The sequence below is a fragment of the Aulonocara sp. 'chitande type north' Nkhata Bay genome, linkage group LG20 (genome assembly GCF_057382095.1).
Source record: "Aulonocara sp. 'chitande type north' Nkhata Bay isolate Kocher_YH1m ecotype deep benthic linkage group LG20, A_spYH_male_GT1.1, whole genome shotgun sequence".
Taxonomy (NCBI): Eukaryota; Metazoa; Chordata; class Actinopteri; order Cichliformes; family Cichlidae; genus Aulonocara; species Aulonocara sp. 'chitande type north' Nkhata Bay.
The window spans coordinates 13000632-13105640 of record NC_141363.1 but is presented as its reverse complement, the minus strand read 5'-3'; the positions used below and the strand labels follow the sequence as shown (position 1 = coordinate 13105640).

The 105009-nt window shown below is 40.1% G+C and overlaps 2 protein-coding genes across 3 annotated transcripts; both read right to left on the bottom strand.

Moving 5' to 3' along the window:
- Positions 1–22187: 22187 nt before the first annotated feature.
- LOC147305286 (MICOS complex subunit mic25a-like) lies at positions 22188–98275 on the bottom strand. Of its 2 annotated transcripts, XM_086276472.1 has the most exons (9): positions 98079–98275; positions 96358–96451; positions 95196–95310; positions 93804–93948; positions 74805–74828; positions 71056–71139; positions 57672–57742; positions 43829–43964; positions 22188–23058 (listed from the first exon to the last, which is right to left on the bottom strand). In XM_086276472.1, exons 1-9 carry the CDS (start codon positions 98160–98162, stop codon positions 23035–23037), a joined length of 777 nt encoding a protein of 258 aa, XP_086132598.1. In that variant the 5' UTR covers positions 98163–98275; the 3' UTR covers positions 22188–23034. The 2 variants fall into 2 exon arrangements, with proteins under 2 accessions (XP_086132598.1, XP_086132599.1); XM_086276473.1 differs by lacking the exon at positions 74805–74828.
- Positions 98276–98658: 383 nt separating this feature from the next.
- On the bottom strand, positions 98659–104361 carry LOC147305285 (E3 ubiquitin/ISG15 ligase TRIM25). The gene is made up of 4 exons (XM_086278139.1): positions 103733–104361; positions 102784–102923; positions 99879–100046; positions 98659–99697 (listed from the first exon to the last, which is right to left on the bottom strand). The coding sequence occupies exons 1-4, from the start codon at positions 104357–104359 to the stop codon at positions 98989–98991; spliced, it is 1644 nt and encodes a 547-aa protein (XP_086134265.1). The 5' UTR covers positions 104360–104361; the 3' UTR covers positions 98659–98988.
- Between the last annotated feature and the right edge of the window lie 648 nt (positions 104362–105009).

The window sequence follows — 105009 nt, the reverse complement described above, 5'->3', positions numbered from 1 at the left end:
CTGCGACAAAATGAAACAGGAAAGTACCGCAGTGTAATCCATTTATTTCAACAAAGTAACTGTATTCTGAATACCACCTTTTTAAACGGTAACTGTAACGGAATACAGTTACTCATATTTTGTATTTTAAATACGTAACGGCGGTACATGTATTCCGTTACTCCCCAACACTGCTCAGCAGGTCACTCGCTCACAAAGACTTGTGTGTTTTAGCAGAGCAGACCTGAAAAACATCTGGATTTCTAGCTGTTTTTGCTTGCAGAATCTGTGAAGAGCTATAGATTTTTGTTTATCCTTAGTCACCGTCTTATTAAGCTGTGTGTTGTTTTTCTTCCCCCAGTGGTTGGCTTTTAACAGTAGATCACAAGCAATTACAAAATTTCTTATCTCTTTGCTGACCTTGAGGGGTGTTCATGAAAGTGTTATCTTATTAAAATAAATGAACACCAGACAAGGCTTCCAGGAGAGCTCATTTCAGGACTCATCTGGTTCTTATTTGCGTAGACTGAGGAGACTTTCATTTTTCACCAAGGCTATCCATGCTACTACAGCTTTAATGAAGCACAGAAAAATCACAAGTTCTCAACAAGTAGCAGAAAAAAGTGAGTTCTTTCAGAATCAAAGACTATTGCCTGCAACATTTGCAATAAAATAATTCAATTCAAATAAACTATGCTCCACAGTCAAATGTGGGTGGTGAATTCATGTAGAATCAGAAGAGAAATAAAACAAATTGAAAATCAGATCATGCCCTTTACCGATACAGGGACATGTTCATGTTTAATTCATCATCAATCTTCATCTAAAGGGGACATTTGTTGAATATGTTGTCACGACCTGTCCTAAAGGCGTCTTTCAAATGACCTGATCACAGTCTGTCCACCTGACTTGTTTTCTGCGTAAAACTGATATATACCCACAACTGCATATATAAAATACACACAGCTGGGGCAGTGCAGTTATGCCAAAATAGTAAACATCTTTTCTTAAACATCTTAATAAACATCTTTTGTTGCACTGTCATGTCGACAGAACATCGCTTTCACATCTTCACTAACTTCAGGACACTTTTTGGAAGAAAAATAGAAAATATTAAAAAGAAAGGGGAAAAAATCTGCACAAAACTCAACAAACTGTCCTGATTATTTGCTTCTTCGTGAAAGCTCCTTGTCCTAAATCCAGAGTATTTGCTTTGAGGAACAACTTCACCTTTTCCTGCGCCACACATTTAAACCAGTCAAACCTCAGACATCTGTGCATGGAGGTTTTTTAAATGGTGTCTTTTTCTTTCCCTGATGACGTTTAAGGTTCTTGAGAGGGAAATTTGTTTCTTGATTTTTTTTTCTTTTTTTCCAGTTGGATGCATCAATTTCCCAAAACTTTTATTATCCTATAAGCCTTGATTAATTTGTACTTGTGGACATTATATCAAATTTTCACACAGCGTTTTATTCTTTACTTGCTCTCAGACTGGTAAACACCACCTGGGCTGCAACTGAAAGGGCAAAGCTTAAACTGTCTTATACACATCTCAACTGTGTCTTACTGATAGAGCTGTGTTACTGATAAGTCTATTAAGTTACACAGTTAGCATCTTTGCTGGGTTAAAGTAGCTATTTTCCAGTCATACTGACCAAAGTGCTTTCATACTAGAGTACAGTGCACTGGTGGTGAAGAGAGTGGCTGTTCTGCTAGGGACCCAGCTATAATAATGGTATTTATGAGTCATTTCCTTACTAGTTGGATTTAGTTTTTGATTTGGATCTTTAAGTTGGATATTATCAGGGTTTTTACTTTGTTTTTTTATTGTTTGATCCATTTCCTTCCTTAACTTTTTCTTCCGTTTTGGCCAAAATAAACCCAGCTATGCTGCAAATATGCCAACACTGTAAAGGAAAAGGGGGAATAACAAAAATCTTGGCCTGCTGAACACTTTAAAGGACCTCAGTTTCTGCCTTCACTATACAGCCATCACTCACACACTTGTGTCAAACGAGGGTCATCCCTCTAACTGAGGAACACAGCTTACTCATAGGCTTGCAAGACCATAATTTGTAAAATGAACATCATGCTTGAAACTTGAAATGAGTTTTTGAGCCTGAAATCTCATCGGCAAAGTCTTTACTGAGGTCACAGTGCAAAGGATAGAAAGCAATCTAGTTCATCTTTTACATACAGATTTCATTAAGGGGAAAATTAAGGGAAAGAAACCTACCTGATCCTATATAAAAAAAAAAAGCAATTGCTTGTTGTTTGTTAAATCACAAATTAACTGTGATTAATCACATTTTTTGGAAAGCTGAGTTCAACTTCACTAGTCACACTTGCTTTGCCATGACCTAAAACAGGCTGTCAAAGGGTAACATTATAAAATGAACTACCTTTAAAAGCTGAAACAAAGGTGCTGTTTGCTTAACTGTGTAAGCATTAAACCTTCTTTCGTCTTTTTTGTCTTTTTGTGTTTTGCTGCTGAAGGTGGTGATTTCCTAAAGAGCTTTAGCCATCCCTCTGTCAACAGGAGCACTGAATGGGCCACTTCTTATCTCATGTTGGACTGATGGCAGAGCGGATGCTACAGTGACGTGTTGTTTCTTAAGGTATAAAACGGTTTCACAAGCTAGCCAGCTAACCTATAACAGGACAAGCTAGCTGGTTAGCTGATTAATTCAGTGTCTGCAACACAACATAGTGTAATGTCTCGGACACAAGACCTAAAATTTCATTTTTGCTGATATTCTTAGCCATGTTTTTAAATGTAAGTGGTTCCTTTAAATCTGTGTATATTCATGCCAAGCACATCTGACTGTAGTGTGGACACAACTCCCCCCATCCGTCAAGTGATGTTCTCATCTTTTCTTTTCTGTACCTGCAGCAACTGACTCCATTAGGCTAAGGGTCTCTCTCTCTCTCTCTCTCTCTCACACACACACACACACACACGCTTTGACAGAGTGAGTCACAGGGATGGCCTCTGTGTGTCAATCAAACCTCCATTAGTGGCTACTTGGCTGGGTGGCTTAGGGTCCACTCCTGTGGATGTGGATGGGAGATGACAGCACTGTCTTTCTTCCTCAATACAGACATCCATCGCTTTGTATGTGTGTATGTGTTTGTGCGAGCGTCTTATAAACCTTGCCATGGCCACACATACTATACTGAACACACCAAGCACAAAGCCAAAGTCACACGTGTGACGCACCTGTAACAGTTTGTCTCATTTTTCTCACTTCTGTTCGTCCATGATGGTGAACACATGATGCCCCCTCAGAGTCAAGCAGAATTTAAATTTCATGTAAAACTCTGATCTTGTTTTGTGAACTCTCTTGCAAGCACTGGGAGTGCATGTGCGCGCCTCGTACCCCCCGCCCTGAAGGCAGGTCGTTATGAATCACATCAGAGCAAATCTGCTGTTAAAAGGAAACCTCAACACTGAATGGAAAGTTCACACAAACACACACAGACGCACACACACAGAGTGACTGGTTTGCAGCCAGCAGTAGTGAATCACAGCGGTCATCACTTGGTGTTTCATATGCGGAGCATGACAGACACAGATTAGTGGAGCATTACTTTATAGCTGGCATCTGCTCTGCTCTCCTACGCTCCCCTTTCTCTTTCTACCTCCACTGTTTCAGTCTCTCCCTCCTGCATCCAGCCTTTTCACGGCGACGCCTTTCTCGACACTCTTTTCTATTCTGCACGTACGTCATCTATTCTCTGCTCTTTCTTATTCTCAGAAGGGAAAATCCCCACAATTATTTTTTGGGTTTTGCACCTCCTTGCGTCACTTCCCATCTCCCTTGTTACCCTACATTTCTTACACACATTAAACAGACTACTCTTTACGTTCCTTGTGCTACACATGCTCTGCTGCACCTTTTCATCGTACAGCACTTTTAAGGTTTCGCTTCTTCTCTTTTTGGTCATGCCAGGAATTGATCAGATACCAAGTAAATACGGTATCACTGATACCGAGTACCGATACTTAAAAGGGCAGTTTATGTAAGGAACTTTATAAAGTTAAAGCATCATCAATATGCTTAATCTGTTCATTTTTTGGACACCTGGAATGGAAACGCTCGTGCCTGAAAAGCGCTTGGAATCAACTTCTGTTGTTTTAAATCTGTCAAATAATAAAGAATGATTTGAGGGGTTTTACAGTCAGACATTTTTATGTGTATTTTTCAGTTCTGTTAAAATAATTATTTTTGACACAACTCAGTGAGCTGAATATATTATTTGAATATATGAATGTAGTCTACAAATAATTGCTTTGCTCCAGTAACAACTGTGATGATCAATAACACTATCACTTTTATTGCTGTAGAAGCTGCCTGTATATTCTGTGCCTCTCTAACAGGACTCTGCCAGTGCGCTCTGCCTCTGTGTGCCTGTCTGAGGGATTTCCCTCCTCCTCACTTAGTTACTTTTACTGCTCGTTCCAGGAAAAGAATCGTCCTCTTTTCCCACTTCTTCAGGTGGTTCTATGAATTGGCGGTGTTGCTATAATCTAGAATTTCCTTCCACTGTTTGCAATGTTTTCCATCTACAGCTGTAAAGTATCTCCACACGATGCTCCTCTCTCTCACTCACTGTAGCCTACATGTCTGCTCAGTGCAGCTGAGCCATGTGACCACAGAGCAACCAAACACAACGGAGGAGATGCAAAATGCGGCTGTGTTAGAAGAGCAGTGTTTCATCAGAGACGTCTACCTTCTCATTAAACAGGGTCACTGTACTGAACTTTAAAAAGAGAAGCAAGTTATCCCGATACCAGTACCAACACTGGTATCGGCCTCATCGATATCTGGATCGGTTCACTCGTGCTTAATTTATGGTACTGTGATTATGTCTCTGTACAGAGAGGGGATTTTAACCCATGCAAACACACTTCTTCTAAGTGAGCCAGTCCTCCAACTACATCTTGCTTAACATGGATGATGCTGTGCATCGATCAATGCTGAATGATTGACCAGTGGTCCAGAACAGGGAAGGGGTTCGCGGGAATGGGAGAAGCATGAAAACGACAGCATGAAAAGCACAGACAGTCTCTGCAGCGGACACCTCGTTGTTTTTAATACTTGGTTTCACTTCCGCTCTTTGTATATTAACTTCACACTTCTCGGTCCACAGATGTGACCAGATGTGCCACATATTTGTGACACCGCCCCCATCTGGCTACCGATGCTCTCTGCAGGTAGATGGGCTGACTGCCAGCGGACCACCACTGATGAACCGTTTCCCTTTTACATACTCACCTGAATTTTTAGCCTTCTTCGTTTCTGCCGTTTCTTTTACCCATTTTTCCAACTACCTTACACCTCCCCTGCTGCTTCTCCTTCTTTTCATACCATTTCCCCCTCCTCCTCTTTCTACCTCACTCCGTGTCTCCCTGCTGTCATCTCCTTTCCTGTCTTCCTCGATCTCCTTCATTACCTCCTTCTCTCTCCTCGTCTCCTTCGGTAGCCCTAGGCACTCTTGCAGTGGACTCTAAGTCAATATGAATAATGTGTAGGGGGGGACAGCAGAGTGTGAATCAGATCCCACTTTACGGAAAGGTTGCAGTGTTAAAAGCAGCGTGACCAAATATAGTCAATTTGAGTTAAAAGCTAAATTCCGGAAGAAAATACCATTGAATGCTTTATTAAAATGCTTTATTCATTTCTACATGGAACTTAACCTTGTGCGATTACTCATCCTCCTGCTGCCGACAGGTTGCCTCGTAGATGCTGCAAACGCATGCCTCGCTAGTTTCAGGGTGAATCATAACTTCTGTTAACAAGCTTTGGATGAATCCTGATTCTTCTTCTTATCGTATTATTATTATTAATATTTTCTTAAGCTTAAATTATTTTAATCATTTTCAAATATTCTCTTTTGTCTCTTCGCCCCGTTTTTTTCTTCCTGCTGCTGATTTGAAGCATGAATGTTTAATGCACAAAATCAATAGAGGCTCGGCGAGCATTATACTGTCAGGCTCAGCATCGCGTGATGTGTGTGTGTGTGTGTGTGTGTGTGTGTGTGTGTGTGTGTGTGTGTGTGTGTGTGTGTGTGTGTGTGTGAGAGAGAGAGAGAGAGAGAGAGAGAGAGAGAGTACTGTAAAGTGAAGCCAAGGCTGCCATCTATCGTTCCCATACGATCACACTCGATGCATCAAACTGGCTTCCACACACACCGAGCTTCACAACATTTTCTTTTTCAATATTTACGCTTGTGCTGTACGATACTGCAAAATATTCAAACAATCCGATGCCAATACAGACACAGATACTTTTTTATCTATAAAGGCAGCTTATGTAGGGGAGAGCAATTTCTAAATTATCAAGTTGCACATTCTGAACACATCTTAATTATTTTTACTTTCATTAATAATTAGTTAACATGACAAAACACACCTTCCAGTATTTCATGTATTTTGATACTGGGTTTAATGGAGACCCCTGAACGTAAATGTGCCTGTTTCTGAAGCACTTTGGGTCAGCATCTGCTGTTGTAATGCGCTATAAATAACATAGATGTGACAGTCAAGACAAAAAGGTTCAGGTAGTGTTCATAGTGCATGTTTCAGGTATATTTTTCATTTCCAAAAAATGTATTTAAATATTATTGAACGCAACAGTGGGCTACATACAGTATCAGTTCTATTGCGCTATAGTATCGATACCAATATCCCAAACTAATATCATCGTTGGTGCTGGATCACACGGTTATACGAGAAGTTAGAAAGTGTTTCACTGATTATTGTTAAAGTAGCATTCCAATGGTGCCTCTGTTTTTGATCCCGACTGACATTATAATGCTGAAAAGAAAAGCAATGCGCTTTAAATTATTAAGTAATGACAGCAAATTCTTATCGATATGTATTTAGACAGTTTCCCCCTCCTCCACACATGTTACAAGTCTCTTTGTAATGTGCGCTGCTGTTTCCCTGACAGCACGCCTGAAAGCGGCCGTGATCACGACAAGAAGAATATGCCCGAACCGTGTTCAATATTTCAACACCGGACTGAAGCGAGGACTTTTATTCGAGTGATGATTAAAAGTTGCGTGTTACCTTGGGGATAATGTGCTATGCGCGAATACAAAAAGCAAAAAAACCCAACAACTTTCTACCGTTATTGCTCAGATTTCTTTAACACTCTGCAGTATAGCTGTTTGCCTACAGATCCATTATGTGCTGCAAGATCTAACCACAGAATGCAATGCGATGTTTGGCAAGTCTGAGCCTCTGAGTCAAAAACCAATATATTTCTTTACTTCTGACTCAATAAAGTTCTCCTGGAGAAAATTGCATTCCTCCGACGTGTGTTGCAGTCAGAAATTATCTGTTGGGTTTTGCTTGAATGTTGCTGGATTATGTAATGGGCTTAGTTGTAAGAAGTTGCAGCAGACTAATGGAAGAGTTCTCTCCAAATGTGTGTTTGCAGCTTTGAGCAGATAACGGCAACAAGTAAAGAGGCAGTTGCTCGGTTCCTATCTAAATTCTGGATTTCATTGCACTGACGCTGGTTGATATTGTTCTGTGCTTGCACAATGGTGTCGATGCCTAAACAAGACGTTCCAATGCAAACATTACTCACATTTGTCTGCAAAGCAACTTGTAGAAGAAATGGGAGATTTCTTACGACAGGAGAGAGTAAGAGACAAACTTGTTTTAAAGCGTTCCTACACTTTTTTCTTTTCTTTCTTTTTTTCTTACAGACGTCGTGCCTTACAGTTCAGAAATATGTTAACAAACAAGAAAGAAATTGGATGCTCATTAGCCGATTTTAGAAGTAGGTCTCGGATCTCGAGCTTGAAAGACATTTTCTTATTTCTCCAATTGTGCTTGAGACCTCTGTTACCTACTGGCACGTTGCCATAGCAACCTCTAGTTAGGCTCGAAAAATACTACAAGGTTTTGATAAGACTTAGCCCCAATTAAGTCGGCCCACACAAATTTAGAAGGCCAGAGTGGAAATCGCAGAGCCATTCTTCCCAGAGGGGGTTTTTGTATGCCAGAAATCTAATTTTGCATATTTGCCTGAAATGGGACTTTAACAAAGTAAAGCCTAACATGATTAACTATTAGACCAGATCAAGGCAAAATCTGAAATATGTATCCTTACCTAGAGCGCTCTGTGTGTGTGTGTGTGTGTGTGTGTGTGTGTGTGTGTGTGTGTGTGTGTGTGTGCGCGCGCATGCGTGTGTGCTATTTTAGCCTCTCCTCAGTACACATACATATAGTAGGACAGGACATATGAAACCCAAACACACACATACATGCCTTAGATGTGTTGGACATAGGGGGAGGCGCAGCAGACACTGTCATACATCATTAAAAAGGGTTTGGTTCGAAAGCTGGATATGGCAAGATGAAAAATGCAGTCTTGTTATAATTGGGTAAATAATGACATGTCCAGAGGGCAGTTTGGGGGAGCACTAGACTGGCTGGTAGCAAATAAAAAGATGTTTTGGCTCCTGGCTTCTTGTTAATAATTGATTTTTTTTTTTTTTTTTTTGTGTGTGTGTGTGTGCAGGTAAGCAGAATCTATACTCTATCATCCTCTTGTTAAATTTGACCCAGCAAACCAATTTATCATATGGACTAAAATATTTTTTTCTCCTGTCCTAAAAATAAAAACAGCTTTCAGAGGTTAAAAAAGCCACGTGGAGCTGTTAAACAGAAATACATTTATAAAACTGTAACCATAAAAAAAAAATGCGTAGTTTGTCTGCTATGTTTTAAAACTATCAAGTTTTACTGAGGAAAAAAAAGCCTGTCCTGGATTTACGTGGTTTAAAGTTGAGTTTAAACATTATTTCCAACGGCCACTTTATTAGGTGCACCCTTTCAGTTACTCGTTAACACAAATAACTAATAATCAGCCAATCACGTGGAAGCATCCAGCGCATTTCGGCATGCAGTCATGCTGAAGTTCAAACTGTGTATCAGAACGGTGAAGAAAGGGGATTTAAGTGACTTTGAACGCAGCGTGGCTTTTGGTGCCAGACAAGCTGGTCTGAGGTTTTCAGGAGCTGCTGGGATTTTCACGCACGGACATCTTTATAGCTTACAGAGGATGGTCTGAAAAAGAGACGATGCTTTGTTGATGCCGTCAGACTCCTTTAAGCTGATGCTGTAGGAAGGCAATAGTAACTCGAATAACCACTCATTACAACAAAGTATTCAGAAGAGCATCTCTGAATAGACAACAGGTTAAAGCTTGAAGCAGACTGGCTACATCAGCAGAAGACCACTCTGGGAACCACTACTATCATCTAAGAACAGGAAAGTGGGGCTCCAGTCCACACAGGCTCAGCAAAGCTGGCAAATGGAGGAATGGAAAAATGTTGCCTGTCTCATGAGTCTTGATTTCTGCTGCAGCATTCAGATGGTACAGTCAGAATTTTGCTTTACAGAATTTTGCTTTTGCTTTTACCAAGCATCACATATATGTCACTGCCTCATTAAGTATCATTACTTATCATGCCCATCCCTTTATGGTCACGGTGTACCTTATTCTGTTGGCTGCTACCATCTTGTTAACTCAGCGTACACAAAACTCAGATCTAACTGGTTTCTTGAACATGAACATGAGTTTACCGTACTTGAATGGCTTCCACAGAGTATCATAAATATAATATCAAATTTCTTTCTAAATCTCCCGTCACCTCAATGAAACTTTTGGTTTCTACAACTCTGATTTGGTTTTACTCCTCTAATCAACCCTATCGGCAGGCCAGATGTTTGAAGTACAAAATAAGAAAACAAAAAGCAACAACAACAAGAAAAAGCTCCCTAATGAACACCAACCAGGAAACAAAGATAGCAGCTAGCATTTAATAGTTAATGGTGGAGTTATTTTTATTCCTTAGCAGGGCTGAAAAGAACAGTGACAGATTGACTAAAACATCACGGCTCTAAATAAATCCCCATCTGCCACAAATTTAAATATTCAACTGCTGAATGAAGTTTCTGTTATGTCTCATTTAGAAGTTCTTTCATCTGTCTTTCTGGGAAAAAGAAACAAATCTTAATCGTTAAATTACCACATTTTAAGACAAATTAGGAGCCATTACAGATAGTTATATTTCAGCTTCTATTACCACTAACATTTTTGAGCATCAAAATTGACAAATCTACACTGCAGCTGCAGTGATGAATGAATACACTGTATATTAATAATGTTTACACTCTCCTGTTGTCCTCTTCCAATTTAGTAATTGTGATTTCAGTTATGTTAATACGTCTGTCAGGTGTTATTACTGAAAAATCTAAAGACGTCACTTTTCCTTCAAGCTGATAATCTTTTAAATATTCTGTGTCAGATTTGTCATTCGTATGACAGCAGCACAGCCCACAGACACATGCTCTGTAATGCATCAACTAGGTTTCTACACGACTACAACTCTGGATCATACCTGGATCCAAATATGACGATATTTAAGCTCATGTCATTAAAATAAACAGACATCCTTATGTAAAATTAAAAAAATCTGTTCAGATCTGTTGAGTAGATGAAATCTACTACGACACAGAAAATACTTCATCTCCGCCTACCCGCAGCATTGACTTCACCGCTTTCTTAAAAAGACATTAAGGACTAAAGATGTCAAGGTTCTTGGTTGACACTTATTTAATATAGCTGTGTGGTTGCCATTAGCAACAGGTGTGACATCAGGGAATTATTTTTTTCTACCACCTTCAACTGCCTGAAAAACACCGGGAATCATATAAAACTAGTCATTAGTGACTCCGGTTGAATAGTAAGTGACATGCAGTCGGGCGTGAGTTAGCTCTCTGGCTTCTACACATGAACGTGTTTAACAGAGTTCTCATTAAAAGGAAGGGAAAGAGGAGCTAAAGACAGATTTCAAGATCAAAGGTAACATCATTAAAACTGCGGACATCAAACCTTAGAGCCTTGTCTTCATAATGAAAGCCGTCCTGTAATGGAGATTTTTAGTCCAGAGTCTTCCTTATTAATGCCCTTTCTTCTTCATGATACACCTGCTTCTTATTTCCTACCTATCCTCACTGTTTCACCTTATGTTCATAGAGCCACCTCACAGGCTGCCCCCTTGTTTCTCATTCAAGACTGCAGTTAGGGAATGAATGAATTACTATAAAGTGTCATCCAACATCGCTGAAGCCATCAAGGTTTATTTTTTTCTCTTCAACCCATTCCACTTTGGACAGTCCAAACACCGCTGGAGAGTCATTGCTGACTTATTGGACCGTGTCTGAACAGCTTTAGAAAAGCGCAGCCAAGAACCAAGAGTCGTGATTAGGTGTTCCCAGTAGACGCAGGAGCGCAGATTCAGTGTGAGCCTCTCTGACACAAACATTGCGTAAGTCGATGTTTTGTTTTTTTTCCCTCTGCCTAGCGGGGCGAGACACGATGATGAAAACTTCCACTGTTTTGTTTTACATCAAACATTTGTTTGTCTGCACACTGTGGACAAAACATATGGACTGTGTTGTCTGTCTTCCCTTGAAAAATATGTCTGCGAGCATCATAAAGCAGAAGAACAAATAACAGGAATTCCTTAGGCGTATCTGGAGGGCAGAAAAACACTGGCACTAAATCTTTGGACCAATCTGATAAAGCGTCTTTAGAGAGGATGTGAGTGGTTTAATACCTTCATTTATGTCGAGAGCCATCTTCTTATTGATCTGGTAGCAATCCATGTGTCACAGAGTGTGAGTAAAGGTGTGTTGAATCTTTCTGTTATTGCATCTGAGGTAAAGTCCCTCTCAGCTGGGCACAGGATGCTTTACTGAAGGCAGGTCATTGTACATTTAGAATCATTGTTGACATAATGTTTTCTTTACTTCGGTTTTTAGTTCTTTTTGCACTTGTTGTGTGCAACAAGTTGCTAAGGTTGTCTCAACTCTCTTCTTTTTTTGTCACCTCACAGCAAATGCCTGTCCATAATGGTTGCACCAGTTGGTGCATACAAAAGAGTTCTTCCTCCCCACTGTCCCCAAATGCTCAATCAGCAATCATTTCTGTCCAATGATCCAACCAAACCAGGCAATACACATACAATTCACAGCACATTGAAAGAAAGTTTCAGGGGCATTTTTGCCTTTATTTGATAGTGCTGTATCCTGTCTTCCTTCTCTTGCCCCAACCGGTCGCAGCAGCTGACCGCCCCTCCCTGAGACTGGTTTTGCTGGAGGTTTCTTCCTGTTAAAAGGCAGTTTTTCCTTCCCACTGTCGCCAAAGTGCTGCTCATAGGGGGTCATATGATTGTTGGGTTTTTTTCTCTGTATGCATTAATGTAGGGTCTACCTTACAATACAAAGCGCCTTGAGGCGACTGTTGTTGTGATTTGTATGAATAAAATTGAATTGAATTGAATTGCTGTAGTGAAGAGTACACAGGAAAAAGAGAGAATAGGAGAAAGCACATATTAAAGGAACTGTGTCCTCAGGTCAACCTTGAGAAAGATATTGCATAGTGGAAGTGATTCCTTTGATCAGATGAGAAAAAGCTCAGCTCTTTGACCACAGAGAAGCTGCGCATGTTTTAAAGCAGAAGGGAAGGGTGTACAACCCAAAGAACACCGTCCCCACTGTGAAGCACCGCGGTGGGAGTATTATGCTGTGGGGATGCTTCAGTGTGTCTCAACTGTGACTCTCACCAAAGTGGAAAGAATCATGAAGGAAGAAAGCTATGTGAAGATTTTACAGGTACACTGGGTGTGGGTTATCACTTTGTCTTCCAGTTCAACAAATATCCAAAACATGCGTCGGCTCCAGTGAGGAACTACCCTGAGAAGACCAACATGATAGTTACCGACTGGGCTGCAGAAAGCCCTGACTTGTATTACACTGAAAATCTGTGGGGTGAACTGAAGACCAATGTCAATATCAGAAAACCTGTCAAACCTGAAAATTCTGGAGAAGTAAAATAATGTAAGCATCGAAAATAAAACTAGGATATTTGGAAAAGCTGTGTTAAAAATCGGACCACACCAATGACTGAATTAGAAATCGTAACCATTTCTTCAAAACAAACAACAAACAAAAATCTGGTGGACAGCGCCAAAGTTAAAGAATCAAAGAGCAGCAGGCTTGGTCACGTCCTCTACAGCTGCCACTGTTTTAGGTTAAATGAAAGGTCATGCAAGTCAGCTCCCAACGTACCAAAGTTAAAATACTTCCTGACATTTGGACCATAGCTTGGCTTGAAGTTGGGACACAGATGAAGAGAGGCTCGAGATGTAGTCAGGCACAATAAGTGAAAAACACCTCCCATGTGTTTTTAATCAGAGGTTTTCTTTGACAATAGGCCGCTCTGGGCTCATCAAACATTGTTAATTCAACACCACGCATCGTTCTGCATCCAAAAGCTCTAGCCAAACACGCCAACTCATCAGACACTGTTACTTCATTGCCATCTGGCTCATGCAGCTCCCCTGGTATTTGATAAGCTAATTATATGTTTCTTTTTTCTTTTTCTTTTTTTATCTCTCTAAAAACTTTTGTAGTTGGTTGCTTTGGTGTCTGACTGTTCATGTTTCTACTATCATTAAAAAGGTGAAGAACTGAATACAAAAAGCAACAAAAGCAACAAAAGGTTAATTAACAGTCTTTCCCCAATGAGTGTTTAAATATTCCGAGGTGATCTTACGAAACTTTGCATTTCTTTAACAAACATCAAGACTTTTGTATAAAATTTACACTGAATTATCTTCATTTAAAACATTTGCTAATGTTCAGGTAGAGTGGGCAATAGTTACAACATGACCTGTTTTTCTTCTTGGGTTACAAGGCGTTGGATTTCTCTTTCACACATGTACACTCCAACACACGTTTAATGACAAAGTGAGAGTTGGCTCTATAATGAGGTGTACATGGGTCACCATGGTAGTCACAATCATTATCACACTTTGTCAGGTCTCGCGTTTGATTATCTCTGTGAAATCTGTACCATAGGTATAATGTTTGCTATGCGCTCCATCCTGGTTTAGCTACTTAGATAACAATTTGTAAGTAGCACTAAAAACCTAAGGCTCATTGCGATGTCATTATGTTTGCCAGCATTTGGCTATGGCTCAGGTACTGCAGGTTTTATTCTAATTGGAAGGTCAGTGGTTTGCTCCCAGTCTCCACCAGTCTGCATCTTAGAGTGTTTTTGGAATAGTTACAGAACCCATTGGAGCCACTGGTGTTTCATTGTGGGCGTTACTGGTAAAATAAAAGCGCTCGGTCAAACTGATCGCAAACATGTACATAGTGCTGCATCAAAAACCTCGTGATCGCCTTGAAAATAAAAACTGCGCCTTTTCACATGTGCTGGCTTTGCTGTTTTAAAAAAAAAAAAAAAAAAAAAAAAAAAAGTTCCACTAAAGTTTAGCGGGGGCATGTAGAAGAAAGCCAGTTTAATGTTGATTTTTTTTTTTTTTTGCATTAATAGAATAACAATCAATATTTTTTTTCTATACTACAAAAGGAGAGATAAGAATTATTAAATTAACAGTATTTATTGGTGACAAACATTGCAATGGGTGCTCTTCACTTAATATTCTCTGCTTATAATGTATAGATTTTGAAATCCTGTTATTTCTGTTGTAGAGCTTAGTTAGCTGCTGTTTGCAGACAAGTCAAAGTCTTCTATGCAAACTGCCACCAACTGTGGAAATCTGGTTGGGACTAAAGCAATCACAATCCTTTTGACACCAATTTCACCTCCTGTTCCTGGTTTTAGTGACAGGAGGTTTGTGTGACCGAGCCCAAAAAACAGTAAGTTTACTTTGATAGGCAAAATACCGATAAATGATGATGATGTTTCTCCGCAACCAGTGGATGTACAAATAGTCTTGGACTATTTGGAAGGTCATTATAACGACTTCTTCTTTCATACAATAACCTGTGGCACATTTTAAATAACTACGAAAAATAGATATAAATACAGACAGCACAAGACCTTTTTCCTTAGCAGACTGTGCTATTATCTTGAGCAACAATTACATTCCATTAGAAAGGTACAAAACAAGCAAAAGAAATTTCAGGTTGTGGATTAAATCTGCAAAACTACCATTAAATGATCTCCCCTGCTCCGGTGTCTGCTCGATGACCTGCGATATAGTCACAGGCCTGACACACTGCTTTGCTACAGGATGCAACATACATTTGCTGATGCACGTGTTACTTAAATGTGTAAATGGCAGCGTAATGTAGCTATTAAATTCAGGCTGGACAGCTAACAGCCATCCAGCGTCTCCTCATTATCTTCATTATCTTGTGCTTCACTTTTCATTGCTGCTATTGAGTAAACAAGCAGGATGGGATAAGCACTGCTTTTAGTCTATTGTTCACACTAGAAATTATTAAAATTCCCTCAACAATTTTACAACAGCAGTCTTCACGGTGACACTATAAAATCTGTGCTGCTCTTAAGGAATTTAATGGAAAGTGTCGGTTGAAACGCTTACAGTGAAATGAGGGGCCTGTTATGCTACAGCTGTCTATTCCTATACCCAGGAATGCCCAACAGGAAGGGATTTGTCCGGGTTTAACAAGGTTGGAGGATGGTATGTGTCATTTGGCCCATTCTCTTTTCTACATAAAAATTACATTTAATAAGGAGGCAGCAGGTCCAAACTGCCTAACAAGGAGGATGCCATTTACTGGAAACCACCTGACAGCAGCTGTGCGGTAGGCAGTTTGGTAAAATTTAACAAGAATGGTAGAGTGATGATCAGTATCCACTCATTCCTCTGTCTGTCTGTCTGTCTGTCACACGCACCGTCTGGGATGCCCCCTGATCACGTTCGGACAGTCTTGGGGGAATGCAGCATGTCAGCGGTGTTCCGGGATTTCCAAAAATTGCTCTGCTCAGGAACAACAATTACAGGTCAGACTGAACTGTCACGTCTGTCCCTGATGCGCCTGTGGGTCTACAGGAGTCCTGCATAATTCACCTTCATTGTCAGGCTCAACATTTAAATGCCCATTTGTGCACCTGTGTTATGTGTATTTACACATTTGGAGACCCATTATATTACAAATATTAGCTTACTTATTAAATATTTAAATATTCTTTCTTGAAAGACATTCAAAGCTCTTCTTTGGATGTTGTTTGCCTTTCGTTCCGTTCTCTGTCAAAATGATCCCACACTGCCATAGTGAAACATGAAGCCTCGGTCTGTCAGAAGCTTTTCAGATGGTACTGCATGGTTGATCAAAATCTGACAGTACTTTTATGCCTGGTTTCAGATGCCTTTTTTATGATTACACTGACATGAGTCATTCAAAGTAGCCAGGTAAAAGAATTGGAGTGAAAGTGAATGAAAAAGCAGCCAAAGAAAACTTGTATGTCAGCATTTCAGGATCACTTTTGCATATCACATTAAGCCTACACAACACTGACAGACAGAATAATTTTGTATTTCTTTATTTATTGGAAGAGGGAGATGTGGTCCACCAATGTCTTATGTTCACTGAAAACACAACCGTTTTTCAGCTCTCAGGGTTCGGTTACACAATAGCTTTGGGAAAGCATGACAACGAGTTAAACTGAGATTATAGGCATAGAGAAAATACCTGCTAATCAGTATGCTAGCATACAGAGTGCAACATGTTGGTTTAAGCATTCAGCACCAAGCAGCACGCTGCCTACTTTCAGCCTCACAGTGAGCAGCCCTGAACAGTCCACAATACACACAAACTGATGTCAGTACCATTTTAAACCACTGGAAGCCTCACTATAGCAACCCTTTGTCCCTAAGAGAGAATAATGACAATGGGCAGATAAAGGGAAGTCACCACATTAAACGGCATTAAGCCAATCAGAACCAGACGCATTACAGAGGAAGAAAGAGGGGATGAAGAAACGGTTGAGAGGGGAGAGAAAATGACAGCGAGGCCCAGAGAAAAGAGCGAGGCAGTGATAAATCAGAGGATTAATCCGGGCTACTACAGGGGGATTAAATCATTCTCTCACTAAACGTTTGCTTGCTCTGTCGGACGGCGGAGGTTAAGCAGACCGTTCTCCCCCTGTCCCGTTCTGCTGCTTCTCTCTCATCCCCTCATCCACCTTTTCTCATCCTTTTAATGGCATTAGAGGAGTGGAAGTATTTAATCGGAGGAGCAATGTAGTGAGGGAAGGCCTCTGCAGAGGAAACACACACACGCACACACACTGCTGAACAGATGGAGTGTTGGGCTAATAGATGTCAGTGTTTCTGTTAATCTGATGGAGAGGAGAGATAGCAGAAAGACTCATTGATTTCCCTTGTGGCAGGTGTGGCATCAATGTGCGTTTCTGTGTGTGTGTGTGTGTGTGTGTATGTGGGTAAACATATGTGGTGGGGGGTTGTGAGTGGGGGTCGGTTGCATGGAGTTTGGTGGAGGTGGCAGTCTTGAATCTAAAACGTTAAATGTGTTTGAATAAGGGATCTTTCTCAAATGATCCACTACTTTATATCACAGTATTTGATATGAGTTAGCAACACTAACAAACAGTCCTTTAAAACCAGGCAATATAATCCTTAATCTTCGGTTATATTGAAATTCCACGGAAAATCATAATGATCAATTACTCATCAGCTTCGCTGCTGGGAGAGAAACGGGGCTTTTGTGTCTTGTGCAAGAACAGTTCAGGAGAACTGTGGTGAAGAGGGGCGTTAGATCAGGCCTGCTCTGCCTGCTGAGTGCTCATTTAATACATGACACCACTTAAGTGCATCATAAACTCAAACCCTAAAGGCTTTAGGACAGTGTTATTACCACACGGTCATCATGCATCATGACAGCAATAATACAGCAACGGCAAAAAGCTGACTGACCTCTCAGGATGTGGTTCTAACTCTCGACCACAGACAGCGGCTCACAAACCAGCGTGTGATGTCACTTCCAAGCCTCGAGTTTGACATTTTGGGGATTGCTATCTCTTTTTTTTGCTTGTAATTGGATGTAGTCATACATATGGATTAGAAGCTACAGCCAAATCTACCACTGGCTAGCTAATGAGCTTAGCTAGGTGTGTCTGTGATATTAAATGGGTTTCTAGTTTTAAGACAATGAAAACTAGGTTAGAGTGTACCCACCTGTCCCTCAGAGTGGTCTCATCTTTAATTTGCATAGCTCTAATACAAGTTAAACAGGTCAGCTGTGTAAAAAAGAGAGAGAACCCCATCCATCTGTCATAAAGGGAGACATTAGCTCTGGAGAACAAAACACGCTGTGCATTTTAAATATGCAACTCTGTGTGATGATTTAATGCCGAGTGGCCGTTTGGGGAACTGCAGTTTCTTTCAGAGGTCGCGAACTGTAGCCAAGGCTGTGTTTCAGTGACTGTGTGCAATTATTTTTTTTTATTACTTTTGATACTTCTGACATTTGTACAACGCCTTGCACTTCTTGGTCTTGTGTCAAAAAGTGTTTCCGCTAAAGGTTTTGTGTGTGTGGCCTTGTGCTGGGATCACTGGATTCAGTGAGATTTCGAAGCTACACCTAAAGTCAAAGCACATTTTGCACACTGTAATCAGGATAACTTCCCAACCTGATACCTGTTACATCCACAGATATTGAACAGAGGGGCCTGGGACTGAATCAAATTCCCAGGTTGAGTTATTGTTCTAGTCCATCCTTGGTTATTATCTAAGGGGCCAGAGTTTACAGTGTATTTACATTTAAATAAGTGAGGCCTGGCTACATCAAAGGACCCACACTTCAGGTGTGATATTTCCCCCCTGCAGCGAAATTTTGATGATCCCAGGTTTCACTGATGACTTCTAGGAGGACAAAAAAAACCCCCACACAGCCAGAACTCAACAAATTAGAAATGGGAGGTCTGTATTTCATGGCGGATTGCCAGCAGAAAAGAAAGCCTGTATGTAGTGTATGCAGAGATGCGCTGGCAGTCTACATGCTTCTATTTTCATGAACACACTGTTTCCCCCCCACAACCTTGCAAACGTGTAACAACAGGCGTGGGTGTTTACCTCTGCACGAGCACGTGCGCCATCTCTTAAAATTTGTGAAAGGTTCAAGCAGACCCCTGAACGCTCCGCTTTCTCCTCCCGTATTCTCTGTACATCCCCCACTCTCCCCCCCTTCCCCTCGCTGCAGTGGTAATTGGGTATGACACGGGATCAACGGGGAGAGAGCGAGGACGCATTTGAATGCGCCGACTGTCGTCTCCCTCACTTCTCCATTCTAACTTGCTGCCTTGCAGCTTCCCAGCCCTTGCTCACCACTGTTACCGTAGCAACATCTGCGAGACCGCATCTTCTACCCTCCCTCCTCCACCGTGTCATTTCTTTTATTAAGATTGGCCGCTAGTGCCCAAATGTGTGTGTGTGTGTGTGTGTGTGCGCGCGCAACACCTCGACTGTGAGGTGCATAGCAGCAGAGCCGTTGTCAGCCTAACTCCTGCTCCAAGCCAATTACCGCAGCCTCAATACAGATTTTAAAGCTACAACTCAGGAGGAATTACCCCGAGGAGGGAAAATGTAGCCACTTGAGTCAAACTTGTTACATTAAGTCAATCAAGTGCATTACTGCACACCTCAGAGGACAAAGGGAACATCCCCAGCTGTACAAGTTGCACCACTGTCCGTACAGCTCTCTTTCCTCTTATTTCATTTTTTTTTTTAACTGAATTTTTGTTAAATAAAACAGGTGTCAAATTCTATTTTGCTACCCTGAAATATAAAAATCCCATCATGCTTCAACTTATTCAAAAATGCATCTCTTCACATACAGTGAGGTTTCCATAAAGCCCTCAAGCAATCAAAAAGATTTATTTTTTTCCTTCATAAAGATTCAGTAAAGACGAGCAATGCATTCAGATTACAGTGCTACAGGTGCTATCGTGCAGTCAAGCAGTCTGACAGCTACAGGGAGGATGGGCGTTTGGTAGAAAAGAAAAAAGTAAAAGCAAAGCAGTCCCTCCTAAAAATGCTCCTGACGTGCGCCTACAAGCCTTACCTAAACAGCCTGAAACATGACGACATGCAGGAGGTTTCATTATTTATTAAATGCCCAAACATCTGCATAATTGTGTCTTCTTTTTGTCATCTGTTGTCTCATGTTAATCACACAACTGTAACCAAACCACTACCAACACTGGCTGACGTATTGGCTGATATTTTTTTCTTTCAGACACAGGAAACATGCAGAGTTTCTAAACATTTATTATGTGCAATTATTTATAAGTGCTTTCTAAGATAATATAAGAATGCAGTTGAAAAATGAACTTTACCAGATTAGTTGTTTAGATTTTCTGCTCGGATCAGCTGGTTTGTTGCGTTCTGAACACGTTGCAGTGGATAAATTGTAGAGTCCACTCTGGTGGTGATTACTTAGTTTTAATATGAACTAATTTTAATATTAGACAATATATTAGCCAGTGCCGATATAGTTTGTATATAGCCAATATCGGCTCTAGTTTTAACAACATACATTTATCTGCTACTTTTATGAGAGGAAACATTCCCTATACTGGGATGAAGACTGGAAAAGTGGCAGGCTGTGCGCTGCTATTTCACAACTTCACAGTCAGGACGTGGTACTGGAGGTCACACAGTCTGAAAATCTTCTCTGGGCTCAAGCAAAGTAATGCAGAGCATTTTAGGGACATTTGAAAGCTTCTATTTGTTATTTTGCAGCTCAGTCAGCAATAACACAAAGTGGGGTTTGATAGCACAGGTAGTACAGATAATACTGAGCGTGCCCCGTCACAGCAGAAGAGTAAGTGGTGTGTCTGTATGGCAAAAATAAATTCATTCAGTTTAAATCAAAGAGTCACTCAATAATCAGCTTTTGTTGTGTGATCTGATTTCATACTGCACACATCAGTAGCTTTACAGTACAAGTCAGCTCCCTTAATGAGCAGGTGCAGTGTGCTCTCTATGGCAGCTCCTTTTTGCTTTACTGCCTGAAATATATAAAACTGGCTTTCTGTCAAAAAACGAGCACGAGCTGCTACATAGAGGAACTGTGCACTGCTGACCGAGTCAGTACAAATTAAAAATGCATTGCCCTTAACAGTAAAAGCTAGCATAATCATTTTATGTGTGGATCTGATTCTACTTTAAGACAGGTAAGAGGACACAGTGGGGTAATATCAATGAGATAAAAAAATAAAACAGTAACTCTGCAAGTATGTGAAGTCTGTATAATGCGAGAGAGGCTGGCCCCACCAACAACAATGAAACCAGGAATTACAATATTTCTATTCCATTCATGTAGCAGCAGGAAAAAATCTTCACAGTGGTTTCTTATTTCTTACGTGACTTGGGTGAAAACGTTTGGAAGTATCCACTTGTTTCTGTATTTTCTTTAGAAACCTCTGTTTGCATGCCAGCTGATTGGCATTTGGCACGTAAAAACAGCACAGATTAAAAAGCCTTTAGGCTCCTCTTACACAGGCCTAGAGAATCGTTGGCAACCACTTACTGGTAGGGAAGAATTTGTATTCACTGGCAAAAAGTTTCTGGAGGTTGCTAGCTGTTGCTGTAAAATCAACTGCTATAAGCGCATTCATGCAGGCCTGGAGACTGGTCAGCGACAAGTTAGCATGTTTCACACAAACTGTGTGAGGGTTTTGGTGCTACATCCGTTCTGTGAGAACCCAGCGACCACTCGAGACCAGACATTGGTGGGGGATTGCCAACTGGTCTCTAGGCTTGAGAGGCCTTAAAAATCACAATTTGAAAAAAGAAAGACAAATTAGCTGGTAGACTCTTAATTTAAAACAAAGCACATTGATCTACTTTTGCCAATATTTCTCACTGATCTTTGACAATAAATATTAACATGACTCTCTTCATCTCCACTGTTTTGAGTTATGTTTGAGAGGAAACCTGCTTTTGACATTATTTTTTAACCCGTAATGGGGGTTAATGGGTTTTATTTTTCAGCTCACAGTCTCTTAAACTGATTTCAAACAGATTTATTAGAAAAAAAAGTCACTAAAAGTCACAGAACGGTTTGCTCAATGGCAGCATTTCATTTTCAAACTGAGCCTGAGTTGAACCGTACCTTCAAAACGACTTAGAAAGGTTTTAATAGATTATCATGGATGGTGCTTCATCTATATAGAATATCCCAAGGTTCCTTTTTTTGCATTTCTTTAGAGAAATGAATAAACCACTGCAGTGAAATTAAATTCACTCAGCTATTAAAAGTGGAAGCAAGGCAGAATTAGGCACACAAACACACAACTAAAGACACAAAACCGTGAGAGGATATGAATGGTTTAATAAACTCATATAATACATCACGGGTCTGATGAATTAAAGTCATGGCCAGGATTACCTGAGCATATTCCTGTGTCATTAAAAAAATACAAATCTATAAAGCTCAAAAGAAAAACAAGTGAGTCAGTTCTTCTTTCAATCTGAGATCAAAACAAGGACGGTCCCTGTGCACCTGATTCAGCTCACTTCTTAAATGACTTCCAGTCTTTTTAACCCTTCAAAATTTAGCACGGGTTTGGACGTAACCTGATCTCCACATTCAGCTGATGGAGGAGTGCCCCTGAATGCATCTTTACAAGTCAGATTTTAAGAAACATTTTCCACTGATCTCATTCAAGTGCTGTCAAAAATCATCTGCCCCCTTCTTGATTTCTTATTTTGTAGCACAGTTACATGCTTCACATCATCAGGCAAATTTTGATATTAGTCAGAGTTTAAATGATGTCATTTATTAAGAGTAAACAGTCATCTATGCCTGATGATCTAAAACATGTAAATGTGAGAAATGCACCAACAAAAAAAAAAGGGGGAATCATGAAGAGTGCAGATACTTTATCACAGCGCTCATAAATGACTGAATTGAAAGTGCACCGCCTCAACCCGTGAGCCTAATATACACACTCATTTCTTGTTTACTTCTCTGTAGTATGTAGCAGTGCAGAATAATAGTGTAACGGATCACACCACAGATAAATAGCACAAAAAAAAGGCATGCTAACTGCAAACTATCTCTTTCATAAAGCAAAACAAGGATGCGACCACAGTGCTGCCATTAGTGCTTAAGTAAAAGCTTGTCGTCATGTAACGGTTTTACCCTTTTCCTCCCACTCTTCATCCGTGGTTGACCAGCAGGTTCTGAGAGAGAAGAAAGAACAGAGAATTAGTCCATCTGCACAGCAGCCACGCCTGCTGACCTTTGAAGGAGTTCTTAGGTGGAAGGGTTGTCCCCGTTTTGTTTATTCTCTGCCACCTTTAACTGACCACAGCAGAAAGGTCAGGCGGGTAAGACTAGGGATTACTCTGGTAATGGAAATAAGCAAACCCAAAAAATAAAAAGAAACTTCAAGAGGTTTATGAGAAATTCTGTCATCATTTTGTCAGATTTTTTTTTTTTTTTTAAATTGACGCTACAACATTTAAACAACTGACGAGTGGAGTGACTATCACTGACCACCTTGAATGCTACTTTGAGACTTACAAACTGCAACTAAATGTTGTTGTAGGCCAAGAACACACACACTGTACACACTGTGGACACACATCCAGCCCCATGGAGAAAAACTCCACCTATCAAATTGCTCAGGTAATGCTTTACAAAGAGCCCTGGGCACTGACCCAGCCTCCAACCACCACAGATCTGAATTCGATTAAGTATCCCACCGGGCCCAAAGGATGCGTTGCCAATGTCCCAATGCCAGATACTACAGAATCTCCCAAGAGCTGCTGGGTCTATGCCCTGATGGAGTCTTTGTGTGGCATTAAAGGGACGATTTCAGGCAGGTGGTTTAAATGTTGTGGCTGATCAGTACACTGTGTATTTAGTATTTGTATGAGCAGCACAAAACCAAACAGGGATGACGGTGTCAGTGTCCTGGCCTTCAAACATTTGTCCATCTAAATCAATATGAAGGGGGGGAAAAAAAAAAAAAAAAAAAGTTTTGGTCACTAGATTCACAATTGTGAAAAAAAAAAAAACCTTCAAGAAAAAGTCTCTGTCGTACGAGCATTTTTCTGCTGCAGTTGTTGCAGCTTTCAAACAAAATGACCTCCAAGCTCCAGCATGCGCAGCCTATCAGGCGTACCTTCCTGCTATTTAAAAACAGCTGCATGCAATTGATCCACGGAGTGCAACCTTCATCCTTCAACCGAAGATCAATGCGGTCCTTGAAACCCTAGCAACAAATCGTCCTGGAAAGAAGACGCGTCTGACACCATCATTCCAGCGACCTTGTCTTATGTACCATGAGAGGGGTTCGCTCAGATTGTGAGCCCTCACGTGAAATGGCAACGATCAATTAACACCTTGAATTGCTGGCGCAGTGATTCTAAGAGCGATACCAACAAACTAAACTAATCTCACGCTAATTTGACTTGAGCCCTGACATCATACAGAGCTGTTTCTACAACCTTTTGGAAGGGAGCTTTTTGAAATGCTAAGGTAATACATTTTAAAAAATATATACAGCTATATTGTATAAAACTAATGGACAGATAATTGGTCTCATATGTGAAGGTCTTTCAGAACTTTTCCTTTGAAAACAGAGACATTACCTAATGAGATGACTCCTAGCTATTATATAAGCTCATTTCCACAGGAAAGTTCAACACTCGCTGTAAATGGAGGATCAGATATACTATGATTATTTTTCAAGTGCAAATGTGAAGCAATCAAGTACAAGGAAGCACATGTAACGCAGAAACAGGTGTTTACCTTTGTTTATTTATTTATTTTTTAGCTAAAGGCCCCAAACAGACTTTACATGTCTCTCGCTACATGGATGTTCCCTTAAAAATGAACAGCAATAACTTGTCCTGATCCTCTCATATATTTCAACTCAAACTGCCCATTAAGCTTAGTTCTATGATCAGAAATCATCTATAAGAAAAAAAATCTGTTTTTAACCCAAGGTTCTTTATCGTAAAATGGATCTCTTGCAAATTTGCTTTGGATTCCAAGTCAAAAAAAAAATTGATCCAACTCTGCCCCACTTGGCCTCAAAGACTAGACAGCAGCAGGGAGGAGGGTTAGCCCAAGTGGAACGATGCAACGAGCTCAATTGACTGAGAGCTGGGGGTGCATTGACCTGAAGCCGCCTGCTAGACACACTGCGTATATGGATGTGCTATATGTGCATGTGTGTGCTGAGAGCACGTGGTATCTGTTCTAAGCACTGCAGAGTTAACTCCAGCTGTGAAACTCAAACCATTATAACCACAGAGAGACTTACAGAGCAGTGTGATCAATATGACTCCCCTCTTTTGTCCTCTCATCTGATGCCTCTGGTTTAGTCTCCTCATCTCCCATTCACTTTCAATTCTTCTGTCACTTTCCTCGACTCTTCTATTTCACCGATTTTTTTTTTTTGTCCTTCCAGTGTCTCTTCATTCTCCTCTATACACTTTTGCTCACACGAGTAGTTTGTGTTCATTTATAATAATGTAAGCCATGAAGGCGTATCTCCTCTCCTGTTGTTTACCTTAGTGAAGAAGAAATCTAATACTGGCTCGCTCGCTGAAAAGTAACAGACATGAAAAGAGTCTTGACCATGAAAGAAAACAAGAGTGAGTTGGATACGCAAAACAGAAAAATGATAGGACACAATTACAATCTGTACATCGAAAATGACAAAGAAAATGAAAAACCCTTATAAGAGAGACAAGAACTCTAGTTAGAAATGTACAGCATGCTGAACGGCACCTTTGCAAACCAGCTAACAAATGAACCTGTATTATGGCTTTAAAACATTGACATGGGATCTTTTACATTCCAGGATCAAGTTCACCTGATCATTTTTCTTTTGTACGATTTAAATTCTCAAAGCAGATGGACTCTGTCGTCAGAGTCTTGTGAGTGTTTAAAGCAGGGAGCCAAAATCCGCCTGGATTTCGATCCAGCTCACTTGACAGCTTTGGAAAATGTGAAGGGGGGCAAACATTTGGACGTTTACCAGTGTTTCATAACTGTTAAAACATTTCTTCCCGATTACCATTCATTCGTTATTGTTTTTTTTATTGTTTTCCACAGTTAAATATTTTCTGTGAATTAATAAAAACGTTGTTTTATGATTACGAGACGGTCTGGGCCGGGAACTACAGGGACTTTCTCTAGAATTTGACACAATTATTACAGAGAAAGAAAGAGTCACGCTGACAAACTCCTTTCATTTACAGAATTTTTACACAATGCAGAAAAACTAAGATGTGATGTTGAAATGACCCCCCCTTCTTCACTTTAAGAATCTCGGGGATTAGATATGTAGCTAAACTTCAGAGAGGAGATGTCACCGGTCAGGCTCACTCAAGCTGAAAGCAGGCTGCATGTGGCCTGTGTAGTATGACAAAGTTTACACACAACAAATTATTAAACAGATTAATTAGCCCTCTGAGCAGTTCTGAAAACTGTATTTTTCCACATCTACTGTACTAACGAGCAAAAAGTAACTAATGGATTTCCCACCTGTTGCTCTAATCTAGGGGGGCTCAAACTCGCCACTTGTGGCCCATGTCACCCCTGCTTGTGGCCTGTATATTGACGTAAAGAAATCTAATGAAATTTGACCCTTGAACCTTTTTTTGTTAGCGAGGATTTGTTTGTTGTTAAGAACAATGTTAAATTAGTTCTTTTAAAAAGCAAAAAATGATTTAATATGAAAACAATATGAGCAGAGAGCACTTACATGTTGAGGGATTGGCTGTGTTAGTTCAGTGAGAGAGTTATTTGTAAACAAAACACTTATAACTTATTTTTATTCTGTTAAATATGAATAAACTTATAACAAGTGCTGCCACATGTCTGGCCAATAGGAGAGTTCCAGTGTTTTTATGTGGTAGTTCAGTGAAAGGCTTCAGTTAGTTAAGAGTGAGAAGAAACAAAGATTGTGTTCATGTTTGCAGTTTTGTCTTGTTATACAATATTTGAAATTTATAAAAACAAAACAACATTTTTGGAAATATTTGAGGGTGTTTTCTTGTTTGTTTTGTCCTACTTGAACACTAAAGTGGCCTTTGAATGAGATGACAGTGCCAGCAGTGGCTCACAGCTCATTTACGTTTGAGACCCCTGCTCTAATTGAAGACACCTTCTAAATTAAAGTAGTCACCGACTATGAAGACTTGCTGAGGTTCTTTCAGACTTTTGACCAGCTAGTGCCTTGGTTATGGTTACGGGCTGTTACAGTGAGCCTATTTTCAGTTCATGTGGCTCCGGCTAGAAGATTAAAGAGGCAGAGTGAAGGGACTGAAGAGAGGAGAAGAGAGACCGGGGCTGACCACTGTAGGAGATAGAAATAAATAACAACAAAAAGTCAGGAGAGGTAGGAGAGCAGAGTCAGGCTGTTCCCCACTCCGCACCCAGCCTGGGAGCCTTGACTCAATTGGAAATCCATTTTATCTGATGACTGGCAGGCAATTGGGGCTCCCAGGTGAGGCTCTGCGGTTGATAGGCCTGACCACTCCACTGCTGAGGGACAGAGGGATGAAGATGGAGGGGAATGTGGAGGAGAACACGTACTAGATTGGCTCCACTAACAAAGTTCATTTTAGGCAACCTAGATCATCACTTAGCCTCCACTTCTATCAAAAACAAGAAGTGGGAGGGGAGCTACTAAGTATTTTCACTTAGTGGGAAAAAAAAAAAAGACTCCAAAGATATAAGGCCGAGGAAAGCAGCAAGCCGTCTGAAAAACAAGACAAAGATTCCAGTGTTTTCTTGATAAATGACGAAAAAAGGAGAAAGCAACTGCTAAAAAAGTGAATTCAAATTTTATGTTGACAAACCTCATCTGTAATTATATGCCCCGCAAGAGAGGGAAGGATGTTTTGTAATGAGTTGGGAGACACTAAATTAAGTTAGGAAATAAAATAAGTCTCTTTAGAAGAGAGGGTCACTGCAAATCAATGTGTTGTTGTGAGTTATTCTGATTGATCCAAGATTTCTATCCTAATATGACTACTGAACTGAAAATCAGCAGGAAGAGATATTATGTGGGGAAGGCCTTACTCTAACAACATCGTGTCAGAGAACGGAACAAAAGGCAGAAACATCCAAAGAAGAGCTTTAAACGTCCTTCAAGAAGCTGGGGAACTATTCCTGAGAACTACTTAAAGGAATGACAAGGAAGCTGCCCTGAAAGTTCAGGCTGGGATGAAGAAACCAGTGGGTCGTACCAAAAGTGATGTTGAAGCATGTAAAACTACAAACTCTGTTGTTGCCCCATGCAACGTATTTCTACAGATATTTGCCCATTTCAGTAAACATCTGCATCTACTTCCCATTTTCCTCACAAAATCTAAAGAAATGAGACTTTTATAAATCCAATAAATGAAGTTCAGATGTCATTGTTTAGTACAATAAATATAACGTGCTGCTTTTTGTGGATTTGTGGGACAAAAGAACGTCAAATGCCTGCAGTATATTTACATGAAAACAGGTTTCACATGAAAACCCAACAGCTCTGCAAGCGGGTAATAAAACATTGGTATTTTTTTATTTACAATAGGGCTAGAGAAGAGACGGAGAGAAGGAAATCGATATTTTTAGAAATACAGGGTGTGAATGAAGAGCAATCACAAAGGAAAGGCAGGCTTCAAATCATAAAGGAAAAAAAAAAAAGAAGTGGAGAGACAGACGGATTGAGTCACAATGGGACACAAAGGAGAGGCTGGTAGAAAGTGGACTGTTCCGATAATGTTGTGGCTGTTTCGGGGTGACAAAAGCCAGTGAAAGACCCACCTAAAAGCCCCGCTGTTGTCCTCTCTTATCCCAGCTGGTGGTCTTGGTTCCACAAAACCTCTTCCTAAGCACACACAAGAGGGGCCGATAAAATGCCGACCAGAATGGCGGTCTGGTGTGTGCCCAGAAAACAAAACAAAACAACAACAACCAAAAAAAAACAACTAAGTGTGTCAATTGCTTATGCAGCCTAGGTGGCTTTCAATAGTACACAATACGGCACCGTGCTGAATTATTATCGGGACCCCTGTTGGAGCAAACAGAAAGAGGGAGACAGAGTAGGGGGTCTGGTGGCGCGAGCCGACGGGAGTGGTGGCGTTCAGAAAGGTCAGGATACAGCGAGGAAAGAGCACAAAAGATGGTGAAAATGCTCCTCAGGAGGCAGCTGAGAATACCCTCAACTCTACCCCCACCCCCACAACTCTGCCCTTGTTTGAAAGCTTTGTGGTGTCTGAGGGCCACCGGATGAAAGAAGAAGCAGAGGCTCTGGATATGGTTTGATGGGATGTTCGATCGCTCCTCGCACCGCGACAAAAGACAGAGAAAGGGAAATACAGAGACAGAGGGAGAGAGGGGACGTGCAGGAGGAGAAAGACGTGTGCTACAGCTCTTAGAAAAAGTTCAACGTGCAACAAAACAGCTGGTATAAGTAGTTGTACGTACTTGCACTGTGATTATTGAAGAGATTTGCAAACCAGAAAGCAGAACTTTTTGACTGAAATACATAACATAAGTCTTTTAATTGCAGTACTCTTTTTCATTAACACCAGTTACATGAGGACTGGCCAAATCCCGATGCTCTCATACTTTTGTTGGAACCCTACTTAAAAAAAAGTACCTGGTTCCAGGTAATGAAAACCCCCCAAAATTGAGTCAAGCTTAGGCAAGCAGGTACTAGTGGAAGAGAAACACGTGTTACGCCAAACAACCTGTCCTAAAGTCCCGACTTCTGAAGGTAGAAAAGCCTGCTGCTTAGTTTTGTTTCTCATAATATTCAAGAATATAAGGCGGGGGGAGACAAAACTTCACTACCCAAATAACTAAATGTACAGAACTCCACAGCACCGAATAGCTAGATTGAAAAATACAACCCACAAAGCACAGAATACAAGACAGAGGAGACAACAAAAGAGGAAGAGCGAGAGCAGATAATGATGCTCAGTGGAGATTGGTTGTGATCGGCTGTACAATGATCAATGCCGGCTTGAAAGGAGGCAACGCTGATGGTTTATGAAGGAGGGAACAACTGCCAACAGTATGAAAATGAAATCAATAAGTCAGCTGCGGTGCGGGGGAGAGAAAAATGAAGGAAGCGGGTGAGAGAAAGCAAGAAAAAAAAATGGAAACAGGAGACAAGACTGAATAAAACAAGAGAGACAAAGAGAGCGGGAAAGACGCGGAGAAAGAAAAGAGAAAGAGTTGCAGACAGACTAAGAAGTGAGATGAAAGGTGCTGGTTTAAAATGAAGCAAAGGCAGAGAAACTAAACTGACAGATGAAGGAAAATCTTTAAAGAAAGATAAAAAAACAAAAACAAACAGAGTACAGCAAAAACAAACCGATGACCATTTACACTCACGAACTGACAAACTTTTGAACAAAACCCAGATCCTGATGTAAATATACTGTAAATGTAAATGTCTACTGTGTATGTGTCTATATTTGATTGTGTCTATAAAAAGGTAAGTCTACACATGAAAGGTGAGATGATTGATGGACATTTTTTCTCTCCCCCTTCACTGTGGGCATTTTGTCAGGCAGAACAACAAAGCATAGATGTTCCAAAGAACAGAGGCGTATTTTTTTTATTTTATTTAAAAACACACATTAGAGTGTCCTGAAGTCCATCCCTCTGTTCTTTATAAAAAATAAAAAAAAAAAGCTGTTCTTCACTGACTCAGATATCCATGACAACAGCATTAAACTCTCTCTCTGGACCCGACAATAAACACACAGATACACAAAAACACTCTGAGTCACACGGACGACATGCAATGAGGCACAAACAAGTTATGTTTTATATGTTTTTCTGATTTTGTGTCAGCAAAAGTCTTTAAACATGCAGCAATGAATACAAAACATGACAATGTAACGGCCAAAAACAATCTACAGACTGCAAACAAACTGCAAGGATGTGAACTTTTACAAATGTGTTGTTCTCAGTGAGCATTTTGACCTTTGCATCCACAGGGAGAGTGACTTACTCACTGCACTAATGGAAAAAAAGTTTTTATACACCTACATCACAGGTGGAAAAACAGAGTTTTAGGTTCTGTATATTTTTCAGTTTAATAGGCACACAGCAGCATAAATGTTATAATGTTAATATATTTATATGTTTGCTGCAGTAATTTGATCAAGAATCTGGAAAATTAGAAAATGCTGTGCAAAAGGTAAAGTTGAATTTTCAGCAATAACTTTTCAGAAGTTGCTTGTGAGAAAGCGTTTCTTACAGATTTTGATGGGCTAAATCCAAACATGACAGTTAAAAATATCTGATTAGCCTTGGTCTCTCAAATATATTTATACTTATTTTATATTTTACCAATGTACATTTAGATATTTGACTTTTAATCATGAACTGTAAGCTTATATCTTCTCATATTTATAGTTGTTTCATGATAATAATAATAAACTTTCACCTTTCTTCATTATGTAACAGTAGAAATGGTAGATAAAAAACCCGATATGTAACTTTAACATTAATGACAGCCATAGTACGTTTAGCTTATTGTGAAAAAAGATGAAAAACCTTCAAGATATTTTAATATGCTTTAAAATCCTGTAACGTTGTTCTGCAGCATTACAGATTTCCTGGAACAAGCAATGAATCTTCTATCAGATAAGACGTCAGAAGTTTAAAAACAGATACGTCAGGAGATTTCAAATTTGACAATTGCATTTCATACTTGATACAATCCTAAATCACAGGAGCCAAATTTTATGAAAATATTGACAAGTTTAGCATCTGCCATCATTTGGTCTTTCTTTTTATGTTCAGGAGTCAAAATATGTTTTTATTATTTCTGTTTTTAAATGAGAACATTGGGTTTTAGAACTAAACTAGTAACATAGAAAAATAGAGCCAGCCGACAGCTCTAAGGCTTTAAAATTGGTAAAATTTGATTAGAATTATTTGGGGTATATTTCATTGATTCATCAAGTCAATGTCACTGTACAGTAAATGTTACCCTACACCAAAGGTGGGTAGAGTAGCCAAAAATTGTACTCAAGTAATAGCGACACTACCTCAACATAGTTTTACTCAAGTAAAAGTAAAAAGTAGCCGTCCACAAAATTACTGAAGAGTAAAAAAGTAGTGAGTAACTGATCATAACATCTGACTTAATCTTTAACAATGAGATAATCAGACAGACAAAAATATAACATTTAGTGCAAATTTTGGTATTTTAAAGTCTGAAAAGGAAAAGAAAATGCTTCATATAAATAACGATTACAAAATAATAAATATCGGCAGGAGAAACACTTTTCCAAATCAATATTAAACTATTATTTAGAGTAGGTATATTACCTATCCCTATAGGTCTATATTTGTTAGGTTATATATGATACTTCTCCAAATTGCACAACAGGCTCAGCAGATAGAAAATAAAACAACAAATCTTACTTTGACATAAACTAAGTTTGTGTCAAAGTAAGATTCATTTTTGTTTTCACTAAAGTTATTCACACCGAGTAGAGTAGCCAGAATATTTTCTCAAGTAAGAGTAGCGATACATCATAATAGTATTACTCAGAAAAAGTACAGTGTAGTTAAACTACTCCTAAAAGTACATTTTTTTTCTAAAAGGTTACTCAAGTAAATGTAACTGAGCAAACTGAATTAGTTACTACCCACCTCTGCCCTACGCTGAACATTACATGAAACACGTGACAGCTAGCATCTAAACTCTATATCAGTTTCCATTCAGAATGATAGTTCTGTAACTTCCTCAGGATGTAAACGTAAAACAAAATCATGTGATGTGCGTTTTGCTGGCTATCTAGTCATAACATTAGACTTTGTGGGGCAAAACATGCAGGAGTCCAGCAGGGAAAATAGTGCTAAAAAAGCATGGTGGCAATTGCTTTATCACATGCCAAACTCATAGTACCACATTAATAATAATAATAACCTGTTTCGGTCAACAGACCATCATTACACAACATGTTATACCATCGTGTTTTGTTGAGTCTTTGTCAACTTTTGCTCAAAACTGTGAGCTGAGAGGGAGAAAAAGTTCAACAGTTCTTTTAAGACTTTTTTCTTCAGTGTCTGTAGGCAGTCACCATTAATGAGGCACAACAGACCTACAAGTGAGAGCAGAACAGAAACACGAAGCTGACATAAATGGGCTCCAAATGAATGTCACTTTTTAAAAATCAATTCAACACCTTTCATAAAAAACCCACTGAACACTGCTTCCTTACAATTTGTTATAATTTAACATCTTTTCTTTGTAGGTTTTATTCCTGTTCTCTCTAGTGGGCAGGAAGTCACAGAGTCACAAATAGAGAGCTAAGAGATGAAAAGTACTATCTGCTCTATGGTACATCAACTTTGCAGAAAAGTTCTGCCTTAGGAAAGCGGATATAAAAGCCCTGCGTAGACTTCAGCCCCAATTAAAGCAACTCACACTAATTTAGAAGGTTGGTCTGAAACGCCTATGCCCAAGTGTTTAATCTCAGACGGTTTATCTCTGAACAAATACAAAAAAATGAGAGAAACTCTGGTCGTTAATTAGGCCTAGTTTTAAGAAAGCTACGAGACACTTTGTAATATTTATTCATGCATAGCAATGAGGTGAAAGGAGTCCAACTGTTTGTTCGCTTCATAAATTTTGTGTCAAAACTTGAGGAGTGCATACTTAAGTGAGAACGTGCGTGTGGTCAGCAGCAGGTCCAGCAGGAAGCTGAAGCTCCTCATTCTTCTTCATTAAGTTTTGACTGCTGAGGGGCCAACGTCTATGCCCCTTTCTCTCTGTGTGTCTGTGTACATCTCTTCATCCCCTGCCCATCTCCAACCCTTCCTCCATAAACACTTATCTCCTCATGGTATCCACTCATCTTCCCCTTCTCGCTTTTTACCTCCTGACAGTCACCTATTTCTCTCCCCATCATCTCCCCAACTTGCCTCATGTCGCCTCCCCGTCCCTCCTCCTTTCTCTCCTTCCCCTCGTCTGTCCAGCTTTACCCCCTTCCCCACCTGCCTCCTTACCTCTATTCTTTAACTGTCCACCTCCTCCTCTTCATCATTTTCTCCTTCTCCCATTTTCTCCCTTCACTTCTTCAATTGCTCACTGTTTGCTATCATGTTTTTTACTTTCCCTCGACTCTACTCATTCTTCTCTACTCTGCTTCCTGTTTATCTGCCCGTCTCTCGCCTCAGTCCTGAACACAAATTCATCTCAGTTTTTTTCTCCCTGAACATTTCTTAGTTTCTTTAGCTGTTTGTTCCACTTAAACCAACTTCCAGCGCCTACATGTCACCATTTAATCTCAGGTTTAACTTCAAACCTTAATGTGTCTTTTCATTTCTCTCTCCTTCTACTCCATCTCTTTCTGTGTCCGATACTTCTCAAGGCCTTTCTGTTTATTTCTCATTGGCCTTTCACATCTAGCCGGCTACAGATCTCTCTGTATCCACAACGTGTATTTTCTCCTTCTTCAGTCCAATTCGCTGTCCTGAGCCTCTTCTTTGTATTTTTCTCCACTTTGTTTGTCTATTTTGTTATCTACCAGCAGAGTGACTGAGCTGCTGTGATCTCTGTACCGGCATGACTCCTGTTCAATCAACAATAAAACTGAAGGTAAAAGAAAAAAGAAATCAATATGAGGTTTTACACTGCTGTGATTCACTGGCTTTGAGAAAGTTGCTGTGCATTCAGATCGGCTACAGATACACATTTATTATCAGCATATCAACATTGTCAGTGTGGACTTTCTTTGAGAATAGACTTATCAAAAGAAGATGAAGCAATTTTCTCTTTCCCCTTATCTTCTGGTGGGCTATCCACCGAGAATCATACCAGCACACAAAGCCGCAGAAACTGCACAGAGTTTCCAGCTCGACAGGCCACGCTGTTGTGAATCACAACAGTGTTCCTTGCTACAAAAATGCTACACCATTTCTCTTTATGTCCACAGGATGCTCCTATTCACTGACTACAACGCAGCCCTGAAATGAAGCCACCCAGATCCCTTTTCATATAAATGAGGGAGGCTGAGTATTGCAAACAATTCTCTGGAACAGTGTCAATTTAAAAAGAAAAATTACATTTTACAATTCACAAATGGTTCATTTACCATCTCATCCATTTTTTTTATAGATGGTCGTGTTATATCACACGTCTTACTGAGAGCAAAGATTAACTGGGCACATTAGAAAAGTGAGTGATGCTGCCGATCCAAGGAAAGCTCCACTTCACACAGACAGGTGTCCCGGCTCTTACCTGCCCACAGTCTCGATTGCTACGACTGTCAGTGATTGCTTAATGGTCTAAGGACCTACTATGGCGTTTTAGATTGAACGATTATAAAACAAACAACAGAAAACAAACAGAAACAAAATAGCATAGAAGGGAATTTAAGGTATTAATTATGGCTCCTTCCTCAAAACAAGGATAATCGGTCTCAGTACGCTGGGTTATTTGGGTGACTCTCCTATGCCGTGATAGCTGATAACTCTGACATCTCATCACCAAGCCCGCCAACTCCCTACTGCACCTCTCCATGGCTGTCAGGGGCAGATGAGTCGTCAACGTGGACAGCTAACAGGCTACACGGGAAAGGCAAGATTCTAAGATGCGACTCTAAAGCACTGGAGAAGAAATGAAATAAAAACTGTGCATTTGTGTATCATTTACCATAACCGCAGCTTTGTGCAAATATCTTGTTGTTATAGCTGTTAAGCTATAAAGGCTGGCTTTACCTTTAACGCAGTTTCTATCTAAGGTACTCAAAGATAAATTCAAATATAACTAAGTTTGGGATACAACGAGCCAGGCCTGTGGATGGTCACACATAGCGCCATATCCTTCATTATATCTGCATCTATATTTTCCCATATTAAGAGCACACTTCCTGGTCCACAAGCCAAACGACTTCAAACACGATGTTGCCTGATATTAGACTGAATCATGAATTCATTGCACTCAATTTGCATGTTCAGAAACTGCTTGTTTAACCAATTTTGATGTGGGAGAGGCTTCAATTCTCCGTAACTACAGAGACCACATGAGCTGTTTAAATCTAACATCTGAACATTTGAAGTTGACAGTGATGGACAAACAGCTTGTTTGTGACCTTTTTCCCAAGATTTTGATTTCACTATTGGTTAACTTCATACACACAGTATCTTAGGGCTGTGCAATATGACCAAAATCTCATATCCCGATATAAGACATCTATCGTCCAGACTAGGGCTGGGCCATATCATATCGTTCACGGTAATACCGGTATAATGTTGGGCAACGATAAGAAAATGAAATATCGCGATAGAATATGGGTAAAACGCACATGCGCACATGGCGGAAAAAGCATGGCGGCGACGGAGAATGAGAAGGGCGAAAGCGGATCGTTGAATGAAACGTATGAACCAGAATTGGTTTGTAAAAATGCTGCAACTTCAGTGATGTGGAACTGGTTTGGCTTTCGTCCGTCAGACACACAACAAAGCACTATTTTTGGTAGACCATGCTAGCGGGCCGTCGTTATTATCGTGTTTTTTGGAAAATATGGCACACTTAAAATCAATCCTTTGATTTGTCTGAAAATCGACAGTGCCCCTTATAATCCCGTGTGCCTTATGTTTGAATTCTGGTTGTGTTTACTGACCTCGAAACGATTTTATGTGGTACACGGCGCTCGAAATCTGTCAAATGTTTTAGTACGGCTTTGCTAAGCTACGAAGTCGCACCACTTGATGGATTGTCGGAGCATTACGGCTACCGTAAGCCGGAGCCTCGCGGAGTGATACGTACTGTGCTTCAACATAATATTACCGTATTGTGTGTGTATAACCTCTTTTTAAGTTTTGTGGATATTAAACATGGTTATGCTGAGGATATGTCGGCCAATTTCCACTGGAAATGCCTTTTGGTTAAACTGTCAGCGAGGAATTTGCATTTGAACTGTTAAATGTTTATATAACTTTAATGCACATAAAAAAAACAGCTGCTTGTTTAAGTGAAAATACATTGATGGGTGTTTTTGCACTAATAAAGTTGTGTATTGTAAAGTATTTTGTCTAGTGTCAATTATATCGTCAGTTATATCGTTATCGCAAATTTTCAAATGTATATCGTGATAAAATATTTTTGGTGATATCGCCCTGCTCTAGTACAGACAATGATATATATCACAAATATTTTACATTTTCTGTAAATTCTGTGAGGCTTGGGCAACTCGACTTGTGTGCAGTGTTTTCAGCTGGGCGTCGTGTACCTGGAGTCGAGTGTGACATAAGTTGAAACGGCCGCAATTTTCTTTGTGAGTATTTATTACACGGCGTGCTGCGGGGAAAAGCCTGTTTCTAAGGTTCATTATTTTAGCCCCCGACGGCTCTTTTTAGCTTCTCGTCAGTAAACACTTTGCATACTATGTCACATGATTCAGTTTATTTTGAAAAATCTGCACAGAATCTTCATCTTTATTTTGAAAAGTTTATGTGGAAAATAAAGAAGCGGACGGCGGAGCCATGTGATGGTTTTATCGTCATTGTTGCTAACGACAATGCATAAAAGCCGTCGCTTGTCCAGCCGTAGTGTGGTTATATTAAATATAAGAGAAAGAGAGAACTTTAAGAAATTATACAGTGACCATCAAAACGATGAAAAAATATTGCTGTAAACAGTTTATTTTGTGACAAAACGAAACAAACGATAGCGTGATATGAAATGATAGATGTTTTCATATCGTCATCTGATATATATCGTTATATTGAACAGCCCTACAGTATCTAGTATAATACTTATGCTTCTGTGAAATATGTTTCGTATGACACAAACTTAGCAAAGATCTAAAGTGGCACATTATTTAGATGGTTCAGATTAAAGGACTCTTTCATGTGTATTTTCCATCTTTTGGTACATTTTCAGTCTGTTCTGTTTCTCTGCTCAGATATTCCAAATGACTTTTACAAATCTCTTTAGTAGCACTCTCTCATGTCTGTCTCGTTTCTTGCCTTTCACTCCTCTCTCCACGGTGAGCGTGAGCGTCTGACATTGATCAAAAGCAGGCTGTCTCTTAGATTGAGGCTAAATGACTTGAGAATCCCACCAGCCACACAGACAGCATGTGTGTGTGTGTGTTGTGTATGTATTCACATCTGAGAGTGCTGATAAATGACTAGAGAATCCCACAGAGTGTCTGGACAGTGTGTAAGCGTTACATGTAGTAGTGCCCACATCAGGCACAGCCTCCCAGAGGATAATGACTAGAGGTTGTCTGCACCGTCTCTGTGGGATCCTCCGCTCATTTGTCATCAAACACACAAACACGTGCACACGGGTACACATAAAGATGGAAGCATAACCCAGCAGGAAGACGTCTGCGATATGCATGTCTGTCTACTGACCTGCTGTGGCACTGATCAAAACACATCACAGTCACCTCTGCTGAGAGACAAAAAAGGAACAGGACCAATTTTGTCCCAATTAAGTCCTCTTTCACTCACTTAAAAGCTCAGGAATGAAAAGTCACCATGTGTTTCTCTCCCCTCTGGAGACGTCCTTATTTCCTATCATTATTAAATAACTAACCAGCTGTAGTGTAATCTCTCTTGCATGGTCCAGTCCACTGCAAAATTTTGAAAGGATTAAAACTTTGATTCACAAAACAGAAGACATTACTCATCAGCTCTGCTTATAAGCAAGATGAAATACATTTATGAATTTTCCCCAGGTTCTCTGCCTACAAGCCTTCTTAAGATGCAGTCATTTTAAAATACATTAGAAGAGTAATGTTTAGTTTATATCTGTACAAAAGCTTTACATAAGCATATTTTGTACTCTTTTACGCAGTCATAAAAACCCTCATTTGTCACACTATCACAGTAGCTGTTAGCCAAGTGGAAAGTGTTAGCCAAACAGTGTCATTAGCAGCTGACAGATTTTTCGTATTAGCAATGCTTGGTTTTCTAGCACAACTAGAAAACCAAAGTAGGCCTAGCTGATAATTATGCTGCTCAAAGAAATGAAGTGAATGACACAAAGTCAGTTATGCTACAGCCTGAGGCACAAACTAAATGATGGTGACTGTGGGCAACGAACTTGTGATTGAAATGATTTTGATAACAGGAAGCAGGTGTGCGACCAATCGCACTGAGTTGCTGTTTTAAAAGCGTCTTTGGTGCATGAAGACGCAGATAAAACATCAGTGAGATAATCGGTAGGCTATCAGTTTGGGATTGAATGGGACCAGTTTGGAAATTATGTGCAGTCTGTTTGTGATAACACAGTGATTAACTCTATTAGTTCAGCCAGAACCTCATAGATTTGAAACAGAAATTCTAAAAAGGTCATACTTGCTGCAGGACAGCACTTGAACTGCTAAATGACAGAGGCGCTCGGCAATACCGCTTTTATCTAGAATACAACCATATGGCAAAGAGTTTAGCCGAGTCCCAAAGAAACCTGCTGAAAATGGGTTGCACTCATCGGTGGTTACGTACTCAGAGGGACTGCAACATGTTGGTAATCTGTCTGCATTTTTATATTAGAATGCAATTACTAACAAACCTTCATATGGAGTTTATAACCAAACTCCACGAACAAGAAACAAATGGCTGTCAAACTTTAGCAGGTAAAATGGTTTCACAATGGTCTTAACAACAGGACAGACTGATACTCTGTAAGTTAAAAGCTCTTCTAAGCAATCAACTTTGAAAACTATCCATGTGGTTCTGCTAATTGTTGTCTCACTAGCACTTGGCGAGTTTACTGTGTCACTGCTACTGCACTGGGAAAAAGTTATCAGCGATAACCAAACTAACTGTGACAGCTTTTAAAGACACAAAACGGAGGAAGAACTTTATAAACTTCCAAATTGACAGGGTGAAAGTCAGGGAGATGCCTCGGGGGCCAATATATTATTATGCTCTGCTGTAGTCTTTAAAGACTGTCTTCAAAGAGTCTTCCTTCACTCCTTGTTATCTCACACCAGCTAATATATGGAGGAAAGTCTCCCACTCTCTGTCTCACACACACACACACACACACACACACACACACACACACACACACACACACCCTAGTAAGCAACGAATATAAGAACATAAACATTGCTGCATATTTAAAAATGTGAATTTATGACTGCATGCTGTCATACACAACATAAACAGAAGTTCAGACGCTGCTGAACGAGCACACGAGTGCATGTATCCATGCACACAATACAGCAGTACAACAGCAGAGGTATCAATGTTCAGCAAGCTGATTATCACACGTTGTATTACTGTGTTCCAGGGTAAGCCTCACTGCCCCTGAGCAATACAGAGGAGATGTGAGCAGAGACCAGCATGAGATAGTAATACGCTGCTCGAGTGCATAATGAGCAGCTGTACCTTCAAATGCTTCTACCGTACAAACTTTGCGAGTAGCCCGTCCTGCAGCTTCCTCCTCACATTTTCTCTCTAGCGTTCTGTCAACTTGTAGCTGCTGCAGAAATGTACACAGGACTTTTCGATGCTGTTAAATAAAACAGCAGTAGGTTGAACTCAATATTAGGCGGTGCCAAAAAGTGAAGTATAAAGGTTCAATTTTTCTAAGTGAATGTATATCTGAGTTTTCCATTGTGGATAAAAATATAAGGGAATGAGAGAGATAAAAAGAGTGAAGATTCAGTAACTAGTAGATAACCCAAGCCAAATCATCAGAGACAGACTGATGATTCATCTCAGGAGCCTACAGAAGTAAAAGGGAAAAAATGGTATAAGGAATCCAGCCTGTAAAAAAATCCTTTATTAGCACCAAAACAAAGAAAAACTAAGAGCTCAGAAAATGAGCCAGGCAGAAATGAAACTGACTTACTGGAGGTAAAGTAACTCCAACTAACTGGAAGTTAGATCAAATTTAAAAAGCTTTATATGCCTCTCTTATTTCTTTCCAATTGCAAATGTATTCTGTGATATTTAATCATCAATTAACTTTGTTAGTAACCTTTAAACTGCCTTTTGATGCTCCAGCATCTTTTTATATTTATCTTCAAAAACCTGCACAGCTCAGTGTAACGTAATTCAGTCAAATCACTGCTTTTCTATGTGTGAGGCTGAACGGCAGTGAAACACGAGGAATTTTAAAAGTTACTTTAAAAATGATTTGACACTAAAGATGAAGGACAAATCTGGCTGCAATGCCTGATCACATAAACTACATCCTCTGGTGGAAAAAAGAGAGCTTAAAAACATGATAAATAAAATAATCATTAAAAAAGCCTATAAAATCTATCCTCACTACTATATAATCTTATTTACACAGTCAGACAGTGTCTACAGAGTGGGTGGTTTGGTTTCATACCCTCCTAAAATTCTGCAGACGTTATTGCTGCATCAACTGGGTGATGCTCTCTTGTTGACTTAAAATCAGACCAGCTACTTCATTAAGTCTTCTTCAGTTCCAAAGAACATATAAGAATGTTAATATGCATGCTTTCAATAAAAATATCAGATTTAAAAGATCCCCAAATACACTAAAAGGTCAGTTTATTAAGTACACCAGTTCAATTGCTTGTTTACACAGATATCTGCTCAGCCAATTGCATGGTAGCAACTCACTGCATGCTTTAGGCATGTCAAGATAACCTGGTGAAGTTCAGACCAAGTGTCAGAAAAGGGAAGAAAGGTGATTTAAGTAACTTTGAATGTGGCATGATTGTTGGTGCCAGACAAGCTGGTCTAAGTATTTCAGAAACTGCTGATCTGCTGGGATGTTCAACCACCTCTCGGGTTTACAGAGAATGGACTGAAAAATAGAAAATATCCATCAATATGCCTCGTTGATGTCAGAGGTCAGAGGACAATGGCCAGACTTCTTCAAGCTCATAGGAAGTCAACAGCAACTCATAAATTGGGCAATAGAAAAATGCTGTTTGGTCTGATGAGTCTCCTACTTCTGTTACAGCATTTGGATGGCAGGGTCAGAACAACAATAAAGCATGGCTCCATCCTCTCTTGTGGTCAAAGGAGCTTGCAAAGAAAAGCGTCTGGACTTCTTTAAGTTGCTTGAAGACGTTTCACCTCTCATCCGAGAAGCTTCTTCAGTTCTAAGGTCCTTTTGTCCCTCTGTGGGGGGGAAACTCTCACTAGGTTTAAATCTGGGACTCCCCACCATTTGACCTTAGAACTGAAGAATCTTCTCGGATGAGAAGTGAAACGTCTTCAAGCAACTTAAAGAAGTCCAGACGCTTTTCTTTGCAAGCTCCTTTGACTACGATGACCTGGATGACTGAGAACCTTCACAGACATCCTCTCTTGTGCCAAAGATTCAAGCTCTTGCTGGGGATAATAGTGTGGGCAATATATTCTAGGCAAAATCAAGCCCCTTGACTGAGTAATTAACTGACTAATAGACTGAGTATCTTTTAATCACCTCAGCCTACCTGAGTATTATCGTTGACCATGTTCATGAATTTATGACCAGAGTGTATCCGTCTTCCGGTACTAGTAAATTGCACCTAATAAAGTGACCTGTTAATGTATATCCCTTTTTAACAAGTTACTATACCTCTCAACTGTCCCCAAACTGCATCTCAAAACACTGCACAGATCATTTTGTCTACAAAGTGTTCACCGCACTTTCAGGTGAAGGTCTGAGAGTGTCAGAGAGAAGTAGCGTCAGTGGGGTTTCTGCTGTTAATTTAGTTAATGGCAAGGCAGCTAATCAGACGTGAAGAAGGCACTCTGCTGTTTCGAACCTTTGTATGAGCAATTATGTTACATGGAAATATGGCTTAAAAACCCCCCAAAACAAACAAAAACAAACACACGCCTCAGTGACAATGCTTGAAATTTAGCACTAAGCGCCACTGTCTGACAAAAAAAATTGCTATTAAGGCAACGTATAGTTAAGGGGCTGTGTTTGTGTCACTCTTTTATACATTGTTTTTTGACAGAACACATCAGAGCATCTTTATTAGCGGTGCAATTTTGTCACAGTTCTGGCCTCTGCACAGAAAAATCAAAGTTAACGATAAAATCAGCCACATAAACCAGGCAAACTCTAAGGGTCCTTCTATTGTTGCAGGGACACCATCATCAAGTATTCCCCTGCACTTCCTTTGATGACAGGAGTGCATTAAAGTGTTAGGTTGGATTATTTGAAGGCTATACAGACAGTCCTTTTATACTGGGAACTGAAGCCTGAAGTCTCATTAAAGCCACCAGACTCTGTTGACAAAAACAGTAATTTTCCCCTCGCAGAAAACGGGACATGCTCAATCTGTTCGTTTGTTTGTGGTATTGTGTGACTTTGGTGTTTTTGATTAAACGTGTTAAACTACCTAAGTCACTCAGCGGTACTCCTGCAAGTTCAAATTGCTGTTTTGGAAACTGGCTTCAGCTTCCTGTCCTCAAAGGCTGTCTAACAGCAAAAGAATGGAAATATTTTAAATATCACATATGCTTAAATCAAGGTGGCTTTCAGTGATGTCCCAGTCCTAAAGTATGCACTGCTCAGCTTCCATGCATTACCCCAGGCTGCTTCTCCAAACCAGGTTGTGCCGATCCCATCTACTGCAGGTAATAAATCAACTATTGAAAAGTAGCTCGTATAGCCCAACTTAAAAAAATAAATAAATAAAAATCTTAGAAAAACCTGAAGCGACTATTAAAGAAGAACTTAGCAGTGAGGGGGCGGGATTACACATTTTTTTAAGGTGAATGACTATTAGTTATTGTAATCTCTCCTACTCTCCTACTACTTCATAAAAATGAATAAATCCTTATAAACAATCTAAATGCATTTTCAAAATAAAAGCACTTTTACTTTAGATTATTTTGCATCTGTAGAGGAACCAAAGTGCAAAAACGATAGGTGAAGGCTATAGGTGGAGTCCTCATAACATGTAAAAATAAATCTCAAATCTTTCTGTTTTCAGCGTTACATTTATGACACATTAACACTTTGCACCATCCCTGACACTTTTTTATTATATCTTTGCAGATTGAAAAAGCTCTCACCTTTTTTGCAGCATTGATACACTGCATGTATTCTTTGGCCAGGTCAGAACACTTTAAGGTCTGGTCTTTGTTGTCCCTGTAACAGGATAAAATCTGAGCCTGCAGGCCAGCACACACTGCCTCTGTGTTGCGAGGCCTGCAAAAGACAAGAAACAAGAGAGACGGAGTGAAAAAACTGTCATTTTTGTACCTCTGTTTCTTACTGCTAGTGTAAATTAGGCTTTCAAATAAAAAAAAAGAAAAAAGAAGAAGAAGTAAACTCATCACACTATTCATTCAGATTCTTACATCTTCTGTAAATCAACGTTTCATTCATCAGTTTAGCTTTGATTAGTTGATGACATAGTATCAGTGTAACATGAATTCAAGTAGGTCTCTCCCCAAGACAAGAACTAACAGACTTAAAAACTCCTTTGTCCCACACGCCATCAAACTGTTTAACTCCTCTCTGGAGGGGAGAGGGAGGGGAAACAGGAGGACAAAGGAGGGGGGAACAACTAAGCTGTAGTGCCTCTTCACCTCACTGTACAATACCTTGTGCAATACTTTTTGTAAATAGTCAACAGTGCAATAGACTCAATACTTGAAATGTGCAATTCACTTGTATTTTTATTTTTTATTCCTATTTATTCTATTTATCCCCTTTGTATATTTTATTTATATTTGTCTCTGTATATATATATATATATATATATGTATATGTGTGTGTGTGTGTGTGTGTGTGTGTGTGTGTGTGTGTGTGTGTGTGTGTGTGTGTGTGTGTGTGTGTGTGTGTGTGTGTGTGTGTGTGTGTGTGTATATATATATATAACAATTCTGTAACTGTAACTTCGGTCGTTGCTGTGCTTTTTGGAAGTCGAATTTCCCAGAGGAACCCACCCGAGGGATTAATAAAGTTCTATCTTATCTTATCTTATCTTAGGTCAGCTGCTCAGAAAAAGAGAAAAATGCTGGATCACAATTGAAACAAAAAACAACTTTAAAAAAAAAATCAATACTCTAGCTGTCAGTCTCACATTCATGACTGACTTAGAGGGAAGAAAAGCTGCAAGAAAAAGCATCTAAAATGCATTTACAATCTATGAAAGTTTACAAGTATCCAAGAGAGCTGTCTATTGCTGTTTTGGTGGCAGCACGGCTATTTTCAGCAGAAAAGCTCCAAAAACCTGTTATTCACCAACTCTCCAGCAGCACACTCACAGACAGACACTAGCCTGTAAACAAAGGAAGGCAAAAAGCAGAAGCTTGCACAGACAGACAAGACAGAGTCAACTAGAGTGACTAAACAAAACAACTTCATCAGCTCACTTTGTTCATGGAATTCATTCATTGAAACATTTCAGAAATGTGGTTTTTTGATTACAGTTTTAAATACTGACACAAAGAGCCTTTTTGGAGAACATTACATTCAAAATGTGGTATGCACATCATAGTCTGGCATCAAAACATATGCTGTGTGAAATTTTGTCATAATTGCTTAATGAGAATTTCCTAGTTATGGTCAAAACTGTGTTTCGGGAGGTCGCAGTGATTTTGTGCTTAGATCACAAAATTATAATCAGGAGTCAAAGGAAACATTTGTACCAGACAAATAAAAAAGGGCCTCCAAGTACTCTTGGGGACCTTATTTAAAAAGCTTTTATTAGCAAAGTGCATTTCTAAATGCTGAAATTATTCTTTTAAACAACAGCAAGCTGTCCGAAGAACTTTGTCTGAACTTTTCCATTAGACAAATCCCTGTAAAGATAAAGGTCATCTACAAAGCATCCTGGCATCCTTAAAGAGATCATTGATGATGAATAACTGTTAATAGAGGGGAAGAGGATCTTTAAGACTGCTACCAGTTTCTGAAGCAGCAGAGAACGAGCAGGAAAACTAAGTGACAGTAAACGAATGAAACACTGCAGGTTAGATCACTCAGGCTTTGTGATCAGTCTCATTAGAGATGTGCTCACTTCCTGATGTAGCAGCAGAAACAAGAAGCCCTCCGAGTATTTACTTTAAAGGCAACGGTGTTGTACTTTGTATATAAACGTTATGTAAGAGTAGGTCATGGATAATAGGCACTGAATTGTAAATAACTGGACATGAAGCTAATAAGTTAATACTTTCTTTAAAGATATAATATATTTGGGGGACAACTTTAAAGAAAGGTATCCTTAAATGTAAAAGCGAGGTCAGAGGTCAAGTGTGACATGTTATTTTAAATATTTATATTATACTTTCTGTATGTTGAAAATAAAGTTTCCAAGTTACGCATCTTTTCGTCAAATTTAGGCCGATAAATCATTAAGATGACATTGAAGCCGTTAGTGAAGGTGAGCCAAATTTTAATGAATTGTTAACATGAGCCCACTCTACACCCTCGCAAAGCTATTGTGTTTACAGACAGAATGACAACACGCACATATGCAAACACTACCAAAAACATAACCTTCTTGGTAGCAGTAACAAAAATGATCACATCACTGACATATTTGGTGAAAAGTGGGGAAATGCACCAGTGCAGCAGCGAGGACTCTGGTCTATCACAAACTTCCATCTGCAGAAGGATCCCACAAGCAATTAGAAGCTTTCATATTCTCTTCTTATTTCCTCTGAATGTGGAGGAGAGAACAGGACTGAGCAGTCTTAACAACATTAGCTGCACTGAAAGCTGGCTGGACACGCCAAAAAGATTTTTTTTTCCCGTGAAGGGTGATTAAATCAAGTTCAAGTTCAAATTTGCCACATGCAGTGGCAGGTTGCCCTGCAGTGGAATGAACCCGCCCCCCGACCTTACACACACAACAATCAGGGAAGCTTTATCATTTTTTAGGGACTCATCTCGTAAAGCTGATCAACTATGGTTACACCATTAACAATTAAGACCGCATGAAGTTAGCAGTGTGTCCAACTTTAATCTCAGTTGTGTTATAGGAGGTTTAAAAAATAAACTCACTCTTTAAATTGGGACGTTTACATCTTACCCACTTCATAAACTGATGTGAATCAAACAGCTTTGCAGCAGCTGTTTTGTTGTACTGGACCTTTTGCATGACAGACACTGAAAGGATGGAGGATGAGAAATAACTGTACTATGCAAATCACAAATATGCCATTTCCTCACTTAGAGGGGGGGAAAGCAGTTGATGGTGCTTTCAGTGCTCCGGCACAACTACACTTTCCACGGCTTTCTCGTTGCTTTAGAAGTTCTTAAGTCTTCTTAAAAGTACTTCTCCCGACTCTCCACAGTTTTTCACCTTAGGCCTAAAATACTTTATAAACATCTTTACCAATTTCAATTGTGTCACCTGTCTATACCTGTAACAATACCAAACAACAAACTGTGTTGTTTAATTTTGAACACTTGTTTTACAGCTGTGTTCAAGTTCAAGTTCTGGGTTAAAGCTGTCTTTTTAATTTTATTTTGTCTCAGATCAGAACAAAAGAAACTCTTTTAAGAAAAAGTAGAAAAAAATGGGAGTGAAGATAAAAAACAATTCACACCTAGACGTGCCAACCTGTTTGAACAACCTATGGGGTGTATAGTACGTGCTTCACTGTGAATCGTACAATTAGCGCTAAATCGTACTTAATTGAGTGGGCAGGATCATTCTGATCAAATACAGCAGAAAAGTGTGCTTTGAGAGATTGAATTAGCCGTGTTTAATTTGATATGTGGGCTGTATTATAATTTGTCTTTACCTGTCTATCTGTGTGATTGTTAACTACGACAGGCTTGCTGCCTGGGCGCCTCGCGGTAATGGATTCTGACTGATTGAAGCAGAGACAAGAGAGTTATGTACACCCACGCAGGTATAGACTGGCACGTGCGCACACGTCTGCTGTAAACATCAAAGGGCGCCGTGCATGCACGCGCTTCGCTACATGCCAACACGTCGATCTCCGCACTGTGTCCCTGCTCGCTTTCTCCACGAGGAGCGTTTAACACCGGATTTAATTGAAAGCCAAATTAAAGACTCTTTTAGACTTTGACTCATGAAGAGAAGCTGACCCCATCGTTTCAATTACAGCATATCCATATCCACGCAAACACTTTATCATCAGGAAAAATATCATGGATGCGGCAACGGAGTTTATCTGAGCGCAGGTGATCGAGGTTAAAGAGGAAAACGAACAGAGATGAAGAGGAAAAAACAGAAAGTGAGATAGAATGATGGATGGAATGAAGCATCAATTGGCTCTCTTTTAGAAGCCCATTTGAAGAAGATGACAGCCTATCAGATTACTCGGTTCCCCCCAAACAACCTCCAATGGTTTATATCTCCTGATTAATCGCTCTTCTTCCACTTTTCGCCTTCCCTCCAACTCTGTCTTCTTTCTTACTTTTTTCTCTCCCTCGCCCGCCCTCCTCCTCTTTTTTTTTCTTTTTGGTCCCACCATTAACAACACAGAGAGTACAACACCAAAGTGTGCCATCTTTATCTCCCCCTCCGTTTGAGGCCGCCAAAGATAAGGAACTCTCCTTTAATTTGAAATAAATGGCCTTCATCAGGGAAGCCAAAGCCTCCTGATAGCGCTACGTGGTTTATTAAAGGCGCTTGAAGCAGAAAATTGGTTCAGCTGCAGCAAAAGCTAAAGCTCTGTCCACATGCTACACCAAATTGAAGGTGAGGTCTTAAATCAACAATATTAACTGAGCCGCTTACGAAAATAAATAAATAAGAGGAGGAGAGTGAGCGGGGTGGGGAGTGGTGGGACTTCTTTCTTCTTCTTCTTCTTTTTTTTTTTAGCTGGAATGAGGTAAAGTGGCATCTCTGACAGCCCGCTGAGCCATGTATGGGGTTGTTGTTGTTCATTTTCGTGTGTGCGTGCTGCAGAAGCACTCTAAATGCGAGTGGAAATAGCAATTTTTACATTTTTTTGGAGGTGGTGGTGTGGTGGGGTACTCCACGCATCTGTGAGCAGTAAATATAACAAAACATAAACAGTAAGATTAGTCGCTTAATTAATGGTGCTGCCCATTATTTTTAATCTCCGGCAGCGAAGGCGGAGGCGGGCAGAACACAGAGGCCTCAGACTTCTGGACCACGCAGCTTACCAAGACAAAGAGAGGGAGAGAAATGAAAGGGTGAGAAATTGGAAAACGGAAGAGACACGAAAACACACCAGTGACTACAAAAGCCTCCGGGAAAGCTACGAGACTGATAAGGAAGATGCTTTTATCACCTCGAAACCGCGCTTCTCTCAGAGTTAAGAGTGATGTTTTTGTGTTTTTCCTTAATGGCTTTGGCTATACATATGAGGCACTGTTTGTCCTATACACCATTTTATTTCTATCCTGTCAACTACAAAGGGCTGGTATCTCTAATGTGTTTCAGGCAAGTAATTAGAAAATCGTGTTAACATCTCATACAAATAAGCACCCGAGGAGAGAGAAAAAAAACAAAAGCGGAGAGAATCAAATGCTGTGACGTAGTGTAGGAAGTCTGGAATACCTCGTGTGTGAGCAGACACATTGCTTTGTTATTCCAGTAATAGCCTCCAACTACAATCATGCTCTTAACATGAGCTATATTTCAGAATTAAATTACAATAAATGCATTTTTTAAATTAATTGGAATAAAGGCTGCTTTATTTGACAGCATCACAGGCACTGACCTGGAGGTTTTGTCAGCTATTTTTGTATATAGTGCTAAAAAAAATCATAATAATTTATGTAAACAAAAGAAAATCCAAACAATGCTATAATGTTGCTATAATTTGATTTTTTTCTTATTAGAAAAAATCAAACTTTACTTCTCATTGTGGCAGTGGTATGCGATGTGATGTCACAAAAAACCATTAAAAATAATGTCTTTGTCACATGAATAACAATGTTTTGCTCTCTTTTCTTTCCATAAATTTAAAAACAAGGCAGGGTTTGTTTTAGGGCACTGCAACCATGTGATAGACAACTTGTGCAGTCCTGCTTTTTCCTGTCAGGCTCCGTAAACCAATCAAAATACCAAGGTGGTGATGGTGTGATGAAATGTTGTGAAAAAGACAAAAACGTATGGAGCCAAACGCAGCACTCTCAAGATGTAAATAAACTTGAAAAAACCTTTAATGTTTCTTGGTCCAGGAAACTCACAAAGCCCAATTTTTAAAAGCTAACAGGGCACCAAGCCAAGGAATCCAAACTTCCAGAACATACCTGAGGAAAAAAAGGCGAGGCAGAGGAACGCATGCAAGCAACAACGCAACACAGGACAAAGGAAGACTGGCAAAATATACAAGAGCTAATGAGGGAAGAGGAGACAGGTGGGGAACAAAGCTTAAGATAATTAACATAACGAGACGGTGGGAGGGAGGGTGAAAATCACACATGCACAGGGAACAACAGTTACCAACATAAAAGATCTAAACAAGCTTGACGCAGGAGAAGACAAAAGAGAAGAGAGGGATGAGACTGATGGAAGGAACAGAATGGAAACACAAAAGGGGAAATAACTATAAACCTGAAGTCATCACTGACTTAATGTAAGACTATTAGCAAGACTAAAAAATAAACCATAGAGAATATATACAAACTTAAGATAACCAAGATGTGTAAACCCAAGTAAAAAAAACCAAAACAAAACAGAAACTCTATTAATAGTAAAATAAATACTGACCAAAATTCTAAAAGAAAGAAAAACTGAAACATAAATCAAAAAGCATAATGAACTCATAACCTCAAACTCCTGGGTCCAACAGCAAACGGTGAAAAAGCAAAACAAGTCCATAAATTAATGGCCGATCTAATACAGTGGGGCAAAAAAGTATTTAGTCAGCCACCGATTGTGCAAGTTCCCCCACTTAAAATGATGACAGAGGTCAGTAATTTGCACCAGAGGTACACTTCAACTGTGAGAGACAGAATGTGAAAAAAAAAATCCATGAATCCACATGGTAGGATTTGTAAAGAATTTCTTCGTAAATTAGGGTGGAAAATAAGTATTTGGTCACCTCAAACAAGGAAAATCTCTGGCTCTCACAGACCTGTAACGTCTTCTGTAAGAAGCTTTTCTGTCCCCCACTCGTTACCTGTATGAATGGCACCTGTTTGAACTCATCATCTGTATAAAAGACACCTGTCCACAGCCTCAAACAGTCAGACTCCAAACTCCGCCATGGCCAAGACCAAAGAGCTTTCAAAGGACACCAGGAAAAGTATTGTAGACCTGCACCAGACTGGGAAGAGTGAATCTACAATAGGCAAGCAGCTTGGTGTGAAAAAAATCAACTGTGGGAGCAATCATCAGAAAATGGAAGACATACAAGACCACTGATAATCTCCCTCGATCTGGGGCTCCACGCAAGATCTCATCCCGTGGGGTCAAAATGATCATGAGAACGGTGAGCAAAGATCCCAGAACCACACGGGGGGACCTGGTGAATGACCTGCAGAGAGCTGGGACCAAAGTAACAAAGGTCACCATCAGTAACACACTACAACGGCAGGGAATCAAATCCCGCAGTGCCAGACGTGTTCCGCTGCTGAAGCCAGTGCATGTCCAGGCCCGTCTGAAGTTTGCCAGAGAGCACATGGATGATACAGCAGAGGATTGGGAGAATGTCATGTGGTCAGATGAAACCAAAGTAGAACTTTTTGGTATAAACTCAACTCGTCGTGTTTGGAGGAAGAAGAATACTGAGTTGCATCCCAAGAACACCATACCTACTGTGAAGCATGGGGGTGGAAACATCATGCTATGGGGCTGTTTTTCTGCCAAGGGGACAGGACGACTGATCCGTGTTAAGGACAGAATGAATGGGGCCATGTATCGTGAGATTTTGAGCCAAAACCTCCTTCCATCAGTGAGAACTTTGAAGATGAAACGAGGCTGGGTCTTCCAACATGACAATGATCCAAAACACACCGCCCGGGCAACAAAGGAGTGGCTCCGTAAGAAGCATTTGAAAGTCCTGGAGTGGCCTAGCCAGTCTCCAGACCTCAACCCCATAGAAAATCTGTGGCGGGAGTTGAAAGTCCGTGTTGCTCGGCGACAGCCCCAAAACATCACTGCTCTCGAGAAGATCTGCATGGAGGAATGGGCCAAAATACCAGCTACTGTGTGTGCAAACCTGGTAAAGACCTATAGTAAACGTTTGACCTCTGTTATTGCCAACAAAGGTTATGTTACAAAGTATTGAGTTGTATTTTTGTTATTGACCAAATACTTATTTTCCACCCTGATTTACGAATAAATTCTTTACAAATCCTACCATGTGGGTTCATGGATTTTTTTTTTCACATTCTGTCTCTCACAGTTGAAGTGTACCTCTGGTGCAAATTACTGACCTCTGTCATCGTTTTAAGTGGGGGAACTTGCACAATCGGTGGCTGACTAAATACTTTTTTGTCCCACTGTATGTGCTCCTGTAAACAAAGGAGGCAATGTGTTGACCAAGAGCTCTACAGCAGTCTAATCTTAAAAACTAAAGTCTAATTAGCTTTGAACCAGAATCAAAACTCTGTCTCCCAATAAGGGAAACGTGCTAACATCAGAGAAGTTCTCCTATGACAGCAACAACAGAAGGTAAACAAGTTATCAGGTAATGACATTTTGGTACACTGGAGGTTCTGAATCACTCCGACTACTCTTATGTTAGTGGTTTGATTAATACTGATGTGGTGGTGGAAAAAAAGACGATAATAAGAAAAAGAGATAGGGCAGGACAGGTGAAGAGGAAAACAGCTACAGAGAAAGGGTTGCCTCTTATCTCTAGCTTGTAGCTTGTAGGCACCTGCTCCCTGACAGCTTTTCAATTGACTCAGGGCACATATGCTCTTCCCCCCTATCTTGTTTCTCTACACTCCTTCACTCATCCTCTCCCATCTCTCCTATTCCATCACAACCGTAACCCAGAAGAGCGGGTCCACTATATAGTAGTGCTCAGACTTCACTTTAACTTCCGTGTTTGCGAGAGACAAAGGACTCCCTCTCACTTTTGTCAGTCCTTTAACAATGCTGCACACATCATTTCACTTAGCCTTCCACAGTGGCTCTGATGACTGTAATGCAAAAGATTTCCATAAAAATGTATACTGTAAAGAATCCGTCTGTGTCCATCTGGAAAACGTGCATAATAGAAATAAAGATGAATGCTCCCACTCGGGCCCAGCTATCTTCTAGTTTTAAAATAAAAACCATATATTGTGTAATAATTCATTTATGCCTGTTCTTGTTTTTGTAAACTGTCATCCTATTTTTTTAATCACCAATTTTAAGTTGTACTTAAACTAATAAACATCTCATTTTAATACTATTTTGTTGTTTTGTTAAACATTATACTCCAAAGGAAACAGGGCAAAAAATAAATAAACAATCTACTGAACAACATCATTTCTCATTCTTCACTGGAAACGGCAACTTCTCAAATCCATTCATGCACGAATGTGAATCCAGTCTGCTATACCAGAGTGAACTGCACAAATATCCAAAGAAACAAAGATTATAGCTGGGTGTACAGTCATTGCCTGCTTGTTGTGGGACATAGTAGTGAATTTAGTTTTTCGATCACAGGCGGTAGAAAACTGTGGATCTGTGTGAAGGACAAATCTGTTAAAATTCAGACTGCAGCAAAAAAGATTCTGCTATCGGGAAATACTGAAAGTAACAGGTGATATGATTTTCCATTGCAGCTCCATTTCAGCTACACCCTAACTAATGTCGAAACTAACCAATAATTTGCTGATCACAAATACAGTCTGCAGCAGGCAGCTGCCTAAAGGTTGTTTAAGGTATCTAAGATAGAGAAAACAAGAATATACAAAAAGCTTATATGTAGGGTGCGGATCCATCTGTAGCTGATGCGGAGCCGATTTGTACACCCAATCTTACACCTAATCTTCATAACTTTATTTGACAGCATTTCTATTCAAATTCAGGTTGCTATAAATCTGTTTGCAATCCAGACTTGTATTTGATTGGCTTTTCTCTTACAGCACAGCAACAACTTCAAACTAGGTTGCTTATCTATCTGGACTCAACTCGTCGGCTTTATGACTGAGTGATCTCTGTTGACTGGTACGTTCTGACACATGTTGGAAGAATCTGACAAAGGGTGGCTATTAAGACTAGTTGGACTGCCACTGCTGGCCTTGTTAAAACACCTTGGATTATTGACCCGAGTGATCTGATGTGAGTATACAGTATATCTTGCCTGTCTCCATTTCACTCCCATTCGACTACTCTGAAGAGGAGGCCGTTGTCATCACAATGCCTCTTTCACTCCAATTCTACTGCCAACGTGTGAAAAACCTGTCAATTTAGAAGAAGAGTTTTATATTTGCTAAGTGAATATCAGAAACTACATCAATCTCTTTGTTTCAGAACAACAATGTTGTTTATGAAACGTCTACAGCCACAGGACATCGATATGAGACATCATTTATTTAAACATTTATATATTTTTTTGTGGCAGCTGGAAAACAGAGAGGCCACATGTGGTGCACTACTCATAAAACTGAGCTGCTCTGAACTACTGCAGAAATCTGTTTTAGATTGAGAGCCATTGACTGACTCTTCTAACAAGACCCTACCTTAGTTTATCTCTTACTGTCTGTAATCCCACTCTAGGAGAGTAAATAACCTGCCAGCACTTCAGTTTTAGGCTTGTGAAACTGATGGCTCTTCAAAGCAAACTGCAAAATTGTGCAACACTGTTAACCAACACGTAGGAACATGAAAAGGGGGAAAGTGGGAGGCTGGGGGCCTCGGGGACGGGTTTGGCAATAATTAACAGCTTATTTTTATAACATTTGCTTATTTTGTGACAATTTGACTGATAAACTACCACACAAGCCTACGTCCTACTACAGATATCAACATCACAGCCCATTTCACCAACTACTGAAACTGTATTTGGACAAAACTTCTAACAGTAAAAGCATAATAGAGGTCTTTCATCAAATGTACGAACCATATATATAGTAATTTGTATCAACATGACATATGTGGTTGCCTGGTTAGTGGAAGGACAGACAACAGCAAGACAGTACATGATAGTTCTCTTTGTGTGTTAGGCGCGGGCAGATAAACTTAAACATCTGGGCTAAACAAACAGTCCTTCACAGGAATCTGCCCAAGGTACCGCAATGTGTTATTAATAAAGGCTGCAGACCTTCTGCCTCTTTCTTTGCCCCTCCCTGGTGTACCATGTACACTGAACTGTCTGACAGATGTCAATGATAACAATGCAATCTGGGGTAATTCCTGTAGCCACGTCTCTGTGAAACACCAGTGCGCTCACAGAAGTAGGCTTTTTTCTCCATCAGTCTCTGTTGTCTGGATCCATCTCTTTATACACACCATGTATCTCCGTGTCAACCCCTGATTTCTGCGGGAATTCCAATTTGTCTGGACTGTCATGAAACAATAGTGGAATGAAAAGTGGAAATAACCTGGTTAAAATACGTATGTACAGACTTGCAAGTGTTGTATGTTTTTCTGATTTACAGTACTTAACAATTGCTGGCTACTTGAACTGTAGGTACCTGTGATAAGTACTAGTAGATGAAATGGTATGCTATAATCAAAATGTGAACTATGCTTGAAAAATCTTTCTCATTACATAAAAATGTCTGAATCTGGTTAAGAAATCTGGAATGCAGTGAACTTCTAGAAAATAAAGGGGAAAAGTAATTTGTAATTGGCAGGCCTGAAGAGTTGGACAAAGAAGGCAAAGCAATGAAAGGCAAGGAATGATAGGAAAGTTACTGAGGCTGCTCTATTATGCTCCATTGAGTTTGACATTTTAGAGTGCTACAGGTTGCAGAATTTCTTACTCTCTTCATCTTCTTTTTCCTTTCTCACACACACACACACACACACACACAGAGACGCGCGCACAGCATGGTGACACATTGGCCCTGTGCTCTTTGGCTTCCTCAAGCCCCAGAGTGCTGCCAGCCAAAGCCAAGGATTAAACTGTGGATTAAACACATCCCACACATACCAGCAGGCATAAACACGTGCTTATACAAAGCACAGAATAACACGGACAGTGGAGCTTGGGCGGTTTACGAGTCACCCACATCTTATTTTACAGTAGCTTTGTTCTACTGCTCAGCACTCAGAAACTTCCCTCGGATAGTTTTAAAAACTAAGGTCTGCCTGAAGTTTAATATAAAATATAAAAGACGTTTCTCTCAATTCCACTGTTGGAGGATTTCTGCACAGTCTTCCTATGTCAGTTAAATCAGACTATCGATGGGTATAAAGCAGTACACTAGTACAAATTTTCAATTTTGTGTTAGGGTAAGATTTTCATAAACATTACACAACTGTTGCCTGTTAGTTTCTTTGGGTGCTTTTAAACAATACTGTTTAGTCAAGATAAAGTGAATAAATACATTTTCCTCATTGTTACAGATAATTTATGTGGTCTGAATACAGTATTTGTCCCTTTTTGGGTACAACCACACACACATCAGGTAGATAAAGCACCTGTTCTGACAGAAAAAAAATAACCCACCGTCAGTGTACATGAGCTCCTGCAGTTGATAGCTAGTTCAAGTTGATAGCTTCCAAAATACAAATCGAGCTTGTGCAAAGCCTTCCTGTTGTGTTTACTCACCTCCACTCAACACATATGTAAAGCCAAGGTTAAAAGATTTTGGAACTAACAGCAGATAACCCCCCATAATCTAAAATAACACGGTGAACAATAAGTTCAACAAGATTTAGACAAAACCCCTCCAAGCAAGCTTGTTAAATAATGCAAGGAGCAGGAATAAAAGATTACACAGGTAGGATACAGCCAATTCTTTTATTTCAACCATCTAAGGGAAAGGATGTTTGGATTTGTTTTTTGTTTTTTTTAAAGAGAGATTTGTGAACTATTCTGACAGGCATGTATAACAAACAATTGTCCTTTTTTTAAATTTTTTAATTATTATATAGGTAATAATGCTGTTTTCAGATGGCTGAACAGGGCAGGAAGTTTCCTAATACAGTTCCCAAGTGGACTAATATCCTGGGTCTGAACTGAGCACTGCAGAATATGTTTGTACACCCAAGATGTTCAGTTTTTGAGTTTTGTTAAAGCATCTTCTGTCAGTGAGTTGACCAATGGCTGTCCTGCTTCACGGTGCTCAACGTCCTCATTTAGTTCCCATGTTCTGTGGCCATCAGACCGACTGGGCCCAGTTTCTTTCTGGTCCTGTGTTTGTCACAGTCGCTCCCTGAATTTCTTTGTTTTTTCCTGCTTTGTTAATAAAAATTGCTGTTCAGTGAATCTGAACTTTGAACTACCAGTTAGCTGTACTGAGAGCATTCGGCCTTTAACAGCAAACTCACTTCTGGCTTCTAATGCAAATGGAACCTGAGATGACCCCCCCCCCCTTAAAAAAGTGAAAAAAGAAAAACTGATTTCAGCAGCAACAATTAACTACCTTTTCCCAGCTGCGGTTCATTAAAAGTCCACTATGAGAAGTGAAGATGAGGAAATAAGGTATTGTTAGATGCAGCTTAATCAAAGCAGCCAATTAAAACATTTATCACATTTTCAGTTTGCTCTAGGGTAAGAATGCAACTGGTTAAACAATAAGAAAAAAATATTACAATCTATTGCCATTAATTACTCAACTGTGTGCATGGATAAGTGTGAGTCACAGTGTGTATGAGTGTGGGGATGGGTGGGTGTGTGAGGCTCCAGGAATCATATCTCCTCATTTTTGGACTCCAGATAAACGTGTGTCTGTGTGTATTTGCGTGGTTATCTTTGTGAGTTATGACATTTTAACAGGTCTTCATTTTCCGACACCAGAGAGCAGAGAATGAGCCTCGGCCTTAGCGCGAGGGTTTAAATCAGGTCGCGGTTAGGGTAACTGTATAAGATGTGCGGGTGTGCGAGTGCTTGTGCGTCTCACCTGACATTTTCTTCCGTCTTGGAGGCAGCTTGGTGGAACTGTTCTTTGCTTTGTTGATACCTTTCCAAATTCTAAAGACACGCACACCAAAAACAACAACAGGGAAAAAAACAGCATTAGTAAAACGTGTGATTTTGCAGCGTTAATGTGTGTATTTGTGTGCCTTTGTGACTGTAGTATTGTAAGTAGGGCTTATAAAGTGCTGATATATACATCCCTGGGACCGTTCAAGATACCTTTCTGTAACTGTGCCCTCTGATAACTAAGATCTGGCAAATGCAGAAAGAGATGTATAATGTATTATTTAGAAAGTATATGTTTGACTTTAAAAGAAACACTATTAAGCAATATGAAGGACTCGAAAGCTTAGCATGAAGATAAAAGCACGTGTTTGTGCTAAGCTAAGCCAACAGGCTCAACTATATTATAAGCAGCATATCTGATTTTTTGCTGCACTGCGAGCATAGACACAACAAACAACTATGTATCACAATTTTCCCAAATTTAAGCTTTGCTATTTCATTAAAATAGCCGCTCTGTTCCTAAGTCATATTAAATTGGTTCTCACTTCAGACTGTGCCCATATCTGACTGAATAATAACATTTCTGATCGTCATTTGTCCATCAATGATTTAGGACCCTTTTTTTTCCCCTCAAACCTCATCTTTATAACTTCCCAGATTTTCCTTCCAAGTTCAAACTTAGGAGTCTGACTTCCATTAGATAGCATTACCTTCACATACAGGACCTATTTTTTGTGATTCCAGCCTCTTTAAGCGGAACTAAAGCCTAGCAGTGATGAGCTGCATTACTCATACATTTTTCAAGAAATCGTGATTTCTGATTTCGCAGCTTGCCTGGTGAGTACCAAAACCCAGGCAAGCAGACAGTGGTATTATAACAAAACAAGCAGCTAATCCACAACAACTGCAGCCTCTCCTCTGCTGATCCTCCCAGCTTAGGCCTTCCAGCACCCTGTATCCCCCACAAATATTTACCCAGCAAGCTGTACCAGCTTTGGAAGGAAGCATGGAAGGGAAGAAATCGAGAAAAGGCAAGAAAGAAGGTAAGACAAGAATAAAGAAAGAGAAGCAGCAGAAGGCATGAAGGTAAGTAGCAGGAAATAAAGAGGGGAGAAATATTTTGGCCTGACATTTATTTAGTACAGAGTTGGGCTCAGCATGATCATACAGTCATGTGAAAAACTATAGGAATAACCACAGGAATTAAGAGGGTAAGAAGCAATCAGCTGCTGCTAATAAAATGTACCTCATCAGTTTATCATCAGCGAGTATGAGCGCCTCTAAAAAAACTTCAATAAAATTCAAGTATATCTATCACTATCTTCAGCATACATGGGTAAAAATATCTATTTGAAGTGTACAGAAACATGTTTATTTCAAAGCAATCAATGGCACTTCTTGTGACTGAAGCAAGAAACACAGCGTTGTTGGCCTGGCATAGTAGACATGGGTTTCAGTGTAGCATCTTGAATCACAGGCAGCAGGTTTATCAATATATCCGTACTGCTGCGTCAGATGGCTGCAAGGATTTAATGAACTACAGGAGAGATTTTCCCCATTCAGCATAAAGTAGCTGTGGACAGCTAACGATTTCTGAGGATCAGTTCAAAGTCTCTCATTTTTGTAACTAATCTGATGTTAGCATTGTGTTGCGCTGTAAGAAATTGTAATCATTTGTGTCCCTGTTGTCAAAAGACACCCTGCAGCAAAAATCAAGTATTCACCTGGACCATGGTATAAAGGGAGTTATTTTCCAGCACCTGCTTTTCTTTTTTCTTACACCACTGCTTAACCGTCATCATTCTCCTTCCTTCTCATTACCATCCTTCCTCCACTCCATTTTTTCTTCCAAACATGTGTTTTCCCCTCCTTCCACAGATTAAGCATAATATTGGAGTTGCTTTCCACCATTCATCATTCCTTCATTATCATCGGTGATTAACTCAAACATACTGTTTAACTGTGCTTGCCAAGATGACGTGATGACATGACACTAGCTGCAAAGCAATCCACCAATTTTGCTTAAGTTGAAAGCAAAATTCTCAAACACTGGTTGCACTATTCAGAACATAATCCCTGTCCCCAAGAAACCTAGGATCACTGGACTAAATGACTACAGACCCGTGGCTCTGACATCTGTGGTCATGAAGTCTTTTGAGCGCCTGGTTCTCTCCTTTCTCAAGACCCTCACGGCTCCCCTCCTGGACCCCCTGCAGTTTGCATACAGAGCCAACAGGTCTGTAGATGACGCCATCAACATGGCCCTACACTTCATCCTGCAGCATCTGGACTCCCCAGGAACCTACGCCAGGATCCTGTTTGTGGACTTCAGCTCTGCCTTCAATACCATCCTTCCAGACCATCTCCAAGGCAAGCTTTCCCAGATGAATGTGCCTGATCCCATCTGCCGGTGGATCACTGACTTCCTGACGGACAGGAAGCAGCATGTGAGGCTGGGAAAGAATGTCTCGGACTCCCGGACCATCAGCACCGGCTCCCCTCAGGGCTGTGTTCTTTCTCCCCTGCTCTTCTCCCTGTATACTAACTGCTGCACCTCCACCCACCAGTCTGTCAAGCTAATCAAGTTTGCAGATGACACCACCGTTATTGGACTCATCTCGGACGGGGATGAGTCTGCCTACAGGAGGGAGGTTGAACGTCTGGTGTCTTGGTGCAGCCACAACAACCTGGTGCTGAACGCCCAGAAGACAGTGGAGATTATTGTGGACTTCAGGAAGCACACAGCTCCACTCCCCCCCATCATCCTGACTGACACCCCCATCACCTCTGTGGACTCATTCCACTTCCTGGGTACCACCATCACCCAGGACCTGAAGTGGGAGCCCACCATCACCTCTGTCATAAAGAAAGCCCAGCAGAGGATGTACTTCCTGAGGCAGCTGAAGAAATTCAACCTGCCAACACGGACGATGATGCAATTCTACACTGCAATCATCGAGTCCATCCTCACCTCCTCCATCACCGTGTGGTACGCTGGAGCCACTATCAGGGACAAACAGAGACTGCAGCGTGTTGTGCGCTCTGCTGAGAAGGTGATTGGCTGCAGACTCCCATCTCTGCAGGACCTGTACACCTCCAGGACACTGGGGCGTGCAGCTCGGATCACAGCTGACCCTTCTCACCCTGGACACAGTCTGTTTGACCTGCTCCCCTCAGGCAGGAGGCTCCGGTCCATTTGCACCAGAACCTCTCGCCATAAGAACAGTTTCTTCCCCTCTGCTGTCGGACACATGAACAATAACCGTATAACTGTTCCCACCACTAACACATGACCTACGCTGTGTTCACTGCATCATTCCATGTTTGGCACTGATCACCACCTGCACTCATGTATATATCATGTATATATCTATCTACTTAGCACTTTTATTTCTTATTCTCATTTTTATTTTCATGTCTATTTAAGCTTAATTTATAACAGTATGTTTGCACTGAAGCACCGCAGCAATTTCCTAATGTTGTAAACCCGCTCAACATTTGGCAATAAAACCCTTTCTGATTCTGATTCTGATTTAGTCCAAGACTATGTCAAAATCCATTTTTACTGAACCATAATTGACCCCACCCTATTTTTTTTACCTTTATATTTCAACTTAATTCTAACCAGCTATAAAGCGTGTATTAGCTTCTATCAACTGGTTAGACTGAGCAACAGATTTCAGTTTGTATTTCCATTCATTTTGAACCAAAATTGAAAGGATTTAAGAAAAACAACAACAACAACAAACAAAACAAAAATGAATAAACTGTGAAGTTTATAACAAACGTATAGTAAGTAGAATATGTGTCCTAACAAGCGATACCACTGACAGTTTCCACAAGGTGATTTTAGCAGCTATAACAGGAAGACAGGCCACGATCAGTTTAAAATAAAATAAAACATTTTACAGGTTAAACTGCTCACTGTATGCACACTGTAGTAGGACCAGAGAACATGAGCTTATTGTTTCTTACACTTTAACCTCCTCGTTGATTCTAACAAGACTATTACAAAAAAAAAGAAAAACCATCATGTTGTATTCAGTAAGACTTGGAATTAGTCAATGAGGCCTTAAACTCATAAAAATGCAGGGCAACCATTGTTCAGGGGGTTGGGAAGCTCATCTTGTAACCGGAAGGTTGGCGGTTCGATCTCCTGCTCTGTCTGTCTTGGTCATTGTGTCCTTGGGCACTTTACCTACCACCTACTGGTGTTGGCCAGAGGGGCCGATGGTGCAATATGGCAGCCTCGCTTCTGTCAGTCTGCCCCAGGGCAGCTGTGGCTACAACTGTAGCTGCTTCCACCAGTGTGTGAATGTGAGAGTGAATGAATAGTGGAATTGAAAAGCGTTTTGAGGGTCTCGAAAAGCGCTATATAAATGCAATCCATTATTATTATTAAATAAAGTCTAAAGTTATTCCACACTGGATTTACTTTTCAGATGTGGAAATTATATCCATATGGAATCTATACCAGGAAGTACTGCATGGTACATCCATTCGTGTTGTTTAACTGGAGGTTGGCAAACAATTTACTTTAGTATATGTGCATTACTGCCACCGGCTAGTGGTAGCTCACATTAAAACAAAATCCTGGTAAAAAAAAAACAAAAAAAAAACAAACAACAAACTTCATGCAACTCTGATCAACTATTGTTAAAATCTTCAAAATGAGTTTTCATTTTCATGATATCCAAGTATTTAAGTCAAGTATTTTTTCAAGAACCAAAAAAGTGGAGCAATCAACGTAAAATGTTTCACAGACTGACAGGATTTAACACAGCTAAATCTGCGTCATTCAGTTTTAAGGGATTTGGCTACAACTAACAGGCCACCTGAAGCTTTAATTGCCATTTACCCTTTTTTTTCCCCAATAGGTTGCTCATTATGTTCACTTGCTCTCGGTCCTGTACACCATTCAACCCAGCAACCTTTTGTCAGTTTTTCTTCTATACTTCAGCCTGAATAGCTGGCCTCAAAATCGCACCAATGCTGCAGTTTATTAAAAGCATCTCTTCCCTTTTTTTTTTGCATCTTTTCCATCTAAACTGCGTTGGCAAAAATGTCGGCTGTGTATAGAATTGAGGAGAACACACACATATGCATGGCACAGGGATAAAAAGAATAAATAACAGTGGTGAGCCAACAGGCTTGTTAGCTGTGAAAGGTGGCAGCAGCTTTACTTTACTGTCATCAGTCCAAACAGATTTGTGCTTCTCTGCTGATGATGATTGCAGCCATTTTCCCCAGCTGTCTACACATGTTTACAACTACCCCCGTAACTATGGGAACATATTTCTTAAATTTGGTGAATTGGGAAAACTGAAGTCAAACGCAGTTATGTAGATGCTTTTTCTTTCTATACCAGGAGATATCACAAACACTGATCCAGAAGTAGGTGGCAAAATTACTCTTCACACACACACACACACACACACACACACACACACACACACACACACACACACACACACACACACACACACACACACACACACACCCCCACCCACCCTTTGATCCACCTGTAAAACAAGCAGTCTTTTAACCCACACACACTCCCACTTCATGTTACACTGATTTGAGAGCAGCAACAGCATTCACTGAACAACACAAAATAGTCTTTAATGGTTTCACACCATTAACCCTGGACTATGTGTGGGCCTACATGACATTTTCTTTATATGCACATGTATGTATGACCTATATCTTTAAATAAATATATTTTGTCATCTATGTGGGAACAGAACAGGTTTGCATTCAGTGGATTCAGAGTGGGTCTCCTGGTCAGCACAAACACCAAAAGTAATAGTTTCTAATATTGAGAATGCACTTAAAGCAAACCATCTCTTGCTGTTGTCTATATGTGAGTAAGGGCAATGTTTGGGAATGATTTGTACTTCTTTCAACTGCTCAGATTCTAATGGCTCAGTCACACTAGAGTAAAAACATCAAGGCAACCTCTATGCAAGCAGGAGGGGAAAATAAATAAATTCAACCACTTACACGTAGAACCGCTGAGCATGTCATTTTGATCGCATAGAATTTAATGTAAAACAAACAACAAAGGTAGCAAGCCAGTTTACCTAAGAACATATTGTTTATTTAGATATGTTTGCTATTGTGTGTTTGTGCTGCATCCTTTGTTTACAAGTTGTATAATGAATTCTAATGTACATTTTAACTTTGCTACCTATAACAAAATTGTTGTAAAACATTGCAAAACTAAAAAAAGCCCTATAGCGTACATACTTATTCGGTGAAATCTTACTTATACTGATAAAATTAACCTGATCTTCTTCATCACTGCTGCTGTTGTTACATGACGAGGTCAAAATGATGGCAAGTTTGCTGCATATGGTCGGAATAATCTGGGTGGTCCCACGGTCTCAAAACTACTATAACCCTAGTGTTATGCAGCTGTACAGCTACAGCTGTTTTAATAGTGGGATCATATCACACAAAAAGCTACAAATGTTAAATTCAGCTAAAATGTTTTCCAAAAACATTTAAAATATATGTATTAGATATTTTATTTAATAATTGGGGATCGTGTTCTATTCCGTGTTATATCCTTGTGTAATTTACCACCTTCTCTGAATGGTTATATAACATAATACAGAATAAAAGCACAGCATGTAACATTTAGTCAACAACCAAAGTTTGCAAAACAAAAACAAAGAAAAGAAAAAACATTTATTTGAATCATTTTTCTACTTTTTCAGTCTCACTATGCCTTCTTCTGGACACTGCATACTTGAATGTTGCTGGCTGGATTTAATGGTGTGTGTTTACCACAGTTATAGCAGTGCTCCTTTTGCTCAGGAAGAATAATGAGGCAACTGGAATGTTAACCACAACTCTGCAATGTTTAGTAACATTAACTCATTATGAAACTGCTATCTTCATCTCCAGATGGGTGCAGCCTCAGTGGAAATACTGCAAACAAGCTCAACTAATAAGCAGATCCGAAGCCCTCGCTGCCGCATATTGAGCAGACAGCTTTTCGCAGGATGAAAGCGTTAAAGTTCGACTTGGTTTACATAAGGCCCAGAGTGTATGTGTTTCCATAAGAAAGTGCAACACAGCAAAAAAGCGGAGGGGGTTTTTTTTTTTAATGCAGTACTCGAGGTCTGATCAGAAGAGCAGCACAGCTCCATTGGGCTAGGATCACACATACAGTAAGCGTCAATGTGGGTGTATATGTATAAAGATCTATATGTTTACACCTGCATATGTGTGCGCTTATATTCCACCTGCTGTGGGGATATAAATCTGTCATGAAAATCTGTTATAAAAAAATGTCTAGAAAAAAAGTTCTAATATTGTAAATTTATTTTATTAAGAAGGCAACGTTCATTGCTAGCATGACCAGCTAACACGTTAGATGTAGGGTTATGGTAAATCTCCAGAGAATGAATCAAAGTCGATGTACTGTCCTCTGAAATAATGAAAACACAGCAGTGTGTGTCTGTGTGCATGCCGTCCGAAATATTCTCTCGCCTCTGTTTGGCCAGGAATAAAGGTACTGCCTTTGGAATGATTTGGAGTGAAGCAGTGAGTGTGCGTTTAAGTGTGCAGATATTTCTGGTGCACTACATAGAGGCCCCTGCTGACAGCCTGTCAAGCAACCTGTCAGACTTGGAGGAGGATTATTATCTCCTTCTGTATGCTCTATTTCCACCAGCTTCAAACAATACTCCATACTGTGACAGGAGAGTGTGACAGAGAGTGCAAGACCACCAGTGAGAGAAATAGGAAGGGGGGAAATAAAGGAAGAATTAGGGAGATATTAAAAAGTGCTTGCCGAACTAACAAAATATATGCTTCCACGGCAGATAAATGTTAGTATTGATTTTCTCAAATGAAAGACAGACGCACTTCAATCAGGTTGTCCAGTTAAGTCGCTCCTGACATTGTCAAAATAGTGGCAAACGATTTTTCTTGAGCAATTCGTTAAGATGAAACAAGACTTTTAGGGTCAGTTAAAGTTCAAATACTATGTTTTGTGTCTTTAAAAGCAAAAGCAATACCCTATAGTACAGTGGGGCAAAAAAGTATTTAGTCAGCCACCGATTGTGCAAGTTCCCCCACTTAAAATGATGACAGAGGTCAGTAATTTGCACCAGAGGTACACTTCAACTGTGAGAGACAGAATGTGAAAAAAAAATCCATGAATCCACATGGTAGGATTTGTAAAGAATTTATACGTAAATTAGGGTGGAAAATAAGTATTTGGTCACCTCAAACAAGGAAAATCTCTGGCTCTCACAGACCTGTAACGTCTTCTGTAAGAAGCTTTTCTGTCCCCCACTCGTTACCTGTATGAATGGCACCTGTTTGAACTCATCATCTGTATAAAAGACACCTGTCCACAGCCTCAAACAGTCAGACTCCAAACTCCGCCATGGCCAAGACCAAAGAGCTTTCAAAGGACACCAGGAAAAGTATTGTAGACCTGCACCAGACTGGGAAGAGTGAATCTACAATAGGCAAGCAGCTTGGTGTGAAAAAATCAACTGTGGGAGCAATCATCAGAAAATGGAAGACATACAAGACCACTGATAATCTCCCTCGATCTGGGGCTCCACGCAAGATCTCATCCCGTGGGGTCAAAATGATCATGAGAACGGTGAGCAAAGATCCCAGAACCACACGGGGGGACCTGGTGAATGACCTGCAGAGAGCTGGGACCAAAGTAACAAAGGTCACCATCAGTAACACACTACAACGGCAGGGAATCAAATCCCGCAGTGCCAGACGTGTTCCGCTGCTGAAGCCAGTGCATGTCCAGGCCCGTCTGAAGTTTGCCAGAGAGCACATGGATGATACAGCAGAGGATTGGGAGAATGTCATGTGGTCAGATGAAACCAAAGTAGAACTTTTTGGTATAAACTCAACTCGTCGTGTTTGGAGGAAGAAGAATACTGAGTTGCAGCCCAAGAACACCATACCTACTGTGAAGCATGGGGGTGGAAACATCATGCTATGGGGCTGTTTTTCTGCCAAGGGGACAGGACGACTGATCCGTGTTAAGGACAGAATGAATGGGGCCATGTATCGTGAGATTTTGAGCCAAAACCTCCTTCCATCAGTGAGAACTTTGAAGATGAAACGAGGCTGGGTCTTCCAACATGACAATGATCCAAAACACACCGCCCGGGCAACAAAGGAGTGGCTCCGTAAGAAGCATTTGAAAGTCCTGGAGTGGCCTAGCCAGTCTCCAGACCTCAACCCCATAGAAAATCTGTGGCGGGAGTTGAAAGTCCGTGTTGCTCGGCGACAGCCCCAAAACATCACTGCTCTTGAGAAGATCTGCATGGAGGAATGGGCCAAAATACCAGCTACTGTGTGTGCAAACCTGGTAAAGACCTATAGTAAACATTTGACCTCTGTTATTGCCAACAAAGGTTATGTTACAAAGTATTGAGTTGTATTTTTGTTATTGACCAAATACTTATTTTCCACCCTGATTTACGAATAAATTCTTTACAAATCCTACCATGTGGATTCATGGATTTTTTTTTCACATTCTGTCTCTCACAGTTGAAGTGTACCTCTGGTGCAAATTACTGACCTCTGTCATCATTTTAGGTGGGGGAACTTGCACAATCGGTGGCTGACTAAATACTTTTTTGCCCCACTGTAAATATTTTAGCAATTTTTTTTCTTTGTCACCGAAAACTGAGACTAAGCTACATGACAAACATTTTGTATTTGACAAATCCATTTCCAGAGTATGTTCAAAGATATTAACAGTCATAACCATTGTGAGTGCTTGATCTTACACCACTCCGGTATTTGCAAATGACAAACAAATCCTTCTTTTAATTTCTCGGCACATATGAAATGTACATAAATGTATTAACATAAACCTAGCTAAGCTTCGCTTAATTCACATCTACTGAAAACTGAACATCAAGCATCGAGAACACTTTGACCAGTCTCTTATGTGACTGCTGGTGTAGTCTGCAAACACACTGAGCTTTCAGATAGACCCGTGAATTTACATATACTGCACACATCCACCTGAATATACAGTATGCATGCAAAACATCTCCCTCTTCCTTTGCCTGACGCACATGCCCACACATTGAGGACTGTCTGTAAACATCCTAAGCTCTACAGTAAACACAGCTTGTGCCACCCGTATGCCAGCCTGCCACTCTTCTACTCCCTCTGCAAACCCAACCTGTTACTAATGAGACTAACACAAATAGCCAAGCATCTGACACCAAGACCTCTGTGTGTGGCTAATTCAAATATGTGTAGAGACTATTCATCAAGGTAATAAATGATTATTTAGGTTGACTGCTTGGTAAACGGAATACAGATTTTGTGCTGTGGTGGTTTAAGCCTGCTTGCGTTTGTCCTTCTGTTATTTAAACTAGACAGGAACACAATCGGGAAAAAGAAAGAAAGAGAAAGAAAGAACTCTTTCTTGTCCTTTTTACTTGTCTTCAGCAAAGAGGCTAGCCAGAAAGAATTGGACTTCTGGTTTTAAAAAAAAAAAAAAAATCCCTAACTTCAGATTTAACCAAGCAGAAAAAAGCCTTTTTTTTTTTTTTTTATCAGTTCCCAGAGTCAGAACCAGACATGGAGAAGCTGCATTCAGCTTTTATGCTCCATATATCTGGAACAAACTCCCAGAAAGCCTCATATCAGCTGAAACACTCAGTTTATTAAATTCCAGGTTGAAGACTCACCTGTTCTCAGCTGCATTTGAATAAAGCACCAAATCCACACTGTTTTACTTTTAAGCTTAAATTTCAAAACTTACATTTTAACTACTGATTTTATCTACTGTTCCGCCCCCCCCCCCATTTTGAATCATATTTTTTATTTGTTTTTATTTTTTAATGTCTCTGTAAAGCACTTTGAATCACCTTGCTGTTGAATTGTGCTATGTAAATAAACTTGCCTTGCCTATTGCCCAAGTCAGTGACTCTATCAGCTTATTGTGGCTTATGGCGCACTAAACATAACCTTTACTCACATGGTAAATGGTAAATGGTAAATGGCCTGTATTTATATAGCGCTTTACTAGTCCCTAAGGACCCCAAAGCGCTTTACATATCCAGTCATCCACCCATCCACACACACATTCACACACTGGTGATGGCAAGCTACATTGTAGCCACAGCCACCCTGGGGCGCACTGACAGAGGCGAGGCTGCCTCTGTCAGTGCATACAACCACACAAATGCTCACAAATCTTTAAAACTAAAGGACCACCTATTCCAAACTTGGAAAACAGAAAATAAATCTCAATTAGCAATCACAAATAAACAAAAGAAAATGTAACACAGCAACAGAGTGGCTGTAAAGTGTCCACTCAGCCACAGGGGAATGATGACACTCCAATGTTACAGTTGTCCCATGTGGCTCTGTCTACTGCCACCACCCTGTCCCCGTCAAGCTTGAATTATCCATGGTAAACAGAACATAATACTTGGATTTTACACATAATGTCCTATAAAGGTCTTGTCAGTCTGAAGTACAGAGGAGTGCTTCTCCCAGAGAGACCGCGAAAAGGTCCTTTTTGTGTGGCGCCTGGTGAGGCCGAGATTTAACTTGAAACCCCACCTCTTCTGCCTGGCAAATGTCAGACCGAAAGATGAAAGGCAACGCAAGGGCTTGTAAGGGCTCTCTGGAGATACTCAGGCTGGCTCAAATTTGTTTCCTTTTTTTGAATCACATTTACGGATACACCTGGTGGAGTGCTTCTGCTACACACTTTTTGTGCATTGAATTCCGCTGTATCAGTCAGGTTAAATCTACTGTAGATGCATTTGTTTGCTCACAAACCTGGGAGATCATTTATATCAATTTACTGTCTGTCATAATGTTGCTGCTGAGTAAATATATGCATTCGTGCAGATCATATTGTTGAATATGTCCACATAAAAGTGTGTTTCCACTTCGTGCTCATGCTTCAGCACATGATTTTCATAATGGCTCACTCACGCTAGAGCAGACCTTCCCAAAGTGTGGGGTCCGCCCTATGGGGGGGGCGCAGTACCATTGCAGGGGGGGCTCGGCATGAAAAGGGAAAAAAAACAAAACAAAAACAACGCTTGGACACTGCTAGCACGGGGCGCCCACACAAACGCAAAGCAGGAGATGAAGCATCGCTGAATATGTTTCCAAACCAACCTCCTTTCAAGCCAAAGACTAGAAAATATGGTGAAGCATATCTTCCCTTTGGTTTCACCTGCACAAGTGCCGAGGTAGGTCTCCCCTGCAGAATTGGTTTTCCCTGCGTCGGGAGCAGCGCTGGGCTCTTCAAATCACGGGCAAACAGTATCCCACATTCTTGATTTTTAGTCCACAAACACTTCTTGTAATGACTAACTACTCCTGACATTTTGGAGATGTTAGCTCTTCATACAGTAAAGTTACAGCGGGATACAAATAATATCAGGCTGATCCTGCCACGATTTGTTCCCCCGGTTCAAATCACGGACAAACAGTATCCCACAGCAGTTTATGTTTTTGAACCCATTTTGCACAGAGAGGCATTTTTTTGAAAAATGTATTGATAGCAATGTTGAATATTATTGCACAGAAAAAAAACAACTACATGTAAAATAATCACACTGTGATGCCTCTGCCTTTCTAAATGGAGGGACAGTAACTGCGTGCGTATATGTAAGAGTGTAAAACCTGAAGATGGAGACAAAATACTGTTTATCTGCCATTCTGCAATTCCTCTCATATAAGCAATAACGTGGAGCACAGCTGACGTGAAAAAGGCACATACCTTTGACGTTGTGTGACGAACTCTGTATTCTTCGTCCACACGTAAACGCAAAAAAGGAGTTTTAAAAAAATCTCAGTTTTCGGTGATTCGAAAAGCCGTTTACGTGTGGACGAAACAGCTGCGTTTTCAAAAATACCCGTGTAGGTGTGGACGTAGCGTAAAAGAGTTAGTTTATTTTCTTACTACCTGCAGATTACTTGTATTTGCTTAATTGTTTACTAAATGTTTGAGGTGTGAAATAAACCGCAATTGAGCAAAATATGGGTGTGTGTGGTTGGAGGATGTGTTAGTGCCTCCTTAACATCTATGGCAACAACAGTGTTGCAGAGTTATTACAGTTAATCATCTTTTTATTACAACTTGGCCCAGTCCAAAACTAATAGCAGGCCGACTCCACCTTTTATTGCCAGGTTGATGCACCAAAGTCACTTAACTGACTGAATTCTGGTTGCTCGACCATATTTATGTATGTGTGTACATCAAGTCTGCCCATGTCTGTACACCTATATAACATGTGACTTTTTAAAAGCCGGTGAAACCTAAAATGATGCTGCTCGAAACCTGTTTATGTGTTAGTTGTGTGATTGTGCAAATGTTTTACCCTCTTCTCCAGTTGTGCCAGTTGCTCCTTGTAGAAGGCATCCAGTGCTTTCAGCTGTGAGTCTTTCTTCTGTAGATGCTGAACCTGCAAGTAAAAATACACATGCATGCAAACAGAACAGTGGATGAAAAACAAACAAACAAAAAAAACATGGAATCCAGGATAAACTTACTTAGATTATAGTTATAACATTTTAGGCAGTGGTTTGCCACAAGTTAAGATCAATGGGAGAGGAGAGAAGAAAAAAGTTATGTTAATGCTGTTGTATCATATTGAAATTTAAAAATGTAACTGACATGGAAAGATATGTTGTTATCATTTAACATAAAAATACTAGTAACCTAACTTGTAGTTTATACAGCTATAAAAAAAAGGTTACCAACACTTATCATGGTCATAAATGTTTTGTCAATTTTTGGCTTTTTGTGGTTTCTTTGAAGTCTTTGGGGCTAATACAGAGAGACAGACAACAATTCACAGCCATATTTACACCTATGGGCATTTTAGAATCACTATTTAACCTAACACCAGTAAATGCATGTATTTGGACAGTGGGAGAAAGCTAGAGTACCTGGAGAGAACCCACAGGGAGAACATGCCACACAAAAGTCTCGGACAGATGGTGGAGTAAAACTCAGGACCTTCTAGCAAAAAGTGTTTGTAATGTGAGGAACTCCCTCAGTGTCCAAATACTCTAAATTTTCTTTGGGGTCAGATTCAGGTGCCTGTATTTCTTGCAAAGGTCAAGAAGCACCAGGACCGGTGTGTATGGTATGCTTGGGTTCATTATGTTGCTGCATTGTGAATCTCTCTCAAAAGATGGAAACTACATGGAAGTACTACATCTACTCCGTGGAGTCACTTTGTGGCAGATATCAAACTCCAGATTAGGCACGTCCTCTAAATTTGCAGCCTTCATTCAGCAAAATCTATGTCTGTTGTTTGATCTTTCCATAAATGAATTTTGATGAACATGTTGATTAAGCGGTCACTCCTAGTCTGGCTAGCTGTCCCTTGGATGCAACAGTTTTAACCCACTGAAGGACAGTTTGACACCAAAAATACTTTGAAAGCTTACTAATTAATGCATTACATCATATATTCTTGTGGAGTCAGTTCCTGTAGCCAAGAAACAGCCCACATATATCTCCCTTGCGCTTGTGATCAATTATGTTTTTGTATGGACAAAACAAGATAAGATAATTAGTTAGCTTCAAGTAGATACATTTCACCTCTACATTATTCGATGCTGAGAAATCCTTGCTTAGAATAACAATCCAACTTCGGGCACTCTGCCTCTTATTCTCACTTTGAAAGTATAGCAAGCCATGTTCAGCTGGAAACTTGGGGCACAGCCATACTTGTGATGGGTGAACAGTGGCTCCCATTTTATTTACTTGAGTCAGACTCTGTGAATGAGATTGTAATGCTTCCCCTGAAAGGCAGCTCTGCTCTCCCTTAGAGAGGGAATGGGGGAGGGAGGGGTGAGAGAGTTCAGATATATGACTAGGATGCCTGCTGGGCACCTCCTGAGTGAAGTGTTCTGGGCATATCCTACCAGGGGGAGGCCCTGGGGTAGGCCTAGGACATGGCTTTGAAATGCCTGGAGGAGGAAGCTGGGGAAAAGGAGGTCTGAGCTACTATGAATAGACTGCTGCCCCCCGACCCTAGATAAGTGTCAGAAAGTGGATGGATGAATATGTTCTCTGTTTTGTCTTGATCTGGTCTGAGTCTCTTGGACACCACTGTACAAATACAGCACTGGCAAATGAATGCAGTACAGACCAGCATATGACTTAGTACAGTAAAAAAAAAGTTAACATATCTTCTAAATCTAAGATTTAACAGCCTCAAGATGGGGACACGATTTTGTCTCCAAGAAAATAGAGTCTTCACAGTGTGACAGTGTAAACAGATGTGTCCCTGCAACATCAGTGATACAGGTACACACAAGTTCTCTGTCCTTTCTCTGTGCAAAGTCCAGCTTTAAGGTATCGATTAAGCAAAAAGAAAAAAAAATGCCATATATAATCACAGCTCTCAAATCAGACTTTTATCTTTTATTTCTTTTCACCTGCACCCCTCTGTTTATTCACCCATGGATTCTCTTTTACTCCCTCCCATAAGCACCATCTTACATCCAACCATGTTATTTACAAGTAGTTTTGAAGCTGCAAGATGGCAGTTACACACAAAGAAACATGAACAAGTGCAATTTAGTGCAAGCATGCTGACAGACATGCATACACATGCAAATCTACACCACAGTGACTAAATGAGAGCAGAAAAAAAAAAAAAAAAAAAACTTGTGTTGGAGACAGAGCAGACAGAAAAATGGAAAAGCTCGCAAAAGAGACATGAGACACAAGAGAAATGCAAGAAAAGCTGCAAAGACGATGGGCCTTTTTACCAACACGTGCACGGAAACGTTCTTACCCTGTGCAAAAAACAAGTGCATACAATCATTGTTGCATTTAGGAAACGTGCGCACCGGCCTATCACTTACTACTGAGCGTAAATTCGAAAATCTGAATCATTCTGAACAAACAGGCTTACGCGAGCTGCATACTGTCCCCATTTCTCTCCTGGTGAAGCATAAAAAGCCTGCACCTATGAGGCAAGGAAGCAGGAGAAACTCCAAGTCTGAAGAAACTGAAACTATTCTTTCAGACAAGAGTGTTTGATGTTTTTAATGAATGATGAGGAATCGGTTTAAATTTAAACTGTAAGCCTGCACCTTTCCATTTTGTTTCCTTTAAATGCAATTGAATTTTTTTGTATTAATTCTGAGCATGTCTTACGCCATGTCAGAAAATTATAGATAATGGCCTTATTCTTCATATTATCATTATTATTATCATTATTAGTAGTAGTAGCATTTATTTCAAAGACTTAGATGTACATTTCCTAAGACAGCCAGGATTTTATTCTTTTGTTAAGTACAAACAAATTTATTGATAAATTATTGATGAATCAATGATTTGACTGTGAAACTTTTGTATGGATGATTACATACACAGATTTGTATGTACATATAGTTATTACAGTAAATGAGGGCCAATATTGGCATTTTCTTTTAAAAAGCATTGAATTAACTAGCTGAAGAAATCAATTATTTGTTACAGCCATAGAGAAACTGCTGTTGATACATTATAGTAACAAAATGTGATTTTATTCCAGTGCTTTGTGACTGACGTTATATATTTATACAGCAGAAAAATGTTGCCATATGTATAAAGAAAGCAAGGTCAAAGTAATGAAACAAAGAACGGAAGCAATGGAGATAAAAGAATGAATAGGGACTGTTAAAAGTAGGAAGAAGGTATGTGAATATTTGAATGAAAGGGCTGGAGGAGCATTAAACTGAGAAGAGATGAAGAGCCTAGAATAGTGAGTGCGTTTAAAAAATAAAAATAAAAAATAAGGAGGAAGGAAGGAAGCGGGAAAGGAGGGGTTCGATTTGCTTTGAATTCAATCAAATCAAAGTTGTTTTTGCTTCTTCTTTTTTTTTTTTTAATTCATGAGATGCTGCAATTTAGAGATATCTCACTCTTCCAGCTGTCAAGGATTTCAGCTCAACAGAAATGATTAAGAATGACTCTAATCAACACATAAATGGTAATTTCAATTTTGTTTTAAAGTGACCTGTAGCCTGTGCAAGAGCACAATAGGGAACACTGAGAGAAAGCAGTGGAATAGATGGAAAGGACAAAAGAGACTGAATTTTTGAAGGTCAGAATGAAGCTTACCATTGATTCTATCTCATCTGCAGACTAGATATGTTGGGGGACAGAGAAAGAGTGAAGGAGGAAGAGAAACAAAGCAGGATAAAAAGAGAAAGAATGAAGCACAAACAGGAAGGACCATTAATTCATGTAATCAAAAGCATAGGCGATCAGATTAGATTCCCCCAAGAAACATGCATGCAATCTCATTCATCTCTAACAAAAAGTAAACAATACAATAGGAATTTGCAAAAGATTAACCTTGTAACACCAAATGTATCAAGTATAATTAAACATTTCTGAACATAATACATGTTTTTTGTCATTTCCACAGCTCCAGATTAGCACAACATGTTTTGAGAATGTAGAACAATCATATAACTGAATATTTAACCTGCATTTCTTGAATAAAACAACATTAATGTGCAACTAATATCAATAAAAGATTAAAGACATATTATTGTTCCAAATGTTTGGTCTTTAAATAAATCCAGGTTTCCATTTGAGATGCAGTGATACTGATGTTTGGCACACATGTGGCTTGTTCACTGATTGGCACATTGGCCTTTTAGCACAATAAGATGATCTGATCTAATTAGCTTCTACCAGAATTGCAGGATCACAACAGATCCACCAATTCTGCTTTTAATTAGGCATCCAGTGTCATAAATCTGTATGATCCAATTTGTTAATTTAAAACAATTCACCAGTTAAACTAATTTAATGAAGAAACAGGCAATTTATGACCCAGGCCTCCAAGACAGATTCATTTGTCTTCTTTTGCATTAAAGGAAAAGCTGCAATGTTCAGACAATCTGAATCATGTTAGCTATTTGAATTCAGCATGCCACCCCCCTGCCAACCCAAACCGGTCATGGGAGATGGCCGCCCCTCCCTGAGCCTGGTTCTGACACAGGTTTCTTACTGTTAAAAGGGAGTTTTTCTTTCCCACTGTTGCCAAAGCAGAGTTTCATAGAAAGGCAAATAAACATGGGGACAGCATTTGGATACACAGGTGACTCTAAACACCTAGAAAAGCTTTAAGCCAAATCTCTCTTCTTAGATCGCCATTCCCACCACAACAGCAGCATTTCCACAGACTATGAAGAAAGCCACATGCTTTCTCTAGAAACATAAGGGGTTCCATTCTGAACAAGTGGGAGCGAGACCCCTGCCATTCTGTCTGATCTCCTAGATCGTCTTTTTTCAGCTGCTTGCTTTACGCCGGTGTCACCACAGTGGATCATCTGCCTCCGTCTCATGCTATCCCTAGCATTCTTCTGTCACATCAACCCTCTGCATGTCTTCTTTTCTTCACATCCCCTAAGATCTTCCTCTTTCCCTCCTGCCTGGCAGCGCCATATTCAAAATTCTGTGTTCAACATCTTCACCACCCCTCCTATCCAGATGTCCAAACCTTCTCAACCTTGCCTCTCTAAATTTTAACCTCCTATCTTTTTGTTAGTGCTAGCATTTCCAAATTATACCATCAACGCAAGTTCCACTCACTATATATTCATATCACTATTTGATTATATAATGAAATAGGAGAATTTTATGATTGTCATATCAAGATATGTTTCTTTAGTATGAAGCTTGTAGCATCTGGCAAAAGCCATATATGAAGTTTCCACATTAGACAAGCTGTATATAATTAGCTAAAGACACTACAACATCACACATGATTTTTAAAGTTCAAAAACCACCAGATGGGTGCATTTGTTACACTGAAAAACTCAATATGTAGAAAAATATAATACCTGCAAACTATCATTGAGATTGACGGGTTGTCACTATCTGAAGTGCCCTGATGCACTAAATCTTACACATCTGGTGCTCCAGGCAAATTAATGCCAATCAATATTTTTAAAGCTCTTGTATCGCAGGTCTCAGATCTCAGTGGCACTGAAAAGCAGCAGCGCCGGCAAGTAACTGAGGTGAAGAGCGTCTACTCGCACACATGCACACGCGTACAGCGGGGGGAAGATTCATCATAATTATCAGGGCTGCTGAACGCCAAATCAAATCAGAGCCAATCGTCTGTGTTTCATAAACAGACCTTAACTGAGGAGAGACAAAGAGCGAGAGGGCTTCTGACGGGAGAGACGCTTCCACTGTCGGGTGAAAGGCTGCAGCTGGTGCATGTTAATGCAGGTGAAAAGAGAGACTGAAATTGTTCATGTGTTCATTTTCTATGTTAGACAAGTATCGGTTTGGTGGGGATTAGGTAGAATCAGAAGAGATTTAATTTAAAAAAAAGAAAGAAAAAAGAAAAAAAGCTGCACTCCTTTCTATCTGTGTTGGTCCCGTTTTAATTTGCAGTCAAAGACGAGGCTGAAAGTGAATCAGATGACTCCTCTGGTGTCCCTCCAGGGACCTGCAAGGTAGATAACAGCCAGCCAAGCGTGGCTTTACACACAACACACCGCAGCACCACACCACGATGCACTTAAAGAGGATGGCTCAAGTATACACACTGATGTTTATTGAGTCTGTCCATTTTTCTGTTGGGTACCTGACGTTGTCGGTTCATGTCTGTTACTCAATGATGCTTTCCCCCCCCCCTACAGACAAAAAGCCACAACTAAATCAGCATCTCCAAGTCTAAATCTTATTTTTGACTGTATTCAGAGCAATATTAAGCACCACACAGCACATTTGCATTCAATACTTAGCTCAATCCACCTTTGAACTGGCAACGCGGAAATGCTAAATCAGAGTCACCATAACTTAGTGTTTCCCAACCTTTTGGAGCCACAGCACATATTTCGCATTAGAAAAAAATCACAGCACACCACCAAACAAAAATGTCACAAAAGCGCATATTGATCATTTTTCCCCACACACCAGGCATAGCAGAATTGGCTCCGTTTGTCCCCAATATACCATTTTTGCTTTCTTTTAACCACTACTCACGCTAGGGCCGTCATCTGGGTCGGAAGTTTCTCCATGACCCAGGTCAACCTGACTACTTTTTCTTTTCAAATATTAATTTATTGCTATTATGCGCTGCGCTGTCTCATGACTATGTAATTTCTTCTTCGTCTTCTTCTGTTTTACTGGCAGTTGGCAACCCATTTAATTGGAGCAAGATGTTGTACTGCCCTCTAGTGGAAAAGAATGTAATTGTTCTGCCTGTTACTCACGTCTGTCACTTAGAATACCAATCAGGTGAAACTAGATAATCTTCCACGACACACCTGATCATTTGTCACGATGGCACAGTGGTTGAGAAACACTGTCATGACCACACGGTTAAACAGCAGAAAGGTGACACAGGTAGTGTTGTGCTGATGGTCAGAGTGATCGCTAGAAACTTGACAATCAAGGACGGTAATGCACGAAATCAATATTAACACCATCTTTAGAGTCATTTAATTTAATCGCTAGTTAAATGTTGGCTTGTCTGCTTGTAACTGAAATTAATGTGTCTGGTAAGCGGCTACACTGATCGATCATCATAAAATGAAAGAAAACAGAAAGAGGGTGTTTCTGTCTGATGGGCTGACTAAAATTACACGTTTAGATAACGGTGTGCTGACAAAGATTCCAGGTATCGCTTCTTTAACTTTTTGTTTCACTGAGCATGTGTGCATCACTGCAAAACTCAGATGTGTCTACAGAAATGAATGACTTAATAAATAACAGTCAGTTAAACGTTGCAAACTGAGCCCATACTTTTTGTACAATTACCGCTTTAGTAAAGAAGTCAAGTGTGACCTTCTTACCATGCAAACTATGGGCTATGACTATACTGGAAACATTTTAATAAGATGAGTTCGGGATCAAAATAAGGCAAAAAGGAGAGTTTTAAATGTTATCATCTTTTTAAACAGTCACGTATTCCAGATACATTTCCATGAAACAAGCATTAGTAGAAAATAAGTGTCACAATTTTCCTATTAAAATCATAATCTATCCAATGTAACTGATGTTCAAAGTTAGTTACAGAAGAAATCGTCCTGAAAGAATGCATTACACTGAGCCATGTAGTTTATATGGCTGGCTCCTATACTTATGAGGTCATGTGGGACCAACAGTGCTGGAAAAATAAGTGCTTTTAGTGGTTCCAATGATATCCTTCCATTTATGTGAATGAGGCTCTCTGAGATAATTCAGTATTTTTCCGCTCATGGTGGAAGGGCAGAAATAAGCTCCCTGGTGTTTCCCTTTCTTTCTCTCGCTAGCAGCAGCAGCGCTGCAGTTTGTTTTTAGTGAACAGCACTACCTTAAACTACACATTAATCAGTTGTTTAACAAGGGTACAGACTGCCCAGCTTTAAAGCCTTGCTTACACTTTCCGCGTCCCTGAATCTGCTAGGATCCACTTGGGTCCGAGTGACATATATTTTGTCATTTATCAGTGAAAGCAAGGGTCCACGTGGCATCCACATCTGATCGTTTACTGTGACTGTGCAGACTGGTCCGTGGAGCATTTATATTACAACGCATCAACTATGAATGGGTCCCAAGCAGGAGAATTTAAAGTAGTATGACAGCAATGACTACTCTCATCATGGCTCCAGCCTAGAGTATAATCAAGGCTTGAAAACAACATCACCTAGTTCACTGGGTTGTACAGCAAACACTGAAACTTGGTAAAAATGAGCAGGTATTGACATTATTTACCTTAAGACTGTTAGACCACTGAAAGTCCCTAAAAGCACCTTTCTTCCCCCAGCAACAGCAGAAGCTGCAAAGTGCATGAAAATCAAATTCTGTGTTACAGCCAAAACTTTGAGCCACAGTAGCATGAGTTTTACTAATTTTAAAAGAAACTGGATTTGTGTTACTGCTGAAGTCGCAAAAGAAAATAGAAACTGCTTTTACATGACTCACCAACAACACAAGGCACTCAAATAATAAACCTTTACAAGGTGATATCAGTCCAACCCCTTCAAATGAATGCTATCGCAGTGCATCTGTTCATTCTGTTATGTCAGTTACAATCGGCTTATACATCTGAAATCAACAATGAAGGGATTCAAATTGCAGAGACACTCAGTCCATAGCGCGGTAAAATTACAGGGATAAGCACTGCGCTTCTAGGATAACAGAAGATGCACTCATCACAAAGAACAGTGTTTCTTTTACACTGAACTTGGGTTAGACAGACATTATGTACAGAATAATACATAAATAAATAAATGTAGCTTTAAAGCACCATTAAGATCACAAAAGCCACACTTTTCGCTGCCTGACCAGTTACTTGCATTAAAGAGAAATTTACCATGTCGTCTTACATGTTGCTTTAAATATATTGTCCTGAAGTATATTTTAAAACTTTCCAAAAAATACCTGGCTGAGAAAAGAAAAGGAGAATGACAGAAATGACTAGAGACAAGAGAAAGAGCAAATGCATTAGAAATGTAAGCAAGGGCAGGAAAATAACTTCAGTTATTAACAAGGTGCATAATTGATTACAGCAGTTACTAGCCATGAGCTAAGCAGGAGATTAGCTTACAAATGTATTATCGTATATTCTTCCCTCTCCAGGCACCTTCTGCATATGAATCAATTCAGAGCACAGCTGGAGGTGTCAAGCATCTACTTAGAAGCTAGAGACAGCAGGAAAAAAAAAAAAGTGAGACAGAAAACCCGAGCGGGAGTAAGAGAGGGAAGGTAGAGCTGGAAATGATGAGGGGAAAACAGAAGACAGGTCTAACGGATAACAAGTATGAAACAAAAAAAAAAATGACAAGGATACCATTACAAAAATCACAGCAACAATGGGCGAGCTTGCAGATCAAGAGAAGGAAAAACATCCGACAGTGTAACTGAAACCTAGCAGGGATGCCTAAACAGTTCCCATTGTTGAAATGCAGTTTGACTCGTTAGCCTGAGACCCTTTTTTTCCCCTTTTTGAGAAATAAGTGACAAAGACAGTTTTAAAGGTTCAACAGTAGTTCCATGAGGCTGAAACATGCACGGCAAATAGACTACAGAGGTCGAGCCTAATAAACAACAGAAACAACCAAGCTACTAACAAGCAGACGCCGCCAACTCCACAGGCAAACATCCTCGCCACTGTCCGTTCTGATCAGTGACAAAAAGCTTAAACTAAAAGCTTTATTTATACCGTGGGGCCTGCAACCTTTACTATCAAATAAGCCACGTTTGGGCAACTTTTAATGGAAAATTGAGCCATAAAATATTTTTCAACTTTATAATGAAGATGACGCAATAAGCATACATTACTAATGATTTATGATTATTTGATACTTTTACAACTAGAATCATGCTCTGTCATGGTCTGGAGCTGCATTTCAGTCAGTGGTGCTGGGGATCAAAATTGATAGCATTAAGAACACATAAACCTAGTGGGAGATTCTGAATCACCGCGCAGCAACATCTGGGAAGCGTCTGATTGGGAACGGCTTCATTTTCTAGCTTCGCAATGGTCCCAAACACACTGCCAGTGCACTAAAACCATACATGGATAAAAACAAACGATGGAACACTATCAGTCACGGACGGGCCTTCCCAGAGCTCGGACATCAGCATCACTGATGCAGTGTTACATCATCTCGACAGAGCTCTGAACAAAAGGCAGCCAAAGAAGAGCTTTCAATGTCCTTCAAGAAGCCTGAAGAACTACTTAAGACTACTTAAAGCAATCAGAAGAAAGCTAAGAGAGTTCAGGCTGAGCTGAAGAAAAGAGATGGTCATGCTAACTATTGAATTGCAAACTCATTAAAATGGTTTCTGGCTTGTATACTACATTTTCATCTATGTTTTACTTTCATTGTTCTTTTCCCAAGCAAAGTATGAAGAAATAACAGGTGATTACGTTAAAGACTGTTTTTTGGTTTTGTTTTTTTCCCCCAACAAGCAAACACAACTCAGAAATGAAGACAACAAAGTTGTTAGCAAGATTGAACCTATTCTGAAACACAGAGTCCACAAAGCTACGAAGGCCACTTTGGATCCTGCCTGTGCTTATTCAAATGAATCTAATTTAAAACAGCGTACTTTAACAAGAAAAACATGTCAGCTAAAAGATTTTAAGAAAATACAACATCAACTCATACAAAAGGTGAAAAAGAAAAACCCAGAATACTATGATTTAGGAATGTCATAAACCCACATTTTCTGCTTCTGTTAACAGTCCATAAATGTTTGGGAACTGAGGAAACCAGTTGCTGGACTAAATGAGGTAAGTTGTGTAAAGTGCTTTGAGTGCTCAGATAGAGTAGGAAAGTGCTATTTAAGAACCTGTCCATTTACCATTTTCTAGAACCAAAGGTTACTGGAGCCAAAGGGTCAAACTGCCTGGATTAAACCTAAATAACTGCAAGAATGTGTCACTTCCTGCTTCCCTTCAACTCAGCGTTCATTTGGTGTGAAGAGGTTAAAGCCACAGGGGGAGTCGGCCGGTGGCGAGACTGTGTTGTGTCCTGGGTAAACTCCTGACTTGTTCCATCGCCACTGAGGACAACGACAAAAACTGTCGAATGACCAAAGTTAAATCAGGCAAGAGTTTCTGTATTGGTGGTGTTGTGTAACTGTGAGAGTTGGTCTCATTTTATGATTGTCAAAGAACAAAAAAAAAAAAGAAAAGGAAAAGACATATTTTAATATTTGAAACAGCTCTTCCCTACATCAGTCGTACCAGTTTTGAGGTTAAGCTGTAGGGACAACAGATGGTGGCTGGTTGAGCTGTTAGTCAGTGTCTCTCACAGTGATATCAACTATTGTGGGCCAACTCCCTGATCCAGTACAGAAGGAAAAACAAGAAGAGAGCCTCAGTGCCCCAGTGTTAACAGTGCAATGGATCATCAACGCACCACATGGGCAAGGCGCACTAATGTTTGGGCTTGTAAGTATGTCTGGGACAGACACGTATAAATACACACTCACACATCTCCATCTTCCCCCGTGGGCAGCGTGTGTGTTGGGTTGCCATCTGATAGCGTCAGCAGTCTGTTCTCCCTCTTTCTCCCCCTCTCTTTATTTACTCCACTGCGTTTATTTAACACATAGCTCCCAGCGAGGCAATAAATTAGCACTCAATAATAATCTGACTGATAATTACAGCCAGCCAACTACACAGAAGAAAGAGTGGGACAAATGGGCCACTGGCCCTTCTCCTCCTCCTCTCTTTCATCTATAGTTACTGTTTTCATGCAGACTGCTTTTTATTTATTTATTTTTTTCTGTCTGACACTTAATCTTTAATGTTTTTGTTATCACACAGTCTGCACAGTCATGTGATGTGGTAGTTTAGTTAGGTCAAGCAAATCAACAATTAGAACACATGTGCTGTCAAAATTAACCCCCATTTATAAAGGAGCTCAGTTTGGCAGTTCTGCCAGAAGGAGTATCTGCTAAAAGCACATGATTCAACCTAGCATGTGAATTATTACAATATGTCTCTTTACCAAGAAATAACAAATAACAGGGATGTGTGCTAACATCTCTGGGATGTTGGTACAATATCCCGAGCCTAGTAAGTTCAACATATCTGGCTTCATGAAGGCAGCGTCCAACTCACTAAGTTAGCCAACACTTGCTTCCACACAGTCGCACGATTATATGGTGCTGGAGAGGAAAACCACTATGAACGTGTGAGTACTTTAAGCACTTTCTTTAAGACTAATATATTAATACATTTTAGCCAGTCTGAAGGCAGGAAAGAAAGCTAGCAACAATGGCAACTGGCGAAGTCTGCAGCACAAGTTACTATAGCGATGTAAGAAGTGAACTGTTCTCAGTAACCCTGCATTTACGTGGATAACCTTAAATGATGCAATCAGGCCTCTGGTATCATGATTGTGTAGATAGCTAGTTATTAAAAGATCAACTTTTACATTTGGAGTGCCTAAAAGATACTAGCCTTGTTTGGGGAAATCACAAACATAAAAAAGCCCCAAAATTTAGCAGTGAATGGTATAAATGAAAATCCTACATTTTACTAAAAAGAACAAGCTTTGTACTGAAGGAGTAACTAGAAAAGTTTGGTGACTTTTTTAGAATACTCAATAAAAAAAAATAAGAGTTTACTGTAAAACATGCGGTTGGTTTGTTTTGGGGTGTTTTTTGTTTGCTTGCTTGTTTGTTTGTTTGTTTTTTATCCTTTTTTTATTCTTGAACTGCGTGTCCTTTTATTTTTTCCCTGGAGGGGACTTTTTCTTTTGAGGATGTGGATCGCTACATATTGAATATGATGAACAGACTGATGTTTGGTTTGGTTTTTGTTCAGGCATTTTCTTTTTCTCTTTGTCTGCCAGCTGTTTTGTCATTGTTGGGAAAATGTGCTACATATGCTACAAGATACGCTATTCTCTAAAAGAAAAAAAAACATATTGACAAATTTCAGCATTTAAAACAACAGCCTAAGGACATGAGAAGCAGAAGATGACGGATGGCTGGAAACTAAAGTAGGAAAGATTTGAATATTTACTTTTTTTTTTTTTTTTTTTTATTGTAATAACTGAGATTACCTGAAGAACTCCTCAAACGTCCCGTCTGTCTGCCTTCTCATTTGGCTTTCTGCCTCACCATCTCACTCTGCATTTAGGGGAAGGTAGCTTTTGAGCGCACTGTCAGTCTAATAGCTTTACATGCAGAACCATTTCAGTCACTGCAGATGACAATTACTGATACAACCTGCAGGCTTATCTGTACCCGAGCCTCCACAACCTCCTTCTCCTCCTATATTCAGTCCGTCACTCACCTCTCTTCACACCATTTCCTTCAGCAGCACACATCCCTTCTCCCTACTTCCTAAGCACCCTCTCCTCCTCCTCCTCTCTCTTTACTGGTCATTCGCTACATCTTCTCTTTGCCCCCCTTGCTTTAGCTTCATTACCGTTTACATTTTTTCCTCTTTTTCCTCTCCTTTGTTGTCTTTATCTTCCAAAACACTGGGTCAAGGTTGGCGATTATTTGTGAGTAACGTTTTTACAGCAAAGTCCAAAACGTTAAGGCACTTCAGATTCGGTCCATTCTAAATGCATCTGAATCATCATGAGCGAATAGCAGAGCAGGAAAACAGATGGTACAGCCCCCAAATAGCCCTGATCTTAAAATCATGGGGTAAGTCTGAGATTACTTGAAGATAACTGAGACGAATAAATCCACATGAGAACTGTGACAAATTCTGAAAATTTTGGAACAAACTTCTTGAAGCTGTGCCAATGAAACTAGGAGAGTTGGTGCTGCGCTTCTTTGAAAATAACTGAAAATTATTTGGGAATAGTTTTCAGAGAACGGGAAGGTCTGCACAGCATGCATGTCTGAGCACATCTTTGTTAATAAATTCTTTTCCAACTTATACACCAGATTACAGCTTTTCATAATAAGAGCAATAACGTTAAAATAGATCAAAGGCTACTAAACCACTGAAAACGGAGGAAAAAGCCTGCGCACTTAGCAACTCATTTATCCTTTTTTCATTCAACTAAATGGCATAATAGCAGCATGTTACCATATGTCTGACTAAATAAGCAGTCAGAGGAGCACACGATAAAACATCAAGCAATTCACTCATATGTAGTGCTATAATGAAGCATGTCCCATCTGCCTCAGTCTGCCTCACTCCTCTGTGTGTGTGTGTGTGTGTGTGTGTGTGTGTGTGTGTGTGTGTGTGTGTGTGAGCATAAACACAGCTGTTTCTCTCATACTGATAAGCAAAGTCTGAACGAGTTTCCTGAGTGTGTAACAGAGAGACATTGCTGTCACCCCATCAGCATCAGAGTTTCCAACTGATTATATGGTTTTAGGTATAAACAAGTGAGGCTGGTTTGTCCAATCAGAGAAAACATCTGGTTCATTCCGGCAGTCTGACAAACACACCGGCAGGTAGGGAAAAGAACTAAACAAAAAATAAAAACAACAACAACGTGATGAAATCAATCGCTAGCCCCTAGCCGCGACATCTGACCAAGTCTTTGCTAGAACTTCACAGTAACAGAGGAGCGCTCCTGAAATGATACAGCTCAAGAAACAGCAAAATGCTGTGTAATATTGTGTAAGCTCATTCCAAGAGACCAATGTAGGCATTAAACAGAGGATCCTCTGGGTCCTGTGGGTTGCTGCTGTGAGATCTCCATGGACTGAGCATGTTGTGGATACTCTACCAGATTTGGAGATTGTGGGAGTGTGTTGGGCTGCTGACTCATTTTAGTCTCTGCTTTAATCTACACTAAACATGATGACAACATCTGTTTCTTCATCTGCTATATTCTCCAATGCTTTCAACAGATAGTTGTCACTTATGCTGATCTCCCATTTGGTCCTAAAAATTTGCCAACTGCAGCTGAAAAGGGGGACATGAGCAATGGGAGTAAACAGAGACATTACATTTAGGAACATTTAGTGTGCGCGCTCAAACCCACAGACCCTAAAAGTTATAGCAGAGAAAAACTTGGATTTATTGCTCATCATTAAACCAAATTCAGGATCATAGAACTAGAATTAGTGTGTTTATATGCATCTCCTAATCAAAGTACTTTAAGAAGTGCAAGACGTAGCAAATATAGCATCAACTTTGGTATCTTACAAAATGTACAATATAGTCAGTGTCTCCTTATTTTAAAAACTTATGCATTTAAAACTGGCCAGAAAAACTTACAGATACCAACATAGTATCATCTTATTTTTAACAACTCGATATTTGTGTAATGCTTTGTGATATTAGTCTATAAATTATTCAGTTATGCCTAAAAAGATCATAGAAACCCTTTTTAAGGCTAAAATGGGTTTTGTGAAGCAAAGCTCTCTCACCTTTGACCACCAAACTTAAAATCAAGCCTTCTTTTAGTCCAAACAAACGACTCCTCAGCAACGCTTCCAGCGTTAACTGGCATGGTATCAAAACAACTCTCTTTAAGTCACTGAATTCAACGGGGTTACTCTGGTTTAAACTTGAAGCTTAAAGTTTTTAAACCCAGGCATCGCAGAGCATAGATTCTGAACTTTGAAAGATGCATTTGAAGATTTCTTTTCTTTTGAGTATTTAAACATTCTGAAGTTTTTAAAACTTGCAACACTTGCAGACCGAAGTTAATGATACCCTGGCTATTACACTACCATAATAATTAAATCACTGGAGTAAGGCTATAAAATTGGGTTATCCTTCATTATTTTAAAGCACTAAAACCTGACCTTACTCAAAATAAAGAGCACTACCCCGCCAGATGAATCTCAGAAGAAATGGATTCAAATATTTTCTACGGTGGCCCTGAGAGGTCAAATGCACTGCAACTTAAGAGAATGCTGCAAAAGCATAAAAGCGCACACAACACATGGAAGATGAATAAAAGGAAAGGAAACTAGAGCGTTTTGGGGACACAATAACGTGACGGAACAGCTACGGAAGTGACAGAAACCAAAAGATTTGAAGGACTGCACAGAGACGCTCAAAACAGGCAGAGGATTCATCAGTGCTGTGAGGGCGAAAAGGATGTAAGGAAATGTGAGTTTATTTAAGATGTACCGTTTATGGTTTAGAACACTGATACATGTCTGCTATTAGCCGTTTAATGTTAGCTTACGTCCACAGCTTTTCAGTCTTGTCGCTGTCTCCTAAAAAACACTACAGCTGTGTTTTGCAGGTTTTGCTTTTTCTTGTGAGGTTTTGTGGCTTTGTTTTCTATTTTTGTTGTGTTGCATTAAACTTTTCTGTTTGCTAGTGTTTTCTTAAATTGCACTGCACCTCTCAGGGCCGCTGCACTTTTCTTTCATATAAAATCTAACTTTTATTAAAGCAAAAATGCCTGACAGTGCTACATCACACAGGAAAAGCCAGATATCTGTGTGTTAGTCAGTTGTAGATACACACAATTCAAACCACACTGACAAAAAAAAGTTGTGCACTGATATTGCAGTAACTGTTCAGAATAGCATGGAAAAAAAGCTAAAGGTGGGAAAATAGTAACACACCACTGTCAGTATTAATGAGGAGTCCAACACAGTGTGCAAGGTGTTGTTTTGATTCGGAGGTTGTAATGCTGCACTTGGATTTTTTTGTTTTTTTAATGACATGTACTAAGAAATTATAATGAAGGATGTTTAGTACACGTGGGTACAAGAGCTCATTCGATTATCAGTATATATGTTTTTGTCCTAAAAACAAAAACCAAACAAAAAATAATGATTTACTTTTAAACTTTAATTGAAAATATAATTTAACCCTTTTTTACATGCAATTTTATGGCTCAAATTTAATGTGTCATCAAAATAAGAAACCAAACATAAAAAAAACCCAAAAACCTCACAAGTATTAAATATGGAGAATGCAAACCTCACTCAGTGACCTGGTGCAAATCTGAATAAGGATAATTGCTTTCTTTGTAAAGATCCAGGAACATCCCTACAGCACGTGAGTCAAAGAGCATCAACAGCTCTATATATATATGATAGCTTCCTTAAAGACTAAATGAATATGAACATTACAATGAAAAGTGCCCTGGCGCTGTACCACAGGCAATTCTGACAGTAAAAATAATGGCAGACAATAGGACATGTACAAGGAGGGCACAGACAGATTCCATTAGTGTTGGAGGAGCAGGTGGAATAGCATTTGTGACTGGTTTTTCTGGTGACAGAATTTCAAATTTATCTAGTTTTTGTGCATGATGTGCACAGGGACAAAGCAGCAGGCAAAATAAGACAGACAGGCCAACATATGAAATATGGCATATGGTTTTGTTGCCATCTAGTGTCGACTGGAGGAAGTGATTCAAACTGAGTACACCCAGAGTGCATGTAACCAGCTAATACATGGACATTTCCCAGAACAACGCAGTAGTATCTCATTCTCTATGAATTAGATGTGTGCACGTTTATATAAGACAGGCTTTATGTTAATAATAATAATGTCTCTTAATATTATGTAATCAGGCTTTATTTTGCTTTTATGTCTGAGCTAAAAGCAAATCAAAGCCTGAGAACATCTCCTCATGATGTAAAGATTGCTTGAGTGCCCATTAATTCTCTTCTGTGAAGCCCTGAGGATTTTTTTTTTTTTAAACTGGACAGCTGGCCAATGATACCTGATGATGATGAGGACATTTTTCCCTCCCAAACAGAGGTTTCCTGAATAAACAGAAGCCTTAAATAGTTTTAAAAGTGTTATACTGACATGAAAAATTCCCTGCATAATACCCTTTAACCACCTTACATGTTCCCTGTCACATTAAGTCCAAGTAAGATGCAACTGACTCACCTGTGCTTAAAAGGCACGTTTGAAGAATGAGAAAAACAAGGCTGGCATTTTATATTAGCCCAAGCTCAGTCAGAGGAAGTTAAAGGGCAGCTAATAAAATAGTCTTCCTAATTGTTCTGTGAGAACACAGAGGCAGAGAGAGAAATTTACCATATGCTAATGTGACTTATAACCTTTTTTTTTTATTTTTAAAGGGGGGGTGGGGCTTTCAAGACGCACCAAAAGGCCATTAATACAATATAAAAAGAGAAAATCCCTTTTAGCTCTTTAGTTCAACTTGCTTCTATTCTTTCTATTCTCCCGTTCTCCTCCCCCCCACACACACACTTATTCTGAAATTAATCTGCAGAAGATTTGCTATTAACAAAGACTATTCACAGAGTGTGGCACAGAGTGGGCGAGAGCTTTGGCTTGAAAGATGAGGAAAGGGCCAGAGGAACAGAAGGATCAGGCAGTGCGCTAGGAAGAGCACAAAAGACAGGAGGAAATGAGCGAGGGAGTGAAAGGCACCGGAAAAGAAAGAAGCAGTTAAAGAGCAGACGCCACACATCGCTGACCGGCTCTTTCTTGACGTGTGACTCAGTGCTGCGACCACGCACGAGGACAGCGGGCACTGAGTCACCTGTAGCAACCTTCTCTGCCCACTCCTCACACCTTTGTTCCGACACTCAAGGATAAATCGCGACTCTGTCCATTCGGCACACATTTGCACAGCTCCTCTCTCTTCCTAATCCTCCGCTTTCTAACAATTCTGCAGGTCACCTGCTGCGTCTTCTTTCTGGATCATCATCATGATGATCATCATAAACATTAGTTAAACTAGTAAACTAGTTAAACTTAGTGGTGCTACTTTCAGTCTTCATGCCTTACATCTAAATCTTCTTTATTTCAACTTCCACAGGAAGCATTTACTCAGCTGTTTGTTTTTTTTAAACTCTCCCTGCACGTATCCCTCCCCTCTGTATGCAGTGCTGAGGCATCTGTCATTTTCATTCTTGCTCATCATTTCTTTCCGTCTTTGTTCTCCTCCTCGTCCTTCTCCTTCAGATTTCATATTTTCTCTCAACCCCTGCCACCCCTCATCCCTCCTTGTCTAACATCTCCTGATTGTGCGAAATATTTATTCATCTTGTAACCCGCTTTTAAAAATCACACCCTCCTTCTGCAATTCATCCTCCCAATGCGACAAAGAAGCGTTACAAATAGTCCCTCCTTCCTTCTCGTTGACCCATTGTTGCGCTTCCCTTCCACTTCCTTGTGGATCCTTCACGAAATGTTCAATCGCTTGTAAAGGGCTCCTTTTTCGTTCCCTTCTCCTCAGTTCTATTCCGCAGGAAATGCGTGTCATCTTCTCTTTCACTCCCATTCATTCCCGGCTCCTCTTCATTCTTCATCCTAACCCTTCACAAAATGTTCCGTCACTTCTTTTTCATCCTCACATCCTTCTTGCTCCCAATTACTTAGTAAATGCTTAATCAGCTGTCAGCTCCCATTTTGAATCGTCTCATATGTTCAGTCTTCCTCATCCATTTACTTTCCCTTTTCAGGAAATATTGCATAACTGTCACAGCTTTAAACTTTTCCTTGCATAATTAATATGGCTCCCTGCCAAATGTACATTGGTTCTGACCATGGGTGCCAGAGAACTTTGCTGCCAGCTATGTAATCCATCAAAACTCGAAAGTTATTTAGATTTTTATCACTAAAAATAACAAAATATTCACTTTTATTATTATGTTTTTAACTTGTAAACACTCGTCCATCTACACTGTGTACATGTCATGTCTGATGTGATTAGCCTGTTCTGGGTCCTAATGCTCTTTCGCTTCCCAAAAGCAAAAAAGCACAGAGACACCACTGAGATTTAAAAATGATCTAAATCCTTTACACCTAAAAGAATTTGGTAATCACAGCTACAATGTGAGCACAGGTTTTGGTATTACAATGGCAGGAAGAAATAGGACCTTTCATTGGCTTAAATCCTGTTTTAATCAACCACCTAACCTACACGGTGAAATGTCACTTTTAAAGTTTACCCCAAATCCCATCTTTTCCTCCACTGATTTATCGGAAAAAACAGTGAACATCCAACATCCATGTGCTCTATGCCATGTACCAGTTTTGCTAGTAAAACATAATCCATATTGATTATGAAAGATGGTCACAAATAGGACATTCCCTTAGACTGTGGCTCCTGGTTGAAAGTAAAATCGATTTGGTTTTAAATTTAAAACATTTTTAATAAAGCTTAAACGTACAGTGGTCCTTAGATTTCAAACACACTGCAGCTTAAGAAAACACCAACAAATAGAAAAGGCAACACTTTACTATTGCTATTAGCTGTTTACTGTTAGCTTGTTCGTCACATTGTTGTCTTCCCAAAAACACTGCCGTTGGGTTTTGTGAGTTTGTGGAATTTTTTCTGTTTCCATTGTATTTTCTTCAACTTTCTTTGTGTTTTGTGTGCTTTTGCACCACTTGATTTGTCTTTTTCAAGTTGCAGTGCATTTGAACTCTCAGGACAGTTTTGTAAATGTGCTATTCAGCCCTTAAATATTTCACATGGCCATCTCCAGTAATTTGGGGCTCAGAAAAATAAAATACTGCAACTTAAATGAGCAATTTTAGTGAAAATTTAGCAAAGTATTGCTGATCCACATAAAAACTATATTTTAAATGCTGAACCGGTACTAAACCTGCATGTCTTTGAATACATACCTCTAGTTTCTTTTTATATGACCTTTTATTGAGATTCTCCAAGAGGTTGGAGATTCACAGAAACCACTCAATTATGGGAAATATGCTATATTATAATAAATAAATCTGCTGGCTGGAGGTGATTAATGGATGATTAATGGATACACCTTAATGGATAAGTTTAGGCAAACTGCTCATACAGTATGCACTAGATATACTCTTTGCTATGTCTGTATTACTGTGATACAAAATATGACATTCTTATAAATGACCAAAAAAAAAAAAAAAAAACTACCCATGCAAGGGTGCACAGGACAAAGAACTGTGGAAGATGAGTGATCATGCTCTCTGACTCCATAACAGCAAAAAAAATAAAAAATAAAAAATAAAATTTGAGTAAAGAATGTGAGCAAGTCTGCCCACACTTCGTATGCATGTGCATGTAGGTTTTCATAGCACAGAAACAGTAATTACAAGCAGCCCTCAGCATCAGGAGGTCCAGTCCTGCTCAAGCGGTCATTCTGCTCAGCGCATCCCTCCAGCAGCTTTCTATTAGCAGTGGGAGTATGTTGGAGTGGAGATAAGACAGGCGCTACAGCGATGGGGGGGAGGGGGTGTAATAGGAGGGGAAGGGGGAGGAAGAGTTGTATGAAACAGGCACCGGCTGATGTGTACAACAAGAGCCCCCCCCTCAACCTTCCCCACCCATGACTACACGGGCATCTCCGCACCACTCCTATCTCCAGCTCCAGGAAACTCTCAGGGTGCAATTTACCGCTTGCACTACGCTGATAATACCGTCTCCCGGGCAGGAAGGAGAGAGTGATGGGCTGGGATAGAAAAGGAGAGAAAGACAGAGTGAGATAGGGGGTGAGGGCAGGAAAGAAGAAAGAGAAATGAGGGAGGGAGAACATGGGAAAGAGGAGTAGATAGAAAAAGAACAGGGATGTAATAGGTGAGAAGGGGAGGATAAAAAGGAGGACGAGGAGGAGGCAGGGGGAGTATCATCATGGAAATTGCAAATTCAATCTCAAGAGCCAATTTGCGTCCGTATGAATACTCCGATTTAACCACAGACAAACTCATCAGACTGAGTCACATCTTGACACCACGTCAAACCTATCTCCTCCCACTCAGATTAATCCACTTTTACACAACTTTATCAACAAACTCGTGCAACACCTGACCTCTTCAGTGAACAGAGCTAGGATGACTGCTGACTAAAACTTTAAAGAACTGTACACAGGCAGCAACAGCTCCCTCAATGGGTCACTGGCAGATACTGCAGGGGGAAGCAACATCATATCCCTCACTCACATCATAACCATATTAACAGAAATGATGCACAAAGTTTCTGTAAACATAGAGCGGCAGTCGAAGGAGAGGCAAGGCGTGTTAGGTGTAACAAGAAAAACTAGAAGAGGCAATTAGTTAAGCTGGAGTACAGAGTTGTTATTGTTTAAGTATATACAGCAAATGGTCAGCAATGCCCAGAGGGTCATTTCAGGTTGCATTAGGTCATACATAACATATAAGGTTGGCTGTAGGAGTATAGTTTTTTATTTTATGCAAAAAATACTTTTTGATTTTTTATAACTTTGGATGTGATGGCAATTTTTAATTGGATTAAATCTGAATCTCCTACCACTTTGCAAACCCCTCTTGTCTTGCTTTAGACTCCCAAAGCTTTCGTACTGACCGACTTTCAGAGACATCTGTATTAACCCTTGCAGAGAAATTACTTCCTACAGGGTCCTGCCTAGTGCAGTGTGACTGACTAAAGCAGGGGTCCCCAAACCCAGTCCGTGAGGGCCGGTGTCCCTGCAGGTTTTAGATCTCACCCTGGGTCAACACACCTGAATCACATGATTAGTTCATTACCAGGCCTCTGGAGAACTTCAAGACATGCTGAGAAGGTAATTTATCCATTTAAATCAGCTGTGATGGATAAAGGACACATCTGAAACCTGCAGGACACCGGCCCTCGTGGACTGGGATTGGGGACCCCTGGACTAAAGTGTTTTAAATATGAACTTACTTCACTCTTATTTAAACTATCAGTAGCAGCTCAACACGACACATGAAAGAAACAAGAGATTTAAACTTTAATAGAAAACATGTCTGACGCATGCATGGGTGTGTGGGTGTGTATATACCAACTGTTTGGTCCTCTCAGCTTCCAGCCGTGTTTGTTGTCTTTCCCGGCTCGTGGCTTTGGCCATCTCTTCCTTTGCCGCCTCCATTTCTCGCTGTGCCATCTTGGCCCACTCTTCCTTCAGTAACTTCTGTTGTTGTTCATACCTTAAACCATACATATAATGAATATTGCTTACATTAATGGCAAACTGACACATTAAAGTATGTAAGATGGATTACAGATAATCCTCATGACACTTTGAAAGACCAAATTTTTTTGTTTGTTTGTAAAAAGTCTTTATTTTTAATTCAATATAATCTGAAATGAGTGACTGAGCCCATAAAGTCATCGGGAAAGTGTTTACAGAGGTCACAGCTCAGGACCTTTTTCCCATAGCCTTCTATTGAACCAGAAGCCTTTTCACATGGCCTGATGGTAGGTGTTACAAAGAATGGAGGTTTAACGCACACTAATCTTTTATACTGTTTTTCATGGCTTTCCACAGTACAGTCAGATGTTGTATGTATATATTTATGTATGTCCACTAGGGGGCAGTATAGAAACACTTTAAGCTCCCTCCATAGAATATTAGAAACATGCATTGTAGGGTAGCATCAAACTTATCAGGAGTTTAGTTCATTCATTAGACATGAATCAGAATGCTGACATGAAATAAGAATTACCTCCTTTTATCCATTTTCAAATGAACAAAATTACTATTAATGAAGGTCCTTATCAAACATGATTTATCCTGTGCAACACAGTTTAACCCGGGTCTCAAATGTCAAGTGATACCTGAGTTTAGCTTATAAATAGCAAAGGCCATGACAGCTAAAATAATTTGTGAAACTACTTTATATAGACACACTGGTAACCAATATTGAACTAGCAAGCTTGCATCTTGCAAAAATCAAACCTCTTTGGATACAAAAACAGCTTCCATCAAAACAGAGACATGTTGTACAATCGCACAACCCAGAATGGAAAAAGGAGCTTGATAATTTTTACAGGTATTTATTTATGCATTTACTTAACTTGACTTAATATGAAACCATGCATGATGCCCTGCAGGTTAAATTAGTCAGGACTCTTTTAGAAGAAGCTCTCGATTTAAAGGCTCTCTGAAATGATAAGCATCAGATCATATTTCTGAAACCTTCACAGTGTTGCATATTATCCTGTTACAGCTCATTTTAGTTTTTTTGATTGAGCCTTCAAAAAAAAAATGTGGCACACCTTCCACATTTTTTGTTCTCTTTCCAACGCAAACAGAAACACAACCTTGTGATTTATAACAAATCACAAAAAACCTTTTGCTCCAATATGCAGCAATTCTATTTGCAATGCATTCAAATGGTCACCAGGCAGAAATCTTAACTAAAATCTGTATCCTGAATTTCCTTTAACTCACCTCCTCTGATCTTCCTTGCTGAAGGAGGCCGATTTGCTGGAGTGCGAACTGGGTTGTGCGCACTGCTGTGGGCCTTGCTGAGATTGAGAGCCTGAGCTGGCACTGTGAGAGGAGGCTGAACAAAGACAACAAATGTTCAAAGGAAAAAAGATTATCACACAAGGTAAAAACAACTTTGGCACTTTTGTGGCTTACAGCTTTACTGTCAAAATAGGGACTAATGCACATGTATAATTAATACTATATAATCAAACATTGTAATCTTTCTTAAGAAAAAAAATTTTGTATGAACTAAAAGATTTTTCATGGCTCAAAATTTACTTTAGGTCAGACATTTAGTTGATAGTGAATCTGTGTTTTCTTAATAGAAGTGTAAAACCCTATACATTTTCTGGCAATGTTTGACAATTTGATAAGCAACAGTCGATTTCAGTAAATTAAATTCCACTAAAGAAAAAGAAAAATAGTGATTTTTTTTTTTCTTTAAACGAGGACACCACAACGTTTCCCTGGCTGCCAAAATCATTTCCCGCTCTCAGTTTATTCTGACACAGGTGTCCAGTTAGAATAGAATTCAACTTTATTGTCATTGCACATGTCACAGGTACAAGGCAACGAAATGCAGTTTGCATCCATCCAGAAGTACTTTAGCCATGATATAGATATATTACAATATATATATTAGCAATAATATAGATATGTAAGTATAAAGTTAAAAAGTTAAAAAGCTCAGGCAACACATTTTTTTTCTTAAAAAAATATTTTCTCGTTAAACACGTATCAGCTGATGTGATACTGCATTTACAGATGAGAATCGAGAACCAGTTCCAAATTGTCCACTTCCCTTGAATTGTATGTGTCAAAGTTTATCAAGTTCTCACACAATGTTGGCACACTGTACTTGCAACTGCACATAGCAGAACAATGACGCCTAATTCACAGCGGGTGAGGTTTTTTCACACCTCAGTTCCAGTCAGTGTGTTCACACAGAGATAATAAAACGGTTAATATTGGGACTCAGTGAAACCTACTCCCACAAAGAGAGAGAGAGAGAATAAACTGTCAGCAATCAAAAGGGGAATAATTAAAACAAACTGGCTTCTAAGCAAACTTGATAAGTGCAGAGGCACCAATAGAATCTAATCTCAAAAATGATCACTACCTGTGTTTGTTTGAGGGCTTGAGGCAGGTGATGACGTGCGGTCTGGGGCAATGTTGGCAACTCCTCTCATTCTTTGCAGAACATCTTCTGACAGCTGGACAAACAGAGTCAACAAAGCATATAATATACACGACGTGTTTTATTTATTTCATAGAAAAAAAAACATTTGTGTAATCCTTCAGATAAAAAAACAACAACAACAAAAAAGCATGAGCCTCTTAAACATGCCATTAATAGAGGATCACTGAACCTCTATTGTATGTGTATCTGTATGTGTGTGTGTGTGTGTCTTTGTGTATCCAGGGAAGTCCTTAAGCACTACTACCCCAAAAACCACAGGAGGGAGCACTGACTCACTGTTTCTATGAGTCACACTGAATGTGCAACCAAGGCAGGCTCTCTTCTTACAGACATTTTCACAAAAGATTTTAAAAGCACTTTGGGTGCTCAGAGTAGAAAAGCACTACATAAAAACTGTTTTTACATTTACAAACCTGCTAACCCCATTGCATTCCACCACAACGTATTAATTTCCAGTCGTTGTTTTTGCAGGATCTGAGGGTGTCTTCATTTCCTCATAATGTCAGGATATTTGGAGGCACACACCCACACCAGCTGACTTTCTGTATGTGTGCGCATGCAAGAAGTTTAACTGTGGTAAATTTTAATTTACCACTTAATCATGCACACCAACAGGCTAAAGGTGAAATGAGTACACATCTGCATCATTATGACAATGCAAGAATCTCCACAAACGAGTTCAGAAAAGAAATAAACATGGAGGTGTATGATTATCTAACTGATTTTGTCAGCGCTTGACAGGTGACCGAAAGCTCAGCAAAACTAGACATGCCTATACCCTGTTGAAATCATTTCTATTTGTTGTTTTGTTCATTATCGTTTCCTGTTTTAGAAGACGACAATTTAGTTATATATGCAACTGCATTAGTGTTTCATTGGTTTCACTTGCATACACTAACTCGCTCTACTTGGTTGTGTTAAAAGTATAAGCTTTCTATATGTCCAACAGCACGTGAAAGCAACACTGTAAAGAGGCGTCAACACTGTAAAGAGGCGTCAACTCCACACCAAACCTCGTTTGAAATCTGCTCATTTCAAGCCATCCACTTTTAGTTAAACATATGCTCAGTTAAACCAACATGTTAGGCAGTTATGACATTTATACGAGTCTCCCCGTTTTTCTTTGATACACACTTACTGTGCAGCAGACATGTTCACGTAGGATAACAGCGAACTTTAACGTTTCAATGCAAACTAAATGTGTTATTGTGTTAACGTTGTTAGCAAATGCCAGCGACTAGGTAACAGCTAAAAGGTTTAATTTCGGGCAATTAGTTTTCCTGCTAAGTAGGCAATGTATATGCCGAATTTACCTTAAGGTGCTAAAGTTTTCTATATTTCTTAGAGCATCTGCCACGTATATTCTTTTACTTGTAAACAAGGAACATTACTATTTTCACCTTATTACGAATGGAGTTTGGGGTAACAACATTTTTTTTACATATTTCAGCTCTTTCAACAACCTGTCCCACCCTCTTCCTACCTTTGTACCTCCTCATTTTAGCAGTGACACTCTACCGGTCGTAGACTGATAGCTTGAACAAAGCAACAACTTAATTTGACAATAGCCAGTCAGCGCTAAACGAGACATTAAAGTAATGCTAACATGGCTTCTCAAGTGCTAGCTAAATTAGCATTACCTTGACTCCACGGAGAATTCTGACCCTGTCCTCATCGTCAACACCGAAGGACACTTTTCTTGTTGTACTCTCTCCCGAACCCATGCTTCTGCTGCAAACGCACAGCTTTCGTGGTGAGAAAAATGTTTATAATATGAAATAATGTTGCTGTCCTGCCCAATGACAGAATGTGAGACAGAAGGGATAGGGTTGCCAGGTTCTTCGTGAACCATCCTCCTCTTGCACATGTGTAAAGGTCAGATCGTGTGTTGGAAATGATAACATTGCGTGTGAATACGAAATTGTTAATAAGAAATTATTACATGTGTGTTCTGGGGGAAGTCAGATTAAATGCAAATTGCTTAATCGCTTTAAAAAAAAACAAGGATTTACAGGCACACCTGGCAACTCCAGGGTCATAGTTGAATGGCTGAAATATCAACAGCCAATCAAAGGCTATATACGGCATAGATTATTTCTATGCACCCGTAAAAGTATTGAGACAAAGAAAGTTGGTCACAAGACACACAGAAACATTGCCAGATAAGTTTATTTATAGAATAAACACAAAACATGTCTCGGTTTATGCCTAAATGTCAGCGTCTGCGCACAGCAGTGTTTACTGTATGGGGAGCAAACACAACATTCAACACGTTCCAATAACATTTACAAAACACACAAAATGGAAACATGATCTTGTGACATAAATGTTTATGCCTCAAGATCTCACAAAAGTAGTAGGCGCCTGTATTGATAAATCTACTCTATTAAAACACCCAAAACATGAATAACACATTTTTGTAAACAATCTCATGTGATTGTAATGCTAAATTTATACAATGCAAGGCAGCAGACGTATTGCGGGTTTTTGTGTTAGCTGGAAGGCAGTTCACTTGGCTGACTACCCAAGCAATTTCTATGCAGGATGTATTCACATCCCACTGCTCAGTGTGATCCAGGAGTCTGGTGTGTTTGAAAGTATACTGAATACCGGGTAAACAGGCTCTTTAAACACAACCTTTAAGGTGTGGAGATGTTCCCTGCGCCCTTTGGTGCTGTGGAACGTCAAAGTTCCCCCCTCGTAATCCAGTGCAACCTCAATCTTGACCGGTGGTGTGGTCACTTCCTTAAGGACCACATTTGAGGAGCACTGGCACACTGTCAGCTTGCCGTTTTTCCACTGCAGCCTCCAGGACACAGTGTTGTGCCCCAGACGGCTGTGGTCACCACGGCGAGGAATGCTCTTGTAGCACACGCCCAATGACCACATGCTATTGGGTCCCACTTCTACAACCCATACATGCTCGCCGCCAGAGAAACCCTGGCTGCACAGGATCTGAGGTGCACTCGTGAAACGCTCGGGGTGCTCCGGGTACGACTGCTTGTTGGAGCTGTATTTGACTGTGCGCAGATCGTTGGACACCAGCAGGTTGGGGTGGGCGGTGAAGATGCTGAAGGTGAGTTCCAGTGGGTTGAGGAGGATATGAAGAGAATCCATGAGGCGGGTCATTTCTGTGCAGAAGTCTTGGGTTTTGAGACCTCCCTGCAGGCACATATTATTGAGTGGAGCCTTTGAGGGGATGTTGGAGGAAATGGCACTGGTGACAACATGTCTCAGCTTTTGTTCAATCTGCATGAACCTGGAGAGCAAAGGATTTATTATTACTTACTCAACTCATCTAGCCATATGCCATGGGTAATAAACAATTAAATGTCGGTTTATCAGTAAGAATACTGCATCACTTTCACTTTTCTTTTCATTTTTACATTGTTCTATATATTTCTTCTTTTTAATTGTAATAGCAGGGCAGATTTCTGTACCTGTGTATAAAGATGCATGTGTCCGTCTCATTGAGGACCTCTGTGGCACTCTTTTGGGCCTCCATCAGCTGCTGCTGCTGCTCCTCAAGTGCACTCACGCCTAGCTGCCAGCTTTTGCGGCGCTGTCCTCTCTCCTCCTCCAAGAGCAAAAGCAGGCGATCCCTGTACCTGTATCACAGCACACAAGTGAAGCGGACTGGTCATTTTTATTCCTTTTATTATCGTGATGTTACTAAACAGAGTCAGGTAGATCGATTCATCACTGTGTCTGCTTTAAAGTTGTACATGCATCCATTGCGTCCATACAATGAGAAATAATCACAAAGCTCAGAAAATATTCAACAATCTAAGTTATAATCTGTGCTAATTAGATAAGGTTAGCCAGCTAGCCAAATGGTTTTTTAAAAATCAAACAAAAAAGTGAAACAGATAGCATCTGATTATGTATGTGAGTTGTTTTTGTTTTTGTTCTTTTAATAAATACCTGGTACTGAGAAAATGCCTGTGAGATGAAACTGGCTGAAATGCTGCTGGTAGACTACCTAAATGATAAGAAATGTGCTAGGAGGCACACCCAGAAGTTCCTGAACTTCCAGAAAGTTCCAACCCTCAGCATGAACGTCCATATATTAATTTGGACAACCTATGACATAATAGAATAGAATAGAATAGAATTCAACTTTATTGTCATTGCACATGCACAGGTACAGGGCAACGAAATGCAGTTTGCATCCATCCAGAAGTGCTTTAGTGATATAGATATATTACAATATATATTAGCAATAATATAGATATGTGAGTATATTACAGAAATGGGTCTATTATGGTATGTTATAATGTACACGGTATGAAGTATGTTGTGAATATTCTATAACTATAAGTATGTACAGGCTGTAGTGAGTACAAGCTATGTACAGGATATGAACAGGATATAAATATGAAAAACTATACAGAATATGAAATAAATAACTTTACAGAATCTGGGATATACAGCTATACAGAAATGGGAACTATGCAAGTTGTAAACAGTTGTAGGATTAAAAATTATCGAATGTACAGAATGATTATTTACACAGAGCTATACAGTAGTGCAGTTAAGATAAGTGAGGGTGTAGATAGTTTCTACAGAGGCTATATAAAGTGCTAGTGGTTGTGAGTGGTGGTTCAGTCCATGTTATTATTGTGTTTGAGGGTACAGTTGTCCATTGTGGGTGTGTGTATGTTCAGTCCATGAGTTTAACGTGGGTCAGATGTCAGGAGGCAGAGTTCAGGAGTCTGACAGCTGTGGGGAAGAAGTTGTTCCAGTACCTGGTGGTCTTAGCCCGGAGGCTCCTGTGGCGCCTCCCAGAGGGCAGGAGGGTGAAGAGTCCATGTGATGGGTGACTGGGGTCTTTGATGATTTTCCCAGCCCTTTTCAGACACCGCTTCCTGTAGATGTCTTTTATGGCAGGAAGTGGTGCTCCGGCGATGCGCTGGGCAGTTTTCACGACCCTCTGCAACGCCTTCCGGTCCGAGGCAGAGCAGTTCCCGTACCAGACTGTTATACAGTTGGTCAGGATGCTCTCGATGGTGCAGCGATAGAAGTTCACCAGGATGTCTGAGGACAGGTGGTTCTTCCTCAGAGTCCTCAAGAAGAAGAGGCGCTGGTGAGCCTTCTTGACCAGCTTGGAGCAGTTGGTCGTCCAGGTGAGATCCTCGGAGATGTGGACTCCCAGGAACTTGAAGCTGCTCACACGCTCCACAGCCGTCCCCTTAATGTGGATGGGTGGATGTGGGTCAGCATTCCTCCTGTAGTCCACGATGAGCTCCTTGGTCTTCTCGGTGTTAAGCAGCAGGTTGTTTCTGTCGCACCACTCAGCCAGACGATCCACCTCCTCCCTGTAGGCGGCCTCATCGTTGTCACTGATGAGGCCAATCACCGTGGTGTCATCTGCAAACTTAATGATGGTGTTGGAACCATCAGCAGGTCTGCAGTCGTGGGTGAAGAGGGAGTAGAGGAAAGGGCTCATCACACAGCCTTGTGGTACACCGGTGTTCATTGTGATGGTAGATGATAATAAACTCCTCCAAGAGTCCCTTGGCCCTGGGGAAATTGCTGCTATGCATGCTCAATATTTTTATTTAACTTAACGTACAACTAGCTCACACACAGCCTCACTAATGTGACTGAGCTCTACATTTCAGTCTTACTTCCTTCCAAAGATATACCTTCTTGAATGTTTTCTTGAAACTTACTAAAGTATTAGGGTGTTACAGACACCCTTGAATCTGCACCACAAAACAGACGCTGGTAGGCCTAAAATGCAGATGAACTGCATTAATTACATACATGCTTACTACATTCTTTGAGGGGTCGAAGTTTTGGTCTGTATTTTTATTTGCTGCTGAAAATATGAAGCACATCCTGTCAGAGAGAAGCTCCTGAAGAAACTGTTCTACCACCTCTGAAATATGCATTCTGGGTTTTCCACACCTTTTTAAAGCCAATATCATTTGTCATCTTGCTGTTTGAAAACATACTGTGCACGAACACTGGCTGACTTTTAAAGCATTTGGGAAAAAAAGATAATTCCTGTTCTTTATTGAGAATTCATTCCATCTATTTTTACATTGTGATGGTTGTAGAGTTTAACGTTTAACCACAAAAATCAAATGAAAACCTGCAAACATTTTTATCAAGTGCTTTAAAGTCAAAGATTCGTGAGGATATTCTATCAGAACAGGGTGTGTTTGGTTTTATGAGAGATTGTTGAGCGTGCATTCATACCTCATATAGTTCAGACTGTAATTGGGGAAATGTGTTTTCAAAGCCTTTAAGTCCAACTTTGGTCACTGCATTTGCTTAATTACACCACCTGCTACTTTTTAAGGCAGTGTTACTAGCAGCAAATGTGCAGCAGGTTACCTGTCCACCAGAGCACCTATGCTGTCCATGACTGTCACAGCCTTGCTGACCATTTTTTCTCCTACAGCTTCAGAGGTTCCCTGATCCTCTGCTGTCTTCTGCAGGAGTCCCTCTGTCAGCTGCAGTCTGCTAGAAATGACCTGCAAACACACATGTAATATGTTTTAAGATCTTTTGAGTTTCACACGACAGGATTCTTTCTATTGTGTATAAGCATAAAAGATTTCGGATCTGGAAAAACTGGGTGCCCTTTTCTCGTAAGTGCTTTCGGAAAACAAGTAGAGAAAACAGATCTATATATACATATATATAGTACTGTAAATGTTTTCTGTAATGTTAAGTAATATATGATCATATTCCATCAAAGTTTGATCATTTTCTGGTCCAAAATATTAAATTCAACGGTCTGACTTTGCACTTTTGAATTGTATGTATAGCACGAAACTGTGCACTCCCTTAGATTCTGCCAAAGGTCATCAGGTTATTCCTATCAGACAGATTTGTTTTGCATTCCAGATCTTCACCACTCCTCAAAAATGGCAGTGAGTCACTGAGGTGCCAAGCCCTTAATTTATATGTGAAACAAGTTCGGTTCCCATGTCTATGTCCCATGTGCATAGAGCATAGTCTTTTAAACATTGTTCCAAAATTATATTACAGGATTTTCAGGTTTTGACATTTCTCAACAGTAAGTTCCCTGATGGGATTCACATATTTTTATAACATGAATTATGCATTTGTATAACTTGAATATTTTATTCATGAGTCTACAAGCCCTGTCTGAGCACTACTTTCACTTTTGTGCATGCTCAGCTGACCCAGATATGCCCACATTTTGTAGGTTATCAATTTATTTATTAATACATATATAATAACCCCCCTTCCTAATATATAATGCTACAATATAACAGTAGGTAAAATGTTAAAATGTTAATGCAGTCAAAAGTACCTTATTTCGGGCCTCCAGCACTCGTCTCATCTCCTCTTCAGCTACGCTAAAGATGAGAACGTCGTGGCTCTCGTGATGACCCTCTACGACGCACGTGGTGCACAGAGACATCATGTCGTTGGAACAAAAGTACTCAAGGGGACGCTGGTGGATGGCACAGGCCTTCACTCTCAGCTCCGTCGTGGGCTCCACCACGGGGTGGGTCCTGAACAACTCCTTCTCGTGGTGTTTCTGAAGGTGTCTGGAGCAGAGAGACACCTCACACTTCAGGCAGGTCTTCACGGCGGGCGACTGCTCATCTATGCACTGATCGCAGAAAACCTCCATTTTGGTATCCACGCAGTTGGCTTGCATGTTCAGCAGCAGCGCGGTGGCCTTGTAGTTCTCAATGATGCTGCGAAGTTTGAAATTTATCTGCAGGTTATCCGTGCCAGGATACTCCTCACGACATTCTGGGCAGCGCGGCAGGATTTTGCCAGTCTTATCCGTGCTGTCAATAGTTTTGCGGATACAGAATAGACAGTAGTTGTGCCCACAGGGGAGAGCCACCGGGTCCGAGTAGAGCTGAAGGCAGATGGGACAGCTCAGCTCGTAGGCTAGCTGGTCCTCTGGCTTTGACAGCGACATGATCCGAGGTGGTGAGACGGGTAGCTGCTTTTGTTCGTGCTTAGTTTCTCTTCTTTTGTCAGGTCTTCTAAATACCTTTGACTAATCTTACTTAATTTCTCGTTTCTTATCACTTCTTCTCAACCGTCAAGCTGTCAGGTGAGTCTATACAGAACAGGCCAGAAGGGCAGTTAGTGCATACTTATCCGACCAGGAGGAGGTGTATCCACAAATGTTTGCAGGACAACATTCCGTTCTTAGACACCTTGTTTGCTGTGCTGCCAGGAACTGACACCATCATACTGGCTGCTGTTGACGGTTAAAATATTTCTGACAAATCATCAGAACCTGTTTTAGGAAAGAGGTATGAGGATGCTGAATGCTGCTGGAAACCATAAAGCATGAATTTTGGTTAAATAATACTTAATATGTGCAAAAGAAAATCCATTTTGGGGAATTGAATGCTTTCAGTTTCTTTAAAAAGTTCCACAACCAATAAAGAGTATCACCAAGCTGAAGGGAGAATTGTGGCTTTGTCTGGCAGTAGCTCAGTTTTGTTTCAGTTTTGTTGGGCTGGGAGGAGGAGTTGGCCGTCCCATTGGGGTCTGGAATGTGGGGCCTCCCTGCTGCTGCGGAGTCGGGGCGGTCTGCTTCTCTCCACCCCAGGGAAG

Bases quoted from the DNA above. Each gene is read 5' to 3' on its own strand.
- LOC147305285 (XM_086278139.1), bottom strand. From the start codon at position 104,359: ATGTCGCTGTCAAAGCCAGAGGACCAGCTAGCCTACGAGCTGAGCTGT. The intron at 102,924-103,732 runs GTACTTTTGACT...GTGTGTTTGCAG, and splicing joins TGCTGGAGGCCCGAAATAAG to GTCATTTCTAGCAGACTGCA. The intron at 99,698-99,878 runs GTACAGAAATCT...TTTGCTCTCCAG, and splicing joins ACATGCATCTTTATACACAG to GTTCATGCAGATTGAACAAA.
- LOC147305286 (XM_086276472.1), bottom strand. From the start codon at position 98,162: ATGGGTTCGGGAGAGAGTACAACAAGAAAAGTGTCCTTCGGTGTTGAC. The intron at 57,743-71,055 runs GTAAAACATTTG...GCGTGTCTTTAG, and splicing joins TGGCACAACTGGAGAAGAGG to AATTTGGAAAGGTATCAACA. The intron at 23,059-43,828 runs GTGAGAGCTTTT...CTTCTCTCTCAG, and splicing joins GTATCAATGCTGCAAAAAAG to AACCTGCTGGTCAACCACGG.